Genomic DNA, 138,302 nt, shown 5'->3' with positions numbered 1-138,302 from the left:
CTCTAGCTCTGCCTAGTCAGCTTGGCTCTGCAACTATATCTAACTCGAATTTAACAGCACTGCTCTGTTTCCCTTAAATTTATTTTATGACTTCCTATTGTTCCAAACAAGTGGCACTGATTTTCCATTGAAGGTGTTAATATAAGCCTTTCTTTGAAAACACTTGCATTTGGAAGTGTTTGAATGTGAAGTCAATATAAAGGAAAATAACTGACACATACATAGTGCTTACTCTGTACCAGGCTTTACGAACATCAACTCAGTTAATCCCTCCCACAGGGTAGTGACTGTCATTATCCCTCATTTGTAGATGAAGAAATTGAGGCACAAGAAAGTTAAATAACTACTGAAGTAATGATAGCAGAGCCAAGATTTGCCCCAGGAGTGTGGCACCAACAGTCATGCTCCAACCACTTCCCCACACTACCTCTGGGTAAATACCTGCTCAGCAGGTGCACAGCTGAGGTTGGGAAATGAGGAGTTAGAAGGACTGAATCTGCCCCAGGGAAATCTTTCCAGATAGTGTATAGCTCTATCTACAAGGATGTTCACCACTATCTTACCTATTAAGAGTGAAAAGGCAGAAGCCTCCTTCCTAAATGCCCAATAATAGCAGATTGCTTAAGAAAACTGACCCTGAAAAACTTAATGCATATTCTCTCATACCCCTGCATCCAACCTGGGAGCAAACTGCCAGCTCGATCTTCAAAATATGTCCAAAATGCAGCTGCTTCTTAAACCATAGCCATTACCACCTGGGTCCAAATCACTGTCATCTCTCACCTGGGTTATGGCAAGAGCTCCTTCCTATCTGTTCTCCATGATTCCAACTACAGCCTTTCTTCAACACAGTGAGTCTGTAAAAAAAAAAAAAGTCAATTTATGTTACTCCTCTACCAAAACCCCTCCTGTTGTCCCATCTCAGAGTAAAAGCCAACAAAGGTCCTTATAATTGCTATTTGCACCCAGTGCCCTCTCTGTATCCTTCCTTACATATTCCCCCGTATTCATCCTGCTACAGCCACACTGCTCTCCTAGCTGTTCCTGGAATATGCCAGGCCTGCCACCACCTCTGGGCCTTTGCATTTGCTGTTCCCCTTCCTGGAATGCTCTTCCTCCAGAAATCTACATGCTCCCTCCTTAACTTCTTTCAGGCCATTGCTTAAATGTGAGTTCCTCAGTGAGGCCTTCCCTGACCATTCTATGTACAATTGCAACTCCTTTCACCCACATCCCTTGCCCTGCTTTATTTGTATTTTCTCTACAGCACTTATCTGCACACAACATACTATATATTTCCTTACTTATTGTCTCCGGCGTCAGTCTCTCTCCCAAAGTACATGAGCCCCAAGGAAACAGTCACAATCTTTCTGTCTGTTCCCTGCCTCATCCCAGAGCCTAGAACTGGGCCTGGCATGCAATAAATGTTTGTTAAGTGAATGTACCAAACATGATGCTGTAATCTAATAACCAGTGAAAATGAGTGACCTACTATAGCCCACAAGAATGGCAGCCTCATAAATATGTTGGGTGAAAGAATCCAGATGCAAAAGCACAATACTGTCTGGTAGCCTTTATATAAAGTTCAAAAGCAGGAAAAACTAAGTCACAGTGACAGGAGCCAGGATAGAGTTCCCTACTGGGGAGGAAGTTGGAGGCAGTAACCAGGAGGAGGGACATCAGGGGCTTCTGGAGTCTAGTAATGTTCTGTTTTTTTAATCTGAGTGGTGGTTACATGGGTGTGAATACTTTGTGAAACTGATCAAGCTAAACATGATGTTTGCATTTTCCTTTACGTTTGTTATATTTCAGTAGAAATTTCATTAGCATAGAGAGACATCTGTAATATAAGGCTAAATTTAAAGGCAGGCTGCTTTTCAACAAGGATGTCAAGACAATTCAAAGGGGAAAAAGGGTCTTTTCAATAAGTGGTGCAGGGAAAACTGGATAACCACATGCAAAAAATGAATTTAGACCCCCTACTTCATACTATATACAAACATTAATTCAAAATGGATCAGAGGCCTAAATTTAAGACCTGAAATATAAAGCTCTTAGAAGTAATTATCAATGTGAATCTTCATGACCTTGGATGAGGAAATGATTTCTCAGATATGATACATAAAGCACAAGCAACCAAAGGAAAAAAATAAAAAAAAATAACTTGGACTTTATCAAAATTATAAACTTTTGTGCTTCAGAGAACACTATTAAGAAAGTGAAAAGACAACCAAGAGAATGGGAGAAAATATTTGTAAATCATATTCAAAATATACAAAGGACTTCTAAAACTCAACAATAAAAAGACTAATTCAGTTTCTTAAATGAGCAAAGGATTTGAATAGCCATTATTCCAAGGAAGATATAGAAGTGGCCAATAAGCACATGAAAAGATATGCAACATCATTAATCATTAGGGAAATGCAAATTAAAATCACAGTGAGATACTAGTTCACACCCACAGAGAGAAAGAAAATAACAAGTGTTGGAAAGGATGTGGAGAAGTTGGAACTTTCAGACGTGGCTGATCAAAATGTAAAAGATGCTGCTGATGTGGAAAACATCTTGGTGGATCTTCAAAAAGTTGAACATAGAGTTACCATATGACCCCTCAACTCCACTCCTAGGTATATACTCAAGAGAACTGTAAACATATGTGCACACAAAAGCTTGTACACAAATGGTAATGGCAGTGTTACTCATAATAGCCCAAGTGTAGAAACAACCCGAATGTCCACCAGAAGATGAATGGAGAAACAAAAGGTGGTATATCCATACAGTGGAATATTATTCAGCCATAAAATGGAAGTACTGACAGATACCACAACATAGACAAACCTTGAAAACATGCTAAATGAAAAGAGCCAGATACAGAATGCCACTTATATAAGTCCATTTATATGAAATGTCCAGAATAGGCAAACCCATAGAGAGAGAAAGTAGATTTATGGTTGCTAGGGCCTGAAAGGAGAGAGGAATGGGAAGTGACAGCTAATGGGAACCAGATTTCTTTTTGGCATGATGAAAATGTTCTGCAATTAGATCATGATGATTGTTACACAGCCTTGTGAATGTAGTAAATAACACTGATTGTACACTTTCGAAGTGTGAATTTTATGGTAGGTGATTTATATCTCAATAAAAAAAAAAGTGGGTTGCAAAAATGGTCCTACTCTGAATAAAAAAATCTATGAATATGTACATTGAAAAATCAGAGTAACTTCAAAATTCATAGTTGGATTGTAAGTAGATTTTTAAAACCCTTTTTTACTAACCTGTATTTCCTAGTAAGTATATATTACTTTTATAATAATAACTTTATAAAACTTGTATTTGCGACCAGTTAAGGGATATCTCCAAGCTCATCAGTGAATCGGGCAGTTTTTGCTGAAGCTCAGGTACCCAATAAACATAATCCAGCTCCCCTGATGGACAGCCTCCAATTCCGTAGAATCCTTTACTGTGTCTCCTCTCTCATCCAACCCTCTCACCTATGGCTTCTAGAAGCACCTTCATTTTCTCAGACCCTTCCACTCTAGCCCAAGCTTACAAATTCCACTTTAAAACAAAATGTTTTACTGTCTTTAAATAAATAGTTCCTCAGACCTCCCTCATTAACTCACAGCCAGCCCAACATCATGTTTCTTTTCAAACTAGAGAAAGTCACCCCCCTTCATCTGTGTGGACACAAATAACAACTTGGAAAAGCACAGTAAGTGATGGATTTCAGCCCCCTCCTGCCCTTTCAAGCACTTTCTGCAGGCCACAAGCCTTAAAATGATATACAGTGTTCCCAAACCCCACCCAAACCACCCACCAAAGTCTTCACCCAAATGAACAACCCTCCCAGGAACACAAGATGTGTGTGTTATGCTGATAATTCAAGTCATATTTTTCTCCACATCTTAGCCACGAATCCCTCCATAGATCAGGACAGAGAGACCTGAGGCTGAGCGAGATCTGGGAGGGGCAGAGATGTCCCCAACCTGCAGTGCAGAGATGAGGCCCACACCCTCTTACAACTCAGTACAACCACAGCGGTGCCCCACAGTGCAATCTACGGTCCCAATTTCAAAATCCTACAGTGTCAAGAAACTGAGATTTTTGAAAAGGATTTTTTGTATAACTGTTGTTTTCAGGTGCACAACCTAATGATTCAGTAGTTGTATATTTTATGAAATAATCACCACAATAATTCTAGTTAACATCAGTCACCATACATAGTCACACAATTTTTTTCTTGTAATGAGGACTTTTAAAATCTACTCTCTTAGTGACTTTCAAATATGCAGCATAGTATATTGCTAACTGTAGTTGCTATACTGTCCATCACATCATCATGGCTTATTTATTTTATAACTGGACACTTGCACCTGTTGACCCCCTTTTTGCCCACTCTCCATCTCCTGCCTCTGGTAACCACCAGTCTGTTCTCTGTTTCTCTGAGCTTGGTTTGTTTCAGATTCTACATGTAAGTGAGATCTTACGGTATCTGTCTTTCTCTGACTTGTTTCACATAGCATAATGCTGTCAAGGTCCATCCATATTGTCACAAATGGCAAGATTTCATTCTTTTATGGCTATATAATATTCCATTGAATATACGGCATATTTTTCTTATCCATTCATCCATTGTTGGATATTTAGGTTGCTTCTATCTCTCAGCTATTGTAAATAATGTTGCAGTGAACATAGCAGTGTGGAATTAGTTTTCATTTTCTTTGAGTAAACATCCAAAAGTAAAATCTCTGGATCATATGGTAGAAAAAACTTTGGGAGTTTTCAAAGGCTTATGAGTCTACATCCAGCTGTGGAAAAATAAGACTGACATGACTGGATTTTGTACCACCTACAAGCAAATACCTCATCAGTTTGGGTTTTCTTTGCCAGACTTGTGGAAGCACATCTGTGAGCAATCAATTCTTGTTAAAGGAGGTGTGTCAGTGTGGGAGGCCCAAGCTTTCAGATGCCCAGAATGGTGGTAAGTGGTAGTGTACAGTAGTCGGTTACTCGCCCAATAGCGATGGAAAGATCCTTCGTTTAATCTCATGTTGCAATTAAGGAAGATGAGATTCAGGGAGCGGTGGGAGCCTGCCCAGGTCACACCGTGAGTCAGGGCTGAGCTAGATCACAGCCCTGATCACCACCTCCGTGCATTCGCCCATCATTCACTCAGCCAACAATATCTGAGCACCCACTACGTTGGCAGGTGCTGCGGTGGGCACTGGGGACAGAATACTGACATGAACCCCCCGCCATCGTGGCGGGTAAGACTGGCAATATGCAAGTGAACAAACAAGCAAAGCAGTGGTCTTGGGGGACTCCTTGGTGGGGGTGGTCGGTGGGGAAGCTACTGAGCTGAGGCTGAGGAAGAGCTGGTGTGGGAAGCAGCCAAGAGAAGGGCGCTGCTGGCTGAAGGAGCTGCAAGAACAAAGGCCCTGAGGCACAGCTGAGGGGCAGAAAGCATCCTGGGGTGTTGGTGTGTAGTAAGCGGGGCTGGGAGTGGTGTGAAACTCATTTGCAGGAAGGGAGTGGGCAGCAGGTCACAGAAGCCTCGGGAGACTGCATTTACTCTGAGTGTGGAAGTCACTGAAAGGCCCAGCTGTTTGCATTCTAGAAGAGGCACCTAGACTCTGAGAAATCAGTATTTCTCTTCCTGACTCTCCAGGGCCCCTGGGCACCTCATCGTCTTGCCTCAGCACCACATGGGGGGATGCCCATGTCTGTGCCCTTCCCCCATGGCAGAGGGGCCTGTCCTGTCCTCGCCTGTTCTCCTGGGCCGTATAGAGCTCTGTGCTGCACAGAAAAGCCAACTCCTAGTGGCCAGCTAGGTCCTTTCTATGCAGACCAGACACCCCTGCATGGCTGGGAGTTTCCAAAGAGCATCCCCTGCCCCCAAAGAGGAAGCAGTAGCTCCTACACACACTCCCCCATGGTTGCTGGCTGCAGGGTGAACCAATCACAGGGCAGCATAGAAGGGCTCAGAGTCTAGCTGGCTTCTCACAGACTCCAGACCCAGGCAGAGTAGGGGAGAGAACTGGAAAACTGCAGGATGGGACCCAGGGAAGGGAAGGCAGAGGAAGGCCCAGCCTTGCTCTATACAGAGCCAGCATCTCCCACCATGGCAGGCCCTTTGCAGAACTGTGTGAGGTGCAGATGAATAAGATGTGGCCCCTGCACTCAAAGGGCTCACTGGCTATTCATGGTGTATTCCAGAGGCACACTATTCATGGTATAGTCCCCTTGAGCTACAGAGACCCTGACCTATGTGGACTATCTCTCACAATAGCAATGGCACTGCGAAGCAGCAGGATTGGATGGCCATTTCAGTAAAAAAAGGTCAGTAGGTAAACAAACATGGGACCTTCCTACCTCACACCATACACAAAAATCTACTCTAAGTGCATTACTAAACCCCAAGTGAGAAAGGCAAACTAGAAAGCATTTGAGAATTGCCAGCACTTACCATGCAGTGCCGTGTTGACCACAGACCAGCATTGTTCTAAGTGCTTTGACATTTCAAGTCATCTTAAGCCTTAAATGGCCTGTGAAGTTGTAGAATAAAGATCAATAAAGGAGACCTCTGCATGGTCTTAAGGTATGACACTGGCTATGAAAGAAAAGATTGCACAGTTAAATAAAGTTGGTGTGGGTAAAATTGTAATATTTCCAGAATATCTCACCTGGCTTTAGTATATCTGCACATCAATAGGCGTTCAGAGGTGGAAAGAAATATGGCTTTAGTGCATTTGCATCACTCCTCAGAAGTGGGGAGAAGTTCGTCTCCATATCAATGGGTAATCACCTGGGCAAGGAGGGATTATCTGTACCTGAGAGGGGAGGGGGAGGGCCAGTTTTGCTTCTGCTGGAGCAGGAAAGAGAGAAGGCACCGGACTGCAGTTCGTAAGCAATAAATGGGTTTTAAACTTTATTTCTCCCTTCGACCGATTTTGGTTTTTAGAGGTATTTTGTCCCAGGATTTCCTCTCCCCAGACTTACAGTTGGCAACTTCTATTCATCAAAGGACCCCATGAAGAGAGAACAAATGCAAACCCCAGGATGGGACAGGATGTTGAAATGTGTATAGACCCAAATGACTACAGAAACAACACTACAAACCGTTATGAAAATAATCTGGTCAACAAATGAATGAGGGACTTGAACAGACACTTCACCAAGATGATATAAGGATAGCAAATAAGCCATGGAAGATGTTCATCAATAGTCCTTAGGGAAATGCAAATAAAAACCATGATAAGCTTCCACTGCACACCCACTAGGATGGTTAACATAAAAAATGCTGACCATACATACCAAGGGTAGGGGAGAATGTGGAGCACCTACAACTCTCAAACGTCGTTCATGGGAGGGCACAATGATGCAGCCATTCAGGAAAATGAATTGGCATAATCCAGCACAATTAAAGCTATGCATAGTTGCGGACAGCAATTTCACTTCAGATAAACATGTTGCTTGGACAAATGTAGGAATTTTCCCATCAGCCTTGATCACAATGGTCCAAACTAGAAACATCACAAATATACATCAACAGACAAAAAAAGAAAAAGAGAAATAATGATATACTTAAATAATGTAGCAACCCACAATAATAAAAATGAAAAAACTCCAAATATGAAAAAAAAAAGGGTGAATCTTACACATAAAGGTTGAATGAAAGAAGCAAGACACCAAAACACACAAACTGCATGTATGGCTCAATTTACATAAAATTCGAAAATGAGTTAAAGTGAAGCTCTATTGTTTTGGGGTCTATTCATAGGTGGTAAATTTACAATGAAAGCAAGGAAGTGTCCCTCATCAGAATCCTCTAAAGGGGAGGGAGGGAATCATACTGGGAAGGGACATACCATATGTACTACTTGGGGGGCTAGCAAGGTTCTATGTTTCTGTCCTGTCCCAGGCTCCTGCCCTCAAGACCACAAATACTGGTGGCCAAGAATCCCATCACAGCCCAGAGGTTTGGCTTCCCTGGTGCTTTCGTTGGGAGTGTTGGATGCAGCTTTGTCCAGAGAAAGGCACCAGGTGGGACTGTGAGCTTACCCCACCCCCTTTCCACATAAGGCACTGGCTCTGCATCCCACCAACTTGGTACTCCAAGGCTCAGTTTCCCCATATATTTATGGCACAGGATGGCTTCCATCATGCCTAGATCATAGGGTAAGATAGTGAATGTGATAGAGTGCTGGGATCTGCTGCCCAAATGCCAGAGATGATCCAAGACTCGGGGACAGAACAACTACAGGAACTGAGGCCCAGCCAGATAACCTCAGGACTGGTCCTGCTCCAGCCCTGCCCCGCCCCACTGGGCCCTGTAGCAACCTCAGGCTGTCTTGTCAGTTGAGTTCATATGCCATCTTTCACCAGCCAATGGGCTGGGGCAACCAGGAGCAGGTCACACAGACTATTTCCTGTTTTCAAACAAGGAACCTAGCATAGCAGCTGCCGCTCGACTGCTCACTGAACTTGGAACGGAGAGCTGAAGGCGGCCATGTGACACCCCTCCGGACCCCTGGACTAGCACAGGACCAGAGGCCTCAGGTCAGTGTTTCATCCCAAGCTCACGGGGCTTCTGCCCACCTGTGACCTGAGCCCCTTCCTCCTGTGACTCTCCCACAGTACCTGTTGGGGGCAGGGCAGGGAGGAGAAGGGTTGATGACAGCCTGTCGGGGGAGGGCTCTCCTTAGCTCAGTGGGGCAGAGCAGGAAGCAGCTCCCCGACCCTCCATCACCTCAATTCCGTTTGAAGTTCTGGATGCTTCTACAACCTCTCCTGAGTCTGAGGAATAATTCGCCACACCTGTGTTTCTCAAAACCTGGATCCAGAGAACCCCTGTATCAGTATAGCTCTGGGGGACTTGTGCAAAATACAGAATCCAGTGCCCACCCCTCAGACCTACTAGATTGAACTCTCTGCTATTGGAAGCCAGGAAATCTGCTGTTTACAAACCCTTAATACCCTCCTTGCCCCCTGGAGATTCTAAGGCACACTCATGCTTGGGGGGTGCCATCCAGTGTCCAGGATCTTCTGTCTCCCAGGTCAGAGCAGCTGCTTTACTCTACTTGGCTGGAGCCTCATCCCCAATGGAAAGACCTCTGCAGTCCCCTCAGAAAGGTAGCATGGACTCTGAAGGCCACCCTGTGCACCCCATCAGAAGGACAGCCTTCAGAGTTGGGTGTAGTGGTTCAGGGCGCCCAGAGGGAAGGGTTGGAATGGCTCTAAGAGAGCTGGAGGGCAGAGGGCTGGGCCTACCTCTGTCCCCTGGGCCGAGTACAGGCCTGCAAGCCAGCAGTGGTAACACCTGCGGGATTTTCTGGTAAAGTCTAGAAACCTTGGCTATGCTTGGTGTGGAGACAGGAGAGAAGGACCCATAGAACCCCATGCGGGGCTGTCCCCAAAGAGCTTTTGGAGAGACAGGATGCTTCCCCCATTTCACAGATGAGGCAATGGAGACCTAGAGAGAGATGGGAAGCTGCCCAAAACTCCATGGATGTACCAGTACATAATTTCCTCCTTCCCCCTCCTCCCAGCCCATCCCATAAGAGAAAACATAAAGGAGCTGGCTTTAGCTGCTGAATTTGATTTTTATTCTAAGACCTGGGTTCATGCTCAGCTTTCCCAAGTCTTTATTCATACGTCCAGCCAGGACCATCATTCCTGGATTCTCCCAGAGTCTCAGTGCAAACAGTGCCCTGCTTCTGACCTAGCACCACCTGCCTGATCAGGACACAAAGCTGGGAGGGCTGGGACCATTGAGGCCAATGCCTGTCATCATCACCGGTTTTACAGATGAGTTAACTGAGGCAGGTATATAGGAGTGTCCACAGGAAACACTGGCCCCCCAAGAACCCTGGCCAAGAGTTGATTAGATAAGAGAACGTGTGGACCACCGACTGTCCTGCCTGAACACCTACCAGAATATAGAGATCCTGTCCCTAGTCATCCATCATATTGTCAGCAGGACAGGGCTTGTGGCTACAGTTCTCTGGTGAGGAAACTGAGGCCTGGAGATACTAAATAACTTGCCTACAGACCCACAGTTGCTCAGGATGGAAGGCCTGCCTCTGTGAGAGAAGAAATAAATGAAGTATACAAGTTATAGTGTGCTCGAAAATGTGCAGCCCTGAGCCAGCCATGCCTTTGCCCCATGCCTCAGTTTCCCATCTGTATAAGGCAAAGTTGAGTAGAGGTCCCTGAGGGACACCAATTGGATAACAGCACAGAGCTACCTGGAGAATCATGGACTCCCACTGACCTCTCCTCTCCCCAGACCCTCAGCCCTAGCGTATGGACACAGCCAGGGACATAGCTGGGGCTGTTGAAGCAGCAGTGGCCTACCTCTCTCTAGGCCATAGTCAGCACAGGGGACAGACACAGGGCCTGGAATCGACAGGCCAGAGTTCAAGTCCCGGCTCTTCCCCATGTCCACCTGCAGCTCCCTTGGAGTCTGTAAAGAGGAGGTGAGGTCACTTGTACCCTTCTTATTTAGAGTTTCTGTGCCTAGGTGGTACCCCAGCTCCCTCTGAGCTAATATTTTAATTGTCCCTTTTTCTAATTTGTCTCAGACATTTTTAATTCTATTCCGACACTGCCTTAATTTATAATCATTTATTTCTTAAATATTTCTCAAAGCATCTGCCTGTATCAGAAACTAATAGGGACCGTTATGCATACCTGGTAGGTGAGGGGCCCTGAGCTGATGCTTCACACGGTCTCACACCAGCCTCATGCAGGTGGGGTCTTATGCCCATTATATAGCAAACTGAGGAAAAACTGAGAAGCTTAGTCACTTGTCAGGCACCAGGCCCTCTTGTTCACTGATCCAGGCCACAGAGCTACTGCAGAGGACCTCAGGACTCCCGCAGCCGGCCTGCCCTTCTGGTCCCTGAGGAGGGCAGAGAGGACCAGCCCGCACCCATGTCCTGCCCATCGCTTACTGGCCTTGATTGTGAACGGCTCTAAGTCTCAGTTTCTTTATCATAAAATGGAGATAAAAACCCCTACCACACATGGAGTCAGATCAAGTGAGAGAAGTGGGTGTCATGTGCAAGTACACAGCCTGGCCCCTCGCAAGTATTCGGCTCTGCTTGTTGGGCATTCACCAGCCATGTGACCTTGGCCTGAACGGCAGTTTCCTCATCTGTCATCAGGAATCATGATAGATTCTTGTGGGTGTTAAGTAAAATAGTGGATGTGAAGAACCTGGGTGTGTATGAAGTGGGCTTCACAAGTCCTCGGCAAGTGTTTCTTTAAAGATAGAGGGAAGGCTACATACTAGTATCTCCACTTTGGATACAGATTTCATTTACACGTGTGATATAATATGGAGTGTTGGGATATTTTTCTGGACAAGCCAGCATCTTTCTCCCATAATCACTAAAGCCATTACCTTTGCTTGAAATTAACTTCATTTAAGATTCAGAGCAACTTGATAATATGAGGGTCATAACAATAAGAGAAGGATTTGTTCGGCCTTGCAGTGATGAATCCAGCAAAGGGGTGGACCCCAGTTTGGCATCTGGCAGCTGAGCTGATAGCTGGCAGAGGGCTTGGCAGCATGGACTATAACACGGATCCCAGGCACCGCAGGTCCCACCAGGAATCTCAGAGTGATAGGCACTCACTGTTTTCTCTTGTCCCCCCAGCAGCCTTGGAACATGGCAAGTCCTGAGCACCCTGGGAGCCCTGGATGGGCAGGACCCGTAGCCACTGGCCCAGAACACCCACGTCCAGGACCTGAAGGGCACTTAGGTGGGCTTGGTCAGAAAGAGAGGTTTGAAAACATTTTAAATACAAACATGTACACTTCCAATGGTGCCCGAAGAGAGTGGGGCAAGTAGGTACTGACACAAGGATTTGGTGCAAGTCCTTTATCTGGGAGATGGTCCAGGAGGTATGACACGGAAGTGGGAAATCAGGGGAAAAAAAAGGCAGGAACCACCATAGGGTGTCGATGAACAGATTACCGCTGTGGGCAACTGGGCTCAGTCCCAAAGGGGGTCTTCTGCAGTATGTATAAAACATATCTCTGAGCTGTCCCCCCAAGATTGTTATCTGCCAGTCCTATCCTTCATCAGTCAAGGGATGCTCCAGAACATGCTGCTATAGCCCAAGAAAGCCCTCACCCTGAGAGTCACAGGTGCTTCCAGTAGGAAGCCAGTAGGATGTGAGTGCTAAGGGGACATGGCAGGCACCGACAGCGTCCACTACCATGCTGTCTCCTGGAGCAGATCTCAACTCAAGAGCCCATTGAAGGCCTGCTCTGTCCCTGGCTATGTAAGGTGCTGGTGAAACAGTAACCAATCAGACACGGTGCTGGCCCTCAGGTTTGGTAGAGAAATGGATCTGTGAAAAACAATTTGAGATGCCCCAAGAAAGGCTACTGGGAGAAGGTGGAAGGCTCTTACTCTAGTGCCAGGGAGCTGGGCCTTGAAGGACACATTTGAGAGAAAGGCTCCTCAGACCCATATCCCTTGAAATAAAATGATCTGTGCATTTGGTGAGGAAGGATTCTCATCTTTCCCAAGATTCTCAGAATGGCCTATGGCCCAAGTGAGGTTTAAGAACACTGTTAGTTTCCAGGCAGGGAAATAGGAGGGCACATAAGGCAGAGGAGTGGCACATGCAAGACAAAGTGTGGAGTGTGGGGAGGAAATGAGAGAGTCGAGGGGCCAGGCAGGCTGAGCCAGGAGCCCAGCATCCTCAAAGCTCCCCCCACCATTTGCTGATGTGTACTCAGGAGGTTGGGTACCAGTGGCATAGGGAGTGCAGAAATGGGCAAGCCTGCTTGTCAGGAGCACAAGGTTTCACAAGGGCCAATCTGCAGGCTGGATGTGGTGACACAACACAAACACCTTGCCCTTCACAACGGAGAGCCCATCTGGGGTAGTGGGCATTTTAGGCTGTGGTGGGATGCATTCTGCCAGGTTGGGCACAGGGCAACCTGATGTCCCACTGGGCCTGTAAAGGGTGGGGTGGGAGAGGGGAATACTCATGGCTCTTCCAGATTCTGATGTCCCATCCCAGACAAACTAGCCACCTCCCCAAACCCCCACCCCTGATGTGCCCTGACCTGGTGCAAGTCCTTAAGGGTGCTGTGCCTCCAGATGCCCAGGACAGCCCAAGCCCCCACTCGAGCATGACCACACGGGAACTGCAGGAGTACTGGCGGAGAGAGAGGGGCTGTTGGAAGCGCGTCAAACTGCTCTTTGAGATCACTTCAGCCCGTATCGAGGAGAGAAAAGTCTCCAAGTTTGTGGTGAGCAGAGATCAAGAAATGATGGCATGCCTTTCGCTACCTCTTTCATAGCTCTGGGCAAGTCTGGTGGGGCCTCAGCTTTGCCAACCATAAAATGGGTTGATTCACTTAAACTCACAGAGTTCTTATAGAGAAAACAGTCAAACAGCAAGATTTTGCACTCAGGACCCCTGATCCTAAGAAGAAACTGGCCTAGATTAGTCCCATGTTACCCAGTATTAGTCACCTGTGTCCCTTCTTCACGGTGTTTGATATCCCTGTATCATTTATACTGTTATTTGCCTCATCTTTTTCTTTAAATTGGATCACTTTTTAAAAACTTGAAATTTATTTCAGAGGGAAACCAGCATCACATGGCATAAAGAAAAGGTAATCATAAAAGTAAAGACAAGGAAAGCTAAGTACCATATGTAAATTCTAGCTGGTTACACCATGGCTGGAGGAAATCTCTGTGCTTGGGGATTGCTCTGTTTGTTGAAATGGAATTTTAGCCTGTGTTGGGAGGATGTTAATGACCAAGAGTCACACTCAACCTTTCTCGCCACCCCTCCCTTAACTGGAACTAGGATAAAGACAGTGGACAGGGAGTGCTGGCCACATCGTGGGCAGGCCACACCCTTTCAGTGTGCCACCTCACTAAATCCTCACCCAGTGAGGTAAGTACTGTTACTACACTGATTGTATGATAAGAAAATTGAGGATCACAGAGGTTAACTACCTACCAAAGTCCGCACAGCTAGACAGTGATGGGGCTGGAATTATAATCCAGGCAGCTTGCACCTTAGGCAGCATTCTCCTGAAAGAGAACAGAAGAGGAATCGTTTCCTCACAGTATACCATCACTGCCAGAACACGGCCTAAAACCATCTCCTGGGTGTTCCACACTTGGGAAGCTCAGATCTAGTAATCCAAGCTTCCCATTTCAGGAAGCTGAAGCCCAATTTTGACCACGTAGAGCCAAGAGCACCCCCAGACCCCCTGCATGGCACGTTCCTTTGCTCTCCCTTCCCCTGAGACTCTGCCAGGTCCCTGGGCTTGTTTTCAGCAGGTTGACTCTTGTCACGATTCGCTTTCATAGCTCCTCTAATGCCGGCAGCAATTTAAAACAGAATTGTATATGACAATAACCCATTTTCAGGGCGTGTTTTAAATTATGATCATCATTATTTTTACTTGCCGGGGCTCTCTCTCAGCTAGAGCCTTCTGCTAAGATGTAGTCAAAGGCTCTCTCTCTTTGCACCACAGATGTACCAAATCGTTGTCATCCAGACAGGGAGTTTTGACAACAACAAAGCTCTCCTGGAGCGGCGCTACTCAGACTTCGAGATGCTGCAGAGGAGCCTCCAGAAGGCTTTCAGGGAAGAGATTGAAGATGTCGTCTTTCCCAAAAAGCACCTGATGGGGAACTTCACCGAGGAGATGATCTCTGAGCGCAAGCTGGCCTTCAGGGAGTACCTGCACCTGCTCTACAGCATCCGCTGCATCCGCAGGTCCCGCGAGTTCATCGATTTCCTCACAAGACCAGAGCTCAAGGAAGCCTTCAGCTGCCTGCGAGCAGGGCAGTACACCAAGGCCCTGGACATCCTGGTGCACGTGGTGCCCCTACAGGAGAAGCTGACCGCCCACTGCCCTGTGATGGTGGTCCCGTCTCTCTGCGCCATGCTGGTGTGTCACCGTGACCTCGAGTGCCCTGTGGAGGCCTTTGCAGCCGGAGAGAGGGCCCTCCAGTGTCTGCAGGCCCGGGAGGGCCATCGTTACTACGCCCCTCTGCTGGACGCCATGATCCGCCTGGCCTACATGCTAGGCAAGGACTTTGTGTCACTGCAAGAGAGACTTCAGGAGAGCCAGCTCCGGAAGCCCACCCCCAGGAACTTCACACTGAAGGAACTCACTGTCCGAGAATATCTGTACTGAGCCACGGCGGCAGGGAAGCTAGAGATTTGGGACCATCCCTGCTGTGGGGACTGTTTGGGTTCGTTTTGAGTGCGAAGAACCCCTTTAGGCTCTCACTTGCTGGGTGACCTTGGACAAGCCCCTCCCCTGGTCCTCCCTTTCCATACCTGTGTTGGCAGAGCTGCTGTCACTTGTCTTTGGCAGTCTCTGCTTGTGTCCTGTGTCCCTTTGATACCAGGCCCAGTTCATCTCAAAACCACAAGCCCAGCTGACGAAGCACGGGAGAGTCAGCCCCACCTTTCTGATGTTTTTGTAGGTAGTTGGAGAAGAGGTTTGCAGTACACACCACAGACAAAACTCAGTCCATTTTCTAACAGAGGACTCTCTCCAGTTGTCATGAGTCTTTTCTCTCTGCTATTCCCTGTTCCATGTTGCTTGCAAACATTCCCACCCATTATCCTAAGTATTCTAGCTCTTCCCTCTTAGCATATAGACTCAACTGTGCAAAACAAAAGCTCACCTGCTGCTGCTCAAGGACAACTTCATCCTGAGATGGGGTGTACGTCATCATTTGAAGGGTGGGATGATACTGGACTAGAATGCAGTTATATCATGAAACGCTGTGATACAAGGCATTTTTAGCAAAGGAAGTTGTCAGTGATTCTCTGGTTAGAATGATCTAATCATTACCTAGGGTGTGTTTTCATTTATAACGCAACTCTCCCTTGAATGAGCTCCCTAAATCTATAGACATAACCCTGACGGGAGGTGGGAAAAGATACTCAGTGCGGCCTCTGGGTAGAAAATAGATCAAAATGCTCAACACCTCCCCATTTGAGGGACAATGTTCTTGGAACGTCTCTGATGGCTTAGGATTCCCTAGACCAAAGTCCACTGTCAGGGAAGGACACCAAAGGCCCAGAGTGAAGGGGATTCTGGACCAATGATCTGGGGTCAGCACTGGGTCTGAAGCTGATGGTACAGGGTGGTTTGGGCCCAATATGTGTTTGAGGCTAGAAGTCCATGAAGACCTCAGCCGTATGGCTGAGCTTATCACGGTAAGCTTGGGAAGGCTATAGCTTGGAAACCACTGTGTGGGACACCAGAATGACCTGTTGGGGATCTGGCTCAGCAAAGGGGTCACCAAAGCAGTGGACAAGCATTCACTAAACTGCACCAGAATGTGTTCACCAGTGACGCCATGTGACAAAAGTTGTAGTGGCCCAATCAGGCTATGTCCTGGAGTTAGCCACAGACTGACACCTTGGGACAAGAAAACCTTCAAGAAAGCCTTCAAGTGTCTCAGTTTACTCCAGGAGAAGGATACTTCAAGTGGGAGATACAGGACTTCCTGAAAATCTGGGCATATGGAAATTGAAAGTGTTAGATGGAAAAATAAGAGCAATGTGACTCTATTTGTAATGGTGAAGAAGATCAGAATGATTTTACAAGTTATTTCATCAAAGATAAAATGCTATCTATCCACTACAAGATGCACCAAATATTCACTAAGAAAGAAAAGATGCCCAACATGGGGTGTTTAATAGATTTCAGCAAAAGCTGGGAGAGCCAAGAGTTAGCCCCCCACTGTAAGGGTCAATGGAAAAAAACTGCTACACTGAAAGGGATAGTGAGGAAATGCATGAGTCACATTTGGCACTGGGTGAAGGGTGGGGAATCCCCTAGAATTTGAACTGAGAGGTCTGAGTACACAAAAGGTGGTTCAAAATACTGGAAACAGAGTGCTCATGGTAAATGGTCTCCAATGGAGGTGTTCCAGGTAGCTGGCACCACAAAAGCAGGTTCTCTGTGAAGGAAGTCAACATCACTCCAGCCCAGTAGAGCCTGTAAGATCCCACTGACTTCAGAGATGCTAAAATATGGGGGTAAATGAGCATTTCAAAATCATATATATATATGGTGTGTGTGTGTGTGTGTGTGATGTAGAGAGGAAAAAAAAACCTGATGGAGTAAATGGGAGCTCCCCACCAGGACTCCTAAAGAAGGGCTAGCTCCCCACATAGTTCACAGGGAATGGACTTATTCTGGCTTCCAGAAAAGGGACTGCCGACAGAGGGCAGCTTCAGGGCCCCCACTTTGCCCCTTCCTGCTGACATGTGATGCTGCCCTCCCAGTTCGGATGACCTTGCCCTACGGGTCCAGCGGCGTTTCTTCTGGCCATGCCCATTGTATCTCCACCCACTTTGGGTGTCTGATGGCCTAGGATGACTTGCAATGGTCAGCTCCCTCTGGCACCTCCCATTTGCTGCAGAAGTCAGAGACCCCCCCCCCCCATTTCTTGGGTTCCTGGAACAAGTCTCTCTCTTCCTCAAGCCCCTTCCTCTGGGAAGCTTTCCTCTCAGCCTACCACAGCCCCTGAGGGTACCCCACTTCCCTGTTTGCCTGGCCCCTCCCACTCCACCTGTATTACTTAGTCTTTGTTCCATGGGACTTTGGCACTGGGTGGTGGCAGTTGGGATGGGACCCTGTTCTCCTGACTTCTCAGAAGCTGAGCTCGCAGGACAGTGAGAGCACCTACCCTCAACAGCCAGGGTGGGCCCAGGAACCACAAGTATCCGAGTCACCTAGAGCTTGTGAGAAATGCAGAAGTTCAGGCCCCACCTTAGACCTATCGAATCAGAATCAGCATTTTAACAAAATTCCCATGCCAGCCACCCTTCCCACCCCCGAAGATGATTCCTACATAGATGAAAGTTTGAGAAGCCCTGTGTTGAACAGTCTTGAAGGTGCCTCAAGAAAATCATCGGCAGAGCATGAGCATTCTGCTGTCTGGGTTCCTCCCCACCCTGTCTTTGCCCTCCCCAGGCCCTCCCCCACGACCCAGGGGCCCTAAGCAGGGCACCTTGCCCACCTCACCCACACCCACACCCACACCCACACCCTCTGGCTGCTCTGCCCCGGAGCCTTAGGGTGGCTGGCTCCGGTAAAGGCCTACTCCAGCAGCCCCTCCCTACCGCAGCTGTGACCTGGAGCCCTGAGGTCTCCCCTTCAGATGGATAGGATTAGGCATCTTTGTGAGACCCTGCCCCTGCCAGGGATGCTGGCCAGTCTCATACCCCCATCATACGCCCAGGCCAGGATGGGAAAAACAGCTCCTAGGGGGGCTGCCTGTGTGCTACAGGCCAGAGTTCCCCAGTGCCTTCAGAGTTCTACACTGTGCCCAGCGCCGCTCTGTTCGGGAGATGTCCCATTTCACAGATGAGGACACAGACACCCTGAGAGGTCAAGTGACTTGCCCAAGGTCACAGAGCTGACAACAGGTAGAGGAGGAAATTAAATGCAGGCCCGTGTGCCCCCAAGCCTGTTTTCCTCACTGAGCCCTCCATGGGGTGGAGTGGGAGGAGAGGGGTGCAAAGATGTCCCTGGTCCTCTCCCTTAAGGGCCCTTAAAGGTCATTTCACTCATCTCTGCTTATACATGTGGAAACTGAGGCCCAGAGAAGGAACTCACTCAAGGTCACATAGTGAGAAGGGACAGCTCCAGGACCAGACCTGGGTGTCCACACCGAAGCAATGAGGTCTGGCAGGCAGGGGAGACAGAATAATCCAGGCTGCAGTTCCAAGAGCTGCTGGGGGTCATGCAGCCAGACATGGGGACACAGGAGCGCTATTGAAACCTGGGGTGGGGCCAGCTAGCTTGCCCTCTAGGAGAACCACCTCAGGGTGGGCTTTGGCTCCCAGAGCCTACATGCCCTTAGCTCTGTGATGTCCTCCCTACCTGTAACTCTGTCCTGAAGCAGAAAAACCACCCGCCCGCGGGGGAAGCAGACCCCCAGGATGTCCAGCCGGCTCTCCCGGGCTCCTCCAGGGGCTTCCTGCTGCGACCACGAACCTCTGCCTTCCCGGAATCCTCCCTCTCATGCACACACCCCCTCCCTCTGGGGACCTGACAATGTCACCAGCTGTTCCGTCATCCACTTGCCATTTTCCTTCGAGCAATCTCCTTTTACTCACCTAAATTTATTTGAAAAAGAAACTTCCTATTACCATTCTAAATGGAAAATCAGAATCACTTGCTATGATTAGAAGGTTGCTATAAAAATAGTGAAACCTATTCCCACTGTTATTATACCTCACAAGCCTTTCTTTGTCTGAGACAGGCCTTGAGACTGAGGCTGCCAGAGGTTCTTTGTAAAAAGTGACAGAGACAAGTGTTAGAGACCTGTTATCACCAAGTTGAGCCTTCTCTTTGATTTACTCGGAAGGGCTAGAGAATACCACACAGAAAGTAAGTTTCCGTCCACATGGCCTGGGTCATCCAATGCTGTCTGTGCATCGCCCCACACCACCTGGAGCACTGCTTCCTTGCCTGGCCCCATGGCACTGGGTCCCTGTCCCCCAGAACCATATGCAGCCCTGTTTGCTCTCCAGCCCCTTAGTCATTGGCCTGCATTTGACTTTGATTGACATCCTGGGCTTTCAACACCCCAGTTGGGAGGTAGTATCTAGGCCCAGCTCCTGATATCAGGTAAGACCCCCCGGAGAGGGAGAGTTCTAGCTCTGTCAGAACCTCAACCTGCAGCATGCCCCTTCTGGTGTCACTGTGCACCCCCTTCTGGTGTCACTGTGCACCCCTTGATAAAAGCAAGAAACTGTCCCTCCCCCAAAGGGGCCCTGAACAGAGCCCCACCCTCACAGCACCTTTAATAGGGCCTCTCACCAGACTATTTACTCACCTGTGCATTTTCTCATTTTCCCAGGAAGCAGTGAAGGATGATGCTCCTTCCACATACCAGACCCTGTGAAGACCTGGGGACACAGTGGTGAACAGGACTCGGTCCCTGCCCTCATCAAGGTGTGACACATTAGAAGGGAACCACTCACAGAGCAAACAGAAGCTGGGACAGAATGGTCTCCCTCAGTCACAAGGTCAGCGAAGGCTTCTCAGAGCAGGTGGCATTTAAGGGAGTCACGGGGGAGGCCAAGGAGGCAGTCAGGGCAGTGTGGGGAGGGGACAATTTTAGGCAGAGGGAAAACAGAAGCACAGCCCTGAGGCAGGAACCTCCTCTGTCCCTGGAGACCTCAGCTGAAGCCCCAGAAAGGGGCAGGCCCAGGTTGTCCCTTCTCTGATGTGCCACCCTGGCTGTGCCCACTGAGAGGTGCTGGTGGAAGGACGCCTAGCAAGGTGTGTGCCACTGCCATCGCCAGGAACTGACTCGTTGCCAGGTGAATGAGCTGGAGAGCTTGTGTTCAGGGCACACAGGCCTTTTGGTTACAACTGACAGAAAGCCAGGGTAACCTGACAAAGGAGTAATTTATTATCTGAAAAGTCAAGGAGTAGACCAGCTTCAAGCCAAGTCAAATCCAAAGACTGGAACACTGTCATCTGGTCTCTCTCACTTACACTCTCTCCACCCTCTGGCTCTGCTTTCCTCTGCTTTGCATTCTTTCTCAACAATCTCTTCCTGGTGACAAGATGGCTATAGAAGCCCCAGACTTACTTATATGCTCCCTTCTTGGCAACCCCAGAGGACCCCCTCCAAAGTTCTTGTGAAGCCCTGGGAAGTAGGTTATGCGGGAAATGCCCAAGTCCTTTCCTGAGGAGCCCCTGCAGGGCAGGCCCCACCCCCAAAGGGCAGCGACCATGATTAGCTTGCCCAGCCTTCAGCAGAACTAGGTCTTAACATATTATTTTGTAATCTGCTTTTTAAATTTTTAAATAGACTATCTTTTTAGAGCAGTTTTAGCTTCACAGCAAAACTGAGGGGAAGGTGCAGAGATTTCCCATATGCCCCTGCCCTGCACACCCACAGGCTCCCCCATTACCAACGTCCCCCACCAGTGCTGTACATTTGTTACAGCTGGTGAACCTATATTAATGCCTCATTATTACGCAGAGTCCATAGTTTCCATTAGGATTCACCTTTGGTGTTGGACATTCTGTGGGCTTGAATAAATGTATGTACCACTGACAGGTCTCCACAATTATAGTATCATATGTAATATGATAAAATTAATTAAAGTATGATTAAGGTATAATTAAATTTTATGTATAGATCATGATCATTTTCCTATAATATATAATATTCTTCAATGTTATTTTAATAACATTGAATTCTAATATATGTGCCATACTTATTTTAATGGTCTAGAAACGTTTCAAATTTTTCTTATTACTAAGCAACACTGCAGCAAATGCCTTGAGCCAATGTCTCTTTTGTATTTGGGCACTCAAAGCAATTTAAAAAACAGTGGTATTTTTGAACTATAAACATTTTTAGTGATTTTGATGATACTAATTTCTCTCTCCTAAAAGTCTGTACTAACTCCTGCACCAGCTGAATATATGAGAGATGCCCATTTCTTGAACTTTTTGTAATACTGGCTGTTAGCATATTTAAATTATTTTTCAGTGTAATAGATGTGAACTGGTATCCATGGTTTAATGTGCATTTCCTCGTTCCTAGCTACTGGTCATTTTTGTTGTATTGAAGGCTGTGAAGAAGATCCTTTTCCCCTTTTCATCAGTCATTTCTGGAGGGAGGCGGGACCCACGAAGGATCTAACCTCTCAATACAAAAAGTGGCCAGCAGATGGCGCTGCCGCATTGGAGGCTCCGAAGGCTTTGCCGGCTGTGCTCGAGAAGAGGAATAAAACAGGAGGGAAATTGAGCTTTTTTCCTCAAAAGAAAAAAAGAAGACTGAAAAACCCTTTGAAGGGGTTTGAACTAACGCTAAAAAGAAAGCTTTGCTTGGAAGACTCTGATGATGCTTCCCTGCCTCCTTAACCGCTATGTCCCACCGCCAGTGTTGGTTGGGGTCCCTGGAGACCCCCTCTTGGGGTTCAGGACCTCACTCTTCCCTGCTCCCCCACCCGCTTCCCGCAACTGAGGCCGAAATGGACGCGAGAAGACCTCGCCGCCGCCCCATCACCATCTCCAGGTAACCAGAAGGAAGCAAACGAAATCTGCAACTCCCAACAAAATAAGGCTCAAAATAAAGGGTCTGCAGAACCTCCAGGAAGAGGCCAGGCCCATGTGATCTCACATTTAACTGGCTGCCTCCTGAGGAAGGGAGCTTGATTAAGCCTCCCTCAGTATTCGAGCAGGTGGGCCATTTGTCCAAAATCTGGGGGAGGGGATATGGCCACCCCCACCTGCCATACAGCTTTCCCAGAGGGAGGACTTAAGTACCACACTCCTCCCCAGACCTCACCTCTGACCTTCTGAGGACCCAGGCGGTGCTGGGGGCTTCCCATCCACCTATCTCCTGAACTGGGGGAGCGGAGGGTCAGTACACCTTGAGTTCTGTTCACCATGAGATACACAGCCAAGGCCAGGGCCAGAGAATGATGGTAAAGCGTGGGTTGAATGAGTAAGTAAATGGAAGAAAGAAAGCCAAGAGACAGAGTGGAAGGAAAGAAATGAGAAATCTACCTTGCTTCTTATAGTGTCGATTGGTACAACCACTAAGGACCACCTTTCCACACCATCTACTGACACCCAACATCAATTATTCTATGAGGACCCAACAATTCCACTCTTGGGAATATACCCTATAGATAGATGGGCAGGCATGTTCACCAAAAGACGTGAACTAGAATATCAGAGCTGGACTACTCCCAGTAATATCCTCCAATCAGAAACAACCCAAATGTCCACCAACAGTAAAACAGTTGAGTAAATTGTGGTATATTCATATGCTGTTATATTACACAGCCATGAGAACAAGCTACGCTTATGTGCAATGAAGTGGATGACTCTCACAAGCAGGTCCAAGAGAAAGAAGTCAGACACAAACAATACAGCCTGTATGATTCCACTAAATGAACTTCAAGAGGAGAAACTAGATGACAGTGGGTAAGGATGCTTACTTGGACAGCAAAACTCCTAAAAGAAAAAAAAAAGCAGAAAGGGTTGCTACCAAAGTGGAGATAGTGGCTAATCTGGGGGCTGGAGGGGACACTGATGGGAACGAGCAGTGAGGATTTCAGAGGTAGGGACATTGTTCTAGTCTTAGTCCTGGGTGATGGTTCCAAGGGTATTTGCTTTGTAATAATTCACTGGGCTGTACACTTATACGTACATATTTTCTGTGTGTGTTGTATTACAATAAAAACATTTTAATAAAAGAAGGAATGGATGCACCCAATATGAATTCAATATTTTTTGCACAAAGTATTGCAGCCCTCAGGACTGAAATTTGCACCCAGGGTTTCTGTAGCCAGCCTGTGTTAAACCATGTTGTGGAGGTGATTACATGAACTTCAGGCCTCAGACTACTGATCAATGCACAGACCAAGATATTTCACCTCTACTCAGCTCGTGTGGTGCTCTGATACCAAATCCACATTTCCCTAAACCACAGGAATGAATCATGAAAGGTGGACGCTCAGGAAGAGCAATCAGCCCATGGGGCAGAGAGATCCTTACAGGTGCCTCATTAAAATAGTGTGTGTGAAGTTGTAGGGGTGGCCCAGTTCTTCATCCCTTCCTGTCTCTGTATTTGTGCCATTTGCCATGTGACACTGCAGTTTCCCTACAGAAGCAGGGTCAGTTTCCCCACCCCTTGAGTCTGGGCTCTCCTGGACACTTGCTTTGGCTAGTGCGATGTGGCAGTAAGGACAGGGTGTCAGTTCCAAGCCTTGGCCTCAAGAGACCTTGTGTGCTTCACTTTTGCCTTTGAGTTTCTGCCGTGTCATGAGAAGGTCAAGCCCAGGGTATTCTCCGGGAGGATGAGAGACTCATGGAGCAGAGCCAAGGGCAGCTGAGAAAACCAAATGACAGTCCCTGACTTCCAGACACAATATCAGCTAGCTCTCAATCATATGATTTGTGAACTCAATAAATATTTTAAGCCACTGAATTTTGGAGTTGTTATGTAGAAATAGCAAACAGATACACTGCAGATTGCCGTAGGAGCTGAGGACTTGCTGAAAAATGTTCCCAAAAGGAGATGTTCAGGCTGGGAAGTAACAAGTCCCAGTCCAGCCAGCGCCACCTTCACTGGATTCCCTCTGAGGCCCCAAGCAGCCTCCATGCCAACCTTAACCACTGAGCCTACTGATGCCTGGTGTAGAAAGCCCTCATGCCAAGCCCCTGGTTCAATACATTATCCATCTGTGATCCTTAACCCTTACAACAGCCCTATGAGATAGGCACGATTACCACCCCCAGTTCACACGTGAGGAGACTGAAGGGGATAGATGACCAGCCCAAGGTCACCTGGCATGTGAGAGACAGAGCTGGGACCTGACTCCAAGCCTGTGCTTTACTCACCTGCACAGTCCTACCTGCCCATCCCAGCCAGCTCCCTGGGAACAACTTTCCCAATTTCAGGTCACCCCCTCCCTCTGCTTGCCTTCTCCTCTCCTTTGGAGCCCCCCTTTCCATAGCATAAAGACCATGCTCAGCAGCAATCATGTCCCAGAAGGCCATGGTTCCTGTGGACAAACAAGAGGCAAGGTGCAGGAAACAATCACAGGAAAGGATGCTTTGCAACAACTGCTAAACAGGATGATGTGTATCGAAACAGAGTTTGTCACTCTGATGGAGAATCTTGGAATATTTGGGTTGAAGGGAAATCCAGAGCTGACCCAGTCCAGGCATCAGACTTCTTTTTTTAAAGAAAGACTAAAGCCGGACTTGTCAGGCTGGGAAGCAGGGAGAGCTCTGCCTTAAGCCATCTCAGGCGCCTCTGGGGCTCCATCAAGCACTATGTGAGGACCACCGTGGTGGCCCAATAGGGTCATTTTGCTATTAAGAAAGAGTCTCAAGGCCACAGAGCACTAGAATAGAAGGGCCAACACTTGAACTCAGATCTCCTGCCTCCCACCCTTGCGCTTTCTCTTCTGTTACAAATACTCGGGAACAAAAACACTCATTCCAAAAGGAAGGCATAAACCTAATTTTTTTAACGTCCATTTTTCAAAATGGTGCACTTGGCTTTTCACCTAGCCACTAGAATAGAATTGTTCAGGCATCAAATTTCAGCACCCAATTTAATTGCTTTGTTATAGTTAACTTTGGGTCCATTGGGACCCTGGACCCTCCTGGACCGTTTTTCCTGGGATAATCTCACTTGACTCCTTTCCCCTCACCTCACTGCACAGTCCTTGTGTAGCCAGCTCCCTGTAGAGCAGCTGCTCCGTAGTGAAGCATTTCCTGGTATCTTCACAACCTCCTCTACCTCCTGGGGTGGTGTATGGGCTGCAGGTGTCTGCAGAAGTGAGAAAATGCTCCAGAGCATTCCCCAGGTCCAGGAGGAACCAGAGAGGGCAGGAAAGGAGCTGCGAGTCATGCCCTGGGTGGTTCTGGGTTTCACCTGCCTGGCTCCTGGAAACAGCCTCTGGCTATTGTCCTTTGGGGAGCCACCTTCCCTGATCCCCATCCATGTCGTTTGGATGGACTAGAGCACTGGCTGCCTTGGGGACAGCTCCTCCATTTATTGGGTCTCAGTTTCTTGCTCGTAAGTTGTATTCATTTCCTAGGGATGTTGTACAAATAACCACAAACTGAGTGATTCAAACAACAGAAATTTATTGCCTTACAGTTCTGGAGGCCAAAAGTCTGAAATCAAAGTGTCATCAGGACCATGCTCCCTCTGAGGTTCTAGAGAAGAGCCTGTACCATGCTTCTCTCCTTCAGGTTTCTGGAGGCTTCTTCAATTCTTGGCATTCCTTAGTTCATAGATGCATCAGTCCAGTCACTGCCTCTGTCTTCACATGGCCTTCTCCTCTTTGTGTGTGTCTGTGTCCAAATTTCCCTCTTCCTATAAGAACATTAGTCATTGGATTGGGGCTCATCCCAACAATATGACATCATCTTAACTTGATCACATCTGCAAAACCCTATTTCCAAATAAGGTCACATGCACATGACCAGGGGTTAAGATTTGGACATACCTTTTCATGGGACACAATTCAACCCAGAACATAAATAGATTTGTGTGCATAGTGGATAGTGCATGGCCACATGATATCCTGGGATTTTGTGAAATAAATGGTCTCAAGGATTGAACTAAATGATAGTTTATCCAGTTTCATCCCTTCTAGGCCTAAGGTCAAGTTCCAGCCTCTCACAGGACCCAATAGCAAGCTGTGTGGGCCACCTGGAAAGTGTGGTTTCTACATCCTTCCTGGTATTCGATGAGGGTGGGTCTATTTCACCCTTATGTCATCCTGGGCACCTGGGTCCACACCTTGAGGGGAAGTGAGCAGACACCAGACCTTGCGTCCATCTCTGAATCCTTGTGTTCAACCTCCAAATATGCCCAGGACCCCCTGCCCCATCCCCACTCTGCCGCCAGCACCCTGAGTTCTCCCCTTGACAACTCTAACACCTCCTTCGCTGCTGAACCCGCCTTCTGACTTGCCTCGTCCAGGACTTTCTCCACACAGCTGCCAGAGACCTTTCAAGACAGTGGCTGGATCTCCTCACTCCCCAGATCAAAGCTCCCAGAGTATCCAGCTGCTTCTTAGTGGAAAATCCACACTCCTCTCCTTTCCCTGCACACCCAGACTATACGACCCCACACCCTCCTCCCACCTCATTTCTGCCCTCTCTCCTCCACCGCTCTGGCCCCCTTGATCTGCAGAACCACCCGCATCTTTCTTGCATCTTTCTTTGCTCCTGCTGGGCCCTCTGCTTGGAGGGCTCTACCCCCAGCCAGGCCCTCAGGAGGGGCTCCCTGATGCCTCTCTATCTCATGGGCTTGCTTCTTTAATAGCCCATATCCACAGGGAATCCCCCTGGAGTCAGCTCACTGTCTCACTCCCTCTATGACAGGGAGTCCCCTTGGGGCACAGCTTACCAGGCACCTGCCTTTGGTACCTAGAATAGTGTCTGGCAGGCTGGGGTAGGATGGGGGCTTGATGTCTGCAGTCACACAGGGCCCAGGCTTGGTTTAGTGCTCTGCTGTCACAGTCTTGAAATTCTCAATACTTTCTGAACAAAGGTTCCACATTTTCATTTTGAACCAGACCATGTAAATTATGTGGCCTGTCCTGGTTCCTGGCAGATAGAAACACGAGACAGAGGGCACTCAATGCATAAACATTGAATGGTGCCACAGCATCCCTTGCAGAGGCAAACCCTGTACCCTGCCTCCCCCCCATTTCATCTGATGGGCTGGGCCAGGATCCCAGCCAAGCCCAAGTAGAGAAGCAGAAAGGGGGACATTACAGGGCAGGGTGGGCTGGGTGTGGGGAAGGAGACCAGGCCCACCTGCCTTTGTCTCCGGGTCCCTGAAGATACTCAGAAGCAGTAGCAGCAGGGCCTGGGGCCAGGAGGTGCTGAGGGGCCAAGGGGAGAAGGAGACAGGCTGCAGGAACATCCCTGCTCCTCCCCCAACTCAGGACCTGAGGTGATGAACTCACTGAATCCTTGGGGCCCACCTGAATGGCCAGGTGCACACCTGGGAGGGGGCTTTAGCTCATCGGGTCCAGTCTATCCCACAGTAGGGGTACAGCGCACCCAGTGAGCTCATCCCTTAAACTGCCCATCCCAGAGTGAGGCATCAATCCCCTTTCTCTTCTAATTGTGGCCAGAAGAAAGACCCCCACCCATCCCCGGGTACCCAGAACACCTCCCTCACTCTTAACAGTCTCTGCGTCTAACCAAGAGGGAGATGGTCTCTTCTTGCTGCTTCTGGTGGCAAAGAACATTCTCAGGCTAGAATGTTGCTTTTCACTGTATTTATTTTGGGGGTATTTTTCTTAGTATGGACCTGATACTGCTTCATTTTTTCCCATTTATGCTGTTGACACAAATGTTCCTTATTAAATCAAATGCATTTAGGTTAGGACAGGGGAATCTTTGTGAATAATGGCCAGGTAATGGTGGATATGGCAGAAATTTTAGGGGGCCCTGAGGGAAAGGGGAAGGGAATTTCAAACTGTGTTCTAGGCCCTGAGGCAGAATGAAAGTTGAGCCTCAAAGCATGAAGGGGATGTGTGTGGAGTCCCTTGTGGCTGGTGGTGATACCACTTCCACAGACTCCCAGCCCGGCGCTGTGCTCCCGCTGACCATTTGGCCTTAATGGTCCATGATTCATGATGAATCGAAGGCTGAGATGCAGTTTTCCTCCCAAAAATCCCCTTCTACCAAGTCCCTCGGGGACATCCTCCCAACTTCAGGGTTCCTTGGCCCATTTAAAAACTCAAGCTCCTCCTTAATGGTCCTCAAACAAGCAAGTCTGGAGACTGAAATAATGTTTCTGCTTTGAAAATTGCCGTTGACTGCCTTTCCCACCTTCTGCTCAGCAAATCTTCACAGGCTGTGTTTTAAATACTCTTCCTTCTTTTGCTGTGATCAAAGGACTTGCTTGTTCCCCTGATAGGTGACAAAAGATGTAAGAGAGACTAATGAGAGACTGTGGCCACCACCCCCCTCCTTTCTCCTGGAGGAAGGAGGATCACAGGGCAGGGTGTCCAAGCCTGGGTGGCCTTCCAGACTGGGGGAGGGGTGGAGTCTATAGGCAGGGATCGAGGAGGGGACTTCAGACAGAAAGGCTGCTAATTTGGTGTCAGAGAGCGACATGAGTTAGGTGAGCCTCCCAGCATGCATTTCCCTTCTTCTGGGCAGAGCATCCCAGTTTTGCTTTAGGATAACTACCCTTCCTTCAATTTCATCTGGTTCCTCAGGTGTTGTCTCCAGCTCCAGCTGTGGGCTGTGTGTGTGTGAGTCAGACCTGGCCAGGGGAAGTTTGTATTCTCCTGGGCCCACTGACTGGTTTGGAGGTGAGCATGTGAGCCAATCAGAACCAAGGAGAAGTAATCTTGGGGCTCTGATTGGACTAGGCACTAGGAGAGTGGACAGCTCTTCCAGCTGGTGTCGCTGGTGTAGGGATGGAAGCCTGGAGCTGCCAGGGAGTTTGCCTCTAAGGAAATGGAGCCAAAAAATGGAGGGAGTAATGGACAGACACTGAGTCATGATGATCTTAAGCTCCTAGATCAAACTGCACCTGAATATGGAAGCCATAAATTCCCTCTATCACTTACCCTGTGAGGTTTTTCTTTCAGTGTGACAAAAGGCATCCATTTCATGATCATCTTTTGTCACCTGAACATGTGTCTTCAGGCACCTCACTTCCTGCAGTGACTTGTTCCTATTCCCAAAGACCTGCCAAATATAATTTCCTCCATTTGTCACATTTCTAGGCATAATTCCAGGCTTCTCCCAGGCTCATTACACACCAACACTGGAAGAATCTGTTGTGGGCACAAGTCCAGATGGGGAAACTGAGGCAACTCAAGTGGGGTGCCACTTGGAGAGTTCCTGGGAGGGGTCACACCTCTGGGGTTGTCTCCACCTCGGTATCTTCCCATCCAGGAGATAGCTCAGAGGAACGGATCAAAAGGCCTCACAGCCCTGTGACTTCCACAACCTCTAGCACTATCACTCTCCCTGAACTTGATAGTCCTATTTTACAGGCTCAGGGACCAAGGTAGCAGGATAGGGGCCACCTAACACTCCTACTCACATCTCCTCATCCTAACAAACACTCAGCACTTAAACTTCAACCTCCTTGCAGCTAGGAGAGAGGAAAACTGAGTGCTGACAACATTGATTGTGCTCCTGGATCCAGCCATGCCTGAAGGCCCAAGATCTATCTCTTGGATCTTTTAAGAGCCAATAAATCATTTTAGTTCTAAGCCAGGTTGAGTTGGGATTCTGTCGCTTGCAACCAAAAGAATCCTGATTATACAGCTGCCTTCAAATCTCTGAGGGGCCAGCCAGGGGAACAGCTATACCCAGCCAGCCCCAGAGGTCATGAAGACCTATCACAGGAAGCTCAGACATTTCATGGACCTCCCCAGTTATTTAACGGGGTTAGAGCCCCTGGAAGCAGTGGGAGAAAGGCTGGCAGTGTGGAGACATGGTGGAGACCAGCATACATAGAATGGACACAAATGCCAGGATGTCCCAGGGAGCCCCAGAGGGGCTTGTCTTCCAAACACTGAGGCTATAAATGCCGCAGACCAATGGCTTTCAAATTGTTATGTCCAGACTGGCACATTAGTGTTACTTGGTAACTTGTTAGAAATGCAGGATCTCAGGCCCTGCCTCAGACCTACTGAATCAAAAACTGGGTATGGGGCCAGCAACCTATAGTTTAACAAGACTTCCAGGTGATTCTGATGCTGAATAAAACTTTAAATATGCTCAGTGACAAGAGGAAATTATTTGCTATTGAGAAGAGATGTGGGAAGCTCAGAGCCTAGCTGTTGAGATTTCCTACAGCTATCTCAGGGACCCTCAGCAGCTACAGAGGCTGATACAGTGACCCCTCTGCCTCCTCCATGGCCCCACACCAAGCAAGGGGGCAAGGCAGGGGATGGCCACCACATCTAAGACCCTCCAAGCCCATTTGCCTCAGCCTCCTCCTGAGGGCCTCCTCCACCGAGGAGACCACTATGCCACAACCCCCAGGCCTGGCATACAGCAGGCAGCGAATGGCCACAGGGTGTGAGAGTCAGCCAGGGGTTAGCCTGATGACATTTAGCCCAGCAAGCGAGGATCATATGCCAGCCAAATCCCTGACTGCAGCCCTGTCCCTGACTCAAATTCAGGATGAGGCTGGGTTATGGAGTGGTAACAAACTCCCTGACATCTGAGCGTCTTACTACAGCACATGGTACTTTCTTGTTCTACGAAGTCCAGAGCAGGTTGGGTGACTTTCCAGGACATTTTTCTTCCATGCAGTGTCTCAGCAAACCAGGCTGCTCCGCTCTTACAGCTCTGCCATCATAACACAAGGCTTCCAGGGCAGGGAGAACCAGAAGGACATGCACAGGCTCTTAAATCCTCCTACCAGGTCATCTCACTTGCAACCCACCAGCCAGAACTAGCCTTGTGCCCCCAAGAAGCTTCAAAGGGGCTGGGACACATGGGGAGCACATGGAGAGCTGGTGTCAATAGAAATTTCTGCTAGGTACCTGTTGGACCCCTCCAGCTGCCACCTCCATGGGATCCCCCATTCCCTCCCCAAACACCTACTGGGACCGACTCAGAGCCAGACATCACGAGCAGCTCTGGGACTACCACTGTAACAGGACAGGAACAATCACAGTCCTTAAGAAGCTCATCGGGGTGGGGCGGTGGAAGATCAAGCACATCCTCACCAAATTCCCCAGGCCCCCATTTCTGTGCACCATCCCCCACTTTGTTACAGCATTACCATCCTTCCTGACCCACCAACTAAGTTTAGCCAGGTCTTAACCCCAGACTGAAGCTTGGTTTTCTCATCTGTACAATGGGGATAATAAGAGACTAACTAACAGAAGTCAACCAATAATAATGAGAAAAGTTAGTGTCAGATGGGTGAGGCAGGGGAACCAGGATTCAAATGCTGTCAGTCAGATTCGATGATTCAGGTCTCTTCAGTGGCCCTTCCTCTTTCTCCTCAGGTAAGTAGCTGCTTCAGTTTCCTTCAATCTTTTAAGTTTTCTATAAAAAGGAGAGGCTCTGAGAACCCAGCCACCCAGCCAGAGGCACAGTTAGCCACGCCTGGCCTTGAGCCAGTTTGGTCTCCTGAAAGCAACCTGAGCCCCACCTGCCCTCAGGGCAGCCCTGCAGTCCGCTCTGGCCCAGGCCATCCCAGGAAGGCCACAGCAGCAGACCCCCACAGGGCCAGCGCTAAGCCCCTCACCCCCACCGCCCTTTCTCTAGACTTAGATGTGGTTGAAAAGCTTACCACAGGACCAGCGAGGCCACCACCGCCACCATTAGAAACCTGATCCCGAGTCGCTGATTAAAACCAGGAGGGGGTTTTAATCAGCCAGGGCCATATGCTATTTAACTGAAGATGAAAGTACAAATGATAAGCATCATCTTGAAAAGGATGTCGTTAAAGGAAGAGCAGAACAGCAAGTGGCATCTTTTATCATTACAGCAGCCCCTCGCAAAGCTCTCGTTAGGGGCTTCGAGGACCATCTGGGCCCTGTCTTCATTATGCAGTGCTTACAGTGTCATTGTGTTTGACAAGGGCTCCCAAGCTGACGCCTCACTAAACTTCTAAATATACAATTAATGCCTATTAATTATAGTTTTCAAACCAGCAAAATGATCCTTCATTAACTTAATCGCCTCTTCTATTTTATCAGGAAATTGTACTCTCTCTTTTCATAATTCCTGCATCTGAAGCCACCCGTTGGCAGGAGGCACATGATGCTTGGCTGTTTATGGGAAGGCCTGCCTGCCCTCCAGCCATCTCGACCAACCCCACTGCACCCCACCTCACCCCACCTGCACCCTGCCTTCTGCCATGGGACTGGAAGCCCCTGTGGGCCTCTGGAGCACTCCACCGGGTTGTCTGAGCAGGCATGGGGGCCTGCAGGGAAGCAGAAGTGAGGCGGGGCAGCCATCATCTGTGGAACCCAGTCAAGAGGGGTCCCACATCAGATAAAACTGGATTTAAATCAATGTGTGCGGGAGGGAGGTAGAGAGGAAACTAGGGTCCTCCCCTTGGCTCACTCTCAGCTGTGTGCGCCCCCTCCTCACTGTCGGCAGCCTTGGAGGCCACCTTTCCAGTTGCCTAGCCTGCAACTTAAGGTATTATTAACCATAATAAAATATGCAATTGCAGAGATGGGAAAACTAAGACTCACAAAGGGGAAATGATTTTGTCAAGACTGCAAAGCAAATCGGCAGCCAAGCTGGGACTTACTCAGTTTGTCTAACTACCAAGAGTGGGCATCATCCTGAGTTTGCCCGTGTAATAGATGGCATTTTTGCCCAGCAGATTTTCATGTCCCTCACCCCTCTTAGAGGGGGGGTGTTTTCCTGCCTTCGGGCTTGGCCGTGTGACTTGTTTTGACCAATGGGATGGGAGCTGATCTGATGCCCACCACAGCCCCTGCTTCATGGTGATCGGGAGATGATGCTGGGGAGGGAAGTGGGGAGGGACGTGGGGAGAGGGAGAGAGAGAGAGAGAATGCCATGGGGTGTGAGCTTTGAAACCTGATTGGGTCAAATGCCGTAGAAATTATACAACCTTTCGGCCTTAGCTTTCTCATCTATAAAATGGATGTCATAGAAAACCTACCCCCCAAAGTTGCCATGAGGATAAATGTGTAGCACTTTGCCTAAAGGGTCGCTTCACCTTCAGTGAGACTTTGGCACCACGGCATCTCAGAGGGCCCAGAACAAAGAAAAGGCTGTTTCCTCACCCTGACTGCATGGGTTCCCAAGCCCGTCCAGACTCCATTAAAGCCCTATTACAGCTTTCTATAAACCTAAAGCAACTCTACATTCTTCTCCCTCTGCTGCAACTTTTTTTCCACATCCTTACTTAAACCCCATCATCTTCTCTCCTTTATGCCTCAAAGTAGTTTACAGACAAGCAGTTGTGGTGTGGGGGATTGAGAGAGGCCCAGGAGGGGGATCAAGGAGGACTTCCTGGAGGAGCTGTTCTCAAAGTAAGAGTGGGGCAGATGTGGTGCAGACCCAGGGCCACCTGCAATTTCAGCTGTGGCTGCAGGGACAGTCCAGCAAACACAGCCTCACCTTGCCTTAGCAGGACCACAACCCACGCTGTCCCTTGTCTTCCTGCAAATCCCCAGGGCCTGCCCCAGCCCTGCAGGAGCCAGCTTGCAAGCACACAGCCTAGAATTGAGGAGATGCCAACATCTCTGGAAAAGCCCCTCTGAGACACAGGCAGTGACCAGGAACAGGCTCCAGCCTTTTGTCCTGCAGGTAGACACTTGGGGAACATTCTGGACACACCCCCGAGGTCCACCGCCTCCAGTGGCAACCTTGTGCCCACTTGTCGCCTTCCAGCTCACTCTCCTGCCTCCCCCATCCTGGCATCACTCCACCAAAATACCATCTGCCCTCACATCCTTGTCTCAGGCTCCGCCTAGGGGAACCCAGGGCAAGAACAGGCTCTACCAGGAAAGGCGGCCACCCTCGGAGACAGAGGGAAGGCAGATGTCTCCATTGTTCAAGGCCTATGAGGAGGTACATCACGACAGGGCTGAGAGGGAAGGTAGGAGGTGACGGGAGGCGAGGCGGGAGGTGGGCAGAGGCAGCCCCCTTGAGGGCCCAGTCTGCAGGGCTGTGAGTTGGGCCCTTGTCCTGATGGCAGGGGTGGGTGTGCAGCAGGGAAGCAGCATGGTCAGACTGGTGTTGGAAAAAGTGCTTTCTAGTCTGCAGTGTGGGAACTGACAGGAAGGGCAAGGCTGGAAGAGGGGCTGCCTGGGCCAGGGGACAGCTCACAGGGCCCTCGCCCCGGGCTCGGTGCAGCTAGGATGGTGGGCTGAGGAGAGGTGAAATCTCTTTAGGAGGCAGAACCAAAAGGTCTCAGGCTTGGGCTTCTGGCTTGGGCTACTTGGTGGTTGTCTTGTCATTTACCCAGCTCAGAACAAGTTCTGGGGTAGGATGGGAAGTTTGTTTGGAACCCCTCTGCAACAGCCTAGAGATGGTCATCAAGGCCATTGTAGTGGAGGAGATCCTAGGAAGTGAGTCTGTGAAGACAAGAGGGCCAGGACTGAGATCAGAGCAACACTGCCATTTAAAAATTTCTTTTTATTTTGTAACACTTACAAATTCTGCAAAGATAGTACAGAGGTCCTGTGTACTATCCAATTCCAATGCTACAATTTTTAAGGAGGATTAAGCAGAGCTGACTACTAAAAGTGGTCCAGAGAGACTAGAGAAAATCCAACAGGACTTGATATTAGGAATGTGACTTCACTGAGGATTTAGTTTGGCTGCAAGTGAGAGCAGTTTAAACAAGTGAGAAGTTGATTTCTTCCTCATTTAAGAGTCCAAATGTAGGTGTCCAGATCTGGAATAGAAGCCCTCTTCCTCTAAGCCCTCAGGAACACAGGCTTCTCCCAGCCACTCCATCATCTTTAGGGTATTGTCCTTGTCCTCATGGTCCAAAATGGTGGCTAGAATTCCAGCCATCACATCTGCTTTCCATGGAGCAGAATAGAAGCAGGATGGAGAAGAAAAGGGACAACAGGAACAAACAAGCTGTCTCTTAAGGAAGAGTCTCAGGAGCTGCCACATGATACTTCCTACTGACTAGAATTTAGTTACAAAATGTAGTTGCAAAAGAGTCTGCGAACTGTAGTCTTTATTCTTGAACTCAAAATCAGAGGCTCTATTATCAAGAAGAAAGGAAGAGTGGAAACAGGGTAACAACTAGCAGCCTATGCACAGAATCCAAGGGCAGAGAATGTTCTGAAAGGGAGAATATGGTCACCATTATGAAATATAGCCAAGGGGTCAAGAAAGGTAGCTACTGAGACACCCACTGGATTTAGGGACAAAGAAAGTCAGTGGCAACTTGGTGGGATTAATGATGGCTGTCCTTCTGACTCCAGAGCCCTTGATCCTGAGTGCTATAGTTTTCCAGAGTTGGCTTCTGGCAGATGGGTGGGGCAGAAAAGACAGAGGTGATGGTGTTGAGGATTTGGACAGAGAATGGTGTAAATCCAGATCAGGGCTACTGTAGAACAAGCAGAAAGTGGAGATGAAGGAGAGAAAGAAACTTGATGGGAAGAACCACGAGGGACTATGAGGACAGGGAAGTGACACTTTTTGTGGCTTCCAAGGTGAGGCGCTTCTGGGTCCACAGTGGGTCCAGGAGCAGGTGGCTAAAGAAGAGAGAAAAAGGAGGGCTTTGATGGTGATGGTGGGGAGGGTTTACAAAATGGAGCAACTGGCCAGGTGAGAGCTGAAATCCCCCGCAATGCTGGCAGGATGTCAGGTAGACAGGATGCTGAGCTTCCTTAGAGTAATCCCAGGTACCTCCAACCACTCTACACTCTTTAATGTCCTCACGCTCATCATGAGGACGCCTGCCCAAAACCTTCAATGGCTCCCCATGGATTCCCAGGAAAATGTCCAAACCCCTGACCTTTTCCTCGAGTCCATCCACCAAAACCTGGCCTGGATTAGGATGCCTTCAGCATCAGAAACTCCAAGGAGCAAACGATGCCAGGTCTTTGAGTCCCCTGCATGAAGCACTTCTGAATGCCAGGCCATTTTCCACACGCCAGTGCCTGAAGCTCTGTGGAAGGCTCTGGCCATCAGGCCTTGCTCTGCCTGTGGGTGGGAGCAGCCTTTGGCCAGTGACTGACATGAATGGGTGGGATTCAAGCTCTCTTGCTCTGTGGGTGTGTTCCCAGGGTTCCTAGCAGGAATAAGCTCTAGTTGCCCATGGTTGCTTCCCTTCCATCTCACTTCAAAATAACAACTTTCTCTCAGATCCTCATCTCAGGATCTTCTCTTGAGAAAAGTCAAACCACTGCACAGCAGATGCTAACAAGCTGTCAGGTACTACAGGAGCCATAGCTCAGTGACATCCTCCAGGACCCGGGCTCTCTTGTTCGGTGCTCTGTGATCTCAGGCTGGTGGCAAGATGGCTGCCACGATGACGTCTTACAAGCCCCTCAACAGACTTTTCCTTCAGATCTCATTGGCCGGAAAAGGTCACATGACCTTTCCTGACCCAGTCATGGGGATGCCTTTGCCAAGACTGATTTAGACAAAATTAATAGAGACTGCTTCTGCTTCTGTGAATTTGCTGGAAGAGGAGGAAGTGGAGAAGGTGAAAGAGAGAGGACGGAGAGAGGGAGAAGAAGAGGAGAAAAAGAACCCACATTTATAATGCAAATAAAAACAACTTTACAAGCTCAAAAATTCATGTTGTATATTTGAAAACCAAACTATAATAATGAAAAAAAAGAACTGGCCTAGACTGCTCACCTAGGGGCAGAAAGGACAATGGAGTCAACCATAAGGACTGAAACCCACCCCCTCTTTCCTTCCAGTCTGAATTTCCCACCACAGACATGTGAAATGATGAAAAGAAGGGGCTGGTTGCCCCTGCATGGCATTCATTCATTCATTCATTCCACAAGTATATATACTGAGTGTTTACTATGCTGGGGGTGGGGGTGGGGTGGGGGAGAAGAGCACAGAAGGCTGACTGTGGGGGAGGCTGCGTGGCAGAAGCATAACCAGGGGAGTTCCCTGATTCAGCTGTTTCACCAGCTAGAATGCCCCCCAACCTCCCAGTATGGTGCCTGCCCCTAAAGCCACTCTCCCCCAGGAAGCCTTTCCTGATTTCCCCAGGCCTGCAGGCTCCACCCTGCCCATGAGCTCCTTGGACCTCAGATGGACCAGGGCTGACACTGCCTTGGCTGGCTCTGAAATGTCTGTGTCCGTTCGTCTTGGCTTCCCCACTAAGGGTGAGGAGCCCTAGAGAGAGGAGGCTGTGTCCCTGCGGCTGACCTGCCAGGCTGCGATCCCAGCCCCCGTGCCTGCCTCGTGTACTCCTCCTTCTCTCCCTGTCTCCCAGCAATTTCTTATTTCATAAAAATCAATTTCTGTCCCCCTTTTGCCATGTACATAAAAGACTGTGGCATCAATTAGCCTTCGTTTTCTCTCTCTCTCCATCTCTCTTTTCTTGGTCTTTTTTGGAAACCTCTTTGTAGGGAAAATCTCATATTTCAGCAATTTGCATTATCCACACACTCAGCTTTGAAGTTCTAAGTTATGGTTAAGAAAAGGACCCACTTATCTGCCCATAAAAAATGTTCAAAGCTTATAAATTCCCTGAAACAGATGTACATTATCATTGGATTTGCCTTTCTTTTTGCTAGAGCATGCCTAATAGAGTTTCGGCCGCCCCTTGGCCCCCTTCCCCCGCCCCTGTTAGCATCTTGTCTCCACAGAAGCCCGCTCCCCACTGGGCCAGACTGACTTCAAAGGTCCCAGGCTGTCTGTTAGAAGCAAAGCACAAAGTGGGAACATAGGGGCCTTTTAAATCCCCCACGTTTAAGTCAATATCATGCCTCTCTTCTTTCCCCTCTCCTGGCAGAGGGACCTAAGTCAGCCATTCCTTTCCTGCCCTTACGAGCGCCAATTCAGCAAGTACCAGAGAGAGGAAATCAAGTCCTCTTTCTCTCAGTCTCTGTCTTTGCCCTCTCTTTTTCTCCAAGTTTATTTTTTGTTCCTTCCCCTACTTAAGATGTTGTCAACAGCAAGGAAGGTATTGCTGATCTGCAGTGTAGACAAGTGGATCCTTAGCACTTTTATAGGTAAGACTGTCATAGGTAACTTCTATCCTGTGATGAGAGAGCCCCCTCTCCAGTCTGCTGTTTCTAATCCCTTCTCCACTAAGTGCCAGATGGTCACATCCTGTCCCATACTCCCTGCTGACCCTCCTACTTCTAAATGTGTCCCCAGGGTAATGAGCACACTCCCCACCTCGGCCCCCCAGGCCCTGTCCACCCTTGGCCTCCCCCTTGCTGTCTGTACTCGGCCACACTGCCTTCCATCAGTTCATCCAATGGCCTGCCCTCTCTCCCACCCCGGGGCATTTACACAAGCTATTTCCTCTAACTTTTCACTTGGCTAATTCCTCCTCATCCTTGAAGTGGCCACCTAAATGTGTCTTCCTGGAGAGGCCCTGTCCAATCCCCAAAGTCAAACATGTCCCTTCTGTTCTTCCCTCACAGGTCTCCCCATAAGTTATCACAGTTGGTAACAACACAGTGTTTGTGTGACAGCTGTCCCTACTGGACTGAAAGCTCTGTGAAGAGAGGGAGGATGTCTGTTTTATTCAGTGCTGAGCATGCCTGACACACAGTAGTTATCACAGCACACACACAAAGTATGGATGCATAGAGGAATCTGGAGATGAACTTGGGACAGGTGTGGTCCAGGCAAAGGCCAGCTGGCCCTGAGAAATACCTCTCCAGCAGTGAGTACCAAGTTTGGGTCACCCTTTTCCCTGCCTAAGCCTTGACCAAGCTTGATTTTGGCAGCTCCCTGTCACTAGGAAATGGTCAGACCCCAGAAACTGCCTTGCAGTAGCAAAACTGCACAGTAAAGCCTAGTGAGATATGTAAACACTGAACTCTTTCTCCACCATGAAAGAAGGAGGCAGGTAGGGAGGAAGGAGATTAAAAAAAAGGTCACATGGGCCACACAATTCTGGCTAGGAATTTCTGAACAACTCACAATCAGATGCTGCTTTTTGAGGATGGAGTCAGAGGAAATGGAATCAGGTAAACTTGGCTAAAATGGCCAGGGGCCCCTCTCCACCTGAAGAAGATCTGGCCAGGGAACTGAGCCACTCAAGGTCATCCAGGACCTGTGTACTAGACTGTGTGAGAGCCAACAGACCAAGCCCCTGCCTCTGCACCATGCAGAGCCTCCCCAGTACACTCCTGGTCTTCAGTCTGTCCAAACGCTGCTTGCTGTTCTTCCCTGGCTGCAAAATCAGCACATTAATGAGCTGAGCAGACCCTGAGAGAGGGGATACTCCCTTCCCGTCTGTCTTTACGGATCCAATCAACAGACATGTGTTAAGTGCCGAAAGAAGGCCATATGCTAGGTCTGGCTTGGGGCCCTGTGGGGAGGCCAGAAAGGCACTGTCATTTACGCCACAGATATCTCACAAACTCCTATGGTTGGTGGGCCTTTGGAATTATAAAATAACCTTTGGTGAACAAGGTAGTGCTTTAGTGGGAACGGATGTTAACCAAATAATCAGAGGCACAAACACGTATACACAGTTGATCTGATTATTCACAGATTCTTTATTTATGAATTCATCTACTCACTAACATTTACTTGTAACCCCAAAATCAATACTAACGGCACTTTCACAGTCATGCGCAGAGCAGCAAAAAATTTGAGCCACTAGACAGATGTGTGTGTTCCCAGCTGACCTAAAAGCAACACTCTGCTGCCTGGTTTCAGTTCTCATATTACAAACAGGTGTTCTTTTTTGTAGTCTACTTAGTGCCATGCTTTTTGCATTTTTGTGCTTTGTGTTGGTGATTTCACTGTTTAAAATGCTCCCCCCAGCACAGTGTGGCAGTGCCGTCCAGTGTTCCTAAGTGCAAGAGGCTATGACGTGCCTTACAGAGAAAATACACGTTAGATTTGCTTCATCCAGGCTTGTTATACTATCACTGGCCAAGAGTTCAATGTTAATGAATCATTATCCTATAGTAAATCAGGATCTTTAAACAGAAACACAAACAAAACCAGGTTATGTATTGACTGGTTGGTGAATATGTTGTTACTAGAGGCTCAAAGGAACCTAACCATGTATTTCCTCCAGGAGCAATGGTTTGGTATTCACTGATTCAGTGTTAGCGGTGACTTCATAGAACATAGTGAGATTCGACTGTAGTTACAAATGTGACTGGCACTGTGCGTGAAGGGGGCCAGCAGGACACCGTCTTGCTGCACCAGTGCCTTAGGCCATGCCAGCAGCCCCACCTCGTGGCATTTCCTTCACTCACATTTCCCAGGGCTTGGCTGGGTGATGGTAGAAGAAGATGTAGGATTGTTAATCTTTTTCTTTTCCCAGTCTTTGTCAGTGTCCAAAGGCTCCTGGGAAGGGAAGGTCAAGTGGCTAATAGCTTGTCCCCATGGACAGGAGTCATGCTGTGTTTAACACCATGACAAATTAACCATGGCCTTGGAAAGTCACTTATCTGAACTGTAACAGTTTCCTCTTTCATTTCCTCACAAGGCTGTTCTAAGGATGTCCAAAAATGCATGCTGAGCATACAGTAGGTGCTCCATAATGGAAGATAAGGCAATTTAGACACCTCAGCAATCCTAGGGCTCACAGCCTGGTGCCAGAGGCTGAGCCAGATTCCTTGAGGACAAGGAGAGTCCCAGATTCAGGGCAGCCAAGAACTGTCCAGAGGCTCCCCCTGCCCCCCACAGGGTGGGGGAAGGAGCCTCTGGGCATGACTTAGACTTTGAGGGTGCAGGTCCCACCATGGCCCCACCATTTTAGGGCATAGCACTGCCACCCCAAGGCCTAGCTTGTCAGGGTCATTGGCAATCTCATTAAGCCAAAACTGGATTTAAGACCCAGAGAGGGTGGGCCTGCCAAGTGCACACTGCGAGTCAGGTCCGGAAGGAATGGAGCGACCCCAACAAGTGTGGAAGAGGAAAGCAGGCGGGCAGGTACAGTGGCCCTTAAGCGTGCAGCAGTGGTACGCCACAAGAGCTGACCCACAGGGCTCTGCCGCTGGGATGGGAAGAGGGCATCCTGAAGGACTGCACCTCCTTCTCCACGAGCCCTGTGGGGTCAGCGTCCTCCTAACAACAGCTACCTACTGTGGACTTACACTGCTTCAGGCTCCGACCTAAACACTACATGCCCTTTGGATCATTTAATCTGATTCTCACAACAGCCCAGTGAGGTGGGTACTCTGATTAGTCCATGTTACAGAGAAGGAATCAGAAGCAGAGAGGTCGGGTACTTGTCCAAGGTCACACAGCTAGGAGGTAGCAGAATCTGGACTCAGTTAGGGTCTGCCTGACTCCAAAGTTCATACTCTCCACCACAAGCCATTCTGCCCTCTGAGCCAAACCCCCAAGCCTGCATTCCATGACCTGGCTGATAGTTCCCAACACCTCCTCAAAATCCATCCCCCAAACTAGACTGCAGGATCCAGGACATCAGGCAGGTCCAGAGATTTTGGAGTCACATTCTCCTGGATGTGCAGATGGGAAAGGGCCAAATTCTCACCTGAATGGCAGCCAGGAGAGGCAGGAGTCACAGCCAGAGCCAGGCCTGGACAGGGTAGTGCTGGGCTTCCCCGCGTGCCCACCCTGAGATCCCTCCACATCAGCAGCCTTTCGGCTCCCCTGCCCAACAGAGCTGGGGGTGGGGGATTTGTTCAGGGAATTTGATGTGTAAGAATCTCCTCTTGGCATTTCTTGCCTTGCTTCCATCTCCAAAGACCTCAGAGCTGAAGCAAAGCAGGCCCCATTGGGCCCACTTTATAGAAAAGCACACAGAGACAGCAGCTCAGTGGCAGAGCCAGATGGGATCCAGCCTGAGTCTTTTGAGTTGGGGTTCCTTCCAACCAGTCTGCCTCTTTAAGGGGTGACAGGCAAAGTCTCACCGCCCCCCTCCACCCACATGTCATTAGCAACCTTCTCTGTTAAATTCTGCCTTGAACAGGCCCAGGTTTTCACTGACATTGCTGCCCCCCGGGAAGGACTTGAGCATCTTTGCGGTCATAAGTTGAGATGCTGGGGGGTGGGTAAGCCAAGGAAAGCATGTGGGCCCTGGAGAACATGAGCCATCTGCGGGGGTGGACCCTATTCTCTCCCACAGAATGCTGCCATGTGGGAGCACCTTTTTTTATTTTTATGAGGAAAGTTAAAAATCTAGACAGGTAAAACCTTTGGATTTGGGAAATGTAAAAGTTTTGAAACCCCAGATAGGTCAAACATGACACGTTGGTGGGCCATGCCAGGTAAGGTCCTAGGGATCAGAGAAGGGGCTCTTGGAGGCTCAGAGTGGACAGGGACTGGGGGAGGGCAGAGTAGGGCAGGAGTTTGCAGGGAGTGTGGCTCTGAGTCCCACACAACTTGTCTGCCACACACCGGGAGGTACCACACTTGGACAGCGGCCGGACTGGCTGTGACAGGCTTGGAACACTGTGGCTGCAGCTGAGCCCTGATGACACAAGCAGGGCCACCACCATGGTCCCTGCAGAGTCGCTGGCCAGTGACTGAAGCCGTGGAAACCATGCCCCCCACCAGACATCATAGATGTCAGCCTGTCCCATGTCCTCTGGCAGGCAGCTAAGGCCACAGACTGGACAAGGGACCTCGGCTTTTGGAAGAAGTGTCTCAGTTCGGCCTCAGCTCTCCGGTCTCTAAAATGGGGAGAGTGAGTCCTGCCCTACCACACCTGATTGTTCAGGAGCACAGCAAACATTCAGTCAGATCTTCACTGGTTTTCAAGGGAGTGAAAAAGACAATGCAGTGAGGGTTTTTCCTTTTTAAATGAAGCTAAATTACATCCTTTTTTTTTTCTTTAAACAGTAAGAGACTGCAGTTTTTTTCTTTTTTACCTTCTTATTTAGCAAAATTAAAAGTGGTGATGCTATTTTTTTCTTCCCCAGATTCTTTTTTGAAATGTTACTGCTTTGTAAACCTCCACAGCCAAGGCCTCACAGGAGTATGTCATAGACCCTCCTGATGAGTAAAGGAAGCGAAATTCTCAGTCCTCTACCTCACACCCTCACACCCTCCTTTATCTCACATTCCTTCTTTTCCAATTGTTGAGCACCTACTGTGTGCAGCCCTAGGAAACAGCAATACAGAAGCTGCTGCCTGCGCACTCTGAAGTTAGGTATTTCCCTTAAAGGGGTCCATTGAGATTCACTGAGGGAAGCACAAGGCTCTGGGTTCTCAGCCTAGCTGCAAACAGTCACCTGTGTGCTTGAAATATCTTGATGCCTGGCCACACCCCAGACCAACAAATCAGCACCATGGAGGTGAGGCCCAGGCACTGGTATTTTTTAAAATCTCCCCAGAAGCACTTGTAGGATGAGAACTACTGGGTGTGAGCATTCCACCCTGCCCTCCATCACCCTCTGCCAGCAGGTTGGTCTATGCCAAAGTCATTTCTAGAAGGTCTCAAGTCAAAGTAGAAACCCTTCTATCTGCGAGGCTCATGGACCGAATTTACCAGGATTCTTCCACTTAGTGGGCAGAAAGTAGAGGGGAGAGGAAACCCATCGGTCAGTCAGCAGGAGATGGGGAGTCTAGGCCAGGATGCTGGTCATTTTCTCTTCAAGGTCACATTCTGGTACTAGAAAATGGGTCTTGCACCCATTCCCCCTTCTCATGCTAAAGGTTGATGCTGGATACAGCAAATGTAATGGACATACATTAATCAGTAAGGACTTTAAAGAATGTGAGCCCCTGAGAAGAGAGGTCAGGTTCAGTGGTCTGCTGGTTTAGGAGGTGACAAGACCAAAAATCAGATCAGAGCCCCACACAGGGGGTGTGACTGGGAAGTGATAAAACGTTAACGATTGGAGAAAGGTGCTCTTGGCACAGCCTTAGGAGTCCATACACATTTGGCTGAACCGTATCGGCTTTGCAAAACAGCCATGTGCATCTTAGGAGAAGGGGTGAGGCTAGGGCTGTGCCCCATGGCTTTGGGGAGCAAAGGCAGGGCTGGGAGGCCCACGCTGGGCCCGGGACAAGAGCAAGGCCGCCTTGGGGTCCTCTGGGGCATGCTGTCCCCAAGTGGATTCTGGGTGAAGCCCTACCTTCAATGAGGAGGTGAAGGCGGGGCAGGGACTGTCACAGCCTGCTGGCACCAGGCACCTCTCAGAGGTCCCTTCCCATTCCGAGGGTGCTGACAGGCCTCACAGAAGCTGGGGTTATTAGTGCCGGTGTCTGACAGAAATGGTACTTGGGGTGCAGGCAGCCTTGCCCCGCCTCCTGCCACCTCCAAGGCTGCCTTTCCTCTGGCTCGGTAATGAGCTGACATCTAAAGGCAAGTAAAAGGCATAGGGAAGCAAATGAAATTGCTCCTGGCTGCCTCCTCTGCCAAAAAGTGTAATTGGCACTGCTGGGAGTGACGTGCTCAGCCCTCCAGGCGCAGGGCCCCGCACTCCCCGGGGATGAGAGCAGGCACAGCAGCTTCACCTCGGCAGGCCGCTGCCTTAACACACTGGGCTCCTCAGTGCCCAGTGACAGGTCAGCAGGAAACCGGCATCCTGGCCACCAGCTAGTGCTTGTGCACACCTGCATGAGAGGCTGGCAAACCTCTCCACACCCCAGGGGGAGCCCGGGGCCCAGAGCTCCGGGTCCCGGGGAAGCTGCATCAGCTCCTCTGCAATGGGTGTTATGACAGGCAAACAAGACACAATGTGCCCACATCAGCCTGCCGGGAAATGTGCCCCGAGCCCCACCAAGAAGCATGGTTGACCCCTTCTAGTTTGCTTTTCCTTCCCTCCCTCCCTCCTTCTGTCCTCCCCTTCCTTCCCTCCTCCTTTCTCCCTCCGTTCTTCCCTCTTCCCACCCCCATTTCCTTTCCCTTTTCTCTCCCTTCCTTCAACTCCCAGTTCTTCAGCACAACTGCTTTTAGACGTCATTTACAATCACATTAAAATTGCAATCACACATGCTCTTGAACTCAGCCGCTCCACACTGGCACCATCACTGGGGCTCCGGTGGTGGGTGCGGAGATGAGTCACCCACAAGGGTCCTCAGGGCAACGTGTCTGCCATGGCCAAGGACCCAAGGCCCACAGGCCTGCCAGGAGGGGACGGGGCAAGTCCGTGTCAGAGCCGCCACCCTGCAGAAGAAGGCTGAGCAGCTGTTGGAACGGAGGGGCCAGAGCTCTGTGACCAAAGAGGGAGATCTCCAAATACACTGGGTCACCAGGAAAAGGGGCCTAAGTATGAATACTATGCTACTCCTCGGGTAAAAATAAGAGCGGGGTGGGAAGGGGATTAAGTGGTCAAGTACAGTGTTTTCTTTCTTAAAAATAGATCCGAAAGAAATACTGCAAAATGTCAGCATTTGCAAAATCTGGGCAGCAAGTTGGCAGTTACTGATACAATTTTGTTTCAAACTTTGAAATATTCTTAAAAAATAACAAAACTGAGGATGGGGGAGAGATGAACAGATAGATGCCTGAGGAATTTTAGGGCAGTGAAACTACTCTGTATGTTATCAGGGTGGGTATTTGTCATTACACACTTGTCCATACCATGGAATGTACACCACCAGGAATGAACCCCCGGGCAAACAATGGACTTTGGGTGATTATGATGTGTCACTGTAGGATCCCCTTTGCAAAAAACTGTGCCCTTCTGGTGAGTGATAATTGATAATGGGGGAGGCCGTGCATACACGGGGCCAGGGGTGTGTGGGAAATCTCTGTACTTCCTCTCAATTTTGTTATAAACCTAAAACTGCTCTAAAATATTGTCTTTTTTAAAAATTAACAAAATTTAAATGGGAAGGTATCTTATATAATAAATGGATTTATTCTCGTAAATAATGCAGCTAACACTTTCATATTTCATAGCACTCCAATGGGCCAATTTTAACTTGCTGAATTCTTCCAATAACCCTTGGGATAGGCTCATATGATCCTCCTTAGTAAAGGGGAAAGTGAGGCTGGAGAGGTCCGGCCTATCACATGAAGCACAAAGCACTGAGAGGGAGGCAGGCAGCCTGACGCCACAGTCTGTGCTCACAACCACCACCCCACACTGAACAGCCCTAGAAGGTGCCCAGGCTGGGGGAGTCAGGGATGCTGCAGTGAAGTGTACTTCTGATTGTAAACCTTTTTGGACTATTTAAACCTTTTACATGTCCACATATTATTTTACAAAATTATTTTTTAAATAAATCCCACTTACCAAGAAATAATAGAATCCTACATGCATGAGGTGGGGAAGACAGCTCGGAACCTTCTGGCAGAGGCTGAGGAATTACTCTAAATCCTGTGTGGAGCCAGTGCTTGGTCTGTTTCCATGGCAGCAGCAATTCGTGGCCTGGGGCACCATTAGTCCCATCAGCTCAGGGCCCTCCTCTCCTTCCCCTTGCCTATGTGACCTCATATGGGCCATGGTGATTGGTCCAGTGAGGGATACCTAGCGGAGGATCTTTTTCTCTCTGGTTGGGCAACACAGAGTGCCAGCAGCCCCCACATCAAGACAAAGCCTGTTGAGGTAGAAGTATAAATCCAGGGACGGGGCAGGCAAGAACTAGGGAATATCAGCTTCATTCACACAATGGATCCTGACACCTCAGAGCCAGTCCTCTCTCTGCTTTAGTTATATTCCCATCTGTTTGATTTGGATGCTGACAAAAGCACACAGCTCAAAACAAGGGAAACCCAAACCCAGAGAGTGGGTAGGCCCTTCAGTGGTTAAGGGATCATGGGGAAGACTAGAATGCTAGCTCTGCCACCTGCCGTGTGACCCCAAGCAAGTTATTTAACCTCTGGGCCTGATGTTCTCTCTGGGCTCCCATTGGCTGCTTTACGATTGTCCTGAGGATTATTAAGCCAGTCGCAGGCACTCCAGTATCTAAAACAATTACTAATTTGGTGACAACTAAGCTCCCTTGTTCAAAAATAACTCCTTACCAACCACATTGAACCAAAACCAGAGTCTCTAGAAAACGGGATGCCAGCAGGAAGACCAAACAGCAGAAAGGCAGGAAGCTGAAGTCAGTCTTTCTTCCTGTGTTCCCTCCATACTCACTCTCCACTCCTCTGCCCTGGAAGTATGCCTGTGTGATCCTCATCAACAGCTCCCTTGCCCTCTGGCTCCCAGTGGCTTTAGCCAATGGGGCCTCCACAGGATGCTGGGCCAGCAAGAGAGTGAGGCCAGAATATCAATTTCCCTGTAGGGTCCCCACAGGCTGGCTCCTTGAGGTGACCACCTAGCCCCACCCCTGTCCACTGAGATGCATCCCTCCCTCCCCCTCCACTGCAAGGGGGGAGCAGCACCCCACAGTGCTAGCCCAGACTTTTCTTTCAGGCAGCTTTGCCTACATTTCATAAATATTTCCTTTATTAAACTCCTCAATTTACCCCAGTTTGAGTGTCATCTCTTTTTCGCAGGGTCCCCAACTGGTTGAGTATCCTTTCCCTGGTCTCCCCAGGCCCTCATTCAACAAAATCCTGCTCTTCTGAGGACATGTCTCCAGGATCCCAACTCTGGCCACAGACCCCATTTTCTTCCAAGCTCCTGTATCCCAGCAGGCCTTTCTAAATCTGTCAGACCCCAACACCGAGGAAGGACCCCTGATGTAAGTGGCTGTTTGCATCTGATGGGTAGTGGCCCCAATGGGAGGCACACGGGGTCATGTATGGGCTCAGGAAATGTCTAGAGAAGCAAACTATTGATTTCTGCACACCAGAAAAGATACCTGAGAGTGTATATTTATAGAAAGATACATAGAAATGAACAGGTGGCATCGAGCTATAGATACAGAAAGTTCTGTTAGAGAACCATGTAAGTATGTATATATTTGCCAATGGTAAAACATGAGGTTTCCACATCTTCGGTCACAACCAGCACACAATTGCCTGATCTTGGGAAACCACGCTTGTTTATGTGGTTGGTGCCCTCTCTGGAGGTTTCCAAAATGAGAAGGCTGGTTTCAGGGCCAGTCTTTTGATATGTGTGTGTTATCTTTCTAAAGAGAAAAGGAGGGGAAGGAGGAGGAGAAGTGTATTCCCACGTTGTGCACAGCAAAAAGGCGGGACTGGTTTTGGGCAAGGGCGCGATCCCACTGGAAAGGCATGAACAACAACTCCAGAAAGATGGTCAAGTTTCTAGGTTGGGACATAAAAACACAATGGCCAGGAAGGTCGGGCGTCTGCAGTCCGCGAAAATCCCTTGTAGCACATTACAATGAGTTAAGGGCAAAATAACGTCAGAATAATACTAAGAGGTAGCAGCTGTTTATCTTCTCGGAGATTTCAAGGGTCTCTGGAAGCCAGGCCAGGTAAGGGTGCTCTCCTGGAAGACTGGGGTGGGGCAGAGTTCTGGCCGAGGGCTCCCCAGGGCTGGGCAGGGTGTGAGCCAGCCTGCATGGAAACGCTGCTCTGGAGCCCAAGGGAGCCTCTGCCATCTACAGGCCACTTCCAAACCCAGAGTCATTTCTTGGGTAAGTTATGCAGTCCCCACAACATATAAATAAAAGTTTAGTTCTGTGTTTCCATATATCTTCTACATGGAGGCTAGCTGAATATTAGTGGAGTAACAATAATAATTAATTACAATAATCGTCATAATAACAATAATTAATAGAATAATAATGCCTTGGGGGCGGGGAGAGGAGGGTCCTTCATATGGCGGGGATGGGGGCCCTGGGGAAGGGCTCTATGTCTGGTAAAAGTGGTGGTAATGGTGGTGGTGTTCGTGGTGGTGGTGATGCTCATGTCTTTGGACCGCCTGGCCAGCCTGGCTCTCGTACACCACAACGGCGGGCAGCTCCCTCACGTGGTCCCGCCCCATGACGCTGCCCATGGCCAGAGGCGCCTGCAGGCCCCGGCACGCCTGCTGGCTCTCCTTGGCTCGGTGCTTGTGCTTCTTGTGCCCAAGAGGTGCCAGCGTGGGGAAGAGGGCTGGGCCGGCGGCCAGGTGGGTGGACGGGGACACCACAGGGACAGCAGGTCCCAGAGGGGGTTTGCTTCTTGCCCCTCTAGCCACATGGCCCACACCCACACTCTTGCCCTGGGGCTTGGGGGACCTCACAAAGTGCTTGCTCCCGTCCTGCGTGCCCCGGAGCCGCTGTTGGACCTCTGAGACCTTGGCGAATGGGGTGTCAAGGAAGTGGAAGGAGCCCGGGTCCACGCCTTGGGGCTTGCGGTGTGGGACGTGGATGGCTTCTGGCTCATGGGAGCGAGATCGAGTGGGGTTGGAGGTGCGGGGGGGCAGTTCTGACTTCTGGGCCACTGATGGGGAGCCTAGGAACCAATTCAAGATATTTAATGAGCACCTACTGTGTGCTGGTGCTGCACTGTGTCCCAGAAATCACCCCCACCCCAGTTCTCCAAGACCATTATGGGCCAAATTTTCCTTATGAGAGCTCCCGCCCCACCCTGATTTAATTATTAATTAAAATAATTAATTCTGCTTCCAATAGAGAGCTGAGAAAGAAAGAAATAGAGGCACTTTGGTAATTGTCTGAGGTCATGGGAGCATGAAGGAAATCTCTAGGCATATTCTTTAACATACACAGGTAACCCAGTGAGGAATTAAACATAGTAGGAGGAAGAGGAGAAGGGAGTTGGTGGGGGGAGTGGTGAAATGAAGTGGGCGGCATCTTCATTTATTGTAGCAAGAGGTCAAGAGCTGATAAAGAGAGCGCTACACACTTTGCTTATAGAACCAGGCAACAGGGTGGGGTGGGGTGGGGTGGGGTGGGGCACGGAACTCTTGTTTTTGTTGTATTATAGGCCCTCAGATATGATTTTACTTTGTTCAACTTTGCACATGTATTACTTTAATTTTTTAAATGTTTTTAATGTGGTCTCCTCCAAGAAGACTCTTTAACCTGTCCGATAAAAGCTCCGCCGTCCCCCAGCCCAAGGGGAACAGTGAATGACATCTGGCCTGGCAGCCCAGCCATGCCCTCCCTTCCCCTGCCTCGCAGGTGCAGAGCTGCCTTACCGGGCCCGAACTGGGACGTGTAGTTTTCTATCCCCGCGAGATCTAAGTAGTGGTTTCTCCTCTCAATGTTCTCATCCACACAATGGTGGTAGCAGCCAGACTGCTCCAGATGGCTGTCACCCTGGAACCTATGGCAGGAAGAAGAATGAGCAGGTGGGCACTTGCCCCAGGTGGAAGCAACCCTACAGCCTCTGTTTTCTTCCCTGCCAATGGAGATTCAGACCCCTGCCCAACTCCTTGAGCCTTCTGGGAGGACTGGATAGGGACTTTGTTTTGAACAGGCCCAGAGTAAAGGTGAGGGGTTACTGGCTAAAACTATAGGATGCCCCAAAGTCAGGCTTCAAACCACATGTACCCATGGCAGAGAGCAGGCCTATCTCCTGGCCTGGTTCCCAGGGGGTGTGGGCAGAGAAGCCCCCAAGCCATTAGAAACGAGGCGGGTTGATGTAACATATCCAAAGGCCAGAACAGGCCTTCCAGTGTGTGTGTAAGGAAGGGGCAGAGAAGAGAGGTGCCACCAGATGCCACCATGTTCCCACCGTAGGACCCCGGGCTCATTTCTCCCTCCCTTCAAAGACCTCTGTGATCTGCCCACCCCCACCTCCCCATCCTCACCACAGCCCCCCCACATCTGCAGCTAGCCTGGATACCTCCAATTCTTAGCCCTTTCCCCCACCCAATGCTGTGTCCCCTGCCTTCTCGTTTTCTCCCAAATGCTAGTGCTTCTCAAACTCCAGTCATTTCCTTTCCATTTTCACAGTAGGTACTAACATCTCTCGCTTGACTTCTGGACCCCAATGCCTCCTATATTACTGTTACTTTGTATTAATTACTCAATGCTTTTCTTTAAACAGTCTCTCTCTTTTCTTCCCTTTCTCCCTTCCTGCCTTTCTTGCAATTAAAGAAATAACAGGTGAAAGATAATTGCAGCCTTATAATCCCTTATCCACAATTCAGAAATCCAAAAAGCCTGAAAACAAAGATTTTTCATAACCCATTTGGCAGCCAAGCGTACCCTACATGCATGTGATGGTAGCTATAGTCTTTATCTCAGTGTGAATATTCCTATGACTCCCTGCAGAAAGATCAGTGTGTTAAATCCTGAAGTGCTGCCCAGACACCAAATCTAATACAGGAGAAGAAAATATATCTGGCCCAAAGCATTTTGGATAAAGCAATGTGGACCTACAGTTAGTTATTTTAAGAAAATGCATTTGGTTTGTGAGCCTGTCCTCTGAAATCACTGACTCGTGAAGAGAGTAGAGCCTGGAGCCTCCTATTCAGAATCCCTCAGAGGCAGGTACACAGCTGGTGCTTGATGTATGCTCAGGTACACTGGGCTGCTGCCTCCACCCATAGCCACCGTACCTGAGGGGGGCTCGCTGCTTCTTCTCCCAGCTGCGCAGCTCCTCGGCAGGCTTGGTCTCTGCTCTGGGCCTTGCGCTCTGCAGGTCTGAGTACCGCCCGAGAAACATCCCAGTGAGGAGCTTGCTCCTGCCAGCAGCCTCCTGGCGCTGCCCAGGTCTTCTAAGCTGCCTGGCATGCAGCCCTAGGAAACTGGCCACAGCAGCTCACAGTGGTTCTGTGGGGAGGGTTCTCCAAGCCAGGACTAGATGGCCGGATCTCCCTGCGACCTGTCCTGCTTGCCACCTCCTCCAGACTCCCCACCTGCCCAGACTCCTTAGCTGGCCTGCGAGGCCCTGCCCCACCTGCACTCACAGCACAGGCCTTTACTACTGCTGCCTGCCCTACCTGGGCCCACCTCTGGTGCTTGCTCCCACCTGCAAACCCTTCCCTCCAAATCCTACTCCTTCAAGGACCTGCTGAAATCCCACCTGTCCAAAGTGGCTCCCAGTGAAAGCCCCCCAGAACTCCCTCCACTCCTCCCAGGCAGGGATCTGATCCATCCTGAGAATTGGGAGTGGCCTGGCCCTGTGTCCAGGATGGCCCTCCAGCCCTCACCGGGGTGATTGAGAAGAATGCTCTTCTTGCTCTGGCTCCCATCAGGGGCCACGGTGAGCTTCACCCGCAGAGTCTTGCTCGACGTCGGGGAGTGGTTGACGGAGGAATCGACCACCTCATAGATGGTGTGCAGCAGGCTGGTGATGTCCTGTAGGGGGAGGGGAGCAGAAATCCACATGTGGCTCCTGCCACAGTGCACTTAAAATGGGAATCAGAGGGCCTGGTGAAATCTGAAGCTCTGAAACCCCTCTGGTTCCCCCAAGCTGAGCTTAAGGCAAAAATTTGGACATAAGAGATTCATTTGGGAGGGGGTCCTAGGAAGCAGAAGTAAGGGAGCAGGGAGAGTGAATGACGTGAATGAGCCATTTCAGCTATTGGCAACTGGGTTCCATGGCCCTCAGGCCCTCACAGGCACCTTATGGAAGCTGGCTGGGAGAACTCTTATCCCTCGCTAGTTGGGAGTGGCCCCAGGGAACACTACATTCCCAACTTCCCGGCTGCCCTGCAGGTCCCAGGCAAAGGTTCTGTGGTGGGCACTGTCTGCTCTACAACAGGTGGACTTAGGGGTGGGCCAGGGAATGCTGGGGAATTGGCATCAATATCATCTGCTTCACGGCAGATGAGGACCTTCTTAATGAAAAATGGAAAAGCAGATGTGTCCCTCAGATAAACTATCTATGAGATCATGACCCAATCTCCTCCCCTCTCTTAGCCTCAGCTACCACCCACCCTCCCCACCAGAACAGCGGTGTGCAATCTGTGCTCCATGAGGCACCTCAAAGACTTCTGACTGGGGGCTGAAGGGGTGGACCAGGTCCCCGTCACTAGCTCTCTCTTTATTTGGAACATCTGCTAAGGTCACTTTTCTGAGGGGAGGCTTCTGGATTTTAAATGACATTGGATGAAATCTATGTTCCTATGAAACCTCTGGAAACGGTATTTGCTCTCTATATGTCAGGTCCACAAATAGCCAATTATCTGCCCTGTGACTCCTCATGAACACAGACAGACTCAGCCAGCCCTTTATCCCCCACCTGTAAGCCCTGTAGGTAGAGGTGACACCAAGCACTGCCAAGGAGACAGGTAAGTGAAGGGGTGACTAGGAGTGGGGGACACCTAGTGAGGGACTCCCTCCCAACAGGAGGTGGCAGCCACTCAGCTCAGCTGACCTGTCCTGTGGCAGTGCGGGCTGAAGTGAGAGCCATCTCAGAGAAGCCAGAAATCCCGAATCTCCTGTTAAATCTTCGGAATCTTTAATACCGGCAACTCATTTAATTTTTTTTCAACTCCCCATTCCCCCATCTCGCCAGCTCCTGGCAACCACCATTCTACTTTCTGCCTCTATGAATTTGACTTCTTTGGCACCTCACATAAATGGGAGCATACAGTATTTGTCCTTTTGTGAATGGCTTGTTTCACTTAGCATAATGTCAAGGCTCATCCACGTTATAGCATGTGTCTAAACTTCCTTCCTTTGAGGCTGAGTAATGCCCCACCGTATGCATATGTTTACCCACTCATCTGTCAGTGGACACTTGGGTTGCTTTTAGTCGTTGTGGAGAATTTGCTATGAACATGGGTATTGCAAATATTTCTTTAAGACCTTGCTTTCAGTTCCTTTGGGTATATACCCAGAAGTGAAACTGCTGGATCATATGGTAATGTTTCATTTTTGAGGAACTGTCATTCTGACTTCCACAGCAGCTGCACAAATTTACATTCCCACCAACAATGCACAAGGGTTCCAATTTTGCTACTTCTTGGCAACATTTGTTTTGTTGTTTTGTTTTGTTTTTTATAGTAACCATTTTAATGACTATAAAATGGTATCTCATTATGGTTTTGAATTGCATTTCCCTGATGGTTAATGTGTTGAGCATCTTTTCACATACTTACTGGCCATTTGTGTATCTTCTTTGGAGAAATGTCTATTGTGTTCTTTGCCCATTTTTTAATTGGGTTGTTTTGTTGTTGAGTTGTAGGAGTTCTTTATATATTCTGCATATTAATCCCTTATCAGATATATGATCTGCAAATATTTTTTCCCATTCTCCCATAGGTTGCCTTTCAGTCTGTTGATTTTGTCCTTAAATGCACAGAATTGTTTTAATTTTGATGTAGTCCAATATATCTATTTTTACTTTTGTTGCCTGTGCTAATTTAAATTTTAACAAATGCTCCAGGGGGCTGGGTCAGAACTCCTGGGGGCTAGAATGGGATTGTGGAGGCCACCTGTTTGGGATGCAGGCTCTGACTACTCACTTGCTGTATCACTTGGTGATCTCAGCTCTTCTGTGAGGCCCAAAGAGGACTCCTCGCCTTTGCCTTTCTCTGAGTTACTCTGCACAACCACATGTGTCCACTCCCCCTCACCCTCTTAGGATACCCATGAATGTAGCACTTTTGCCTCCATTTTACAGATGAGGAAAGTAAGACCCCCCCAACATCACCCCCCAAGGGTCATACACCAGCATAGAGCCCTGGTGTGTGATTGCAGTGGGGTACAGTGATTCAGGGTCTAGGAACAAGCATGCTTTGGCAGTGCCAGCTGGGATTGCTTGCCCAGGGCCTATACACAAGAGGAGGGGCCCATGAACATCCACTGCATAAATGAATGTCTGAAGGATGAACAGGTACTTTCTTCTGAGCTGGGAAGTGGGCCCAGACTCAGCCCTCAGCTGCAGTTACAGTTAAGGGGGAGCCCGTCTGCCCCAGCACACAGGAACATGAAGGCCCACAGCCAGAGTGTGGAGGGGAATGGTATTTATAGCCAGATTTTAGGAGTGGCTTTGACACTAAAAATAGACCAGGGGAAACACTAGTCTGGGTCCTCCTTGGACTGCAAGCCAGCCTCCTCGCTGCTCCCTGAGCGGGAGGAAGACATGATCCAGTGACTCAGGCTGGGCCATCCTCCTTGGATACCCTCACGTGCTTACTGTTTCTCTCCTTACCAAGGGTAAAGCAGGGCAGGATGCAGAATCAGAAAGCAGCGTCTCTCTGCAGGCTCTGTAAGACCACCGATGTGGAGGCAAACCCTTTAGGGTCACCACGTGAGGCTCGTAAGCATTTCTGAACCCGGAAGGAATGAAGAAGGCAGCTCCTGGGGCTGCAGCATCTTTGCTGCTGCACATATCAGAGGAGAGGCTGATGTCACCACACCCTAGAAAGCCCAGCCAGGCTGCCCACGTGGCCTGAAATCACCAGGCCACTCCAATTCAGCTCAGTTCACCAGGCTTCAAGCTGCAGTGTGTGAAGATGTTTACATCACAGACGCCGTTCCCAAACAGGACTGGGGAGGAGAGCGGTTCTTCTGGAAAACCAGTATACCCTCACACAAAGCTTCGCAGCTAGAGGGTACCTGGGGATGTCATCCCCTGCCTCCAAGGGGACCCAAACGAGCAAGGATCTCCACAGCTTCCCAAGCACCCAGGGCTTTCTGGGGGCTTGGCCTGCCCAGAGTCTTCCTCCCCTAGTAACAGTATCTTGATCTGATTTTGTCAGGCAGACCCACCCCCCTTCCCACTTTCAGTCTATGTGGCTTATTTATCAAATAACTTTCTGCCAGCCCCCAGATGAGCACAAGACCCAGAATCAGCCATTTAATGCATCACAAACACATGGCAAAAATGACTAGTTTGAGGCCAGATGTGACTCGATCAGGGCCAGTGAGATTCGGTTCTGGAACTTCTGAGTTGGGAGGGTTGCTGCCTGGATCCAGACAGAACTCTGGACTGAATATCAGTTATATGAGTCAATATATTACTCCTCTTAGTTATGTATTTTGTTGGCTGAGATTCTGTCACTTACGATTACAGGTTACTCACAGCTCCTTCCTCCGCTGTGTCCTAACACCCTCTGAACCACAGCCTGGGGAGGAGGAGAGGACTTCTGTCACTCTGGCAGCTTCTCCTGCACTAACCACAGAGAAGAAAGTACTCAGCCCTGAACCAGGATGGCAAGGTAAGACAGCAAAGCTTCAGTGCTCTGTGGGAACACCCCTGAAGCCCTCATGTGCCCATGAGGGCAGGTGTGGAGCCCGTGGGCTAATCTCAGACTTCTCGGAAGATCTGCAAGGCGGACATCTGAAAGCCAGGCCTTCTGGGGAGGGAGAGGATGCCAAGGAGAAATGGGAGGAAAGAAATAGAAATGAGGGGGCAGACAGGACGACACCGAGGCTCAAGGCAGAAAGGAGGCAGAGACTCTACAATAAGGCAGAGCAGGTCACGCCCCCGCTTAAACTGATCCCCTGTGGCTTCCCTTAGCACATGGAATCAAAGCCAGGCTGCTGCCAGGGCCTTCAAAGCCCCGCCTGGCCTGCTCTGCCAGTGCCAGGCCACCACACCAGTCTCCTCCAGCTCCTTACACACCCTGAGGCTCCTGCCCTGCCATGCCCAGGACTCTCTCCCTGTCTCTGCACACTACACTGCCTAGCTCCACTCCTGTGGTGCCTCCTCCAGGAGGCTTCCCGGAAAGCTGCTGCCCATCCTGTTGCTCCACTCTGTTTACTTCCTTCACTGAACATGTCATAGCTTACAACTATCCCCTAATTGTTTGGCATCTGCCTCCCTCTTCGGACTGTCAGAACGACAAGGTTAGGAGCTATCTTTGTTGTGCCCCCTGCCATGTTCTCATACCTAATGCTCAGTAGAGGCACACAGCAGGTGCTCAGTGTGATGGAGAAAGGGTACGAGGAGCACAGGGAGGAGATGCGTGCAGGGGGAGGGCTGAGTGGAGAGAGATGGCCTGCGAAGGGAGAAGGATGAGGGAGAACAGGCCAGCAACAAGGCCGTGACCAGAGCCTGGGGCAGCGCCCCAAGGCTGGGAGCTCATTCCCACATCAGGAGGGAGGTGCTGCCTGGCCTCAGCTCCTGGGCAGACTGGCTGAGGTGGGAGGTGGCCTGGGGTGGTCCAGCCCCAGCCTACAGCTCTGGAACCATCTGGACCTTTTGGGACTCAGGGACCCCTTTGGGGAGCCCTCGGGGCTCTGTGCCCGCCTTCTGCCCCTTACCCAACAGGAGTAGTGGAAGGCGACTGACTGCACGGGGGCCTGCTGCCCCTTCCTATTGTCACCTGCCCCCACTCACTGGGCTCTGGGATGCCCCTCCACATCTACCCAAAGCTGCAGCAGCCTCGCTCCCCTCCCCACCCCTCACTGCTGCCTGTGAGCCTGCCCTTAGGAGTGGGACTGGCTCAGGAGATGGGGGGCAGGAGTAGAGGAGTTCAAAGAGGCCCACTCACCTCACGGGTGACCTTGCCATTGTTGTCAAAGTCATACAGGGTGAAAGTCCACTCCTGCCGGCTATCCTCCTCCACAGACACATCACACTGCAGCTCCTGGACACAAAGGGACAACAGGCAAGCAGGGCTGGTCACCCAGCAGCTGGTCATGGGACTGCCACCTCCCCGCCGCCCTCCCCAACCCTGAGTGAAGGGAGAGCACAATGACCAAGACATGACAGGCCATGGCGTGAGGCCAGGCCATGAAGGGGAAGGTTGGCCTAGGGAGCAATGCCTGTGGGTTGCCAGACAGTCCCTGGGTCTTCAAGGGGCAGGGGCTGGGGTCTGAGAGGAGGCTATGTTGCCTCAGGAAGACTGAACTTGAACCAAAGGATGGAAGTTTCTGGAAGACACAAGGAACAGTAACTTGGAAAGCTAGGGCAGGAACCTTAGGGTAGCCACCTGACCTGGAGGGCAGGAGAAGGTGAACATTAATAGTTAAATGCCATGTCTGCCCTAGACACCACCCTTGCTTGGCCCTCCACATGTGTGGTCCTGGGCATGGCCGCTCAGTGCCTCAGTTTCCCCATATACACAGCACGGAAAATAACAGTACTGATCTCCCAAGGCAATAGGGAGCATTAGCTGCCCACCCCACGTCCATGGGGCTCCTCTGCCGCTGTGGTGGGCAGTTCCTGACCACACAGCTCAAGCACCCGGCTTCTGTGTCTGAGGGCAGCCCTGAAGAGCCAGGGACTGAATACCCAGGGGCAGCCGAACAAGGGAGGGACTGAGCCTTCAGCTAATACCCCAACCTCCTCAACCCTCTGGGGGCCAAATCTGAGGCATTCTGTATGGCTCTCAGAGGGTCCCCAGCAACCCTGAGCACCAGCCTTCTCGCGGTGATCCACACATTAACCCACGCTTGGTGGCTTCTCTCCTTCCAGGGGTCACCTCCCAAGGCTTTGAGGTCTGCTTTGGGGAAACTGGAAACAAACATGGAAACTGCTTCACACACAGAGAAGTCCAAGGAATAGGTAGTCACTGCTATTGCCTTCGCTATAATTAATACAATGACTCAATCACTGTGCACACAGCCTGGAGTGGCTAAAACAATGACTCTACACTGGAAGTGGTGAGCTCCTCCGCTGGTGGAATGCATGCAGCAGCTGGCTGAACACCCAGAGTGTTCTAGAAAGGAGGGCCATTTTGGGAAAGAGATTCCACAAACGGCCTTTAAGATCCACAAAATTCTATTTAAAAAAAAAAAAAAAGCAAAGATGCTCCCAGATCATTCTATTCCATGTCTTGCCTCAGTCCACCTCTCCTTCTGCAAGAGAACAGGCTCTGCGCCCCCAAGAAGGGTGGTACCTGGCCTCTTAAAGGCAGGAGTGTGTAGAGCATGGCGTCCCCGCCCCCAGCTTCTGCAGCTCGAAGCCAGTTCCCTCCAGCAGTTCTTGGGCAGCCCACGCTGAGTTCAAAGTCAGCCTTCCCTCAGTTGTGACGTGCCCGTCTGATACCTGCCAAGTGCCCGCTCTGCACTCAGAGGCACCGTTTCATGTGGCACAGCACTTGCCCCACACATGCTGACGCGCACGCACGCACACACACACACACACACACACACACACACACACACACACATGTCACCCGATTCCCTCTCCCAGGCCCTTCCATTTGGCTCCAGAGGAAGCAGCTCAGGTTTGAAGTTTAGAAATGGGCTGGGTAACTATACCCCCAACCCCAGTTTTGTCATATGTGTCTTCTTGGCCCAACACCTGGACTTCTCAAGTGAGTCCTCCTCCATGGATGAGTCTCAGGCAGTTAGCTGGCCCCTTCCAGAAACACACCCACTTGGGCTCCAAGGGAAGGGACATCGGGGTCTGGGCCTTCCCTTGCGGCTGCTGTGCTCAACCCTCAGCTTTGCCAACCACCCCCAGAAGACCTGCAGGGACCTGGGTGGACTCCAGGAAGAAGTCAGAAATCCCAGCTCCTCAATTAAATGCTGCCTGCCCTCCTCAGCTCCTGCATTCAGGGCCCACGGTGACCCATCTTACCCCCTTTCCTGTGCCATCTTCCCCTACACCCCACCATCCCTAAGCAAGCCACTTATCCCCACTCAACACGTTGGCCCTGGCAAGCTTCCAGGCCTTTGCTCCTACTGTCCCCTCTGCCAGGTGTGTCCTTTACCCCAAAGGCTCCTCTGTGCACCCCCACTCCCATCTCCCATTCCTGCGCTCAGAGGCTCGACTCAGATGCTCCCACCCAATCCAACCTCTGCTTGCAGCCCCTGCTTCCTCCTCTGGATGCCACACAGAGTCTGGGATTGCCAAAGTGTCCAGCACTCTGCATCCCTCTGGCCTGACATAGGTGAATAGCCCCTGCCCCGTGCTCCCAGATCCCTGTCACATCACCAGTTGTGCAGTTACTGGGTCTGGGTCACTCATCTAACCCCCTCACCTGTCCACCCCCACCACACACACACACACACACACACACACACACACACACACACACTGCTGCTTGAGGACGGGAACCACACCCAGCTCCCTGCTGGGTCCCCTGGTAACCAGCACGGATCAGTCAGCATTGGTTGGAAGTTAGAAGGAAAGTGCTTACTCTGCACTGGAAACCCTTTCAGCTTTAGATGTATTAACTCATCCTGCTGTCTGAAACATTCTGATAAGACGGACGTTGTTACCACTTCACACGTGAGGCAAGTGAGGCAGCACCAGAGGCAGGATTTGAACCCAGCCTGCTGGCTCCAGAGCTATGCCCTAGTGGTCTCAAGGAAGAAAACAGAGAAGATGGAGGGAGGGAAAAAGCAGAGTGAAGAAAAGCCAGCAAGCTCCACGCAGGCAGGCCTGGGTCATGCTCTCAGCACCTGGTGCTGCACTTGGTAGACACAGAAGGAGCTTAATATACTGTTCGTGGGGCCAGGGCAGGACTGTGAGCTCCGGGAGGGCATGCCCCTTCCATCGTTAACCACACGGGAAAACTGAGTCCCAGAGAGAGTCGGGGACCTGCCCAAGGCCTCCTGCTTCCTGGTCCTCCAGCCCACCTGGCAGCCCCTGTGTATTCCACAGAACAGCCTCAGGAGCTGGGAAGAAAGTTTTCTTCCACGGGAGGAAACTGAGGCCCAGAGAGGAAGGCAGTCACCTAGCATAGTAACAGTAACACCAGGGCCGGAGTGCCCTTGTCCACTCTCATGTCCCAACCCCAGCCCAGCAGGACCCTCAGGCCTCCTCCCAGTGTTGAGGCTAGGGGCTGCGGCTGAGAGGGGTGGCAGCGGTGAGTGCTTGGGGCTGGCATGGGCTGAGGTAGTGCTGGGCCCAGAGGGCAGCTGTTCATGCAGGAGGCGAGGGGTCCTCACATGTGGGCAGGACTTAGCTTCCCTCTTCAAAAAGCTCCTCTGGGAAAAGAAAACCCTTCTCTCCAGGCTTAGTGCCAAGAAAGGAAACTTACTTCAAATTTCAGCTGCTTCTTAGAGCCTGGGCAAGATTCACTTGCCTTCTCCATCCTCTTCTCATCTCCACTGGCCACCCCATCAGTCTTCTCAGGAGGCAGGGCCACTGCGGAGAGAAGTGAGTGAGAAAGCATGAGGAGGGGAGCGCCTCGCCCCCTTATGCCCAGGCTATGGGGTTGCCCTCATTGGGCCTTTGTTCTGGGGCCTGTGTTGAGGACCGCCAGGGTGCTGGGGCCCCTTCCTGCCCTGCCATTTGCTGGAGTTAAAATCACTTTGCTCTCTGGCCTCTGGTAATGCTTGGGGCTGCCCCAGGGGAGACCCCGCCCAGGGCACATCCCCACGCCACTCAGGCTTTGCCCGTATGCCTCTCAAGCCTCTGTGCCCTGCCTGACTCTACAGCACAGATAGGCAGCCTGAAGCCACCCCGGGCAGTCAGGCCAAAAGGGCAGGTGGGCAAGGGCTGAGAGGTGCTTCTGGAGCCCCGAGAGGGGGCTCGCGGACCATGGCCATTTCTGCACCATCTCGCTGCTTTCCCTGCTGACATACTGGCCTCCTCAAAGATGCCACCTGCTTGGGCCCAGCATACAGCCATGAGCACTGGTCAGGAGCAGGGAGAGAGACCTGAGACAGTGCACCTCCACCCCTCCACCCAGAAAGCAGGGGTTGGGGGGGAGTTAGTGTCTGCTTGGATTCTGACCCTTCCTATACTGTGTATGGCCCATAATAGGTCATGTAACTTCTCTAGGCATCTCAGTTTCCCCAACTGTAAAATGGGGATGATAGCAGTCCCCTCCCCCAGAGGATTCTTGTGTGCAATCAACAAGTTATGACCTAGCACACCAGGTCCCAGCCATTAGTAGTAACAGGGAATGATGTCCCTTCCCCATTTAGTCTTTTAGAAACGGGCACAGGTGGCAGTTAAGTTTTCTCAAAACTGAGGCTATTCGAATACAAATGGACACAAGGAACCATATCAAATACAGGTCATCCACGGTGGGGGCAGGACAGGGTGGGAGTCGCTGAAGCAAAGGACGCTCCTGGTCACCAGTCCAGACAGGCAGGGACAAGGAGGCCATGGTGGCAACTGACTGCCCCAGCTCCATCTATAGCCCACACTGTGCCCATGGCAAGGCAGCACCTTCCTAGAGCTGCAGGGAGCTCTGGCTAGAGACCTCGCCTCACTGAGCACCCGGCCACCTCCTGGTGCTTTCACAGACGAGACCAGTGAAGACAAACCTAGAGAAGACCTGGCTCCTCAGAGGCCTCTGTGGGTGGGGGGCACTTGGCATCTTCACCAGTGGGCTGGTTGTCAGGGCACTGTCACTGTTGCTGACCACTTCATACAGTGGATAAAACCAAGTCCTGCTTCCCTGCTTCCCCACAGCAGAACACCTCAACGGCCAGGAGGCGTCCTACAACACTGCAACGCCAGCCCGGGGGAAGCCACGCGGGCAGTCAGCCAGTGACCTGAGGACAACCAAGCATAGAGCCTGGGCCACTCTGAGTCCTCCATCCCCATCTACTGGTGTCCTGCTGGGCCAGAGCTGCCACCATCATGGGAGCAGACAGGTACCCTGCACAGCCTCTCTACCAGACCACAAAGCAGTACACACTCCTGTCATTCCCATTTAAAAGAAGGCAAAAAGGTCAACGAGAGGCTTCTTGGAGTGAGTCAGGGAGCCAGGTCTCTCCCTGTTGCCAGCACCAAGTGAAACCCTCAGCTCTAGAAGCCCCCAGCATCTCCAATGGGTGCAGCTGAGCTCAGTGGGAATGTCCCTGTTGGGAGAGCACATTTGGACTCCTCCTAGGTTCATATTCTGACTCTGCCACTGATTGACCTGGACAACTTGGGCTGGGCGTGTGGCTTCTCATTTGTAAAATGGGTATGATTGGTCTCTCTCTCACATGGCTTTTGGGACAGGGCCATGAGAAAAGTGCCTACTTCGCAGAGTGGCTTGCATACAGTAAGTGCTCAGTAAATGCTGGCTTTGCAAAAGATGTAGATGAGCCATGGTCCCGGCTGGTAGCCCAGATCCAGATGATCCTCCTCACCCCAAAACCACCCCACCAGAGAAACCATAGTGCTATCATGGCCTGCAACATCCTCACCAGCCTGAGGAGTGGGGAGAGGAGAGAAGAAAGAAAAACAAAGGCCAGCTCCATCTTCAAAGCCGCTGCCTTGCTCCACAGAGGTCCTGGCTGGAGATGTAAGCCAGCCAGGCTTATCGAAAGCAAACTTTAAGTTCAAAGGGAAGTTATCAGAAAACCACCTTCAGGTTCAATGTTGCCTTTCAAGTTCCACTTGATAAAATCCAAAGAAAAGAAACCTCTGCCTCTGCTCTCCCCTTCTCCGGAGCACCCTCCCCCTGCACACGAACAGCCCATCCTCCCTCAGGTCTTGCCCTGCCTCCCTTCCTTCTTCCTCTCCCAGAGAGGCACAGAATGTCCCCTTGGCCCCTCACCCTCTTCATGTATCTTCTCCAAAGACCAGCATGGCCTGAAGAGTCCTCTCTTCACCAGCTGGTCCCTCATTCCATCCCAGCTCAGAAAATCACCTAAACACCCCCCAGTGACCCCCTTCCTAGCATGGGGCCCCAGCGAGGACAGCAGTACCCACTGCCCCCACCAAAGAAGGCCTTTCACCTTCTCACTATCTCCTGCCCAGTGGGCCAGAGGTGGTGTCAGAGAACCGATCAGAGAGCCTCACAGACTCGATGCCAGAGGCAGGGCCTGGGACTCAGAGGTCCTGCTTCTATATCCATCCACAAAGGAGCCCTCTGCAACTGGCATCTGCCCCCAGCCATTTGTCCCCATGCGGAACAAATCGGCCTCCATACGTCCACCATCAGGCTCAGGAACAGGCCAGAGAAGGGTGAATGGTGCTCCCTGCAGGCTGCAGAGGCCCAACCAACCAGCCAGGAGAACAACACGTGTGTCGAGACAGACTTTGGCAGCAGATTAACTCCATTCTCTGTCTCTTACTCTTGTTTAGCCCAGTGATTATTTCCTCAGAGATGACTTTTGGGGGGACCATAATTTCAGGAGAACTCTAAGCACTCTTCAAAATTACAAGTCACAGTAACTATACGAAATGCTGCTGATTTAAAAGAAGAAAGGAAAGCAGTGGAAAAGTGGGTGAAAAGGGAAGGGAAGGGACAGATGAGGAGGAAAGCAAAACCTTGCACTTGCCTAAGAAGTCCCTTTGTGGGACTTGAGCAAAAGTTGGCAAACTTTGCCCCCTGAGCCAACCCCAGTCTACCACCTGTTTTTGTAAATAAAGTTTTATTGGAACATAATTACACTCATATGCACTGCATATGGCTGCTTCACTCTGCAATGGCAGAGTTGAGTAGTTTCAACAGAGATGATGTGACCCACAAAACCTAAAATATATACTTTGCTGGCCCTTCACAGAAAAGTTTGTGAATTGTGCTTTATGTAAATGCACATGCTACCTTGATAAGCAGGGTGCAAGATGGGTTTCACCTGCTGCTCACCTATTTGACTGGAAACTTGTGCAATACACAACCTGCCCAGCCATACACAGTAGCCATGGAAGAAAAAAAAAATGTCAGTTATACTCTCTTAAAGCCAATTCTCAGCTTAAACGGGTCTGGCAGCAGTGTATGGAGCTCCTCTTGGGAAGCTGCTCCGGCTGGCTGTTTACCAGATGATGGCTCTCTCCCACATTAGCTCCCAATCTGGCATCTTTCCACCCCCAGCAACTGCCAGATTAAATGCGTTACTTGACCATCTTCACCCGGCTCCCTTTGATGTTCCCTTCTCAAGCTTCAAAATACCTTTTGGAGGGAGATCAGACAGCATTAAACAGAATTACTAATTAATTAAGCAAAGTTAAATTTTAAACACTGTTTGTTGTGTTAGCCAAAAGCCTGAACAGAACAGACTTTTTTTCCTCTGCTGAGATCAAAGACAGTCTCTTCCCTCTCCCCTCCCCCAGTTTAAAAACAAGGAGGATGGAGGGTGGGGGAGGAAGAGAGAGAGAAGGAAGAAAGTGCTGAGGAACACTGGTGAGAGTAGGAAATACCTGAGTGGTGGCAACTGATCACGGTCTACGCTCCCAGCCCTCCGCCCCCACCCACAGGCCCAGAGGGAAGTACCAGTGGCTCCTGTGGGTCACGTCACTGCTTACCCCAGCAAGCAGCAGCAACCCAGGGGGCAGGATGCGCAGCCCATCAAACCCGAGCTGCTGACAGCTGGCACCCAGCACCCAAACAGCAGAGGAGGAGGCTAGGAATGAAAACAGACCGGCCCTCCTGCAGTCCCACCCTCTGAGCACTCAGGTGGGACCAGCACCCCAGGGCTCTCCCTCTGGGTATGAAGTCATTTGGGGTCACCAAGAGCTTGGCTCTGAGAAGCAGGCTATAAATTGTACAAGTCTAGGGGGCACCATTCACATGCTGGACACCATAGATTTGTGTATTGCTCATGACATTTTACTGACAGAGGCAGAGAGGTGTCTTGAGAAGGGGACCTTTTTTGTAATTTGCACAAATTACATATGAGTCCTGTCTATCCCCATTCAGCCCAGTGCTTCATTCTGGACAGTCCTATCTGGGATCTTTGGATGGCTTCATGGAGCCCGCCACATCCTCACAGTCAGACTAAGTTTCTTGAAAGCTGGGGCCCTTCTGCCTACTCCCCCTGGGTTATCCACAGTGTCTGTAGCATGTACCACATACACAGAGAGCAGACATCCCATCAGACTGTGCTAAACTGCACCAAATCCCACAGGTAGACATCAGGAAGGCTACATGACAAACACACCATAAATTCTGACTTGACTGTGATAGGGAACTGGCCTGGGAAAAGAGATAGTTGAAAAGGGGTAGGCCTATTACTTAATCCCATATGTAAGCGAAAATCCAAACCCTGGATGATATCAGCAAGTGCCATCTCATTTTAACACAATCCAGAAAGGCCTGGACGATATTAAACTTTTGAAAAAGAGACAAATTTGAAACACAGTTATGACGACATCAGCCCCACCAAAGGCCAGAAATTACTAACAGTCAAATGCATGGTGGACACCTCTCAGCCCAGTTACCTAGCAAGTTCTCTGTTGAAGCAATGTAAAATTTAACACAAGCCAGAGCTCCCTTGCTGGAGTTTGGACGCCTGCCCTAACATATACTACAGGCCTTTCTCAATTGTCCACATACAGATTATCAGCTACAAATATTTCAGTCTCAGGGTGGTTTGCCAGGATGTTCCTGACTTCCCAACCCTTGGACAGCAGCTGTTAGAGGGAATGCAGATGAATTTTAATATTAGCCTATGCCAAATATAATTAGGCGGGTAAATCTGCTGCCAGTAAAAAGAGAAAGATATCATATGTGCATTCCAGGCCAAATGGTTTCTTGCATTATCTGCATGAGGCTCTCCTTAGGGAATAAAGGTCCTTGAGATACACAAAGACGACAGTGCACACAGCAAGGAGTTATACTGGGGATGCTGGAGAAGTTAGTGGGTACACACATTATTTCATTAGGTCCTTTTAATAACACGACCCAGGGTGCTTTACTTCTTGCATTTTACAAAAGGGGAAACTAACCTAAAAAGCAAAACTGATCAAGCCATTTCCCTACTGAAAATGATCTGCCTGATGCTGCCTCTCAGCCTGTCTCCACAGACCCACTTTTCCTTAACTGGCTGTGCTCTCACGCTATTACCCCAGCCAAGAACAATCTGTCTCTCCAACTCCTGCTCATCCTTCAGGTCTTCACTTCAAGCCTCCCTAGAGGGATGCCCTCATGCCTTCAGGGACTAGGTTAGGTTTCCCTGCTTGGTGAGCCTGTATCACGCCATTATTCTCATTAATCAGGTCATGGAATCCCCCTGCTGTAGCCCCAGTACAAAGCACAGGATTTGAACTCAGAAGAATGTATAAGTGGAAGAACTACAATCCTAGTTTCCTGACTCCAGGGCCATTGGTCTTTCTGCTCTGTACGTGACAGTTGACACCCGTTTCTGCCTGTCTAGCAGCCAATCTCCTTCTGATAATAGCATCTGGGTCTCCTCTGGTGGACTATCCCGCCCCCACCTCCATCCACATGGTTCACGGAGAGCCAACCCCACTCCAGCCTCTGGGATGTTCCCAATACAAGGCCGGACAACTCATTTCATCACAGTGGCCACTGTGGCTGGCCCTAGGTCACTTCCAAGGGAGGGTTTATCCTGAGGCTGCTGAAGCTATGCTTCCGGGCCCCTCACTTGCACGAGCCCCTTCCAAGCTAGAATGGGTCCCAGCAATGTGGTCACATGACTGTTTGTTTTGCTGACATTTTCAAGATTAGATATTATATCCTCAATCAGTTAAGACCACCATCTCTTCCCATTCTGACTTTCCATACTTTCCCTTGTGTTATGTGATGTAGGAGTGAACACAGGCATTTCTGGAATCAAGCTAAGGGGAAGCTGAGTCAGGATATACTTATTTAGGTCGGTGAGTTTTATATATATGTGTGTGTGTGTGTGTGTGTGTGATTCATCACTACTATAAAAGAATCATGCATTCTTTTCTTAAAGAAGACTTCCCCGCAAAATTGGATAAGCTTCAGGTCCCACAATACCTAGATCTACCCTGGCCAGTAAAGTGAGAATCAAACTTTCACAAGAAATATTGAGACTTCGGAGTGGTCTTTCACCTGTGATGGCTGAGTTCATAGGATGTGAGCACTGGCACTGAGGAGTCACCCTTGCCACCTTAGCGGGAGGGACTAAAAGAAGGACAGGGGGAGAGGGAGGGGTGGGCATGAGGGCATGTGTGTGTTGATAACATGGTTTGAGCCCCCCCTGGATGCAGCCAGCCCTCTTTAGCCAAATCTACCCTAGGACTTTTCAATTTCAGGAGCCAAAGCTTAAGCAAATTCTGGTTGAGTACCCAAAGAACCGAAAGAATCCTAGCTTCACTCTCCATCATGTTGAGCCCTGCTTTTCAGGAAAAACAACCATCCCCACCAAAACAGCCATTGACCCAACACAGCACTAAGGTGGTTTCCGACAATTTCCACCAACAGCGTCTACCCCTTCCAGAGACCAGAAATGCCACCCAGGCTCTTTTTCTCCACAGTCCTGCTGCCCTAGGCTGCATTGTACTGTAAGTAGATTTTATTTAAGGACCAGTTGTGACTGAGGGGAAAGAGGAAAGGGGAAAAACCTTCTTAACAAATAGCATTCTGGCCTTTTTCCTCGTGGGGGCACAAGGTTGATGGCCACTCTGCTTTGAGGTTTGAACAGGACGTTCAGGGATGGAGAGGGCCATCCCAGGAGAGGGGGAAGGAAGGGAGAAAGCCTTCTTTAGGCTAAAAATAACATTTCCCTTCCACTGCCCCACATCCCCACCAACGTTAAAACATGATGAAATCTAACTTCTAAAATCTAACTCCGAGCTACTTGAAACTATTGGAGCCTCCTCGGAATCTGACCCAAGTCAGTATTTCTACAGTTCAAGCTGAGCTCTCATGAAGAGCAGACCTGAGAGAAGCTGCTGTCCCCGCTGAGACCCCCCCTGAGAGCCAGGCTCCTCGGGGGACTGCAGCGGAGTGGAGCCAGCCTGACGGACACTTGCTGCAGGACAGGCTCCGAACTGAGGGAGAGAAGCCAGCGGGCTGTGGCCTGCCTGTGCCTTCCGTCCGGGGGACCTGTTGCTCGGCAGCGAACTCCCCCTCCTCCCAGGCTTCCAGGGAACCACGAGTCAGCCTGCCTGGGAGACACGGGGAGCCGTCTGGGAGAGGCCCCTGTCCCCACACCCCAACTGCTCCTAAACTCCAGGCTCAGTGTCCAACTGTCTAGGTAAACCTCTACTTGGATGGCAAACAGGCATCTTGAACCCAACATGTCCAGACACAAAAGCCTTGATTGTCGGCTGCCAGAACTCCACCTCAGAAGAGACACCACCATTTCCTTAGTTCCTTAAGCAGAAGCCTCAGGTGTTCCGGGACCCCCTCCTGCCTTCCATCTCCTCCCCACCCCACCTCCCATTTCCCACTCCCACTTCTCTGCAGCCCCACCGCTCCCAGGCGAGGCCCACACCATCGCCTCTCCTGCACAACGGCAGCACCTCCCATTTTCCTTGCCTCCTTCCTCCCTCCACACGACCCATCCTCCCCAAAAGCCACAATTAGCTTGTGAAAATGGACATCAAAATTGGGCACTCACCTACTGAAAACTTTCTAACAGTTTCTCTTCAAAAGCAGCACAAAACCTAAGTATGTGGTCCCACCCTCGCACTGACCCACCATTATCCCCAGCGTCTCCTCCTGCCACACGGCCTCCTTTCCGTTTTCCCTAAACCCGAAGTTCCTTCAGCCGTGGGGATCTGCTTGCTCCTCCTGGCTGCTCTCCCTCCCTGTCCAACATGGCTGGCTGCTTCCTGGCATCAGCACCTCAGCTGGAATGTCACCTCCTCAGAGAGGCCTTGCCAGACTCTACCCTTCCCTGGGTTTTACCTCCTCACAGGGCACCACTATCAGAAGCTTGCATGCTCACTCTCTGGATTATTTCTTTACTACTTGCCTCCCCCATGTGAACACCCTGACCAAAGGGCCCCACACCTGCAGCAGGTACTCAGTAAATACCTGCAGAAAGAGGAAGAGTTAGAGGCCTGAGTTCTGTTCTCAGTCTGCTGCGCGACCTTGGATAGGTCACTTACCCTCTCTGGGCCTCAGTTTTCCAACTATACAATGAAGGGAACTAAAGGTCTCTCAAGGGTTCCTCAGCTCTGTGAATGGGTGACATCCCACACCGGTAGCCTGGATGGATTGGCCTGGGCCCTGAGGTAGGTACACAGGACCTGCTTCAGCAGTTGGACAGAGGGGGTTGTTGGACTTCATTGACTTCAAGGGTTGACTTCATCCTTTGAATGAGTACTTACTGAGCACTTACAGTATGCCAGACTATGTCACACACTGGGAGTAGAAGGAGACATTTAGAGGCTCTAATAGGGTTAAAGCAGCTTTGAAAATAGACCTCCTTTGATCTGGACTAGTAAATAATTATAAACACTGGATGGCCCCTCTTCATGGGAGATGGACCCATGAAACAACAAAAACCTCAACAGCTCACATTATTGGGCATTTACTCTGTACAGAGCTGTTCTCTGGGCTTACGTACATGACCTCACTGTCTTCATGGGAGCCTTGAAGAAGTGCTATGACTGCCCCAGTGAGGAAACCGAAGCACAGAGAAGTTAAGGGACTCACCCAAGGTCACACAGTGAGTTATAGTAAAGCCACGCTGGATCTAGGGTCTGACTTGCAAATTTTCAAAGTCAGAATAAAGGGAGGAGGGCACCTCTCATGGACTCTGACAGAGGTGGGGAGACAAAGTTCAGGGCCATGCAGATACGGACAGGCCCTGAGCTCACCACAGTGGGGCTGCTCAGCCCCCAACTCCCAGGCCCAACTGCCCTGCCTGGCAAGACCAGGCACATTCAGAGAAGCAGAGACCCCATAGGCCCTGCCAGACCAAACCCAAGCTGGGCCAAAGTGATGCCTGCCAGGCAGCAATCCTGGGAGCCTGGAGGAAGAGCCTGGGCCCCAGGGGGGAGCGCCACCTGACTTCAGTGGCTTTGGAGAGTAGGACCAGTGGGTCAGACTGGGTTCTGTGGAGTCAGCTTTCTATAGAAGATGCCAAGACCACACACCCCCTACTTTCACCCCCAAGCAAAGAGGTCAGAAGACAAGAAATTGACACAATGTTAAGGATCAGTGGGAAGAGGTCAGAGGGTAAGAGGCAGCAGTGACCAAGAGGCTGGGCAGGGGTAGGGACAGTGCCAGACGGGAAGGAGAAGGGGACAGGTGGAGAAGGGGCCTGTGACCACTTGTAGGTCTTACCCTTCCAATGGGCACAGAGCAGACACTGCTGCCTGAGCCGCATGGGGAGGACACTCAAGCACAGTGCTTCCTGGAGGCCACTCCGGGTGTCAGTCTGCCAAACAGGCCTGGCACCAGTTTCTGCCTCAGGCCATACACCACAGGCTGCCACCACCTGTCACCCTGCCCAACTGGGGCGGCAGAGAAGTCGGGTGGGCCCTGGAGTGAAATGTGGGGCCAACCCTCCCGTGTTCTTAGACCCCTGCTGGTCAGCACAGGGAGGGTGCCTCTCCCCTTCTCCCACTAAAGCTGCATGTCCCACCCCCGCCACGCCCAGCCAGCTTTCAGAGCTTGGGATCTTTGATGTTTACTTTGTTCTTTCCTCAGTTCAAAAGGAGCTCACAGCCCTTGCACCAAGCCCAGCCTTAATCTCCCATCCAGCGAGCTCCCAGCTGGCCAGTTAAGGCAGTTAAGATGCTGGATTAGGGCCGGCTTTACATAACAACGCAGGAGCTAAAGCCATCCTCTCCTGGGATGGCTATAAGACTTCTTTTTATCTTCATGCCTCAGATGGCCTTTTTTCTCCCTTAAACAGCCCTCCAGCCCGCCAAGAGGCAATGAACTTGGCCAACAGGAAAACAAAGAAGAGATTCAGGATTCAGCTTGCCCTCCCTTGGCCAGTAGCACAGAGGGATGCCCACAGTCCCAGCTCAAGGCCAGGTGGATGCTTCTCCATGGCCAGGATGCGGCAGCACCCGCTCTCGCCAAGCTGAGCTGTGTGGTGGCCTGCCATCCACAGTGATGTCCCCATCCTGGGGTGGACAGCCTCAAACTGGGTGCCAAGGGTGGCCAGAGAACCAAGCCCATCACTGGGCCCGGCATCCCTCCAAGGATTCTTGGAGCCGGGCAGGCCCAGGTGCAAACCAGAGAAGCTCCCCTTGAGGCTGTATTTACTTACTGTTTTCACTCTTAAATTCTGTTGTTAGCCGTTGAAGATATTATATACCTCTTGTAAAAGTTAAAACATTAATTACAGTTACTACTACAGTCTTCTTTGACCACTCTTTCTAAGTTTAGTCTCCTCCTCCCATATCCAGGAGTTACTGTTTTTGTCTGTCTAGGCCTCTAGCTACTCAATAATATACACTTGTGATATATACTCCCATTTACGAGGAAATACACAGTATTGTCTGGCGCCCTTCTTACACCAAAGATAATATTCTGTCAATAACTTACTGCATTCATTTTGTAACATGGTTTCACATTTTGTGCTTCCATGTAAGCTTTTGTTTGAAAAAAGGGACTGAAAAGTTTGACCACCAACAACCTAGTCCAACCTCTAATTGGGAAACTGAGGCAGGCAAGTGGCTCCCAACCCCCTCCCTCATCAGTGGTAGCACCAATGTTCCTGGACACCATCAGCAACTGATGAGGCACCCAGGCTGCCCTCAGAGTCCAACATGTAGTTGGTGGGTCGGGGGTCACATTAATGCCGCCAACCTCACACCCTTTCCTCTACAGAAGCTGGGACCCCCAGGCACCTCATTTCTCCCCCACCCATCAGCCAGTGTTCGTAAGTGCTACTACCACCAATGCAGTTCCATCCTCCCTACAAGGTGCCCACATCCTCTGGGCACCCACCGAGTCCAGTTCTATGTCCCCACTCATCCTGTTACAATGGGTGAGGGGCCCGAGACAGAAGGATCTGTCCAAGATCCACAGCAAGTCACAGCCAGAGCTGGGAGGGCAGCCAGGTCTATGGGCTCCTCAGCCAATGTTCCTTCCACCACATTACAACAGGGCTCATGCTCCGAATACAGACACTGAGCAAAGTGGCCCTCCCTTTCACAGGGAGGTGGATTCCATGGGCAGGCCATTTCATGTCTGTTTACTGGGAAAGTCATCTCATATGAAATCAATTACATGATTTAAGACTGAGCCTCAGTGAACTAGAGAAATGTCACATTTTGAGCAGTAACCTGGGACTCATAAATGATGGATAGATAGAAAGACAGATGGAAAGATAGATGGATGATAGTTGGAGGATGGTTAAATGGATTCAGGGATGAGTGACAGATCATATATAGATGGGCAGAGGGTGGATTGATTATAAGTGGCTAGCTGATTGATGAGTGACAGAAGAGTAGGTAGATGAATAAATGGGCAATGGATGGAAGGATGGATGGGTGAGGGGTGGACCAACCAATGGACAGATGAGCACTGAATGGGTGGGTCATGGATTAGTAGGTGGGCGATGGGAAGGTGATGAGTGATGGGTAGATGCATGGATGGATAGGTGAGTGGACAGGCAGGTGGCTGGATGCAGAGTGAACGGGTATTGGAAGGAACAGATGGGAGGGATGGATGAACAAGAGAATGAGCTTGCTAACAACTTACCATGTGAATGAGCAAATGAATACATAAATGGACTGAGTATAGAAGCCCATGTAATCAATGGCTTTGGTCACCTCAGTTCCCAGGACCTGTACTCTGCAGACCTTTACCTGACCCCCTGGATCTTCCATAGGCACCAGGTTCTGGCATCTCTCCACAGAGACAAGTGTGATAGCTGAGGCTTTTAGGAGCCCGGGGAACCGCTGGGGCCCTGAGTGCAGCCACCAGGTCCTCAGGCAAACTCACTCAAGGGAAATACCCCACAGCCTAGACAAAGCCATCTATCCAAGGGACTCTGCCTTGATTCAAGACCTGCTCATATTTGAGCAAAGTCTGATAAACATCTGGGTCCCCAGCCTACCTCCAACTACTGTACAATTGAGTGAATCTCTTAAGACAGTGCTTCTCAAAGTGCAATGTGTCACCCGCAGAGCCTATTAAAATGCCGACTGGATTCAGCAAGCCTGTGATGGAGCCAGATTCTACATTTGTAACAGCTCTCAGGCTGGATGTGGCCACAGGCCTCAGGTCTGGCCCAGGCTCCCCTCAAGAACTTCTTGGCACTGGCTGCTCTCCTCTTAAGGCCCTACAGGACATCCAAGGCCTAGATCTCCCCCACCCAGAGATGGCCCCCAGCTCTCCTGCCAGCTGCCTGCCCTCACCATAGCAGAGAAGTCCTTACTCTCCTCAGGCTGCCCCAGTTCAGCGATTTTCTTCTCTAATTCTGAGTATAAAACGAAAACACTACCCCACTTAGCTTTCAGATGACATCTGCTCTTTGCACCAACTCAGGGAGTCAAGCAGTGAGAACGCCCTCATTCCCATTCTACAAGTGTGGAAACTAAGGCTCAGAAAGGCGATGGGGTGACCTGCCCAGTCAGGTTAGCACATGAGGGGCCAGCCAGTCCTCCACCCAAGTGTCCTAATTCTCCATCAGAGTGCTTCCCCTTGCAGAAAGAGAGAGAGCTGCAGAGGAGAGAGGCGAGGGGCTGGCAGGGGCGTGTGTGTACACATTCATGCTGCAGGTGAGTGACATGAGTGGAGAAGTGGGAACCATAATAGATACTTGATGTAATGCTTACTACATGTCTAACTCAGATTCAGGGGCCTGCGAGTGGCTACCATGATCACCCCCCCAATGGGGAAGTTGAGGTAAAACAATCTTCTCAAGGTTCCACAGCAAATACAGAGCAGGGCCAGGACGTGGACCTAGGTGGTCAGGCTCCAGTCTGGGCTTGGGCCTCTGAAGCACTACACTTCTCTGCTGCTCCTCACCCCCACCCCTCCCCACCCCCCAGTTCAGCAATTTTCTTCTCGAATTCTGAGTATAAAATGAAAACATTACCCCACTTAGCTTGCAGATGACATCTGTTCCTTGCACTAACTCAGGGAGTCCAGCAGTGAGAATGCCCTCGTTACCATTCTACAAGTGTGGAAACTAAGGCTGAGAAAGGCGACGGGGTGACTTGCCCAGTTAGGTTAGCACCCCACCAAGAGGCAGAGTCCTCTCTTCCACCTGGCCTGCAGATTTTCTGGACAGTACACTGGGCATGTGGTAGACCAGATGGCCCCATCCCCACCTCATTGCCTCCTGGAAAGAGCAATGGATCACAGTACCTTCTAGCCGAAAGTCTTCCTCTTCCTCCTCACTAAGCGTCTCTCTGAAAACTTCACCCACGAGCTCCTAGAGGAACACAAAGCGAAAACATTGAGGAAGTACCGGGGACAGGCAGGAACCCCGGATCAGGGTGGTAAAAGTGGCATCATGAACATGTACCTGGCTGGTCACATGGAAGCAGGGAAAATCCCTGTTCTGATTCATCTGATGGGAATTCAGTTCAACTGAGATGGACCTTGTCATACTTGGAAAGTTAATTATCTCAGTGCTTTTCTGGAAGTAACTTTTTCTTAGGCTATTGCCCACCATGAAACACTACACAGGACTATACTTCTCCCTCAGAAAACTTCCACCATCCACCCTGGAAAAAGACAGATGAGATCAGAAAATATCCCTCATTTCTCCCTTTGGGCCAACTTCATGGACTTAGGACCAACTAACCTTCCCTGCAGGCCCTGGAAAGGGATCTCCATTTGGATCCTTTCTCCAAAATAGGCAGGCTGTCTCTGTGGGCTTATGAAGAGGGCCTGGTGTACACCAGGGGGTCCCTACTGCCCTTAACATAAACCCAGATTCTTCAGCCCAACGTTCAGAAGCCTGCATGCTCTGGCTCCAACTGATCTTCAGACATGCCTCCTACATCTCCCAGAAACCAGCCTTATCCTTGCCCATGCCATGCTGGTCTCTACATGTGAGTTAAAGTTGTTCAGTAGCTTGTCCCATATGGCAGAGCTGCTCCCAACCAGCCTAGCGAGGATGCCACTCAGGTGCCCTCTGGTTGCCAAGGGGAGTTTGGTTGGTTTAGAGGCTGGGAAATGCCTGGGATGTCAACACAGATACCATCTATCTGACCCCGCCCTAGGATGATGACTCTAGATATGGAAGAGGCTAGACCAGCTCTTATCAAACTATCTTCTGTATTTGTTGGTATTCTGCCAAGAAGAGTTCTGTGATCAAAAATGATTGTTTTAAACAAAGTTAAACGCGATCTCTTACTACGGGACTTACTATGGTAATGGACACTTATCCCAATAGCAGCTTTTGCTGCATTTCTCAAATCTCTGTCAACTGTGGAGTTTTGTTTTTCAAAAGTGTCACACGGGATTAGTGCTCCAAAGAACCCACTTTGGGAAAAACTTCTCTTTTGGGGGAGAGATGAGCTTGGGAGATTACACCGCCTTATCTCTCTTGATGCCTACAGTGACACTATAGCAATGTTTTTTGAGTCACAAAATGACAAGCAATAAAAAAGCCCAAACGCAGCAGCTGTCACCAACTTCTCTTTTTGGGAAAAAATGAAAAGAAAAAGAAAATGCATCCTCTCCTTGAGAAATTAGAAGAAAAAAAAAATCCTGCACCTCAGATACTTAAAAGAAAAACCAGGGCTCCTCTTGATGAGCAAAAGAAAAACAATGCTTTGTAAAGCTGATCTTATCAACTGGACACAACTTGTTTTGTTATGTTTTTAAAGATAAACAGTGAACATTTTATGGATTAGGGTTGGTCTTCTCTGTTCTCTTTTTTCTTTCAAATCATTCTGGGGCATGACACACTCTTTCTTAAAGGTTGTTCAAATGTGGTCATTCAGACTCCTGGTGTCCCATTGACTTCAAAACCAGACTACTCTATTCCTGGAGTCATGACGGCTTCTCTCTCCTCCACCGCCAATTATTATAATCACCAAACATTTCCTGGGCTTGTAAACTGGCTGTTTGTGTTAACAGCGCTGGAGTTGACAGGGGAGCTGGGAGATGGTGACAGGAAAGGGATGCACTCAGGTGGCATCATTAGATGACTGGGATGCCCCAGCAGCCAATTAAAGCCCATCTTTAATGCTGGAGGAAGACAGATGCCTCCTCCCCCAACAGGCTGGCAGGCAGCACTTCCTCACAGGGCAGATGGCTGTTTTCAAGAGAACCAACAGCCTTTTCATGCTGAGGTCTTCTGGAGAGCAGGAGCTTGGTGCTGACCTCAGCCCACTACCCTGACTGCCCCAGCAAAGCTGACAGGATGGGTACTTATGAGCACTGGCATCTTTTTACTGGCACACTTGGTTAGAGTTTAAAAACTCCAAACATCACCACCAACGGAGCAGTCGCCTGGAACTCCTATAATGATGCCTTGTGGTGTGTGTAACGCACCCACAGTCACCACTCTGATGGCAGCTTCAGTGCTCTCTGAGAACTGCCTACTGAGAGGACCAAGCTCCCTGACGTATAAAAGACATGTCTCTGCATATTAAAGCAGAATTCTGGCAAATTCTGGCAAGTGCTGAGGTCAGCCTCTTCCCATTAAACCATACCCTGCTCTGTTTAACATTTCAAAAACTCCTCCACACCATGGTCTGTTAATTCTAATACTATGTAATGCAAATGCTCAGCTATGGCTAAGAAATATTTCACCTACTGGGCCACACAGCCCAGAGCCTGTAGAGAACAATCACTGGCCAAGGCAATACAGGATCACTTCCTGGCTCCATCACCTCCCTCACCCTTGGGCTTGGGGGAAGCCACTGTCTTCTTGGAACCTCAGTTTACTTTTCTATAAGATGGGCACAGTGATAAACCACAATGACAAGACAGCTGACACTTACTGTGCATTTGCATTTCCTATGTGCCACATACCATGCTAGGCATTTTATTTATGTATTATCTCCCTTAATCATCACAACAACCCTGCTCTTCCCATCTCTCAAGGAATAAATGCTCATAAAAATGATTTGCAAACTATAAAGTAAGAGGTATAATTGTTATTATTTTCTACAAAAAAAGTGCCCCTAACCCTCAAGGAACATATGAGACAGGAAAATAAACATTTACAAGTGCTCATGGTATATGAGGCACTGAACAATGGAATCCTCACAAGAACCTCCAGGAATGAGGTTCCCAAGGGCCCTGTGTTTAAATGGGGAGGAGGCCCCAAGAGGCCAGGCGACCTGCTCCGGGTCATTGGCAGAGCCGACATTTGAGCCTGCTCCTTTGGATGCCCAGCCTGAGCTTGTACAGTGGACATGGGGACACACGTGGCCAAGAGTCCTATCACTTGCCAGGGACCACAGATCATTCTTGAAGAAGTGCAAGGAAAACAGCCCAGCCAGCAGCTCCAGTCAGTGGCCAAGTACTCCTCTCTGTCATGTGGAACTCAGAGGCCCCACAGCTCTTCCCCACTAGTTTTGGGATTTGGCCAAGCCGTGGCCAGGAGCTTTGCATGCCAGGTTTGGGGCCAGGCCCACAGGACCATCCTGCAGAAAGGCACTCGGAGCTTGACAGCCACAAACCCCACTGGGTAGTGCAGAGGGTAAAGGAGGGCAGGGAACTGGAGTAGGTCAGACCTTGGTTCAATCCCAACTTTAGCTCCAGTGTGCATCAGTATTCCCATTTGTACACAGACACAGCACTCATGGTGTCTCAGGGCGGGTGTGAGAACTGAGTAAGCCACTGCATGTAGAGTGCTTAGCATTTACCTGATACCAGGACTGAGGCTTAATACATCAGTAGTTATTGTTTATTATTTTTTCTCCTGTTGTCCGGTGGTACTAGAATATTGCTGGAAGAAACTGAAAGGCTCACCAGACCCAAGATGCCCTCAGAGACCCTGAGAGACATGCTCTTAGCCTAGCTGGCACACTGCATTTCATCTTCACGGTAGTCCTCCTCTGAGGTAGTATCATCATTATTCCCATTTACAGATGAGAAAACTGAAGCACACATAGATTAAGTGATTTGCCGGAGGTCTTACAGCTAGTAAGTGTCAGAGCCAGGACTGAAGGCAGGCCACCTGGCTCCCGAGCCCACACCCTTCACCACCGCTCTGTAAGAAGCCAAGTGTGGGGCCCGGTATGCAGTGACTTCCCTTCATTGCTCCCTCTGTCTGCTCAGCCCCAGTCCCAGGCCACTCTCCTCTAGCTTGCAGCATAGTCGGCCTCAGCCTCCGCTCCTAGTTCTGATCAGAGACCTTCCTGGATCAACAGACCTCCTAACCCACCCAGCCTGGTGCCAAGCTGTCCTCTCCCCAGTGGCCAGGCTTGGTGGCCTCTCAGGCCACAGGACCCAGACCCGCCTTACTCCTGAGTCCCAGCACTGCCCTTTCTCTGCCCCAAACTGGGCCCCAGAAGGAGAGGCCAGCTCGTCCAGGTGCTGAGTGTGCAGCCAGCACCAGCCCAGAGACCAGAATTGCAGGCACAATGCCTTATAAGGCCTCCGGGGACAGGAAACCACATCAAAGCAGGGCCTTGGGGAGCAGGCTAGAGTTCGGCTTCGGTTTTTCCTCTTTGTCTTTGAGACTTCATACTCCTGAGCTTAATACGTTCCCCACCGCCTGCCCCAGCAGTTCTTTGTCAATCTTTCTGTTCTCTAAGAGCTAACAGATGTTGGTGCCATGGGATTTCAAAGGAAACTCCTGGTGCCCACAGAACACAGCACAACTTATAGATTCTAAGAAAGCACAGGGCTGGGACCTGCCTGGGGAAGTAAAGGCTGGGAAGCAGGACCAGCCACCCTGTAACCTGTAGATCTGAGCAATTCGCCCTGTAACTGCCCCAGGAAATTCCTGGCAATGTCTCTCTTCAAGGCACACTGTACAGATGCAGCCCACTGGGCGTTCCTGGGGAGCAACTGCATCAGGCAAGCAGGCGAACGCTGGCTTACAGGGCGGGATGCTGCATTCCCAGAACCTGGCTGGCCCTGGCAGTCAGGGCAACCCCTACCCACCCTCAGCAGCTGAGTAACAACAGATGTCTTACTTAACACCCCCCGGTGGCCCTCATTTTGCTCTTCTGTAAAATGGGGTTTAGATGTTAAAGAGGAGTCAGTGAGAAAACATGGACAAAATGCCTAGGATGGTGTCTAGTGCCAGTACTTTTCTCCTCCTTCTGGTCTACTCTACTTCTGTCATATACAAAACATTCTCACATTTTATCCTAAAGCCCAGTGATTTAATGTGGCAGTGTCCACCCTGGGACAACACTCACACATGTGCACCAGGGATACTGCCTGCTGAATGCTCATCAAAGGAAACTGCTGGATCTACGCAGTGGAATACTGTGCAGCAGCTCAAAAGAACCGGGCAGATCTGTAAATACTGACGCACAGAGCACCACACCACATGGAAGACACACAGAGTAAGATGCTACTTGCACATCTAGGAAAACACCAAACACACACAGGCTCCATGAGATCACCCACATGTTCACAATACCTATAGTTATCCCAAGGGAGGGGAAGGAGAAGAGAGATGGAGGAAGAATGGGAGATAAGAAATTTGAACTTTATCAGAATTGTTCTGGTTTTTAAGATGAGTAAATTCTTGTATCACTTGGGATATTGAAACCTAATTTAACAAAACTCCATACAATAACCCACTTTACAAAAGAGGGACCTGAGGCTTAGCCAGGGGATTAGATGACTGCTGGTCCAAGGTCACTTAAGGACAGTGGCAGAGCTGGGTCAAAATCCCCTAAGCCCTGGACTCCTCGTCTCTAGAATGGGGTGATGGGCCCGGATGAGGATCATGGTCCCCTTGAGAGCAGACCTTCAGGGGCCCCAGCCCCCTACCCAGCCCCTTCTGTAGGGCTACAACCAGGAATCCAAAGGGAGAGAAAACTGGGGCCATCCACTTTGTGGGCCTCCCTTTCCCCATCTCCTGCATGCACTTGACATGTGGACCTCTGTGACTGCTGCCCCCAAGACATTTCCCTGGCCTCCAAAGCATACTCTACCCATAAGGACTGCAGGCCAAGGGGGGAACTACCCACCCCACCCCAATCTACGCCACACGCAAGCTGGCCTGCAAGGTAATCACTGGCAAGGGGGAGGGGGAGAAGGAAAAGAGGGCACTGTGGTCAGGGAGGGTTTCTGAGAGCCCTGGCTCCAGTACCAGGCCATGAAGGGCCTGGGGATTCCCTCCTCCCTGGGATGGGAGGGAAACAGACTCACTTCTCTGGATGACAGCAGAACCCAGGCCTCAAGGGGCTGCTTCCAAAGAGAAAAGGCACTTCTCCTCAGATGAGCGAAATGTGGGGCAGAGCCCCTAACCCCTCCCCTGAGGACACTGCAGCCTCCCATGGCCACAGGCTGCCTAGTGGGGGCTACAGATTCCGCCTGCCCGGCACCTGCCCCCAGGCTCAGCTAAGCCAACTGGATCTGCCCCCAGGACCCTTCTCACAGGAGCTGGCAGGTGCCCACACTGCATCTGATCTCACCTCCAGTTGCCAGAGACAGCTTGTACCAGGAGGAAGCTCACACAGGCTCCAACACAGAGGCCAGGATCTGGGAGAGGATGCTCGTTCAAAGCCTCAGCCTTGTCTCAGCCAGTTACCTCTAGAAATAGGCTCCCCAAGCACAGAGATCTGGGTCTGTTTTGCTCTAGCACAGCCTGATACTTAGCTGGCACTCATGAAACACCTGTTGCATGAACCTCGGGACCAGGTCCACCCTTACCTGGCTTTCCTGGGGCTGGAACAGTTATAGAAACCACTAAATTGCCTGCATTTCTTGCAACAATTCAGGTTGAGCTTCCAATACTTGGAACTGGAAGCTTTAACTCCCACAGCCCCAGGACCAAGCCTAAAACCAAGTTTCCTAAAACCAAGCCAGATTCCCAGCGAAGTTTGGAACAGTGAGAGAAAACTGCTGCCACCTGCTATGCAGTGGCACCTCCACAAGTGACCCATATCCCAGCTCCACTCTGAGAGTCCAGTGAGCAGAGTACAGAAGGAAAAAGAGGCTCCAAGGGCTGTGGTTTGCAGAGCTTGCCTGTGTGTGACCTATGAGGACCGGGCCGCTAAGCCTCCAAGGATGTGTGGCTTTAATTAAAATTCCTGGATTTCTCTGTTTTTATCTGCTTGCGATGTGATAATCCCTGTGCTCCTAACATCTCAGGGACTCCAGCCTGAGCTTGCTTTCTGGATTTGAGGGATTGCTTACCAGGAAGATGGGTGGTGGGCAGGGAGTGGAATACAGAGCTTAGCATGAAAGACTTCCTGGGGCCCGACTCTGGAGCTACAGTGTTCCCATCCTTGGAGCCTAAGCACCAGACCCTACAGGGTTCAAATAAGCCCCAAAGATTGGTTAGCCTGGACCTGGAGCCACGGCCAGCCACAGGCAGCAATAGGGCCAGGAAATCTCCTTCCTGGGCCGTCAAACCAGCAAGCTGCCAGCATCTACACACTGCCATGCGAACTGCCCCCAGAACTGGGCCCACCTGGGCTATCATGAGTACAGGGCACTTTTCTTTAAATTGGTGTTCTCTTTGCACTCTCTCTCTCTTTAAAACTAGTCTTGCCAATAGGATCACTGGAATCGTAGGTTCAATGCTTCAGTTATAGCTAGGGTTTTCAAAATTATAATTCATATCAAATACAGAACAATTAAAATACAAGACATTCACCACTTAGCTCAAGTCCCATTCCCCTGGTAGAATATGGATCATGCTTTAAACTACAAGGTTCAAAGAGTCCACAGTTGAAGTTCTCTGCCCCCGCCCCCACCCTGAGCAAGCTGGTTGGTTCTGACAGGTGGAAAGGGTTGAGGGGTGAGGGGGAAAGACAGCAGGTAAGGTGAACACCTGGTGAGGATGGATAAAAAACTGGCCCAACGGACACTCCTCTCACCTGACCACAGGCCCTCTCTAGGGCTCATGTTTTTGGAGGGTGATTTCCGGTCATGGAGAAAAATGACTGACGCCAACAGAACACATCAAAGTTTGGCATTACCCAGAATCTGCCCTAATCTCCAACCTTTGGGATTTCAGAGCTCTGAGGAGAATGACCCAAGGCAAGGCAGACTGTGCAAGGCTGGGCAGGGCCTGGAGCTTTAAGAGTTCTCTGCTGGTGTGACCGGAATTTTCCTACTAGATAGTATTCAAAGGAGTTTCTACAGTGGAAACCAAGATCTAATGGCCTTGTCAGGGTGTGGGCATAACTGAGGTCACAAATATAAAGGACTCAATGATAATAATAACCAGCATTTCTTTCTTAAGTGCCCGCCATGTGCCAAATGCTCTGCTCAGCATGTTAGGTGCATTGCTAAACACTCTGAGCAACCCTTTGAGCCAGTGCCACTGTCACCCCACTTTAGCCACAAGGGAACTGAGGCTTAGAGAAGCTAAATGACCCACTTGAGGGTCTGATTTTGAGCCCTGATTCCTCCACTCTATACTGTGTGACCTCAACACCACCAGGCAGTCAGCATATCAGACACACAGCTATCACTACTTTCTGGGCCCACAACTCATTCCCTGCCCTCCCATCCTCTCCTCTACCCCCACTGAATCCAGGGACATCTTCCTGCTGATCAAAGCCAGGCCCCACAGTGCCTCAGCCACCCCACCAGCAGCTGCCACAGGCAACCACACTCTGCACTTCTCGGAATCTCTGCCTTCTTGCCTGGCCACCCATCAGCTATGTGACTGCAGCCCCACTGCTGACCCCACCACACCACAGACCCCATCACACCACTAACCCCACCACACCACCAACCCCATCACACCACTAACCCTGCCACACCACCAACCCCATCACACCACTAATCCCACCACACCACCGACCCCATCACACCACTAACCCTGCCACACCACTGACCCCATCACACCACAGATCTGCCACACCGCTGACCCCGCCACACCACACAGCCAAGTGCTGATAACAGGAGAGGCCAAAGGAGCTGTGGTGAGCCTCTGATCATTGAGCAGCTGTGGCAACCTCTGCCAGCAGCTTCTGGCCCTGGGACAGGCTCTGGGTCTGCTGCCAGGGCCCAGAGGGTGTGCTCTTCCGAGCAGGGTGGCTGTGAGCCAGGACGCTTATGACACCAGCACTGTCATCTGTTGACCAGAGAACAGTGCTCCACAGACCACAGGCCACCTCACTGTGGAAAAACGATGTGCAGCCCTGCCAGGGGCAGAGGCTGGCCCAGTCAGGAACCCCTGGAGCCTGAGGACTCAGGAAAGAGTGGTATTTCTCTCAGCTTTGGGAGGGAGGGGTTTGAACTTAAACAGATGGAATAATATCCTCTCATTTCGTACATCCAAGGAGTCCTTATTTTCATGACAGAAGAGAACGGACACACACACACACACACACACACACACACACGGACACACACACACACACACACACACACGGACACACACACACACACACACACACACACACACACACACACACACTCCATTCCAGTTAGCCCTTGAGCTCTTGCAGAAGTCATCTTCCTGCCAGGCCACACCAGGCCTCCCTTCCTCTTTCCTCATCCCCTTCTCTCTGTCCCCCAATTTAACTTCCAGGACCTCTCACAGGCTGCACCACCTGCCTCAGGGCCTCCAAACACCTGCCTGTGCTCTTTCCCCTGCTACAAGACCCTCTCCCCTGACTGCAGGGTGAAGTCTCATCCCTCCCCTGCACCAGTGTGACCTCTGACTCCCAATGGCCCCACCTTGTCAAATTTGGGCAGAATCTAGGGTCACACCTCAGGCCTCCCAGAGGACTCAGTTCATTCGAGATCTTAGCTGCTTATGCATCACCAGATCTGTGCCTGTAGGTCTCAGTGTCCACATTTGTAAAATGGGCCTGTGATACAGGAGTGCCTTGAGGGTCACATAAGAAAGTGGACGTGGAAGAACAGAAGAGTAAAGTGCCATTCAGGAACAAGGGCTTCCGGCTGGGCCGTGCTGTCAGGTAAGAGCCACTGAGGAATGGCCTAGAGGCCGACCCCAGGGTGTTCAAAAACACAAGGGGCATGTCCTCCAGAACATTTCCGGAAGGACCCGCTACATGTCAGTAACAGTGGGAGCAGGGGTGGGAGCTTGAGGAGCTGCCCCCTCAGCTGCCCAGCTTCTGGGACTCTTTGGATTTGGGCTACTGTTCCACTTCTCTTTTTTAACTGAGAACATGCAATTGTTTTATACCGAAAAGAAATGAAGCTTTTCAAAGAGGCTGTTCCATTTAAAAGAAGGATGCAGCTCCACTGTCCACGAGACACATACACCAAACTGCTCAACAGGCTCCTCAGACTGTGCATGCCCGACCTACCCCCCGACAGCCAAAACCCGTCCTCCCTGATTTCTTCCCCCTATCGAGCCAGGGCCACTGCCACCTTCCTGTTACCCAGGCCAGCAACCCCAAGTGATCCTGCTGCTTCTCTTTCAAGCCTTCTGTTCAATCCACAGTATATCCTGTTGGCAGTACCTTCAAAATGCACCCTGAAACCAAGTCAGCGCCTCCACACCTACCACATGCTCAAGGCCACGGACAGACTGTCCTCTCTCACCAGGATGATGGGGATCATTTTCCATTCTCTGCCCTTGCCCCCAACCCCATCCTCCAAAGTCCTACTGATGTCCTACAAAGCCCCACCCAATTTGTTTGCCCCCTCACCTCCTTTACCTAGCCTGCTACTCCTGTTCACTCACTCTGCCACCCTCACCACCTGGTACAAACAGGCTTGGCATGCTCCCACTTCAGGGCCTTTGCATAAGCTATTCCCTCTGCCTGAAATTCTTTCTCCAGATAGCCTTTCCTCCCACCCCTCCTTCAGATTTGGGCTCACTGCCACCTCAGCACCTGGGCAAGGGCTTTCAAACCCCTCAATCTAAAATCTCAGGCCCTCCCCCCATACTCCTTCCCTCCTTCTCTGCCTTAGTTTTCTCTGAGGCACTTACCACCATCTGATAGCCCATATATCAATGCCTAACAGAGGAGGCAATCAATGAATGTATGTTGAATGACTAAACAGGTCTCTGTATTCACTAATTCTGAAAAACATTCCCCATATCTTGAAACAGAAAAGCAGTTGCCATAGAGAGAATCTGACTGCATCTGCTAAAATTATCTGCATGTGTTTCCATGCAATGTAGTCCAAGAGGCCCATCAGGAGAAATGGCACCAAAATGTTCCCACAGATTGAGCCTGGGCGCTGGATTCAAGGTCATCAAATTGTTTTCCACAAACATGCATGATTACTTCTGTGAGCAGAAATAACAGCAAAGCATTCTGAAGATAACATGTTAAAGCAACCAGAAATAGGCACCCCAGTTGGCTCTAGGAGGACTCATACACAGAAGTCTTCCAGAAGGGTCTTGGCACTAGCAGGCAGTGAAGTTTGCAACTTGCCAGTGAAATGCATGGGTTTCTTATTTCAGCTGGGAGGAAAGGTGGAGGCAGTGAGCTTCTGTGCACCCCAGACCCCACTGCCCCCTCCCACAGCCACACTGTGCCCAAAGACCATGAAGAGACCTCTGCCAAAAACCCACCTGCTTCTCATTGCTCCCAGCTACAGCCACACAGAAGGTGGGGGTTGGCAAGACCCTTTGTGGTGGTGGCAGCTCTCTTCTCCCCACTGCAACCCCCGCACATCAAATTCTACTATGTCCATTCTCAGGCAAGCAAGGATCTTCAAAATAAAAGGTTGTGGGGGATCTAGAGGGCAGCTACCTGTTCCTGCAGGTCAGTGGCCCATGCCAGGGACCCCTGTTGCTACACAGTGGTCCCCTGGGAAGCTCACCCATGGAGTTCTGGGAGATACCGTGTGGCCAGCATCCAAAGTCTGAGTATGTGCTTGGTGGGCCAGGGGGCCAGGAGGCATTCACAGCATTGACCAGCCATCACATATGTGCCTTATTCCACTGCAGTCCTTGGGTCATCTGAGTCATCCAACAACCTTAAAAGGTCAACAGGGAGCTATCACACCCCTTTACAGATAAGGAAACCAAGGCTCTGAAAGGAGAGGCAAGAACACAGTACAGCTGGGAGAGACAAAAGTCCTCTGAGACAAAGGCAAGGACTCTTGGAATGTGACACCTGGTATGTTCCTGGATGTCAAAGAGAGGTCTACAGCAACATAGCCTCTCAGACAATAGGCATCAGGGCCAGAACCAGAGCCCTCATTCAGAGGTTCAGACCTGCAGGAAGGCTGAAACCCCTCTGAGAATGTCCCCCCAGAAAACTGCCACACAAATAAAATTGCACCTTGAGCCTTTTCAAGAACTTTAGGTTTGGAACCCCTCAGAGTACAGATGGGGAAACTAAGGCCCTTAAAAGGCACAGGACTTGCCCAGGGTTACAGAGCCACAGGCAGAATCCAGAACATTCAAAGCAGGCAGCAAAAGAGCCACCCTACAGAGACCAGAAATAAAGATAGAGCCGCTCACCTCCCCCAGAAGCCAGGAAGCAAGTGCTCCCAGTCAGCAAGCCCACACCCTCAGGCCAGTGTCCCCATGAGCAGGGTTCTCTGGTCCATGTAGCTTGGGAATGCCTGTGTTGCGGGATGTCACAAACTTTAGGGACAATTTGCCTTGGGACCCCCTTGGGGTGCTCACAGCATGTGTATTTCCCCCACTTTTCTAGGCCCTTTCACTGTGGCTTACCCCTCAGTCTCCTTTAACATTTCTGCCTGCCCCCAGCCTCACCTTCACTGCCATTTCCCCTGCCCCCAGCAGCCAGTACCTGTGAGGTTTCTTCAGAGGACTGCCCTAGGGCCCTGTCTGCAGGTTCAGAGAACTAAGCCTCCCCAGCCCCACCCTCAACCACACGGCCCTGGGCCAGTGACTACCTGGAGGAGGATGAAAGCCTAGCTTCCTCACCTCCAGTGAAGACCAACTCAGAGGTACAAGTCATGTTCCAGAGCTCCCTTCAGGACCAGACTGAAGCTAGACTCTGCCTAGAATTATACCTTGCTTGCTTTCCTGCCCTTCTCTTCCCTGCTTCCTCCCCTCCCTTACTGGTCTGACCTAGGAGAACATCCTTCATGAATCACTTACACACAACCCTTGTCTCAGGCTCTGCTTCTGTGGGACCTGATGGCACTCCACTGAACTACCTGAGTAACTGAAGGAATCCTGACACATTCGGTGAATTCACAGGGAGCAGACAGGCTGACGGACAGTATGCTAGTTTAGTCTCGCACAAAGGCACTGGTCACTCTGTGGCCAGCCCAGTTAGATGAAGGGCCAGAGGCCACAATCCCAGGGCTCAGGCCTTACTGGCAGGCAGGTGGAGATGGACATTTTCCCCCACTCATGACTCACCCCAACCCCCATTTCAAGAGTGCCTCTCCCTATCTTTGGATCCTAATTCAAGTACAGGAGGTCCTTTATGAGCACCTCATCCCCTAGGGGCTTCTCTCACCGAATATCCACAGCAATGAAGGCGGACTTCTAGGAGGAATCCAAGACTGAAGCAAAGCTCCTTGACTCTCTCTCTGCCTCTGCAGCAGGTACCTATAATTTGGACAAAGCACCCCTCTTCCCACCCCAAAGCATCCATTCCTCTTTCTTCAGGCAATACTTTAATTTTCCTTGGAGAGCCACCCCTCCTTAGGCTTACCACACTTTACAAATAAAAACACAGGAAACTCAGTAAAATTAGAATCTCAGATTCAGTCATTGTTTAGTATATATGTATGTCCCACACAGTATTTTGAATAGACTTATATTTTTAAAAACTATGTGTTATTTATCTGAAATTATCAAATTTAACTGGGTGTCCTGTATTTTAGCTAGACACCATACTACCTTTACCACCTTTATCCATGAAGCATGGACAGGGCTGATTTCTCTCCCTAATTACAAGGATGGACATCTGTCCTAGGCCTGACCAATGAGAACTCTGCACATTCCTGACTCTAGGGATTGGTCAAGGCTGGGCCCAAGAGATGCAATCCTAGGACATATGCTCTCTTTCTGCTGACATTAATGAGATGTCAGGGTAGGAATGTGACACTGAGGAGAACACTTTACCACTATACAAGGAGGTTCTGTCTAAGAAAAAAGCCAACACAGAGGAAAATAGATCTAGGAGGTGATGCAACAGAAAATGGGGCCCTAACAACATTATCTGAACACCTGGATCAAACTATGACTGAAGCTAGTGCTTTCCCTAGACTTTTCAATTACATGAACGACTAAATTGCCCCTTTTTGTTTAGATCAGTTTTCTGTCATGGGCCACTGAATGAGTCTGGCTCAATCCAGTCTCCTTCACCCCACCTACCCCTCGTGCAACGCCACGCACAGAGTCACATTTAGAGAATATTTAAGTTGCTTGTGTCTATAACTTTACACTTCATGGGAAGTAGCATGGGATTATAGGAAAGCCTGGGCTTTCAAGTCAAACAGGCCCTGTTCCCATCCCAACTCTGTCCCATCCTCACTCCAGAGTCTTGCACAACTAACTCAAGTCTCTACGAGCCTCAGTTTCCTCATCTGTAAAACAAGGATGCTAGTACCTATATCTGGGGTGCCCATATAATCTTTCTACCCAAACTGGGACACTTTTGAGAGTGAAAGGAGCTGCTGTTAATAACCAGGCCAGGACAACAGGAGTGACTGGAACTGTCATGGGTGCACAGGCCAGTGGGGGTCCTACCTACAGCTGACCTTGCCCACCTCCACCTGCTCCCATGTTCAATGCCTTCCATCCTGTTGACCCTCTCCTCTCCACATCACTGCCCTCTGCCAGGGCCACTCCCCAACTCTCTCCTTCTTAACTGCCTCCTAATTCATTCTCCCAGTCTCAGCTTTAATGTTCCCTGTTGGAGAAGCCATCCCAGGATCCCCAGATGAAGTATGGTCCCCCAATCTATATCCCCTGGCCACCTATGATGCCTCCAATGTAGACCTTAGCACTTGGCATGACTATGCCCGTGGATTGCCAGTGTCCCCACCTGGCTAGATGAATTCACTGAGGACAGGCCCAGTACATTTCTTCCTCACTGCTGAAGGTCCTACAAACCTGGCAGAGTGTCTGGAACACATAAAACAGCAGCCAAAAGAATAAACAGCTGACCCTCCTTCTCTTCTCCACAGGTCCTGTATTTTCTGTGTGTTGACAAACTCATCCTAGGTGAGATGTCAAGCAGGGACGATGAGACTATGAATCACAGGGTGCGGAGGGTGTGGGTCAGGGTAGGGCCCATCCCTAGCAGGCCAGGACATGCTGATAATGTTCTCAGAGCCAGTGACTCTGGGGACAGGGGCCCTAGGAGACCCCGCCCAGCTCAGCAGCCCCCAGGCAGTGGCGGCAGCAATGCTCTGGCCCTGCGACAGCTTTCATTGATCTGGGGCCAACGTAGACTGGACCTGGGCCGGTTGCCTATTCCAGAATCCAGCCCTGGCTCCCGCTCAAAACACAGGCCCGGCATCTCCCTGCAGCCTCAGCCAGCTCTGTCCTCAGTGACATCCAAGTCACTGCCTAGAATGCAAACTGGACAGGTGCAAAGGGCCTCTCCAACCTGAGACCAAGGCCGTGACAGCCCACACACAGCTGGGTTGTTCCACACATGAGCAGACAGCATCCCCTTGGGTTACTTGGGCCCCTCCCACATAACTCCCCTGAGCATCCTCCCTGCCTGACTTCTTGGTTCAGCAAGGCTCCCAGCCTGAAGTCAGCTACCTAGAGCACACTTCACCACACCAGCTACTCAGTTCACACCCCAGTCCAGATGGACCACTGCTTCTTTACTTTCACAGAGGCCTGCTCTGCAGCCCTCAGTGGCTCCCAATTTCCAAACCCTCTGTAGTTTTTCCCTACCTTCCCAGTCCTGCTCACTGGGAGACAAATTGTAATGGTGGGGAGAAAAAAAGCTAGCTTGGGAACCTCACATTCTGTCTCAGTTTCCCCATTTGTACAAAGGGAGAGGGCAGGGCAAGAGGGTGACTCCAAAGGCTATCCTGCTACCACAGCTCATGATAGGGTAAATTCAGGCAGGTCCTAACTTCCATTCTTCCTCTGCTGCCTTCAGGCCATCTTGAAGGCCATCGCCCACTCACAAAGCCACCAGTCAGTGTGGCTGACTGTGAAGGACAGAACGCAGGGCTGCCTGAGTCAGGAGCACAGGTGTTATGCCAGGAAAAAAAGAGATTTATGGGATTTTAATGCATCCTTCAATCAGATTCTGGATGAGGCCAGCAGGTAGCTCTCACGGCCCCAAACATCCTGCCTGGGCACTGCAGTGGCCACAGACAGCAGGAGACATGCACCTCACAGACTGAGAAACAGCAAACGGCCTCCACAAACACCTCAGCAGGAACCCCAGCAGCCTCAGCCTGACAATGTGCACCTCAAAAAATAATACTTAACAAGTTAATATTACAATAGGTTGAGTCTTAATGGCTATGAACTCATAATGGTGCCACGAGGAGGCAACAGTGTCTCAAAGTGGGGTGAGGTCGGTATTCTGCCCCCAGAGTACCTGGGATCTGGGTATTTGCTCCAATACCTTCCAGCCAAGTGATTCTGGGCATGTTGTTAATTTCCCTGTGCCTCAGTTCCTCCTTTGTATCACAGGGAAGTAACATCTACCTCAGGGTGTTGTGATGATTAAATTAGGTAATATTTGTAAAGCACTTAGTACAGTATCTGGCATACTCTACATAAATGTTCACTCAATAAATAAAAATAAAGGCTAACAGATGTAATACTAAAGGATGATCCCTTCCTGCAAAAAAGATGACTGTGAATATGCTTAGCATTTACTGGTTTGCATGTATAAGAGGGTATGAATGTGGGTATTTTTGCTTCCTCAATTGGGCATATGCCAGTCTTATATGAGGTACTGATCTGTTCTTGTGTTATCTGTACAAGCACAGAAGGATCAATATTGGGAGATGAGTTGAGTCCAACATTCCTACAAAGGCTTGGGCCTCTTCCAAAAACTAGGAATGTTGGACTGGCAGGAGAGGTTACCTAGAATGCAAAGGTAAAGAGGGCTCAATAAAGGGCCCCCACATGATCCATTGGCCCAATCCTTTTACAGGGGAAAGGGAACTGTCCAGACTTGAGCCACTCCCTTCTAGGAGACAACCCCTGAAGGTAGTCCCTCTGACTATAGGACAGTACTAACAAGGCACAGCCCTGTCTTAATAGTGCCCCCAATGAGGCTGGTAATTCACCAGGCCAGGAGAGTGCCCACGCAGGGCTTCCACACAGTGTATGCTGGACTGCAGAAATGCAAAACCAAATGAAAACCTACACACGAGTTTCCTGCAGATAGCACATAAGCGGGTCATGAATTTTTTCTCCTTTCAGCTACTCTGTCGTTTGATTAGGGAGTTTAATCCATTTACAAAAGGATTTGTTATCAAATTTTTCATTTTCTGTTAGTCTTAGACTTCTTCTGCCATCTTCTCTTGCTGTCTTCTCTGTGTTCTGCTGATTTTTTGTATTGATTTGAATCCTTTGATTGATTGATGATTGCTTTGATTCCTTTCCCTCTTTCTCTTTCTACATTTCTTTTTTGTGGTTATCATGGGGCTTCCATAAAATTTCTCATAACAGTCTGTTTTAAACTGATGAGAGATTAAGTTCAATTGTATATAAAAACTCAACTTACTTCTCCTCATCCCTGCCATACTTTGTTACTATTGTCACAATTTACATGTTTATATTCTGTATCTATTAACATATTTTTAATATTTTGTCTTACAACATTTATAGGATTTAAAGTGATTTGCCAACTGCCATTATAGTACTCGTCTATAAATTTACCTTTACCAATGAGTTTTATGCCTTCTTATACTATTGTGTTGCTATTGAGCACAACCTGAAAACTCCATTAGCATTTCTTGTAAGGCAAGTCTGGTGGCCTCCTTCAGCTATTGTTTGGGAAGAAATTTATCTCTCCTTCAAGAATAGTTTTGCTAGGAATAGCATTATTGGTTGGCAGGGTTTTTTTCCTTTCAGCATTTTGACTATATCAGGATATTGAAGATATCTTAGCACTCTCATGTTCACTGCAGCACTATTCACAACAGGCAAGATGTAGAAACAACCTAAATTTGCACTGGTAGATGGATGGTAGATGCATGCAGTGGACTATAATATAGCCTTGAAAAGAAAGGAGATTCTGCAATACGCAACATGGATGAAACTTGAGGACACTATGCTAAGTGAAATAAGCCAAACACAGAAAATACTACATGATTCCCCTTATATATCTAAAATAGGTGAACTATAAAATCAAAGAGTATAACAGTGGTTGCAAAAGGCTGGGGGAGGGGGTTTAGGGACTTACTAATCAATTGGCACAAAGCTTCAGTTTAAACAAGATGGACAAGCTCTAGAAATATGCTGAACAACATTGTACTATGGTCAACAGTAATGTACACTGAGAGATGTGTTAAGAGAGTAGATCTCATATGAAGTGTTCTTACCACAATAAAACAAAAATTAAAGAATTTTTTAGAGGATAATTAAATAAATAAGAAAATCAAAGAGGGTTGCACAGGCTTAAAAAGCTCTGTTATACTGCAAGTGAACTGTAACACTTAAAAAGGAAGTCAAGAAAGTCGACTGTCATATTTGGTTGATTTATTCAAGGGTTATCCATTTCCATATTCTCTCTATTTTTTAGTATGATTGAAATTTTCTATAGTAACTACTGTTTAAAAGAGGGAAGATGGGCAGGTTAGCCAAAAGAACAAGAGATTGACTTTGAATCATCTTGGGAGAAGCAGCCAGGTTCAAGGTTCACCAGCATAAAGCTAGCTGACAAGCAGGATCCTGTGACATCAGGTTCCGAGAGATGTTAGATTTCTTATAGCTACAACCACAGCAAGACAGGAGGGGGCCAAATAATTGTGTGCTACTGACTATGGGCCAGACACCATCTCAAGCACTAGTATTTATTAACCATCTAACCATTTACAGCAAGCACAAGGTAGACATGGGTATTTCCCCACACTCTACAGATAAGGAAACTGAGGTACAGAGCAGTTAAGAAATGACCAAATGGCTAGAAAGTGACAGCCCTGGGGATCCAGACCCAGGCCACCTGGTACAAGAGGCTGTGCTCTGCTGTAACCACCACACTGAACTGCCATGCCATTTCAAACCAGAGCAGACTGCAGCTCAGCGGGGTCAGCTACAGGAACAACGAAACAATGGGTTAGAGCTATAGCTTCACCACAGCTTTGGAACAGGCTGACTTGTAAGTACACTGCTAAGTTGAAAACTATTATATGTACTTTTAGGGTATTTGATTATTACCCAAACTTGTATTCTCAGTGTCACTTGTTTATGGGAATTCCACTTGAAATTAGTATTTAAATACTTAAGAAAAATTGGTTTCTCTATTAGACATGTACATTGAACAAGCAGTAAAAGTACTAAAGAGTACTCTTCCCATGCACAGACATCACCTGGAAATTAGGGAATCCCTTCAGCTGATCCATCTTCCACACCAGCCCTGTTTCATTCACTACCTGCCTGTGTTTGTGTCGGCCACTCCTGCCCTGAGGAAATCTGCTCTGCAGAACCCTCTGGGACTCCCTTTACTGAGCGGTGCATTTAGTCACATGATACATGAGTCACATGATCCATAACAGAGGAAGTCCAAAGGCAAGTCATGTCTCTCAGAGACCCTTGGGTTCTTTCAGATCCATTGAGAATATAAGCAAACTGCAGGACAATTTTTTCATAAATCCCTGGTGCAGACTCAGAAGACAGAGTTGATAGAGGTTACCTTGCTATCCAAGATAATACCCCCCACCCACAGGTAATACAATGTTAGGTTGCATTAATAGAAGTATTACATCTATATCATGGGAGGAGATGATTCTATTATCACTGGAAGAGGATAGACCCCACCTAGAAAATGATGTTTCTTATGTAAAGAAAAACATAGATATACCAGTCCTGCTATTCAAAAGGTAGAATGAGGGCTGGCAGTCTCCACACAGTCTAAGAAGTTGTTAGAAGTGCAGAGTCTCAGGTCCCACCTGACCTCCTAAATTAGAATCTACATCTTTCCATGACCCCGATGTAATTCACATACACATTCAGATTTGGGAAGCCCTGGTCTGACAACCAGAAAGGGGACTCCATAATTAGAACTGGTCTTTATTTACTTAGTATGTACCAAACCCTATTTCAGGTACTTTACATGTATTAACTGACTCAATCCTCACAGGAAGCCTGAGATAGGGACTACTGCTATCCCCATTTTACAGATACAGAAACTAAGGATCAGAGAAGCTAGGTAACTTACCCCAGGGCACACAGCTTCAAAGTGGTAGAGCTGATAGCACAGTGGGGAAGCAATGGGAACTCAAGGAACAGCTGAGGACCCTAGATGACTGGTAAGAGAGGGTTGAAGAGGCTGGCTTCCTGTCTTCATACCGTTCAGCAGAAGGAGAAGGCCAATTCTGTGTACCTCTTGAAGGGAGAGCAGGATAATGGCAGGGAGGGATGAAATTGTCTATCCAAGGAACTGGAGCTAGACAACAAGGGAAGTAAGCTCCCCATCACAGGAGCTATTCAAACAGAGGCTGGGTGCCCTTCTGTACAGCATGCACTGGAGAGGATACCTACCTCATGAAGGAGGAAGATTTGATGGCTGGGACTTTCTTCTTTAATCCCAAGTCCAGGAAGATGATTCCTGCATCCGCAAGGATGACCAGAAAGTGAGTATGCCCCTCTTCCCCACAAAGGGCTGGCTATGGATAACAATGGCCAGTGGAAGCCTAGGAAGTCTCTATTGCTGAAAGAGTCTAAACACACGATGGGGCCTATTTTTAACCCTCCATGAGGCCTAAATACCTTCTTCACTGTGGATACCAGACATGTGACACACACGGTCCTCGGAGAACAAGTATTGCTAACTGACCCCTAGCTGGGGATGGGTGGGGAGGTGGGAAAACATCCCTCATTTCCTCTGAAGCAAGGAGATACCCCTGGCTCAGGGATCCAAGCTTTCGCACCAAGGGAAAAACCCCTTAAAGAGTCCCCCATTGGCTCACCCCAGGCCAACGCCTTGACTAACCACACCCACTCGCTGGCATTTGGAAGTAACCGCAATTTGTGCTCAGCTTGCACAACAAGGTGAAAACAGAAAACCCTGATGGAACTTGTCTTCTACATTGTCAGACACAGAAATCTTTCAGCAGGAGGCAGCATGGCCCATCGGCCATAACTGAAACCACAGCTCCATGTACCAACTGACCACCTTGTGCATCAGATTCTTGCCTGGAACATGAGGACGGTAACAACTCCCACCTCATGAAACATACTTAGAATAGTGCCAGGCACACAGTAAGCACTGCATCTGATGAATAAACACACAAAAGACAAAACCATCCTCGTAATACAAAAGGGTGAGCTTGACTGGTTATGTTCATTAAGCAACACAGAGACTCACTGAAATGAACACAGAGCACTGGGCATGTCTGGCACTCAAAAGCCTCTGAATAAGCGGTAGCTGCTATCACTGTTGATTCTGTTATCATTTTATTACTATTACCAGCTTCTAACTGCAGAGAAGAGAAAAAAATTTCACACACATCACAGTGTTCAGGCTGGGGTCTGAGGCACACTGAGAGAGCAAGGGTTGTGGGACTCTGATGCCCAAAGAGGGCCGCGCTGGGGATGAGAGGAATGCTCTGCCTGGGTAAAAGCGTGGCGGTTGGATCTTGGAGGCAGTGAGGTCTCTGGAGGGCCAGCTCCACAAGCCTTAGAAGTCAGGCCAGCTTTCAGTTCCCGGCATTCTGGCCCCAAGCCCCTAATCGGGCCTGCTGCCCAGGGCACTCAGATTCTTCCAGGGCCTGCGATGTGCTTCCAAAGCAGCCTCATCTCAGACTTGGGCCCAGAATTCCTTGGCCAGCAGGGACTCCATCTCCACAAAGCTGACATAGCCCAGCTGCTGGGGCGCCTTCTCCTGTACTCCCACCAAGGCCCTGTTCGGCTCCTGAGTATACAAATCTGCCCCAGCCATGTTTGGTGCAAACGCCAGTGAGGGGCTTTGGCCACCCCTCTTGGTCCCTTGGTGCCCAAATGGTGGCAGGCACTGAATAGTCAAAAATCTTAATCTAATGACAGGTTTCCTCACCCTGGAACAAAAATCCCATGAAAGGCCAAGTTTTGGGGAAAAATAATCAAAAGAGAGCCCTCTCTGTTCTCCAGAGCAGCATATCCTGGATCTAGCAGCATCCTTGACTCTTCCAGGGAGCCAGGGAAAATGCCACAGCCTAGGCTCCCCAGCAGGTCCCTTCATCAGGAGGCTTCATGGGGTCAGCCTGTGGTCACCCAGGCCCACATCCGGGACCCTTCATCTCAGGTTCTGGGACTTGTTGCCATCTATAGATGACAGCTCAGAGTCCTTGGGAACACAGGTGTTACAGGATGGGGGCTAGCATGTCACAAGGCCCCTGCTGTCCAGTCAGGGACAGATGAGCTCAGCAGGGGCCACCCTAGATGGGTATCTGTGGAGGCCAAAGAAGGGAAACCAACCACCTGCATCAGCTACCAATTACCATGTGCTTGTGACCCAGGGTCACTTATAAGGTGGCTGATAATTATAAAAATTGCTGATATTTTCCAAGTGTTTACTGTATGCCATTGTGCCACACGCTTTCTATGTATCTTCTTATTAAACCCTTGCAACATCCCTTTTATTATGCCCATTTTACAGATTAGAAAACTGACACTGGCTGACTAATAAAAAAGCTATGTATTTGAGAAGTAGCAACTCCTGGACCTTTGGACAGGAAAAATACCTCTTAGTCCAAGTGTTGGCAGGCCAACTGCATTGAGAGCTTCCCTGCACACACAACCCTTCGTTGGTGTCTTCCCACATTGGCTCTGGGCTTAGACATGTGACTTGCCCTAGCCAATGACACTGTAGTAAATGTAAAGCAAGCAGAGACTTGGTAAGGCACTCAGGATCTCCCCTTCTCTGTCACTGTGGTAGGAGACGCCGGCACTTACCTGCTGGAGGAATGTGAAATGCATGTGAAGGAGAGTCAACTTGCCCCAGTCAATTCTTTTCTAGACCAGCCAGCTGTTCACGGACCTGCAACTGTACTCAGAAGCATCAGCAAGCCCAAACCACACCAGCCCAGCCCGGCCCAGATCAATAAAACTGCTCCAACCAGTCTGTAATGTATAAGGAATAACCAATGGTTGTTTTAAGTCACTAAGTCTTAGCGTGGTTTGTTATGCAGCAACAGCTATCTACATTAACTATAATAATCAATATATAAAAATGATATCCTAAAATCATAATTATTATTATAGCATATATATATGTATATATAATCTATATAGTTATCTATGTAAATCTCTTCTGATATTAAATGGGCAAGTAGTGATATTATTCTGAATGAGAAACCCATTTAAATCAAGGGGTTTGCTTTAAATGAGGGCTTGTCAGTGAGTTTCTATATTTACATTAGGCTTTGAGTCTTTGAACTCTTGACAGCACCCAAGAAGGGATCAAGCTACATCTGCAGTCCTGACCCTAGTCACTCTGTCACCCCATGCACTGTGTCCCTTAAGTGGACCCATTTATTGCTGTGTCCCTGCTCTCTTCTACACTTATGAAGCTATGCTCTACCACTTGCCATGGGACACATTGTCTTTCTTCTGTGCAAGCTGACATAAGCTGTTTTGGTTATCTATTGTGTCACAAACCACCCCCGAATTTAGCAGCTTAAAGCCACCACTTTATAATCTCTCACAGTGCTATAGATGGACAGGGTTCAGCTGGGCAGCTCTGCTGGTTGCATCTGGGTCTCACATGTGGTTGCGGTCACTGGGAGCTCTGCGGAGCTGGAACACCCAAACGGTTCACTCCAAGTCTGAAACCTTGGCAGTCAGGGCTAAAAGGCCAGGCTCAGCTGAGACAGTGGGATGGCTGGGCCTCTCTCTCTTGCTGCATTCTGTCTCAGAACCTCCCCTTCTCCACTTGGAGGAAGTTTTCCAGACTCCACAGGAAGAAGACAGACTGGCAGTTCCAGAAGGGCCATCACCTAGAGAGTCCTGTATCTCCAAACCCAGGGAGCTTTAGTCCATTATGGGTTCCCAGCACCCCCTGCAGATGGCCTGCCACAGAATCTCTGGACTCAAGAGACAAACTTCATTATGTCAAAGCTCCCCAGAGAATTCCAATGCAGCTGATCCGGGTGTCAGCCTCTGGGAACCTCAGGTCCCCTCCTCTACTTTGTAGGAGAGGAGGCTTGGCAGCTGGTTGAGCTCCTCACAGAGCAAGGGTCACCAGAGAGCCTCTGATGCTGGCAGAGCTAAGGCCAACCCAGGTGCAGGTGTGTCCTCTCCATGAACTCTCCACGTGGTTTCTCCAAGTAGTTGGACTTCTTATTTAACAGCTGGGGGCTCTCAAAAGCACAAAGCAGAAGCTGTCAGGCCTTCTTAGGTGTTCATTCCCATGCCTTTTACTGGGTAAAGCAGTTACAAGGCCTGCACAAATTCAAGGTAGGGGAATAAATGCTATGTCTCAACAGGAAAGTGACAAAGAGGTCACAGCCACTTTAATCTACCACAACCTCTTACCTCCTACACACAGCCCACTCAGCCTGACACTACAGTCAGTAGCAGCACACATCCTGAACTACAGCAGGAATGCATTTTATACCTTAACCCACACTTGGCAGCAGGCCTGGGATGGGTCTGCAGCTCATGCCTTGATAAGCAAATGGCACATTCCCACCAGAACCAGAGACAGTTTGGAGATGAACACCAAGATGAAGGTACCAGCCTTTGGCCCCCAGAATCCCTGCTTCCCAAATGAATGTGTGAAACGACCAGTGAATGGTGCTTTTCCCATCCCTTCACATTCACAGGAACATCTGGAAGGTGTGAGGCCACCATGCTCCTTGCAAAACCTCTGTCTGGAAATGAGCACCTGCAAGATCTAGCCTCCCTTGGACCTGGGAAGGAGCAGGTCTTTCCCAGGACGGAAAAGAATCCCATCTTGGTGAAAGCTCTCGGCAGATGCCTGAGGCCCGCTATAGGGAGGGCAGCCCTAGGAGAGCCCTTAATCATTTAACTAAACTCACATTCGAGGCATAATTAGCAGACAGCTCCAAATTCATGATCTGAGGCCCATCGGCTCTAATGGACTAATTAATTGAGACATTCTTGGGCAGGCAACATGCTCTGGCTGTCTCAGAAACATCCCAGGGAGCTCAGCAGATCAAGGCTGGCATCTGGTCCATGAGCCACCTTACTATGGCTGGGCAAAGAGACAAAAGCATTACTGGGCAAGGAATACACCTTATAGCACACACAGCTCAGGGAGACCAACCAGGCAATTTCCCACAATTGCACCTTCCCCAGATCTCATTCCTTAAGCCCTTGTAGGCTTACAGCAACTAAGAGCTGTTGCAAAACAGCCCAACAACATCCTCGATCAGAAGAACAAGTCACCAGTTCTGTGGAAGCCCACAAAGTGCTCAGAGCCACAAATCAACCACAGACAGCAGGCACTGGCTGTTCAGCCAGCTCTCTCTGTCCAAGCTCCTTCTGAGCAAGTGGCAGGGGCCCCACACAGCAAGAAGGACTCAGATCCCAGAGAGGAGTTGGCAGAAAACAAGTCTTAGAAAAGCTAAAGTCTGTGTCTTTGCAGGGAGTCTCTCAATACATCTGGCCTAAGAGCAGGTACATGCAGAGGATTCAGTACACAGGCAGAATTCAAGAGCTGACACCCAGGAGAGCAAGGGCACTCAAACCCTACAACTGTTTCCCAAAGGGCTATCTGGCCAGAGAAGACGGGGAAACTGGCCACTAAACTGAAGGAACACTGAGTTATACTAAAATCCCATATTCGAGATTCACCATGCACCTTAGTATAATAAAGGCTCTGAGAAGTCCTGCATCAAAGAAATTTACTTAATTGGTTGTTAGATCTATTGGTTTCCAAACTTATTTTAACATAGAATCTTCTTCCCCCCAGAATTCCTAGTGGGATACCACATTTAGTAAATTCTTCCCTATGGGAAGCAATACATTAGCATAAGGCAGATGTCACAAGCTCCAGTCCTGGAGGAGCCAGGTTATTTAAATAAGTCAAGTGGGCCAGGTATAATATTTGCATAGGAAACAGAAACTTTCATCTCTATGAAGAAATATACTCTCTCTCATTTTCTTAAGACGAAGGACCATCTTGTTTCATCTTTTTCCCAAATCCCTAATAGCAATTTTATTTTCTTTGAGAGAAATAGAGAAAATGTATTAAGAAGAGACATATCTTTATAAGAAGACATGTGCAGAAACAATGATGAAGGGCCACACAGAGAGAACCGATCAGTGCGCCCTGTGGGACTCTGGGGGCGCGCACCACAGCCAGAGGCACAGCCACACTCAGCTCCAGCTGAACATTGCCAAGCTAAGAAGTTGGTGCCAATATGACCAACTTTTCCAATTTTCAAAACAGTCAGAACTCTGGACTTCTAAGTGAAATCTTCTACTCCTAAATGTTGGTTCAATTTTTGTAACGATTGAGTGGGTCAAATAAAACATTTCTGGGGACAAGATTTGGACCACCAATTTGCAATCTCTGCCAATAGGTAGAGTAAAATGCTCATTAAACTGGTGCTGTCACCTGTTTCCCAAACTTCTCTGGCCAGGGAACCCTTGGGAAACAGAGCCGTAGGTTCGAGTGCTCTCGCTTCTCTGGGCAACAGCTGTTGCAGGCACTCAGCATGTACACTGTATCCCCTGTGTGTATCTGCTCTTGTGCAGAAGACCTCACCCCAAGCCCTGTGTCCTCTCCTCTTCTTGGACTTGCCACATACAGCACATGTGGGGAGGGGGGAGCTATGAGCCCAGCACAGACTGACAGCCCAGAGTGACCGGGCCCCCATGGGAACCCATCATAGTGGCAACATGATGGTCTCTTTGAAAATGGGATCTGTTCTCAAACCAAAAACCTACCTGGAGAGACCTGCAAAGGACAGGCATAGCCCAAGGAGCAGACAGCATGCATGTGTTTGCAGGTTAGCCTGCAGGAGATTTTGCACAATGGTGGACTCATGAGAGCCTCACAATGGCCATGTCGTATGCAGCCAGGGCTTTATTTGAAAGTTTACTCATTTTTACAGATGAGGTCCACGGACATAAAGTGACTTCTCCAGGATGGCACAGCAACACTTGCATTCACAGACAAAAGCTGCTCCTGATGAGCTAAAGCATCGCAAAAGCAGTGACCCAGACACAGTCTGTTCCTGCAGCCCGGCCAGCTCCCACACTGCCTAGGAGTACCAGACGCCTGCAGGAAGCCTCCTGGGCATTTGCAGAACCATGAGGGATGGTCCTCAGAATCAGACAGACGGTCACAACAATGCAAGAAATGCATGCAGTGCGGGCACCCACTCGGAACCTGAGTGTGAATCTGATGGCAGAGTACTAGCAGTTCCCCCAAGGACACCACCACTCCATGTGGGGAGAGCAGAAGCTTCTAAAGCATGGAGCTAGCACGGCCCACTGAAGAAGTCAGCAGAAAGGAGGCCCAGGCACCTACAGCCCCAGCAAAGGGCAAAAGGACTCAAGCTGTGGCAGAGATAGATAGCTGCCCCTCAAAAGATTCATGCTCCCCCTTCCACAGTGTGGGCTTGTTCCTAGGAGGTGGCTGCATTTCCCAGCACCCCCTTGCATCAAGGTGGGACCATGTGATCACATGCTGCTGCTATCTCACAGCCAGGAATCTTAAGAAGTAGATAGAGGTTTTTCACTCTTTCATTCCCCTTTTACCAACTGGAAGCATAGAATTCAGAGAACCTGGCAGACAAACGAAGCCACAAGTTGGAAAGAGCCTGGGACACTAACTCATTGAGTGGGCAAGAGTTACCTTCCTACTAAGATACCTGTCTTGGACTAGTACATGAGTTATATAAATAAAATGTGAATGTGTTGAGCCACTGCAATTGGCACTAGGATCACCCCATTGAAAGAGGGTGAGGATAAAAAGAAAAATGCCATGGGTTGAGAAAACAAATCGTACTACTTCAATCAAGAATGACTTATGAAAACTTGGCATGGAAAAAAAATGTTTAGTGAGAGTATTCTGTCTACCCAACAACCTGCTGGAAAGGTATTCTTACTATTTCCATGGACAAATGAGGGCCACAGGATTGAGAGATTCAGTGACTCTCCAAAGTCCTGCAGCAAGGAGAGGCAGAGCTAGGTTTCGACCTAAGCCCGTTTCTTCCACCAACCCTTCCTGCTCTGGAGTATTTTACATCTTTTCCCACAAATCGCTGTCTGCACCTCCTCTATGCTGGATACCTCCTGAAGGGGGTGCTTGTGCTAACACCGTCCCTCCTGCAGCCCCACGATCCCCACTGGGGGCCCCTTAACACTCACTACACGGAGTCACACACAAGCAAACAAACAGCCTCTCCCAGGCCACTCTGTTGTTTCTTGCGTCTACTCGGGAGGCTCACACCCAGATCTAGCTCTCTGGCCCAGCTCTCTCCACAAAGGACAATCAGAAATGTTAACAATGGATACACACTGCTTCCATCCAGTTCTCCACTTGATCACTGACATCAATCTAGCTGTGACTAGTTGGTAATCTTTTTTTGTTATTGTTGGTGGTGGTGGTGGTAATCTTATTAATCACCACTTACTGGTATTAAACCAAGGATCATTACCACCCCGGGGTGTGCATTTTCTGTGCTGCCTAGGGAAGAGAAGGAGAGGGGGGAGCCAATGGCCTTCCTTGAGCTGACTTGGTGGTCGGGACAGCTCCTCCCAGGAGCTGGGGCTTGCTTAGCAACACCTCCATCTGCCAGCCACTGAACATCCATCTGCCCAGGGTATAGGCAGGGGCCGGGGAGGAATGAGGGCAACTTAGCATACAGTCCCAACTTTGAACATGGCAGGAATAAGCCGAGAAGTTGGTGACCAATGCAGAAGCTCAGAATCTTTTAGAAGCCTGGGGCTCTGCAACCAAGTGGAACCCAGATGCTCCCCTACAGCAGGGTTTCCCAACCCTGGCACTACTGGGGCTGTATAACTCCTTGTTGTAGGGACTGTCCTCGGTCCTGTAGGGTGTTTAGCAGCACCTCTGGCTTCTACCCACCAAATGCCAGTAGCACCCCACCCCACCCACCACTGAGATTACCAAGAATGTCTACCCACATTGTCAAATGTCCCCTGCTCCAGGGTACAACCAATGGTGGTCATACCAAAATTTAGGCGTGGGATTTTCAGATCATCCACCCTCTTATATCCAGATTTGCATTTGCATATGAAATATCCCAATTTTTAGATTTTGGCAACAAATTAATTTAAAATAATTGTTATATGCTGTGAGGGCCAAAAGACACATGTGTGGCAGGGGGGTGGAGGAAGAGGTGGTATCACCAGCCACACATCTGCGAAGTCCAGAGAGAAAACGGAAAAAACAGCATCACCTCCCCAGTGCCAGAGCTTCTGAGCTCCCTAAAAGCCAAACTCAGACCCCACAGCCCTGGGACGACCCTCTGATGTGAGATTTACACAACAAAGGCAGGGACAGATAAGGAATCCATCTTACTTTTCAAGGCACACTGTCACAACATCACTGGCTCTTCAAACACCCTCTCCCAGGATCATGGACCGACAAATGTGTGCCCAGAAGCTGAGATTGGATTCCTTTTGCAGGAACTTGAAGAGATTTTCCTCACCAACATCCCCACCCCTTCTCTGTCCCTTCTCCCCAAAATACAATTACCCTCCTGCTGATGTTCCTACAGCCCAGGCCCTGAGCAGTTCTGGTCTGTGAGGCCAATACTTGTGAACCATCCGCCTATAAAACAGCAGGCCTCTGGGCACTGGTGAATCTTTTAGTGCCAACATTCCCCCAGAGGACTGGTCTCCACATCTTCCAGCCCCTAGTTAAAGAACTTGTTCTGAACAAGTTTCCTTTACTTGGAGCAAAAATCTGGGTTACTAGAGGGAGGGCAGTGGAGAATCTAATAAATCTTAGAATATACTTCTTGGCTAAAGGCAAAAAAAAAAAAAATACCCTACTTACTGGTGTCATGAAACAACTTTCCAGTTCTCTCTGAAGAGAGCAGGGTTCAGAAGTTACTATTGTATTCAAGCTGTATTAAATCAAGCTGTGAGCAGCACCAGGGTTATGCTTTTAAAGAATGCCCTGAGCCAATTCCGATGTTTAAAGGGAAAAAGAAAAGTTTCCAAGGCTTCCATAAATTCCAATGAGAGGAAGTTTCAAACTTGGGTGTTCACAGTCCGTGGCCCCCACATGGAAACAGCTTGGTTTCATGTATTTGGTTTTACTGTTGAAACTTCAGGGTCTTTTAACTTTTTATTTTTACAGGGCTCAGAAGAAAAGGGAGAGGGAGCCATTTGCTCAGCAAGTGCCAAAGAAAACCCCCGAACCTCCCTCAGAGGGCCTCGGCCTGAGGCAGCAAGAAGATAGGGGTGTGGGAAAGGACCCCCTGGCTTCAGGCACACCCCAGGCACAGCTTCTTCTGCCCACTGGAGGCCAGGCCTGCAGGGCCAGCTGTTAATTAACTGACAAAATCAATCCAGGCCAGAGCTCGCAAGCGCAGACCAGGCAGGACAGTCATTTGGCTGTGGCTGGGCTTCGGCCGCCCACAGGCAGCAGGAGGAACAAAATGGAGACTTTCCAAAAACAAGACAAGGCCCAGCCAAAAGCAGAGGAATCCTAAATTTAGTCCCTGGGGGAAGACGGCTGTGTCTGCTCAGCCAGGACACCAGTGAGGCCCAGCATCCCTCAGAAATGTCAACCAAACCAAACAGGCCCTCCCAGGACACCTCAACCCCAAGCCCTGACTTCAAGGAGCTCGCCCTCAGCTGGGAGGGGTGACCCCCACACACCCGTTTCCCATCCCCAGACCCACTCTCCATGGCTATCTACTCAGGAGGTAGTGGAGGCCATCCACGAAGCAGGAAAACCACATCTCAGGGGTGGCAGTGGTGAGGAAGAATGAGCACGGGCAGTCCTGAGTTTGGATCTAACACCAAGTTCCAACACTTGATGCCCATATGACTCCAGAAGAAGGTACCTTGTCACTCAGAGCCTGTTTTACCACCTGTAAAATGGGAGTGAGAATGCTTCCTTCAAAAAGTCGTAAGGCACGAATAAAACTGAGAAATGTACATGTAATATACACATGTATTATATACATATATATGTGTGTGTGTGTGTTAAAAAGAGACTCCTGGGCTGCACCCTAGACATATACAGTCAGCAGCTGTCATTCGTGCAGCCGCACGCCTCCTCCGTCTGTGGTAGCAACACCCTGACACTTGGGTCAACACCCCTCCCCTCCCTCCCTCCCATAGCTGAGGCAGACTTCTTTCCACAGGGGTTCTCAGACACCTACTGCATCAGAATTGCCAAGGGTTGAACCCTCAAGTTATTTGTCTGTTTAATTTTCCCAGGTTATTCTGATACACAAAAAGGCACTCTTAGGAACTGCTGCCAGGAAACCTCAAAAGGGCCCAAGGGCTGCTCTCAGAGAGTGTTAATCCCCCCAAGGAAGCTGCACATCTGAAAGGGTCTCAGCTTCCAAAGGCCTGTAAGCTCAGGACCCTCTCCCAGCGCTGAGCCAAGATGCAAGTCCAGGAGGGCAGGGGCAGGGACCCGGGGGCAGGGACCCAGCAGAACCCTGATCTGGCCCCAGAAAGCACTCACTGGTTTTCTCCCCAACAGCACCTACCTTCGCACTGCCATGCAGATCGAGGGGAGGATGGGTGTCCAGAGTCTCCAAACCAAGCCTCCCCTTGTCCCCTTACCCTGACGGTAGCCTCTGGGCCAAAGGCAGGCATCACAGGACATCCACTCACCTTTAAGGCAATTTCAGCATAAGGAGGTCCCAAAGCAGCCCTTCAGGTAGAGTCACTAAAGAGTTACCTGGTGACCAGACAGGGTGCAGGGGAGGCAATGCAAGGATGGGGAGAGGGTGGTACTAAAGGGTAAGGGTAGGGGTTTCCAAGCAAGGAAGGAATAACAAAGACCTTTCCATGGTGGGGGAGGAGGGGAGAGGGGAGATATGTCTAGAAAAACTTTTCCTTCTTCTATCTCCTTCTCTGTCCAGAAGCAATCTTGATGGGAATAAGTATTAGTCAAACAGCAGTGTTCCTGAGCACCTTATCTATGCCAAGCCACACAAGTTCACATGCAGTATCTTGCTGAATTCATACACCAACCCCTAGAAGGAGACTCAACTGGTAGTCCCATTTTACAGATAGGGGGATTGAGGCCTCAGTAAGATTAGGGAAGTTGCCTAAGATCACATAACTTGTAGGGAGCAGGCCCAGGATTCAAACTCATCTGATTCCACAGCCCACCCTACTGGCCTCTTCTGCATGGGCAGGCCAGTATCCCTCAACTCAACATTCTCTGGGCTCAGCAGAGCCTGGCTTGGGATTCAGCTCTGCCTGACTTAGAGGCACATGCAAGCCCCATGCTGCCTCTATGCTGGTTAAGAAGAGGGACCAGGGAGGTGGTGAGCACCTATTTTTTGGGATGGGCTAGTTGGTACACAGAAGTTTACAGTTTTCCAGGGTCCCAGAGCAGACTCTCTGAGCCCTAGCTGGGCTATAGCACAATGGAGTGGGGTGGGCACATGACTGCATCACCTACCTTCCAGCCAGCTCCAAGCTTCAATATGGTATTGAAGAAAAAGCATTGGTTAATTCCAAAAAATATCCAAAATGGAAACAACTTGAAAGGAACTGAGCCCAACTACCCCCACCCCTATTCACAGACAGGCCTGCTGTAGTCCAGAGGGGAAGGAACTTGTCCAAAGCAAAACAGTAGAGCTATTTCATTCTGCAAGTATTAGTGATACCTACTATGTGTCAGGCACTGTGCTAGGTATGGAGCTCCAGGAATGACTAAGAGCAAACTGTCCCATAATGCCAGAGTCAATGTCCCCTGTGGGAGGTTAGCAGCAACTCATTTACTACATGAATAAATGACCAAAGGTGATAAGCACCCTGCAAAGTGGAAGGAAGAGGCTGTTATGAGAAGAATGCAGTGAGGAAGGAAACTGGGTGCTGAGTGGGGCCTCAGAGAGGACAGTGATATGGAAGGGTAAGCTGGGGAGAACCAGGCAGAGCATGGGGAAGAGCATCTCAAGCAGAGGGAACAGCATATGCAAAGGCCCTGAAGTGAGAGCATGATGGACTACAGTGGCTAGGACAGAGAGTGAGGAGTAGACAGTAGGGGTTGAGAGGTGGGAACGGGGTAAATCATGCTCAGTCTTGTAGACAGTGGGAAAGGTTTTAGGCAGTCCTCTAAATGTGGGAAAGCATGGTAGGGATTTAAGGAAAAGTATGATTCTGTAAAATCCCATTGTGTACTGTAAGATCAACTTGGCTGAAATACAGAAGATAAAATCAGAGGCTATTGGAATCTTCCAGGTGAGATATAATGGTAGCTTAGACAAGGATGGGGTCAGGGATGAATAGTAGATACATTTGAGATTCATTTAGTCATAAAAGTGACAAAAGGTGTCCTCCAATGGCTATTCCATTGAGGGAGGGGAAGAGGAGTCAGGAATGACCTCCAGGTTCTGACCTGAGTAACAGGTGAATGGAAGGCCAGTTACTGGGCAGGGAGGCCTGGTGAGCTCACAGATATCACAGGAAAATGAGGGCAGTTCTGACAGTAATGTTTGGGTGTGCAAGCAACTCTGAGGGGAAGTGCCAAGCTGTGGGCAGGTTTTCAGACCACCTGAAACCCCAAGAACCCCACCCTTGGGGTGCATAAACCTCGGGTCCACCAGGCTGTGCAGCCAGCAAGCCTCTTCACCCTCACTGAGAGGCTGGCCGGTCTCCCTCCATCACCTCCTCCCACAGAAGGCAGGCAGGGCCTCGGCAGCTGTGCCTCTCAAACTGTGACCTCAGAAGAGGGAATCTGGTTTTGTTCCTGGAAGGCTAGAGTGCCCATGCCATCACATCACTAAAAATTCCCAAGACCTCAAAAGGGACCGTTAGTCCAGTTGTCCTTGCAGGGCGGCCAACAGGCAGCCCTCTCCCGGCCTCTACCTTCCTCCCGGCTCTCCCACTGGGAAGCCCTAGGGAGGAGGTGCCCAGCACAGCCCAGGCCCAGCCCTCACAGCTGGCCACCCACACGGCCAGGAGGGCCTGCCATGAGCCCAGGAGGGGCACTGATGACGGACCCTCAGTGAAGGAACCTTGCAGTGCCTGACATGGTGCTGACGTGGTTGGGGTAGGGGCGCAAATCACTAAATACCCGCCAGCCACATTCCACACACAGTTGCCCCTCAAATAGGATAGAATGCAAGCTATATGTGTAATTTTACATTTTCCAGTAGCTCCATTTTTTAAAAAGGAAACAGATGAAATAATGTATCTAAAATGTTGCCATTTCAAAATATTATCATTATATGTATCAATATAAAAATTATTAATGAAAAATTCTACATTCTTTATTTTCCTTTGAAATCTGCCATGTATTTAACAATCCAGCCCCAGCCACATTTCAAATGCTCAATAGCTATGTGAGGCTAGGGGCCACCACAATGGACAGTAGTCTACCTGTCCTCAGTACTCAGCTAAAGCAATATTGTTTTCTTCCCCAAAGCCTTGAAAATCAAGCTCTAAGACTTTCTCTGAGAGTCACAACCACTTCCGACCAGTGGGTTCCACTTAGTATATTCTCAGGGCCTACTATGGACAAGACACTGACCTAAGATGCTCTCAAGGACATACAAAGATGAATAAGAATTGGCCTTTACCCTCAAGCAACTTATACTTTCAGGCAAGGGGTGGAAAGTGAAATATTTACCAAACCCTACTACATGCCAGGCCCTGAGGTTTCCCATCTGTCACTTCCATCCTCACATTCACCCTCAAACGGAGGGCTCTATTATTTCCATCTCATTTTATTGATGAGGAAACTGAGGCTTCAGAGAACATGAATCTTATCCACAGCCAACCTAATACGACTTCCTGCACACAGGAAGTGCCAGCAAAGAGATGTGAAAGCTTTTAGGAACGAGGTGGGCAGCCTTGGGGACAGCTTCAGGGATGGAGTGGCAAATGAATGATGGAGATTGCATGAGAAGGAAGAAGGACGCAAGGGCGCCAAGGAGGAAGAAAGGCCATACGTATTTGCATGGAGTGATGAAGCAATGTGTGGATTCCTGGCAGAAGGCACCGCACAGGCAGACCCTTAAGAGGCAGGAATTCTGGACACTAAGCTGCCTGAGCATGTAACCATGTGCAGGACATTGTCCGAGAAGAGTATGAGTCTGATCACCTACTCACAGAAAAGCACCTACTGCCCGGCCCATGGGCCATAATGCCAGTGGAATCCAACTTCCCAAAATATTTACAAGAGGCCTCTGGGCACCAGACCCCATACTGTAAACATGGACACCATTCCAAAGCTGAAACGATAGCTCTCCTGGAGAACAAGATAAACTCCCTCTGAGGAAGAGAATGAAATAAATCAACCCTCTCCAACCGTACAACTTAAAAGGGATTACGGTCAGAAGCAAGAAGGGGGCAAGGATGCTGTCTCCTTATCAGGCACATGACTGCCCCAGACACAAACAAAGCTCTTGGCAGTCATCCTTCTTCCTGAACTGGGGAGGTGGAGAACAAAGTCAACCCACAAAGGTCACACCCATTCTCCTTGAGTACAATCAAACTTGTATTATTTCCCCTCATTTCCAGGAGAGAACAGTCCCTTCCATGAACTGATGTACTGACTGGAGCTCAAGGAATGAGGCCCATAAATCCCCACCTTGCTTGGGCGGCACAGATTTCAAATCCCCCACTGCGTTATCAGACCAGAAGTCTTCATCTGGGAGTCAGGAAATATGCCCACTGCACTCGAAGGCACCGGAAAAGGAAGTGGCAGGAGGAGTTGGTTCCGGAATGTGGCTGAAGGAAGGCCCATCTCCCTGCCTCCAACAATTGCCATGGACTTCAAGGATTGAGCAAACGAGTAACCGTTTGACATGGATGACCTCATTTAATTCTCTCAACAAGCTAACTGTGTGTGAGCCCCAATTTACACATGGAACAACGAGGCTCAGATTACTGAAGAAAATGACAGAGCCAGCTCTGACCCCAGGTAGCTACCTCTCTAGCTGGGGACCTCACAAACTGGCATGCCACCCCCGTTTCTTCCTTTCTCTGCCATGCATCCCTAGGTCAAAGCACAGCTCTAACCACCTGCCTTCCCTGCTCTACAACCTTAGGGCTCCTTTCTGCCTGCATAACAAGTTCCAAATCCCCAGCGCAGGATAAAAGAAAGTGGGCACATGCCCCGGAGCCTCCAGGGTCCCATGCCATCTCCTGTCACCCACTCCCAACTCCAGAATGCAGCCCAGCCTCTCACACAACCCGTTCAAGAAGCAGGCTTCCTAGCATAACATTTTCCTCCCACAGAACATGAGAATAAAGGGCTCTTTGCTTGTCTCCTGAAATAACTGGCTCCTGCCATAAAACAATCTTCTGCCCAGTAAAAATATTTCTGTAAAACTTGGTAACTCTATCTGCGGTTCCTTTTCTGAAAGTCAAAAATCTTGGAGAGTGAAACATGGCTGGGGCTGACTTTATGACAAGCCCATGAAGTCATGTCTACCCAGACATTCCCTCCTTAGCACTGTAATTAATTTGCTGTTAACCACAGGGACTTTGTGTCTTAATACTCTCAAAGCAAAGAGCCAGTACACATTTCTATAGAACAATACCCACTGCCCCAGACTGGTGCCCAGCCAGGCAGACAGCAGAGCAAGGGGCCAGAAAGGACTCCACTGAGATTGGGGTCCCCTTCAAGCAGCCATAATGCACAGGCAAGCTATTACCTGTGGCCTGTCCTTGGCCAGGCAGGCGGCACAGTTTATAAGATAAGTGAGGAGTGTCCTAAGATCAGAATGTAAAGGTACTCACAACTAACCCAAACTACCCCCAAGACACTGGATAAGTCAATGAAATCTCCTAGACCTTAGTTTTCCCATCTGGAAATGGAGAATCATCAACCCAGGGAACTCCTGAGGGAACAAAGATATTCTCTCTGAATTTCTTCATCCATCAAACAGCATCCAAACTCCTTTTAGGGGCTGTCTTGGACCCCAGAGAGATGGAGGTGGTTTACTGGGGATCTTCAGAACGTATCAGCAGCTCTGGAGGTCTTACCAGGCCATTGAGTATGTTTACTGAGTTCTTACTGTATGCTAAGCCTTAAATCACTTTGCACGTCATTTCATTCAATCCTGCATATGACTCCAAAAGGTAGGTACTTTTTTCCTCACTTTACAGTTCCATATAAACCCAGATCCAAAGTCAAGGTCCAGAGCTCTGTGGCCCCTAGAATTGGGAAAAGTCACACGTAGGGAAAAAAAAAACTTAAATAATGAGGTAAAAAAGAAAAATAGCCCTACAAACTAAGGCAGAAGTTCTTAACTTGGGGCTATGAGTACCCTGAAACTGGAGTTAAGGCATAAGAGCATTTATTTGATAGAAAGACACCATCAGATTTAGCAGATTCCCAAAAGGATCTTGTTACCTGCTCCTTAAGGGTTAAGAATCACTGAACTGTGATCATCACAGGAGCAGGTAGGAGCTGGAAAGGAAGGCTGTGACTGATCCACGTGGGCTGAATGGAGGAGGTGACAAACCATCCAGGCTGTTCCAAGATCCAGTGGCAAGTGTGGTTCTCCCCAAATAGTAAGCTAATTATCAGGCAGCCCTGCCCCCACCCATGTTCGCCAGCTGCTGACTATGAGAGGTGAGTCTTACTCCCGGGGCCAGTACACAGATGCGGGCTCCATTCTGTAGCTTTCTGCTCACAGGTGGTTTTTCTTGAGGCAACCACCCATCCCCCGCCTCTCAACCCTTGCAGTTTGGGGTGGAGGGGCTACTCCCAACCCCGATTCCTGGAGGCCATGTGACCCACAACCACCAGAGACACCAGAGACACAGGGATTGGTTGTGGGATGGGCATGTGACCCAAGTCAAAACACAGGAGCTCAGCTTGGGCTTTGACTAGAACTCATTCTCTCTTCTAGAGGGAGATGGCAGCCCAGACAGCCCGGGCTGAAGTGCCGCGACCTGGGGACGGTCTGCCCAAAAATGAAGCCAACCCGAAAGAAACCAGAGCTGAAGGCGCAGACCGCTGATGGGGCGGAGTTGGCGCTCTAGATGCAGCCGTACCTGAATCCAATTTCCCTCCGACCTTCCCAGTTACACAGGCCAACGACATGCCTTTGTAGAGGAAACAGCTGAAACGGGCTTAAAACCCAAAGGGCTCCTAACTAATCCACACAGAGAAAGGTCACTTAACCATAAACCCCCTGAAGCTGCTGCCCTGTTAGATTTTGAAGACTCTGGCTTGGGGAAACTCAAACTCTGGCTTTGCCAGGAAAGGAGTAGAGCCACACCTAGCGATCAGGGTGCGCAGTCTATGTGTATCAGGGGCGGGGCTGAGGGTAGGAGGCTGTTTTACAGAAACATAGCTACAGAAATGCACTCAGAAACAGACTGTAAGACTAAAGCAGATTCTAGGCACAAGCCTATAAACAACCTAGATGTCTAACAATAGGGGACAGATGCAATAAATTACATTCTATCCTTACAATGGAAGGCTTGACAGCCATGCAGAGCAATAAGGTTATATGTACTGATATGAATGACTTCCAAGACAGACTGTTAAGTCAAAAAAAGCAAAATGCAGAATGATTATAACACATGACTCAAATTAAAAGAAAATAAAGTGTCATTTTCTATGAATTCTCACCTTAATTAACCTATAAATACCAAAGCTTCCCAGTGTTCTTGCCAAAAGGGCACGTACCATCTGTGAAGGGAGAGGGGTGCACTGCAGAGCATGGTGAGTAGGGCCTCGAGGAACTGGAGACAGAAGGCATCTCAGAAGGGGTGGCTGGCTGGGAGGCCAGTGGCAGAGGTGGGAAGGAGGCTTCCTTTTTATTACATACTCTTTAATACTGTTTTGAATTTTTTTTCTTTTTCTTTTATTTTTTATCATGTCCATAACTTCATTCACCAAAAGAAAAAAGGTAAGAGCCCTTCCTGAGGGGCAACAGAAAGAAACAAGCAGAGGCTTTATTCAAAGGCTCAGTGAAGCATGGTTCTCAAAAAAGAGGTGGGGATTTGGAGGAACAGTACCTGAATTCCTGCCCCTCTGAGGCTATGTGACTCTTGGCCGAACTACTGAGCTCCTCTGAGCCTCATCTACCCAGCAAATGTTCCTTGAGCATCTACTTGTGCCAAGAGGTGCAAAAGACCCTGAAGATAGTGGTGAGCTACACACAACCTACTCCACGGACTTGTCAATCTGACCTCCATTTTCCCATATTACTAATACTTAATACTGACCCGGCCAGGTCTGCGAATATCAAACGCCTAGCAGTTCACCGTGAGGAAGGCATTGCAAACCATAAATCTCTGGATAAATTCTAGATATTACTACTGGAGAAAATCTGGTCCCACTCAGTGCTGCTCTTCCCAGCCCAGGAGAGGGTTTTGCCTCCCAGCTCCCCAGACGAGAGCCAAAGGGATGAGTCCTCACCCAAGAACCCCAGATGCAGATGCTAAGCAGGCCCCTCAAGGTTAAGAAGGCTAGGAAGGATATATGACACCACAAGAAGGTGCTCCAACCCACCCACCAGGAAGGACCCCACAGTCCTTCCCAGCACTAACCACAGCAGGGGCCAGCGGGACTGCCTCCCTCCAAGCCTGACGGAAGCCATGCCTCCAAAGAGCAGGGTCTGAAAGACCCCAAGGAAGGTTTCACCAGTGCTTCCCAGGAGCAGAGCTCTCTTCCCACCACCACCTGCTGCAAATAATTCCCTCGACGCCCCTTAGGATGGGGTTGGCCTGATGTGATACAATGCTGGGGCTTCACCACATGCTGTCCATGTGGAAGCCACTAGCTTCCCGTGGCTTTTTAAAATTACACTTAAATTAATTCAAATACAAATATTTAAAATTCAGTTCCTCAGTCACAGGTGCCATGTTTCAAGAGCTCAATAGCCACAGGTGGCTAATGGTCCCTACACTGAACGGTGCACACAGAACATTTCCATCATCACAGAAAGTTCTATCAGACAGCATTAAGCAAGAGGCCCTTTTAACATCTCGTTCCTTCCAGTTATAAAAGGAGGGACCTGGCAGGTCTTAAAAAAGAGGCCAGATATCAAGAGTTGTCAGGAAAGTTCTAAATCCACTTGTAGGTTTAAGTAGTCACCACCATGGAAAAGTGTGCAGAAGGAGAAAGAACTATTGACAGCTTGTCATGAGCCAGCTTCTCCAAGTGGCCTCACCATGTGGTTAGCTTGGGCTTCCTCATAGTATGGTGGTCTCAGGGTGATGACTTCTTACATAGTGGCTGGCTTCCTCCATAGGGCCACTCACTTGATCCCTACAATCCAAAGATGAGGAGTACCACCCCCACCATAGCCTCCCCTTTCTGCACTCTGACCCATCACCTTTCCTCCAAGCCCAGTCAGTGCAGATGTCACCCAAGACAGACAGATACCCTGATTCAGAGTGTACCAGGAGAGGGGGACCCAAGGTCCCCACAGGTTGAACAGCACTCAGGAAGTTTAGAAGTAGGTGGTGCTGAGGCTACACCCTGAGTCCTTCAAGCCCATATCCCCCTCTAGCTATTGTCTCCTCTCTCCACCCCTTCCAGTAAAGCTTCTCCATAAGGTCACTTGCACATGCTGTTTCTCATCTCTCATTCTTTTAAAATGTGTTGGTTTTTTCAAAAATATAAAATAGCACATGCTCATTGGGGGAAAAAAAAGTCAAACAATGCAGAAATGTATAATGTGAAAGTGAAATTCCTTCTCTCCTCACAACCTCCTACCACTCGACTCCTCAGAGAAATAGCCTTTGACATTGTATCCTTCCAGATCTTTCTCCGTGTACCTGCATATATATAGATATGTATGACTGAATAGACTTTCGTACACTGTAAAAACAGGACCATATTATACTTATGTTTTGCTCTTGCTTTGCTCATTCAACAGTATTTCTGGGCCTCCTTGTCAGCCTGTAGCTCTCACTCACCTTGGCTTTACCAACTGCAAAAAGATCCAAGAAGTGACCATACCACTGTTTGTCAGCCTGTTGCATAGTGATGGCTACCTGAGTTGTTACAAAGTTTTCATTCTTCCAAATAAGCATGTGGCCACAGATGTTTCTGCAAGTATGTACTTCTGCTCCTGTGCAAGTATTCCTCAGTGCCTTCATGACCCCACCAGTTTTGTCTCTGCTGTCATTCTACCTACACCGAATGGTGCACACAGAGCATTACCATCATCACAGAAAGTTCTATCAGACAGCATTAAGCAAGAGGTCCTTTTAACATCTCCTCCCTTCCAGTTATAAAAGGAGGGATCTGGCAGGTCTTAAAAGAGAGGCCAGATATCAAGAGTTGTCACCTGAGTTGTTACAAATTTTTCAAAACCCAACTGTGAGCACCAGGTCCTAAATCCAATGGATACCATTCAGTCCTTTTTCTTACTCAGCAACTTAGCAGTTTCTTTCCAGACCACATGCTCTCTGATAGACTGTTTTGATGGCCTCCAGTAAATCCCACCCCCAGTATTTATGCCCCTGTACAGTTCCTTCCCCTACACCTGGGCTGGACCTATGGCTTGCTTTAACAAAGAGAATGTGGCATTGCCAATTCTAGGCCTACACCTTAAAAAGCCCTGGCAGTTTCCACTTTTGCACTCTTGGGAAGCCAGCTACCATGTAAGAAGTCTGATTACCCTGAGACAGACAAACTATGAGGAAGCTCAAGCTAACCATGTGGTGAGGCTACCTGGAAGAGAACTGAGGCCCCAGACATACAACCCAAGTGGAACTGTTGCAGTTGGCCTCTCACTGTTTGAATTACCCCAACTACACTACATGAAGTCATAGCCATGTTGCCCCTGCCAGGCCCTGACCAAACTAGATAATCTCAAGCAAGTCATAAAATGATTAAGTCACTAAGTTTTGGAATAATTTGTCACACAGCAAAAGATAACCCAAACACCCTCTTCTTCTTCACTACATTCTGAGTCAGAAGCCAAAGCCAGGAGACATCACAACAGAAACCTAACAGCTAAGCTGAGACCATCCCCAGGCTCAGGATTCCCAGCAATATGCTCAATCCAGTCCCAAAAGTTTCTGTCACATGTTCTTCCAGGGATGCAGCAGTTGTTGTTTATGCTAAAGACACTGACTTCTCAGGTAAAAGGACATGGGGGTTCCCAAAAGACTCTTCATGCCCTAAGCCAAGGGAGGGAGGGAGCAAGAAAACACCCACACTAATTGTGGGACAATTTGTTCTGGCCAAAAAAATCAACAAACCAAAAACTTTGAAGCCAAGAAAGAAAACTCTGGCACAGAGTGGTTAAGAAACTTGCCCATAGCCACACAGCTAGTGAGAAGAAGAGCTAAGACTTAAAGCCAGGCATTCAGGCTCAGAGCCTGCACAATGACCAAACACCAATGTTTTCCAACATTCTGATCATGACCCATAGTAAGAATTAGGTTTTATAATGGGCCTCTGTATATACGGGTTTGGGTATAGATGTGTATATAGATATATACAGCTCTAGATCGATCTGTCTACCTATCCTATCTATCATCTATAGACATGGATGCCTGTAAACCAAACAAAAAGTTACACAAAGCAGTATTTACTCTAACTATATGGGACAGTCTTTCATATTTTATTTATTTTTTAAAATTCGGGTCACTAAATTGATTTCATGAGCCTTGAATAGGGTTATAACATACAGTTAAAGAAAGGAAAAAAATCTATACTGATTTGAGACAACCCTAAAACCAGACTGACCTGAATTTGAATCTTGCTGGAACAAGATTCCACTTTTAAGTCAAGTGACTTTGGGCAACAATGTAGACTTCTTTAATACCTCAGTTTCCCCATCAGTACAACAGGGGTAGTAATAGTACCTAACTCATCATGCTGTTGCAAGCACTGAGGGGTAAGGACAGAGCTTGGCCCAGGGCCTGGCATACAGCAGGTATAAATGCTGCACCACAGCTCAGCACGGGGCACAACTCACAGCAGGCACTTGAAAGCCACACTGAAGCTGCAGCCACAGAACACCAGGCAAGGAGGCACGTACCCAGGCTGACCGAGCCAGTCGGTTCCTTTGGGCTCCCAGGGCAGCCAGGCAAGAACAGGGCCCTCATGCCCCCAGCAAAGGCAACTAACTTCCTGGTTTGTAGTAGTTTGCTTATATCAACTTTTGCTTTTGAAGTCTATCTAGATCACTGGGGAAAGGATAATAAAACAATGGAGATAAGCTCAAAAAATAAAAATTCCCCCTGGAATCCGGCATTGAGTGGCCGTGGCACCCCTATGCAGCACCCCCAAACCCACTCCGTGGAGCTGCCACAAGCCAAAGCCTCTGTTCAAGGGGTCAGCCAGCCCCCATGGCCTTCTGTAGTTAAAAAACATCCTTGGGCCTGAGCCCATTTGGGTCTGGTCTTCTGAAGCCCTCGCCTGTGGCCTGTGGTGGACAGGCCCATCCTGCTAACAGGGGCCCTTGATGCTCTGCCCCACCCTCCCAAGGGTCCCAGCTCTGTATTTAAGGCCAAGGGGCTTGTGTAAACACAAAAGGCCAGCAAATCAGCTCAGGTTGATACTACTTTTATGGCTTCCCATGCAATCAGAAAGAAGAGAAGCTGGAGTGAACAGACATTGATAAAAAAATATAATCATGGAAGATTTGCAATGGATGGACAAGGATTCACAATGGGTTGCAACATCACATAGTCCTCCAGGCACTACCCACCCACTCTGCTGGACCACATATTTCTGCCCTAACATCTTAGAGACTAGAGTTTGATCTAGAAGTGGGCTGAAGTGTTTTCTCTCCACACAAATAGTGCCCCAAGGCCTTTGCACTTCCCAAACCCTTTTTCTAAGATGCTTTTACCAAATCTTTCATCACCTGGATGTTTATTCTTTGAGTCTCAACAATTTACATGTCATTCCCTAATCCAAAGTAGAGCCCTCTCCTCTTTCTCACCATACCCTATTCTTTCCCTTTATCACACCTTGTATCTGAATGACCATTAATAAACTACACTGGAAAGCTGCAAGAGGAGGGATGACATATGTTTATTCTCCCTGATGTACCAAAATGACCTCATTTCACTCTTAATACAACTCCATGGGGCACAACTACCCATTCCACAGATGTGAAAACTGAGGATCACAGAAGAGCCATCACGTGGTACAAGGTCACCTAGCTGAATGAGACTTGGACCCAGGAAGTTTGATTCTGAAACTCGAGCCACACCTCTGACACCTACTATATGCATATGCTGGGCCTCAGTGTAAAGTGGCCGAAATGACATCTTTACTGGGCTTACCCCACTTCCCGTCCCACACCGCTTTTCCACCAAATCAGGGTACTACAGGCCAAATCTAGTTGTCTGGGTCCACCCAAAGAAAGTATTTTCTAAACATTTTATTTGGTTGACAACAATTTTTTTAATTAGAAAGATTTCACATGAAAATCCAGACAGCTGGATTCTCTTAATGATCAGAAGATATGGCAACATCAGGGCCACATTCCCACATGGCAACAGTTGACCGACACTAAGTGGCACTGCCCCCTTGAGACAGGACATGTGCTCCACAGGGCACTCCAGACCTTACCCCTCCCACATGTCTCCCACTCAGCCCACTGCATAATTATTATGATTTCTCTGGCCCCCATAGTTCCTTAGATTCTGACCCCTGGTCTCAGTCTTATACCCAGCATTTCCTCCCCTGGTCCCTTTTACCAAGGACTAATCAGTCCCTGGGTGCCTCAACATCCTGCTAAGGTTCCCTTAACCCTGCCCATACCTCCAGAAGCTTGCTTCATTTAAACGATCTTGGGCACCTAACTCCCACCAGACCCCTGGTTGACACACAGGTTCAATGCTATGTCCAACATGCCACAGTTAGAAAATGGTGCCGCCAGGATTGGAACCCAGGACATCGGGCTCTAGAGTCCTTGCTCTTGAACACCACCCCACACTGCTTTATGTCCTATTCTATTTCTCCTGGTCCTTCACCTGCCTGTGGCCCCCTCAATGGCTCCCTGGAGGACCTCTGAGAACCAAGCACTGTGCCTGAACCAATGCAGACATTTCGGCGTCTTTTGCTGAGCCCATAGAATACAGTCACCTGATTCCTCTTTATGCTCCAAAGTAATTTTACAACTGAAAGCCCATCCCCACCTTCCTGCACAGGAGCTCCCCCAGACCACAAGGGCTCACCTCTCTCCTGCTGGCCCCTCACACAGGGCCTGCCATTTGTCTCCTCTCTGGACAAAGACCAAGCTCCATAATATGGCTGAGAAGGCACCCAGGCCCAGGCCATGACCCCTCTTCAGCCAAATGAACTTCAATCAGCATCTCAAGCAAACTGCCCTCTTCACTACAGGGCTTTCTCACATGCTGCTGGTCCATTTAGCAGATATTCACACTGCTATTATATTCCCCTCCTGTTGCTTCACTCACCACGATCTCTCTCCCCATTCACCTTTGGGCTTAGATCACAGCTCCTCCTAGAACACCTCAGACCCAAGACCAGTTAGTACTCTTTGCTATGGACTCTCAGAGCTCCCAGAGTGTTCTTCTAACATTCCCTTAACATTGTATTCATTGTATATCTACCTTCCAGAACTAACATGAGTATCAATGTAAAACTCCAAAGTAAAATATTAGCAAATCAAATACAGCAACATTTCTAAACAGCCTCTATCATGACAAAAAGGATTTAGTTTAGGAGTGCAAGTAAAGTTCAATATTAGGGAATCCAGTGATGTAAATTATGCACACAAATCATACATTAGCAAAGAATGATCAGCTCCAGCAACACTCCAACAGTATTTGGTAAAATTCAATAATTATTCCTAAAATCTTGGCAAGCCAGGACTTGAAGAAAGCTTTCTTAGCTAGATAAACAACAAACATCATGCTTAATGGTTATTAAACAATATAGGAGATTCTAACCAATGCAATAAGATAAGAAAAATAGATGAAAGTTTAGTTCCACCAAACTCTAAGTTCTGTGAGTTAGGATCTCTCATAGATTCCACAACATCCTAAGCACTCTCAAATATCTGTGCAATGAACAGCCTCCCAGATAAGGTCTGATCCCTATTAAATATTCTCAAAGCACCTAGTACTTCTCCTTTGATGCACATATCACAGTTTAGATTGAATAATTTGTTTTTAAAAATACTTATTTTTCATACTAGAATGTAAACTCCAGAAAACAAGCACCAAGCTCTACTTGCAGAGAAAATGTATACCTGGCCTAAAGAAGGTACACAGTATCTATTGAACAGATGCATAAATGACTTGAATAGAATGTATTCAATACATAGTTGCTAGATTACAATAAACAATGTTATTCTACTTCTCAGCCGGATAATCTGAGGCCCAGAGAAATGAAGGACTCTTCCACTGAAGCCACACCACCGTGAAGTGTGCCCAGTACCTGGGGCCCATCTGAAAGGCATCAGCCACCCACAGAGCCACGGCCCACATGGCTCAACAAATTAGGAAAGGGAAGCCCAGACCAATTCCTCAGAACTCTCGAAACACACACAGACCCAGGGCACATGCCAGTGGGCAGAGCTGCCTGGTGAGAGCTTGTGTGTGCCGCCTTCCTGAGTTAAGGATGACTTCAGTGGAGGGACCTGAGGCTTTACTTGCAAAGCCCTGTGACTGGTATCCACATGGATAAACAGCCCCCTCTGCTTTCCTGGGAAGTTATCAAAGAATTACTTATGTCTCTATAAATGCTTGTTTGGAAAAGGTTCTCTGCCCCACCTGGGCTTGGCAGGAGCAGCATAGCCAGGCCTGCCCTTTGGGGAGTGATCAGGCTTTTCCTCCAGCCCCTGAAGGAACTCGGCCATTCTTCATGCGGAGAGTCTGAAGCAGGCCATAAAGAAGCAGGCAGCTTCCCAGGATAAACGGAGCACGGTGACATCAAAGACCGCCTTCCAGATTAAACAACCGAGGCCTTCAGCTCTCTCTGGCGATTCTTCCAGGATATTCTGGGCTCCTGCCTCAGTTCTCCCTCAGATGGAATGGCAGATATTTTGTTTGTGAGAGTCTGAATTTTTCCCTTCCTTGGGGAGAGGGGGAGAGAGAAGAGGGTATGGGAGGGGAGAGCAAGAGCAAGAATAACTGTGAGAGACAAGAGCCATGAAAAGAATATGTGTGACTGAAAAGGAGAGAGAGAAAACAAAGTCGGGAAGGCAGCCGAAAGTGCCTGCTTTGGAATCCAACAAGCAACCCAAAAATTCCAAAGTTTCTAAACCAAAGCACACTGTGAAACTACACCCAGTGAGTGAGGCTAAAGAACCCCAAAGCTAGGATTGTGGGGTACCTGGATCACCAGTGCCAAAAGCACATCTCCTCATGGACCCTGCACTAGCTCCTTGACCAAGGGTCACTTTGCACTCCCCTTTCTCAGACACATCCAGTAAACCAAGGCAAGGAGGCCTCTCCCCTTAGGCACACGCTCACAACATGTCTGGGGCAGGATGGGATCTCTGGGATTGACTTGCCACTGCCTCTTGTCCCCTGGTCCTTTGGGGGCTTCCCTCTGACTGTGAGCAGCCAATCCCATCCCTCAGGGTGCCAAAATCTCACCACACTGGGCTTCTAGACTTCAGCTGACCCTTCTCCCCCCACAGGACAGCATGAGCCACCAATCCATCCCAACAGCTGGATGTCCCCAAGGCCCTGTGCGGGACAATCCACACTAACTGGCCCCAAGGCGTGTGCTCGCCAGTGGCTGGGGCAGCATGCTGACTGCTCACTTGGCTCCACCACACACCTCTCCAGAGGATCAGACCATCGAAACGTGCCAAAAGCCGCACGTGCAGGGCTTCCAAAAAGACTGGGAACCACGGGGGATTTCTAGTCCCCACGGGCTACAGAGCTACTTGGCGTCCACAGTCCCTTCTCAACTGCCACCCATTCTCAAGGATCAACAGTGGGCCTGGGGCCTCACCCTGCTCTCCCTACACAAATATCATTCCTCTTTCCCACACCTTCTTCCTCACTTTCGGGTCTTGGCTAAATGCTGCCTCCACACAGCTTCTCAAAGTGCTATTGTCTGTCATTCTTTGCCTCCATTATTAGACTGGAAGCTACAAGAGGACAGGGACCACATCTCTTCTATTTACCAAGGTATCCTTACTGCCTGGCACAGCTAGGGAATAATTAATAAAAAGTCATTATTTATCATACCTATTGACAGCTGAGTGCCTAAAAGGCCTAATTCCACTCTTCCACTTATTCCTGCTTCCAGTTCCACCAGGCTGGGAAGAGTGTCTTGGGAGGAGGCAGGGACAGCGGCCTCACCTATATTCTGTTCACTCATTTATTTAGCAAATATTTGTGAGTGCCCCCTACATGCACTGGGGCTGCATGTATTACTCAGAAAGTGACTCTTCCATTGCTGACAGTTCCACATTGCTACTTTAAGTCTTCAGGAGGACAATCTGGTCCCTGAGCCTGGTGCCTGAGCCTCCTGGTACAAGCGGGAATACTCTGTCCATCCATCCATCGCCCACCCTCTCCCTCACTTCTGCCATCCCCTCAGGCATGGGTGAGGGGATGAAACATTCCAAGCCCGAGGACCTCGTGGGGTATGCCAGGGTTGCCTCCTGCTTAGCTTCTCCCTGGGCTTATTAGAGTTGGTACAAAACATGAATGTAGAGGGACTGTTCCTGAATTCCAGGCAACAGAACATGTATATAGCCTGACTCAGGGGAAACCAGTATCCTTCTCAAAAAAGAAACACCTCTAAGGGAAGATAAGACCCTCCTCAACGTCATCCAGGAACCAAATCAGAGAGGAGCATTGACAGCACTCAGGATATGACACCCTTGCCCACCGCACACCATCCTGAGGGACCCACACCTACTGGAGACCAACATCTCCACCTGGCACTTTGCCCAGCTCAACTTTCCCCCATCTCTCCTCCCCATTCCTCAGGGGTGAAGAACACTACCAGGTGGGGCTATGAAGCTGGCCCTGGGCATCACAGGCAGAGGAGACCCTCCATGGAGGACTCAAAGATGCCAGCGAGTGAAGGCCCAAATACCTCCACCAGCCTCAAAGCAAATCATCTTTTAATTCTGAAACACCAAATATTTAATTTATGCTTTACCTCAAATGTCAAGTCCACCTCCAGGCACATAGCTTTGAAACCACGTAAGAAGGCCTAACACTTTCCATATGGTGAAGACATGGAGCCTTTTAATTGTGCCAACTGGTATCATTCAAGGGTAATTCCCCTGGAATCCAGCACTCGGGCAGCAGCTGGGCCAAAAGCCAGCCTCCAAACTCATCACCCAGCCTTACATATCCCCACGGGCCTGCACCCTCCCAATCTTCCCCAAATATCAGAGTGCACTAGGTGCCCCCTAATCAAATTACCAACTGCTGGCAGCCACGTTTGATCCAGAGGCAGGCTTGCCTGCACAGCAGCTCTTTAGTTTGTTTCTTCAGGCAGCTCTGCCATAAAAGAACAGAGGGGCCTAACAGTGGGTTGGGAGGGAACTGTCTTCAATCTGCATGTACATATGCATATATGCACACACATGTACACACTGCATGAGCATAGAGGCACACAGGTCCTGCTTCTCCAAGTGTTTTCCTATCAGTATGCTTGTCCATTATGCTATTCTATCCATCTAGTAAGCATCTTTATTTTACCCATCACATTTTATTTTCCAAACTAATTTTTCCAATTGGTTTTCTTTGGTAACTGCCTGTTGCTGCTTCATGTTTCCAATATCCTCCTTTATCTCTTTGAAATTATTATGCTTCTTTTAATTTCTAATTGTTTAGCACATGGGTGTCTGGCATAGAAGTTGTTCACTTTATTGTTCTTCTTCTGTGGTATTTATACACCTCTCATTACTCATTATTTTTCTTCTCTGAGCTCTTATTTTCTTGGAGTTCATCATGTACCCACAGAAAGGGCAAAGGCTCTGACCTTTTTGAACTCTTTTTAAGTTCACAATCTGCCAGGAGTGAGAATGTTATTACACCCATTTTACTGATGAGCTAATTAAGGTATACAGAGGTAAATGGCTTATACAAGGTGATAAGTGACATGGCAGAGCCTGACTTCATTTATTTTTGTATTCAGGAGGATAGGCTTAGGGGGGGTGCCAGCAAGGTCACCCTCTGATACCCTAGGACCTTGCATGCAACGAGGACCCACCCTGAATACTTACTAAGCTGCTCAGACCCTATCAGGGAGGAAGAGAGCAAGCAGAGGCCCCTCCTGCTTCTGCCTGCCCCACACCCTGCCTCAACCCAGAGTACTGGGCAGCTGGCCAGCTTGGCACCTCTCTGGGAATTAGGGAGTATGGCATGCTTGAGGCAGATGCTCTGCACAGGGCTTTGCCACACATGGCCTCCATTGTCCTAGAAAGTTCAACAGAAAGGGAGAAAAAAAGAGTTCACACCAGCTGCCTAGTAACTTTACAGGGTTATGAGGAGGACTAAGATAATGTAAGCAAAGTGCTTGACACATACAGGCACTTAATAAATAGTAGCTATCGTTGCAATAATAATAATAATGCTAGTTGGATAAGCCACTAATGTGACCCAGCCATTTTAGTGAGAGGCTGGGTGAAGGAGTGGACACAGAACAATCCTGAGCAGGTCTGGGGCTGTTGGGGGGACCTCTGCCTTTGCACCCAGCAGACTTTGGAGCCCACACCCTCCTACATCCTGGTGATAGAATGGAAGAACCCACAGCCACCCTTCCGTGCCATTAGGAATCACAGAAATTCAACAGGACAGAGAGTTGCCCACAGCTGTCCTGTTCAGCATCTTGATGGTTCCCAAACTTTTGAGTATCCCATTCCCATATTCACAAGTTTGGCCACATAACATTTTTCTCAGAACCGACTTTCGGCTATTTTTTTCAACTTAGCTTCATCCTAAGCAACAATATCCATGAAATCATGGTTTGATGTCCTATTTTTTTCTCCTGGTAAAAGAAATATGTAACTACAAAGATAAAAAATATTCCTCCAGGCACCACCTGAAATCACACCACATGCCTCCACAGTGCAGCCCCACCCCTTAGGCTCACTCCAACCTCTCCTGGGGTGGACTTGCCACCCCACTCTGCAAACTCAGTAGCTGGGCCAGGGCTGGTGGGAAGCCAGGCATCCAGATACCAGTCACCGAGCACAGCTCTCAAGGAAGCAGAGGTTCCCTCCCCTTCGTATCTTGGATGGCAAGGCCACCCTCCACCACCCAACATGTGCCACGCTGATGCCTCTGTGTCTCACATCTTCAAAAGTGCTTTGAACAAATATTAATGACCCCTCAGCATTTCTCTAAGACAGGGGGCGAGGAAGAGAGGGGGCAAGCGCCATCCCATGCTGTCCTCAGCTGGGGAAGAAACCAGGCAACAAAATTTCGTGACTTCACCAAAGCCACAGACTTAAGCTGGGCCCCCTCCCCACCCTCCCTCATTTCCCCCAATGGCAACTTTTACTGGCTCACATTCCTCTTGCTGGAAACACTACTATTTAATTAAAAACGACAGACTTTTGTTTTCCTCTCCTTCCTTCCTCCTCCCTCCCATCCTCCAGGACTGGATGCCAAGGAGACCCACCAAAAACATGCGGGTAACATTTGTTATGGCTTTGAAGATAAAAGTCAATTGAAGTAAGCCCTCGCTGTATTTCAAGTTTCCCCTAAAGCATGGAGCAAGCTGCCTGGCAGTTTAGGAAAGAAAAAAAAAAAACTGACTGCAAATAAATGTCATTCTACAGGAATACTTTGTAAAAATAAACAGGCAAAAAAAAACCAAAACTTGATTAATGGAAATCCACTCAATTGGCCTCTGTCTTGAGTTGCAAATGCATTTGTTCATATGGCTAAATCAGATCATTTTCATTGGGCTTAATTAAGTAGATCAAAAACTAGAAACAGTTGGGGAAGAAAAGTAAGTCTATAGTTCTGTTTTTAAAGGGTCCCAACTGCAATGTCCCCCACCCACCAAGTTTTGCCCTTTACCAGAGGACAGCAGCTTTAATTCCAATCCAGCCAACAATGAAATGAGAGGAGAAAGCCCCCAGCTAAGCAGTGGTGGTGGAGGAGAAGGGAGCTGCTCCCAGCCACAGAAGTTATTTCATACATGCACAAGAGTCAGCCTCACCCACAGGCTCACCTCCCAACACTGGCCCCTGGAACTGAGCTGCAATCAGTCCAGCTCTCACCATCCAAATACACACACACACACCTGAAAACCCCACTGGCTCCTCCCCAGCCCATGGACAAGACCAAAGAACTAACCAGACCTGAGACTCAGTATGTTCCCCTCTAAGTTAAAGAAAAAAAAAAATTAAATGTCACATCAAAAAGTTGATTCATCCTTTGATCCTTGGCTTGCTCGAGTTCCACGCAGACCGTCTGAAAGCCCAGTGCAGAGTTCTGGAGCTCATAGGACATCTGTGAACACCAGTCCCAGGCCAGGAGCTGGGGCTAGACTCACTCCCCTGCCACATCTACTGCTCCAACGTTGGGACCCACTGGGTGAAGGCTCAGGTGGACCCAGGCTACAGCAGAATGAGAGCCTCTCTCTCCATGTGGCCAAGCTAAGGGTCTACCTGGTCTTGGTGCCACCCAGCTCAGAGCCTTGTCTACCAGGGTTCCTGAACTGATGGGATTGACGACTGCCACAGATACTTGGAACATTCTGAGGCCAGCACAGTCCTGTCCCCCACCCAGACACCCTGAGATGCCTTCCTTCAGTGCCTAGTCTCACCTCCAAACCCATCTTTGAATACTGGCAGCAGAAAGGAGGTAAAAGTCAGAGTAGGGCCCCAAATCCCTGGACAACTGGACTACACCATTGCCTCACCTAAGGCCTTTCTCCAGGGGGCGGCCCTCTGCCTCCAGCTGGACAGGAGACTGCCACCTGTGTCACCTTTAAGGTTCCCCAAAGCATGGAGGTATAGGGTCATGGTGGTTGAGCAGGGCCAGCTGAGATGGGATTTCTGGACTTAGAAGCTGTGTCAAGAAGGTGTAAAAGTTGGTGGGGTGGAGGGTATAGAGACCCATCTCTGAGGATGAAAGGGGGTAGGTGGGGATCGTACCCGGGTCCCTCTGCCAACGATGCCTGCCGCCCGCAGCTGCCGGGGTCCAGAGCTGCCGCCCGGACAGCGCTGCCTCCCGATCCACTCCTCGATGCCTTTCCGAGCCCAGGCAGCGCTCACGGCGAAGCTGTCACCTGGGGCGGGGACGACACGAAGTCCCTGAGTTTGGACCCTGGGCTGAAAGTTACCCGAGAGAGGAGGAAAGGAGCGGCGCGGCGGAGGCGGCGGGGACCGGGAGGGGTTGAGAGCGGGAACACAATCCGAGAGAGGGAAGCAGTAATCAGGGGACGCGGTTCGGCGAGGCCCCAAGGGCAGTGACCCAGGGGGGCCGCAGTGCCCGGGGAGAAAGGGTCTGAGATCAGAAGAGCGAGCGCCGGAGGCCCAGACTCCGGAGGAGAGGTGTAAGAGTAGGAAGAGGGGCGCAGGAGCACGGGCGAAGGAAAGGGGGGAAGTAAGGGTCAGGAGAGGGAACCAGTGGGCGCAGAAGTCAAGATCTTGGGAGAGGGGGCTGCGGGCCAGAAATAGAGGGGCAGGATCTTGTGGGAAGGGGCTAGGGAGCCTTAAAGGGGGCGCAGTGGGTGTGGAGGGCGGGGACCGCGAGATGGGGGGTTGGGGGGTCAGAAGAGAGAGCACCGGACGGCGGGAAGGGGGTAGGTGGTACAGAGGAAGGGACACGAAGGCTGCTCCAGGAGCGGGTTTATGAGACTGATGACCGGAGCTGGGGGTGGGGGTGGCTCTGGTAATAAGATCCCGCGGGCTAGGCCATCCCGCCGCGGTCCGCGGTGCTTCCCCGTCCATCCCCGGGTCCGTGCCCCGCACGCCCCTACCTTCCGGGCTCTCCCTGCGCTTGCACACGGCGGCTGCAGGCACATCGCGCGCGGCGGCGGCGGGGACAGGAGCCGGAAAGAAAGCAGAGGCAGAGAGTTAGCAATCGCGGGGGCGAGGGCGACTGGGGCCCAGGGGGCCGGCGAGCGGGCGGGGACACTGACCCGGCTTGGAGTGAAGTTTCCCCATGCTGGGGGCGCAGCGGGCGGGGCCGTCCCTAAGCCATGCGTCCAGCCCGCGGGCCCTGCGGCTTGCCGCGCCTTGCTCTCCTCGTCCCGGCGCAACCCCTGAGCAGAGCCGAGCCCGAGGCTGCGCCTAGACGCGCTCCTGCCGCCGTCGCCGCAGCCCGACTGACGCCGGGGCAAGCCGAGCCCTCGGCCCGCCGCCGCGGCCCGCGCCTCCCCGCGCGCCCATTGGCCGGGCGCGGTGCATCAAAGGCGAGGCGGGCGGTGGAGGAGGCGGGCCGGGGGCGGGGCGCGGCTGCGGGCGGGGTGGGGCAGGCGCTGCCCAACGCTACACAGCGCCCCCCTCCAGGCTGCAGTCTCCGGCCGGGCTAGAGACCCACGCCTGGGACAGAGGAGTGGCGGAGCTCTGGCCAGGAGGCTTATTGGGTTAGATATACGCTTGGGTCCTACCCTCTCCAGAACAACCGCTCCTCTCCCTAACAGTAGTGTGTTTTCACCCCCTCTCCCCCCACCCACTCTATTTTTCATCGAAGCGGGCATAGCTGGACTCAGATGCTCCAATTTACAGGTGATGAAACTGAGGTGGGGAGAGGATATGCAGTCTGGGTGCTGTCATCTGCTGCGCGCCTGCTGCGTTGCGCCCCGCCCCACCCCCACCCCCCGAATCTTCCCAAGACCTGACTTTTGCCAAAAGTGTTAACTTATTACAGGCCCCATGCGCCCTCACCCCACTTCCCGCTCCTCTAGGTTTTGATTTGGAAATCAAGGAGAAGCCCTGGCTGCCCCTCTGGCCAGTTATGGGCCTAGCCCACTCGTGGTGGCTACAAGTGTCCGAAAGTCAGGAGCTGCCATCAGTCGCTCGGATCCCCCCATCCCAGGAGCCCGTGGGTGCTCGCCAGGGTCGGGGCTCGCTGCCAGCAGCGCTCACGGAAGGGGGTAACTGCTGGGTCTTTGATCTTCCTTGGTTTCCGCTCCCCGTTGCAGTTCGCTAGACCCAAGGGCTTGTTTGTTTTGTCTGCGGAGGTCTCTGCGGAGGGGAGGGCGACATCAAGGGGTTCCACCCCACCTCTGTGGTTCTCAGAGAGATGCCTGCTCTCCTGGGGACACCGTGGGCCTCTTAAGTTCGTCCTTGTAGCCGACAGCCAGAGCATGAGAAAATTCTAATACTGGGATAGAGGAGACCGGTTCAGCCCCTTAGACCTAACTCTGTGTGAGCCTCTGTTTTATGATCTGTAAAATGGAGGTTCAATTCTGCCCCTTTTGCCTTGCTTTAGGGCCCCAATAGAAAGATAATGTGCTTAATACATATGTCTGGTAGCCACTTTTTTTTAGTAAAGAAGAAACATTAATTTTAATAACATTTTATTTAATCCAATATACCAAAAATACTCTGATTTCAACATATGATGAGGTATTTTACATTCTTTATTTTCCATATTTAAAATCTGCTGTGTATTTTACTTTTATAGCACATCTCAACCCAGACTAGCCACACTACAAGTGATTAGTAGCCGGCTGTGGCTGGTGGCTACTGTCCTGGACATCACAGCTCTGGAGCATCTACATGTATCAAAAGGACATTGGGGAATTGCATGCCCAGCCAGAGGTATAAATCACTTCAGCAGTGTCTTGCTTCTGTCCTCCAAATGTCCTTTTTGACCCATGCTTTTTGGTGGAAATGAAGATGAATAAGCAGGTACATTAATGCTGCGAGTAGGCTAGTTTCATTTGAGGGGTGCTAGGAGCCCCCACAATATTGTTACTGTCCATTTTATATTGCCATTCTTTATCCAACCCTATTATATGCCCATCATTGTCCAAAGTCATGGATAGCCCTCACAACCACTGTCTGATGCAGGCTCTTGAATATTCTGCAAAAGAGGGGACCTACTAGGCTCAGAGAGGTGAAGCCACTTGCCCAAGGTCACACAGCTAGTCAATGACCTGGGGAAGAACTGAATCCAAGCCTGTTGATTCCATTGCCTATGCTGTTTGCACCACCACATCAGGCCATCCCAACACAATCCAGACTTCACATTCCACCATTATAGAGAGTCCCCCATGTGGAAACAAAGATTGATGAAGGGCCAGCTGTGTGACAAACACTGTTTTAGGCACATAGGATATACCAGTGTCCAAAACAGACAATTCCCACTCTCATGGAGCTCACACTCTACTGGGAAGAAGACAGACAAGAAACAATAAATACAATGAATGAGCAAATAGTGTGGTAGGTTAGAAGGCAACACCAAATATAGCAGTGGTTCTCACCTGAGGGCAATTTGCCCCTCCAGGGAACATTTGGCTATGTCAGAGGGCATCCAGCAAGTACAGGCCAGAGTTGCTGCTAAACACCGTACACTACCCAGGACAGCCACCACCATCCAACACCAAACAAGGAATTATCCAGCCCAAAATGTTAATATGTAAGAAAATGAAAAGGCAGAGCAGGAGTAGGACAGAGGGGGTGCTTTTGAGTGTTTGCATAGAGTGGGAGCGTACCTGCAGACGCCTCCGAAAGAAATGGAATTCGGTGGAGGTTGCTGTTTGTCTCTACTCACACCTCCCCCACCCATGCCAGGGTGCATCTCGGTCAAAGCAAACCTCTGAGCGTTCTTTCTCACAGTGCCTATAAAGTTGGTTACTTCTTAAACTGGCCATGGCTTTCTTCTTTCATGAGAAAGAAGTATCCCCTCTTCCCCTTGGGAATTTCTTTTTACAGTTCAAAAACAGATAAAAGCAAAAACTAACACTCTGCAGTTCCCAGTTTGAGTCTTGGGGGAAGTAAATCCCAAATGTCCAGCCCAGACACATAGGGCCCCTCCACCCACAACCTGGCCCTTCCCAGCCCAGCAGGCACCAGGGACTTCACGGCTGTCGGAATCTTGACACCCGCGGCCCATCCCCACCAACTTGGACCTGGGGCAAGGAGCCAGAGAGGTGGGCCTCATGGTGAAATCTTAGCCTGTCCAGGGCTCTGAGGAGGGGGTCCCCAGGGGCCACCAGCCCACCGTCCACCTGGGGTGGCACTTCGGCCTCCACTGGCTTCCTGTCCCACAACTCACTGTCTTTTTATGTGTTTTAATAATTTATCTGGCCCACTTTTGGGCTGAATACTTAACAGTGACACATCTTTTTCTTTGAAGATTTCCCATCCTTTGGGGGAGGAGAATGGGAAAGGAAGGCAAAGAAGAGATAAGAGAGAGAGATTATAACAAACGGGTTTCATGGGGCTTGAGATTTAGCAAGGCTGGCTTAGGTGAAATCTGTTAGACGTAGAGCGGGAAAGGTTTTTTCTGTTTCGTTTTGTTTTTTTAAACACATCACCCTGGTTAACCACCCCCACACTCGTCCCCAAGTTAAGCCATCTGATCTGGCCCCCTTCAAATGCCACTTCCCAGGAGAAGCCCTCCTTGACCTTCCAACCTGAGGAGCTCTGACCGCTCTGCATAGCCAAGGTCCCCACTTAGCACTCCTTATGTTTTAATGATGGGGCAAAATTTTCCTCCTAGATTCTGAGGGCTCCTTGAGGCAGGGGTATTGTCTGACTCACATTGCTTTATGCAGTACTCAGGTGCTCTATGTGGAATGAGAGGAACCCACCCAGCCCCACCTCCACCTGGGTTGTGTTGTAGCCCAAAGACAGGGGAAGGGCTGCCAAGAATATGGTCTGGGACATCCTAAAGAAAAAATTAATATCCAAGTCTCTTCTGGCTGCCCTAGGACCCTGGAATGGCTTCATTCCACACATCCCTAGTGAGTTTTGGCATTGCTAAGTGTCCTGCAAGCCTTGTTTGGGTGAGCAATGGAGAGCTAAATTATTCTGTATGAAAAAATCACAGGAATTTTGGAGATGGCAACCATGAAAGGAAAGAAAAGGGTGGCAGGGAAAAATAGAGAGAATGAGAAGAAAGAGATAAATAAGGGCCTAAGAAGGGGCAATCAGTGAGGTGGAGGGCAGTCAATTACTTTTCAGGATAATATGCAATTGGCAGTTGACACCTATTCAGCTGTATGCTGGAATCACCCTCTGTTATTCCAAACCTTAGCAAAATCATAACCATGTCCCTGGGTTAGTGACACAGGACAGAATGAAGGAATCAGAAAGGCCCAACACAGATATCTGTAGGACTGGCTTCATCATGATGCTCCCTGTGAGGTCTTGCTATCCTCCAGGCCCTGCCTCTCTGCCCTCTGGCCAGCTCATCTGTGAAGCCCTTCCAGTCATGGTTCTTTTACAGAAGGGAGAAATAAATTCCCATCTTTTCAAGCCCTTGTTTTTTCAGTTACATGCAGTCAAACTGTAATCTCCACATTCAATCTGCACCTTGAGAAAATGAAAGGGTCAATCAGCATTCCCCAGAATGGGTTCCACAGAACACCAGAGTTGCTAGATGCTGTTACTATGTGAAAGAAAGGGCTTTGAGGAAACTTTGGGCAGCCCTGGCTTAGCCAAAGAGAGACAAGTTCCTTTTCTACAGGACTTGTCGGAACTTTCGGTGAGCATCGAAGCTGTGCGATTCTCCAAGGGGAGGGCGTCCTAAGCAGAATTTCAAACTCACTGGACCAGGGAAGCCATTTTAGGTTGTTCAAATGATAACGAATGCTCAGCGAACACACTTTGAGTGCTAGATTGAAGGCTTCTAAGGATCCTTCCAATCCGAGAGGCTGAGTAGCAGTAAATCCAGGGACCTAGCAAAGCAGGGTGGCAGGAAGGAAAGTGCAGTGAGGACAGAGCCAGCGTGGGAAATCTCCCTGGAGTAGTACACCCACGTGTACCTGTGGTGTGCACTTAACATGTCTCAGGATATATTCGTGCATCTCTAGGCCTCTGAGCATTTGGACACCTACTCTGCACAAGGTCCTTAAGGCCACAGGCTTCTTAAAGCCACAGTTCCAGGCAAGAAGGAACAGCATCACTGTAGCTCACAGTTTGCCCACCTCACCTGCCTTGCCTTCTAGCTTAGCTACCTCCACCTCCTTCTCCACCCCTGTCTTTGCCGCTGCTACCACCTCTTCCTTCCATCCTACAGAATACAGTTTCAGAGTGGCCCTGCTGCCATGTTGGTATCACATGACCCCTTCATTCCTTAGTTACAACTGATGGGATGCTTGACCCATGAGCCTAACCAATCAGGATCCCCATTGCAGAACTTGAATTGAGAGGCCCCGGGCCTAGGGTTCACTTGCTGGTGGTCTCTGAAGCTGAAGGGCTCCCTAGTCCAAGGGCTGGAATAGCTGTTTGGGGTCCATACGGGCTGATAAACACACAGAAAGAAGCAGGAGTAGGAGAAGTCATGGAGAAGTAGAGAGAGCAAACCAGCCAGAGAGACACACAGCCAGACAGACTATTTTGGCTCCTGATCCTGCCTGTTCCCAGCCCTGGGCTTCATTAGTTCTGTCCCTGAGTTCTGACCTTGGGTCCCTGAGAAAGCCTTGGCCTCCCTTTCTTGGGCCAGGGTCTCATAGCCTACATGAGGGTCCCTTGGAATCTAATGTGCATGTGAACCCACTGGGATCATTTTAAAATGCAATCCAGAGTGGTATCTGATAACCTGCATTGCTGGTCTATAGACCAATTTTGAGGCTCTAGAAAGTTAAGCCTTCTCAGTAGCTGCTCTCATTATATAAGTTACCTCTTCATTAAGTAGCAATACTGGGGAAGCAGAAGGGACCAGAGAAATAAAGGTGTTTTCTCTTTTACTAATTAAGTCATTCAAACAAGATTTTTTGAAGGTGTAATTTACACAAGGATCTTATGTTAACAGAACAGACAAAAATTAATCAGTGAAATGTATAGTGTGTCTGTGGGAAAAATCAAGTGGGAAACAGAAAAGCAATAACCAGGGAGGGATTACAATTTTATGTGGAGGTTGTCAGAGGATAACCTTTGAGCAAAGACTTAAAAATAAGGACAAGAACCATAAGGATGCCAGGGGAGAGCAGCTCCACATAGAGGGGACAGCAAGTGCAAAGGCCCTGAGGTGGGAGCATACTATGAATGCTTTGGGAATAAGGAGGCCAGTGGCTTTGAAGCACAGATTGGGGGAATGTGTGTGAAAGAGAGAGGCAGATGAGGCTGAAAGGTGATGATGAGGCAAAATCATGAGGCCTTGGCCAGGGCTTCACCTTTACTCAAGGGAGATGGGAGCCATTAGAGAATTGTGATCTGGTATGACTGGCTGCTGTATTGAGTAGAGTGTGGATTAGGGGTGGTGGCAGATGTGGGGAAAATGGAAGTTGTTATGGCCAGGATCCTCACTTGACCCTGAAGTACTTGATGATGTAATTGGCCTACTGCCAGGCTAATGCTTCCACACCTGTAGGCAATGAGCTATTAGTGACTGAGTCACAATATAAAGAACTCCACTCACTGTCCTGGGCAGAGTCAGAGACAGAGGTGGATTATGGACCTGCAGACTGCTGGATGCAGATGTGATTATAGTGACCTGAGAATAAAGCTGTGTATAACCCCTTTTGTCCCAAAATGTTCCGTTGTCATTTCTCAGTCTCACAGAATCCATGGTGAACTTGCCCAGGGCTAAAATCCTCAGGCAAGACAGCAAGATACCAGTAAGAAGCAAGGAGACTGACAAAGAAGTGATTGCAGCAACACTGGCAGGACATGATGGTGGCTTAGACCAGGGCAATAGCAGTGGATCAGGTAATAAGCAGATGCTGAATATACTGGTAAGTTATTTAATGTACTGGATGTGGGGTGCAGGAGAAAGAGGAGGGAAGGAGATGCCAAAGGCTTTGGCCTGAGCTACTAGAAAGAGGGAGCTGCTATTCACTGAGATGAGGAAGCTTGTGGGTGGACTGTCTGCAGAGCAGGGAAGCTCAGAGGCTCTGTTTGAAGACGCTATTTTGAGAGGCCTGCTGCATATACAAGCAGTGAGATCAAGTAGGCCGTCAGATCTATGAGCCTAGAGTTCAGAAGCAAGCTGGGGGCTGGCGAGACATACCTGAGTGTCATAAGCCTATAGATGGAATTTAAAGCCTGACAACAGAGGAGATCCACAGGGACTGAATGTAGCTGGATAACAGCAGAGGGCCAAGGATAGAGCCCTGGGTGGGGCCCTGCCATGCTTAGGGGTCAGCAGGTCCTCAGAATCTCAGCACCACTGTAACCTCCTGACCTCCATTCAGTCCTCACCGTTCCCTCCTAGAGAACCCCCTTCTCAGGAAATCCTTTTCATACCTGCTCACCAACCCCCTACCCCACACCCGCATGCCTCCCCCCACAGCAAGCAGGATTCCTGGCTCAGCGTCTGAACTCTCAAAGCACTCCTTTGTTCGAACTAGCCCTAGAGATAAATGAGACAATGTGTGTGAACCTCTCAGGGCATCCAGCACAGGACCAGCCATTGCCAGCTCTCTGTGATGAGGCGGTTAGGGCAGAGCACCCCGCCCTGCTCCTGTCCTCACCCTGAGTTAGCCATGTCAGAACCTGCTTCACACCATTCTGTGTCTGACACACAGTTGGGGCTCTAGAAATGTTTGCTGTAGGCAGGAAGGACTGAGCAAATGGGTCCATCTGACCAGAGGTAACACCGTCCTCAGGGAATTATCTGGCCTTCTCCAAGCCCCCTCCCACATCATTTTTGTTTCTGCTGACTCTGTGCCCAACAGAAGGGTACTGCCACCCTATTGCTCCAAGCAGATTTTACCCATATCACACCCTCCCTGAGCCAGGGCAAGGAGGTAAAGGGGGCTACTGCTTATGAAACCCAGCCACAATTGTCCCTTCCCTCTGAAACCAGTTTTCTTCACCATTGAACTGAAAATTCCCCATTTGCATCTTCCAACAGCGAGCTGGGATGCATCCTCCACCTGGCACCTCTTTTACCATCATCATCTGTGGACATCTTTGGGTGACAAGTACCTTTGTATTGAGCCTCCTTCCCCAGCCCCTCCCTCCCTCCCTGGGTTCTAACTCTCCAGCAGGCATCCGTGTGCACAAAGGCACCATTGAGAGGCAGGCAGTGGGATGCCGCCTTTGATCTGGGTTCTAATAACGTGTGTATGTTTGCAGCCCAAAACAAGGCAGCAGCCTCGCTGGGAGGATGGAGGCAGGAAGGCTCCAGTGGAGGCTTGGCCACACATTGATTGGCAAGCTGGGCAGCACCTTTCGAGAGTGTTGCACAGATTCTCATTATACTCACTCATTATACTGACAAAGGCCCTGCCACAGCCGTGGCTTGCCAAACGGAGACCTGAGAGGTCACAGGGGCTGCCCAGGAGCTCCATAGAGCCAGGAGCTGCAGGTTCACCAGGGAATGGGCAGGCAACACAGGGAGGAGCCTGGACCAGGGAGGCCTGGTGGCATATGCCCAGCCTGAAGGGACAGCTGCAGCTCAATGCCCACTACCACCCAAGAGCCCAGAGCTGCTAGATCTCTTAATTTTTCAAAAATAGCTAGAAATTCAGGTTTCTGCATGAAATCTCCAGATTTTAAGATATTGGCAACTAATTTTAAATATTTTAAGTCATGGTGCAGGCCAGATGAAGCATGGGTACTTGAAGGAAGCCAGCACATGGTTACCAGTTTCACCCTCCGCTTGTAAACTCATCCAGAGAGAATGTACAATGGAGACAGGAAAGGTGAGAGGGCAATAATTCAGACCAGGCCCCCAGGCTCTCTCCAAAGGGGAAAAAGAGTGGTGGTGGCACCAGACTGGTGCCTGCTGCCCCAGTGCCTCCCAAATACCCTCAAATGCCCCCAGCATCATTCCCCTAGTCCCTTGGCAAATGAGTACCAAGTCCCTCCAATGTGCCAGGACTGCACTGGGCACAGGGGATGCAGGAATGAATCAGATAAGGTGCCTGCCTGCACTCAAGTCCCGGGGGACAGAAGTGTGAGAAGCTAAATGGTACTGAGGGTCCACTATTGTTAGGCTCTGTGTTAAGGGCCACATGCGCTTTTTTCCTCACATAATCCTCACAACCCCTGGGGAGAAGGGATTATGATTACTATCTCCACTTTATAGCTGAGGTAATGGGCTCACAGAGAATAATGGAGCTCTCAAGAAAGTTGCAAGGTTAAATTCGCTACTGCCTACCATCCAAGCCCTGCAAGCGGCCACTGCTATACACTGTCTCATAGGCTGCAAGATGGGTCACTCAGGTTTATGCCACATAACTCTTGGAGGGTGGAGTAATCTATGCCACCCCTGTGATGAAACAGACAAATTACAACGAATTAAGTGTTGGTTAAGATACCAGCATACCTCAGAGATATTACAGGTTCAGCTTCAGACCACCACAAAAAGGCAAGTATCAAAATAAAGCGAGTCAAATGAAATTTTTGGTTTCCCAATACAGATAAAAACTATGTTTACACTGCACTGTATATTTAAATATTTAAATATTTTAAGTCATGGTGCAGGCCAAATGCACCATGTCTATTAAGTGTGCAATAGAATTACGCCTAAAAAAGCAAAGTATACACCTTAGTTAAAAACTACTTTGTTGTTAAAAAATGTTGACTGTCACCTGAGCTTTCAGCGAATCATAATCACTGCTCACAGATCACCATTAACAAATATAATAACAAGGAAAAATTTGAAATATTGTAAGAATCACCAAAACATGACACAGAGACATGCAGTGAGCAAATGTCATTGGAAAAATGGCACCAATAAACTTGTTCAACGCAGCATGGCCACAAACGTTCAATTAGTAAAAAATCATGCAAAGCACGATAAAAGCAAAAGTTCAATAAAATAGGATGTGATGCCTGTATATATACAGCCCTGGGGACCAGCCCAGGAATGGTGGGACTCAGGCCTCCCCTGAGGTCCTTCTTCCCAGCACAAATCTTGCTTCCAGTGAAGAAACAAG

At 49.4% G+C, this 138,302-nt stretch overlaps 2 protein-coding genes across 5 annotated transcripts; one reads left to right on the top strand and one right to left on the bottom strand.

The window, feature by feature from the left end:
- Window positions 1-8,410: 8,410 nt before the first annotated feature.
- Window positions 8,411-21,149, top strand: SNX20 (sorting nexin 20). Of its 4 annotated transcripts, none has more exons than XM_017678695.3 (5): window positions 8,411-8,559; window positions 11,667-11,769; window positions 13,125-13,276; window positions 14,522-17,055; window positions 19,890-21,144. In XM_017678695.3, the coding sequence occupies exons 2-4, from the start codon at window positions 11,676-11,678 to the stop codon at window positions 15,188-15,190; spliced, it is 915 nt and encodes a 304-aa protein (XP_017534184.2). In that variant the 5' UTR covers window positions 8,411-8,559; window positions 11,667-11,675; the 3' UTR covers window positions 15,191-17,055; window positions 19,890-21,144. The 4 variants fall into 4 exon arrangements, with proteins under 4 accessions (XP_017534184.2, XP_017534185.2, XP_017534186.2 ...); XM_017678696.3 differs by having other exon boundaries at window positions 8,466-8,559; window positions 11,664-11,769; window positions 19,890-21,146; XM_017678697.3 differs by lacking the exon at window positions 8,411-8,559 and having other exon boundaries at window positions 11,661-11,769; window positions 13,109-13,276; window positions 19,890-21,149.
- Window positions 21,150-47,819: 26,670 nt separating this feature from the next.
- NKD1 (NKD inhibitor of WNT signaling pathway 1) lies at window positions 47,820-128,645 on the bottom strand. The gene is made up of 10 exons (XM_037001462.2): window positions 128,439-128,645; window positions 128,277-128,309; window positions 127,450-127,583; window positions 74,572-74,638; window positions 60,724-60,830; window positions 57,280-57,375; window positions 52,042-52,189; window positions 51,448-51,532; window positions 50,080-50,207; window positions 47,820-49,373 (listed from the first exon to the last, which is right to left on the bottom strand). The coding sequence occupies exons 1-10, from the start codon at window positions 128,461-128,463 to the stop codon at window positions 48,787-48,789; spliced, it is 1,410 nt and encodes a 469-aa protein (XP_036857357.2). The 5' UTR covers window positions 128,464-128,645; the 3' UTR covers window positions 47,820-48,786.
- Window positions 128,646-138,302: the final 9,657 nt, after the last annotated feature.

This window comes from Manis javanica, chromosome 17, assembly GCF_040802235.1.
Source record: "Manis javanica isolate MJ-LG chromosome 17, MJ_LKY, whole genome shotgun sequence".
NCBI classification, from domain to species: Eukaryota; Metazoa; Chordata; class Mammalia; order Pholidota; family Manidae; genus Manis; species Manis javanica.
Note: the sequence above shows the minus strand (reverse complement) of the source record. Positions and strands in the feature narration are given on the sequence as shown.

Bases quoted from the DNA above. Each gene is read 5' to 3' on its own strand.
- NKD1 (XM_037001462.2), bottom strand. From the start codon at position 128,463: ATGGGGAAACTTCACTCCAAGCCGG. The intron at 60,831-74,571 runs GTACTGTGATCC...TTCTCTCCGCAG, and splicing joins GGAAGACTTTCGGCTAGAAG to TGGCCCTGCCTCCTGAGAAG. The intron at 49,374-50,079 runs GTAAGGCAGCTC...ATTGGTTCCTAG, and splicing joins CACGTCCCAGTTCGGGCCCG to GCTCCCCATCAGTGGCCCAG.
- SNX20 (XM_017678696.3), top strand. From the start codon at position 11,676: ATGGCAAGTCCTGAGCACCCTGGGAGCCCTGGATGGGCAGGACCCGTA. The intron at 11,770-13,124 runs GTGGGCTTGGTC...CTGTGCCTCCAG, and splicing joins AGGACCTGAAGGGCACTTAG to ATGCCCAGGACAGCCCAAGC. The intron at 13,277-14,521 runs GTGAGCAGAGAT...TTTGCACCACAG, and splicing joins GAAAAGTCTCCAAGTTTGTG to ATGTACCAAATCGTTGTCAT.